The 111,487-nt window shown below is 43.8% G+C and overlaps 2 protein-coding genes across 2 annotated transcripts; both read right to left on the bottom strand.

Annotated features, from left to right (window-relative positions):
* Positions 1-1,876: 1,876 nt before the first annotated feature.
* Positions 1,877-40,774, bottom strand: IPO9 (importin 9). The gene is made up of 24 exons (XM_055820044.1): positions 40,582-40,774; positions 30,776-30,837; positions 30,032-30,118; positions 28,858-29,059; positions 28,333-28,421; positions 27,966-28,052; positions 26,121-26,240; positions 21,314-21,423; positions 19,686-19,735; positions 18,992-19,143; positions 17,805-17,903; positions 17,559-17,665; positions 16,540-16,679; positions 14,675-14,834; positions 13,471-13,697; positions 13,113-13,261; positions 12,089-12,217; positions 10,533-10,808; positions 8,401-8,567; positions 6,223-6,356; positions 5,073-5,192; positions 4,499-4,600; positions 3,603-3,679; positions 1,877-3,022 (listed from the first exon to the last, which is right to left on the bottom strand). Exons 1-24 carry the CDS (start codon positions 40,757-40,759, stop codon positions 2,912-2,914), a joined length of 3,135 nt encoding a protein of 1,044 aa, XP_055676019.1. The 5' UTR covers positions 40,760-40,774; the 3' UTR covers positions 1,877-2,911.
* Positions 40,775-48,371: 7,597 nt separating this feature from the next.
* On the bottom strand, positions 48,372-104,109 carry KDM5B (lysine demethylase 5B). Its single transcript, XM_055820019.1, has 27 exons — positions 103,299-104,109; positions 90,733-90,810; positions 89,225-89,347; positions 88,205-88,375; positions 82,673-82,807; positions 78,907-79,000; positions 77,171-77,274; positions 75,573-75,731; positions 74,888-75,007; positions 74,268-74,426; positions 73,633-73,814; positions 70,678-70,840; positions 69,564-69,683; positions 67,648-67,842; positions 67,069-67,250; positions 66,318-66,442; positions 65,844-65,994; positions 64,083-64,197; positions 61,712-62,067; positions 60,431-60,569; positions 57,849-58,028; positions 56,856-57,014; positions 54,726-55,211; positions 52,349-52,460; positions 50,803-50,957; positions 49,907-50,233; positions 48,372-49,239 (listed from the first exon to the last, which is right to left on the bottom strand). Exons 1-27 carry the CDS (start codon positions 103,434-103,436, stop codon positions 49,102-49,104), a joined length of 4,566 nt encoding a protein of 1,521 aa, XP_055675994.1. The 5' UTR covers positions 103,437-104,109; the 3' UTR covers positions 48,372-49,101.
* Positions 104,110-111,487: the final 7,378 nt, after the last annotated feature.

The raw sequence follows: 111,487 nt of genomic DNA, 5'->3' as shown, positions 1-111,487 counted from the left end.
AAGGAGCCAGAGGGGTGCCCTGCGCCGGCAGCAGCCCTGGCACATGGCGGTGGAGCCCAGCGTTCCTCGCCCTCCATGAATGCCACGTTCCTGGGTGGCTGCTGCAGCACCTGCCGCCGGCAGCCTCACACCAAACACAGCTCTTGCCTACGGATTCCTCACCCAGAGTCCAGCATCGTGTGATGCAGGACAGAGGGGCACAGGAGCTCCCCCAGGCCACCTCCCCTGCAGACGGCTGCTCTCACACCCTACCTGGCCTTTCTCTAGGGGGGAGCTTGAATCACAGTACTACTTGCCAAAACCCATCCTGCACACCACCACTCTGCTTGCGACGGAGTGTGGCACACTGCCACGTCGTGCCCGCCCAGCTCAGGCTACGCGCCAGCTATATGCTGCAGGAGGGACAGAACAGAGCACTGGTCCCCAAAGGCCACTTCTCCCCCAGTCCTTCCCTTCTCAACAGATACCCTCCTGGAAAAACCATTAACTCCTGCAAACCAATAGTTTCTAACCAACACACCAACAAGCTCCAACAGGAACTCTACACGACACTGGCCCATCTACTTTTTGGACCTTGCAACTGCAAAGAAATCCTTGGATTTCTCAGTTCAGGATGAGGAACAGTATCAGTAGTATTAAGCCGGTCTCATTTTTCATGGTCTTATTTAAACCCACCATCCAACTTAAACTAAAGTGAGCTCCCCTAAGGCACACAGCAGCCAACTCCCACTGGAAAGCAGTGAACCCCACCAGCACCTCTCCACGAGCTAGACCTGAATGTGTTCCATTTACTGCTGACACCCCAAAACACACCTTGATGCTTCCAGATGTTTGGTATTCTTACCTCCAAGAATGGATGACTGCTTTGAGCTTTGCTGCTAACACACAGGGCAAAGAAGGATGGTTCTACCTCCTCCCAGGGCGGGGATCAGTCACTTTGAAGACACTCGATCCTTCCTGTACAGCTATCAGGATACACCACTGCGGCCATCTGCTTCTAGTTGGGTTTCCTCAAGAGACTGCACTGTTTAGTTTAACTTGTTGGCCCTTTTCAGTGAAAGTTGAGAGAGACAAATTCCTCACAACAAAATTCCTAATAGACTTTAAAAAAAAATTAAAATAATGTTTAGGTAGAAGAAAGAACCACAGCATCCCCACTGAAGGGAAGGCCATAGCACGTTTAATTATATATTCTTATACACCAGAGAATCCACAGGTCAGAAAGACACCGCGACACAACTGCTTGGAAATCAGAGCTTAATATACCTTATTAGACACACACACACATGCACACACACAAACATCAGGCTTCCAATCCTGCCTCTCACAGAGCTATTCATACAAAACCGCTGAGAACCCAAGGACCATTCAGATCAGTCTGCAGCGAATGGTGGGGATGCCCCGCTAGTTGTGCCCACTCTCAGACACAACATGAGGGGTTTGGGTGGGAGAGGGGAGCAAGGTCTGCTTTAGAATTCAGAGTTATTTTACCATTTTCCCCACACTTGCTAAACAAATTATGCCATCTTTGGCTGTTAAAAAGTTAATTTATTATCCCCTCCTGGTAAAAAAGTGAAAAGCTATACTCTGTTAGACCAGTAAGATACAGAATCACTCCAGCTCTTTGGAGGTTTTTAGATACAACTTCAAAGCATATTGTTCCACAAAGGAACAGCAAGTACCTTTCTTAAGAAAGGAAACTCTATAATGGGTCAGCCTTTTCTTTTACGCAGAAGAAGATGTATCCATTACAGGACTCCCTTTCTGTCCAGACGACTCCTGTGAAATACCCTAACATCCTCCAGGCAGCACATACAGAAAGTTTCCTAAGGAGAAATAAGTCTTAAAAAAAGTGACTTCAGGAAACAAGTGCAAGTTTCTTTTAAATCTGTTTTATAAGGAGGATACCAATGTACATTTTAATAGTTTTATTTTCATTTTCCCCAAGGGGGAACCAAAGGCAGAGAGGTGTTGTGAGATACATCACACTGTTCTTATGGGTAAATCAATTTGCAAATGTTATTTTACCACTCTATAAAAATACACACAGGAGTGTGAAGGAAGCAAAGTAGTTCAGAGTGGCTGTCATGGAGCAAATATGTTAAATACAGTCAGGTCTTTTTCCCCTAAAAATTGTGGCTTCTTATGTTCCATAAACCCAAAGTCTTTAGTAGCCACGTGCCACAGGAACAGAAATTTAAGTGGTAGCTTCCTTTGAGCATGTGCACACAAAAGCGTTAGTAAAGAACTGCTCCCATGGGACTAGGCAGCAGATGTGAGCAACAAAGCCCCATCCACAACAGGAAAGAAGATATGCATTCAGTTTTATTATCTCAGCTTCCCATCCAAACTCCTGTAAACAGTTTCCATACCATTTAGGCATCTCTGATAGAAGAGTCTATAGTTCTATAAAAAGAAGTCACGCTGTAAGATCAAGATATTTACCCTGTATGTGTTATGTGAGCGCAAAGAGGAACAACCTTCCAATTTCTCAAGATACATCCAAGCAATCTGTAAGTGACCCAATTCCTTTCTCTGTCCAACTGTGCTGTGGGAAACTCAGTTAAGTGCCTCTTCACAGGTACAGTTTGCTTTTAAAAATATTAAGAACAAATTTTTTTTTTTTAATCTTTAAGAACTTCCTGGAAAGTTACTGTGGAAAATGAAAGTGCTCCCATGGTGAGACGAAATGTGCAAAGCTCTACAGACTTCTGTCCTTGTTGCTTTCTTAGTATTCCATCCCTTAGCAGATTCATGTGAAGATGAGGCTCAATACATTGCAACGAGGCCATCATCCACCTGTAACAAGCAGGCAGACACTGGAAAATGTTTTATGTTGAATCATAAAACGTGGAATAAGCAAAAAAAAAATAATTGTTCAGATATGATCAGTGTGGTCTCTTGCACGGGTTTATATACCAATGGCCTGTAACACTCGCTTTTCATTCTCATTGAGATGGTCTGAAAACATTGCATAGCAGGGCTGCTGTGCAAACTGACAGAGGAAGTCAGTGAGATAGGCCTGAAAGGAAGACAGAAAGACCCAGTTAGCATCATGTCACTTTGGAAATTCTGTTTCTTTCACATATTGGAAGATAAACCTCAACACGCATCAAGTAAGCCAAAGGGACTGCAGGGAACAGATAGGCGATGCAGAAGGAAGGGTGGCAGCAGGGGGGAAGGGCTAATACACAGCTGCCAGGTGGTGGTAAAAAGCAGGAGCAAAGTATCATACAGGGGCTGACTGGATGGGAGCACCTCCAAGTGGAGCATGAAATTCTGTCATGTTCGGTCTCCAACCTATTTCTGACTTCAGCAAATAGCTGTGAAGTCACGGGTACAAAAGTTTCAAATCCCTCTGTTCAAAAAGCTTTGTTCATTCACATTTGCAAGTTACTGATATTGATCCAATAAAGAAAAACAGCTCCAGGCATTCCTTGGATACTCAGCACTTTCCAAAGTAATTTCAATGAACTGAGTACCTTCAGGACAACAATCAGTAACTGGTGGTTTGCAGTCTTCTTAAAGTACAACATTAAAAAAAAAAGGTTTATAAAGAATGATAGAAATCTGATTAAAACCCCCTCATTCTAGAGCATCACCTGGAGATCTATTTGGTAAAGAGGGTCCTTTAATGCATCTGGATCGTCCTCTTCATCATCTTCATAGTAATCCTCATCTGTCAGAGGCAAATCAGCAGGTTTTAACATTAAACAGAGCAAAATATCTCAGGAAGTAATCTATTAGACTACTGTTGAAATCCAAAGATTAAAAAAAAATAGTAATTGTTTCAGCACTGCTGGGTAAAAAAAAAAATAAAAATTGTATCCAGAATATCCGCTTGAGCTCACATGACGAGAAAATCCCAGAACAAGATGGGTCATAGCAGGAGCCTCAAGGAACACACAGGTGAGACAAGCATACAAGGGATACTAGACAAGCAGGTTTGTTAGTTACGTGCACTATAGTCTTATGCCTTGATCTTATGTCACAGTGACCCATTTCCAATTCTGTGCTAATGTAAGTAGTCTCCCTTATTGTATTTGCCTGTAAGGTTCTCCCTTCTAAGACTATATGCAAACTGGAGAGCAGAGGAAAGGAGATGATACACCCATTCCATCATCTTTATGCAGCAATTATTTCTCAACATCACTCCACAAACAAGCTCGTCCATTTCTACTACACTGTCATTTCAAGGTCATGTCTACATCTTTGAACATCAGTTTTCTCTTTAGAAGAAATACCTGCACACATCTCACAGCAACATGAAGCCTACGCAGCATTTGAACTCAGGTGAAAAATGCAGTTATTTAATCATCGTGTTAATCAAAGACATGTCCCTCTTACAGAAGGTCCTTATTCAAAATCCCAGTGTAGTGTTTCCTTCCCCTTGCCCACAGCCTTTGTTGAGCTGCTGTCAAGGAAAAAAAACTTTGACTAGGATGTCACCTACTCTGTTTTTGCTTTGAGTAAGCACTTTAAAGCTGTTACTACTTACCATACTTGTTTGTGGAAAGAATATCTGACAAGAACTGTCCTGCTAAGCCTTCATCTTCATCCTCATCCTCTTCCTGATCCTCCCACATATCATTTGAATCATCTGTTTAAGAAAAAAAATAATTCTTCCAAAAATAATCCAAATGCAAGAGGTCCAGCCTGTTGACCACTCTAAAGAGGACTGCTAGTTTTCAGGCAAACATCCTGCTTGTGTAGGCAGATGAAGGGAAACACCTGCAACCTTTACTATCCTTTTGGAATGAGTAACTCAGGAATTGGAGCCAAGCAAAAAGCAGCAGCAAGAATGGATGCTTGAATCAGAGAGGAAGAAAGGTAGACCAGATATACCAAGAAAGGATGATTTTATTGGCATACGGTCAGATCCCATCTTCCAAACTAGCTCAAAACAATTTTCAGGTATAAGAATACACAATACTGATCTTAACCTTTGGCTCACTATTTAAGCCTTTGTAATTACAGGTATATTATTTACTATTGTGAGTTTCTTAATTACTGAAGAGATTACAAAGTAGATTTAAGCCATGCAAAGAGACAAAGCAAACCTAGTATTTTACCTTGGCTCCAATCTGCAGTTGTCTGTCTAGATGCATTTGCTTCCATTGCATTAGAGAGTTCATTTATTATTAACTTTAAGATTTTTACTAACAAAGGAATGTTTGTCCAGCGTTCAGGATCTGTAAGAGAATAAAAATATATATTCACACTGCTTTTAAGAAAACGTTAAAACCAGGCCTTTTTTTATCGTGGTGGTTTTGGGGTTTGTTGGGAGAGGCTTTGAGGGGTGTTGTTTGCTTCTGGGTGTTTTTTTGGTTGGCTGGTTTTGGTTTTGTTTTGTGGTGTGTTTTGGTTTTTTTGGTTGTTTTTTTTTAAATTATACCATACATTTAACATGCTCACATACAAGCAAAACTTCCAGGTTGGGAGGAAAAAGGAACTGACATAAAAACCTTAAATGTTCTTCCCATATACCTCCACAGCTAGGTTCCCAAAGACCTTAATGGCAGTATCAAATATTGCATAGTTTGAATGAAGAGGAGGCATAGTTAAAATCTCCACAGCTGGATGAATTGGTGAGTCTACTCAATGAAATCATAGTCACAGATGACTTCATTAAGCATTCTTCTCTGAAGTATGTTTACACATCTAGCAGTGCTTTCAAGCAAATGAGCAGCACAGCACTCCCATGCATGCCTCTACCCTTTCTGAGACACTGTAAGCTCCAGCTTTTCCTCATCAGTGTTCCTGCAGGGCTTAATTATTCCATGGGATAGCTAGTGTATTTGTCCTTAATTACAAAAGGAAAGATCCTATCAAAGAAACTGGGAGCACTGGTTTTAATTCCTATTGATATTAGCATTAATCTTAGTTTAACTCAAATGCCAGCAATTACCATTCTCTCTCATCAGATGGAACAGGATGACGCAAAATAGCAGTGAATAACTCTCAATTCTATAATCACCTCATCCATTTGTATTAAATCAGAGACATCAGAAGTCTTCCAAATCAGTTGTTGGCAGAATTAAGGCAAGTAATGGATACGTAAGTACATGATGTACGGATTAGCTCTAAAAAACCAACATGCACCTTCTGTAGGAAATATCTCCCACAGCTTTGTGTGATCTACAAGATCTATTTTAAGGCCTTTCATAGCATATACTAACATGGGAAAAAAAACCTGTTAAATACAGCAAAACGATTACTTACTTTTGGCTGACTTTGATCGTGTCCGTATTCCCTCATCCATATTAAATATTTCTTCTCCCTTTACCCTAATGTCCTGAAGTCGCTTGTCGTCTGTGTTGATGCCGTACTGAAGGAGTTTACACAATGCTACAGAGCTGGAGAGCGGGGAATAGGAAAATTACAAATCAGAATTTTCCTAAACTGTAGCCCTTCAGTGAACTATTAATAGGGAACACATCTCCAGAGCAGACATTCAGATGCCCTTTTTACTACACGTTTGCCAAGAACGAACATTACAGAATTTTCCTGTTTCTCCTGATCTATGCCAGCATCTGATACGCGACTCATATCCTGATTTGCACAGCAAGCTGAACACTGACAAAGCTTTGGATTAAACACTAAGAGACCCTGCATACACACATAAAAGGTTTTTCCAGTTCAGAAGGGCCACAAGGTTAAACACACTCCTGAGGCATCACATGCAGATGATGATGGAATTAAGAGGAAAGCAGTGGTAAGAAAGTAGTAATTTGGTTGATCTGCAGCTATGAACATTTCTTCTACTCTTCTCCAGTCTCAAAGCTCTTTTTCACTTTGGTCCTTCACAGCTCTGCTACAGTCAGACCTTCTAATTTGCTCCTTTGGTATCTTCATGTGTTCATTCCATCTCTGCTACTCAGAATTCTGCTCCACACTTTCAAGCCTTCTCCATTTCCAGATCATACCGAGACCGTGACTACAGGTTAAGGACGCCAGTTTATGCTTGGCACTCTTAAACCTCTCTCCTGGCTCCACAAGTCTCAAACTGAAGTTTTGGAGCTCTGTGAAAGTCACTCTTTTTGTGCTTTCACTTCACACTGTCCTTTCCTCCCACACTATGGCTCTCAATACCCATACTGCTGGTTTGGACCCAGATCTTAAGATGCCACCCTTCAGTTGCTCAAAATTTTCCCATCCTTTCACCATGCTGGTCAAGAGCAAACAGCCACTTCTTCAACCTGCCACTCACAGGGATGGGGACTGATGCACACAGAAGGTACCAGCTATATTCACGTTCCTTTTACTAACTCTATACACGAGGGTCCCCTGAGCAGGCATTGCTTTTCTTCAATATGCACAAAAACATTTAGCATTTTCTAATGCACAATAAGCATCACTGTAAACAACACAAATCAAAGTGTTTAATATACTGTAGAGCCTTGCCAAGTCTTGGTACACAAACAGCTCTAGTCTCAGACATTGTGGAGACAGCTCTGAACAACAGTTTGACCTTGCTCTCCCCATCGGCATCTGCTTCGGCTTTTTCCTGTGGCCGTAAGCAGTCACATGGAATCCTGCAGACAACGCTGTTCTGTCAAAATGGGGATAAACCACTGCTTTTAAGGATGAAACAGACCAAGTGTGACCAAAACCAGCACCAGATCCCCAAATCAGACTGCCTCTTGTTCTGCATGATCATTCACAAAATTCCACTTCAAACATGCTTTTTCTCAGTATTTATTTCACAGGCCATGTGACTGCCTTAATAAAAAAAACCCACACCAACAGATACTAAGAAGTGAGTTAACAGCTGGTAAGACCCCTAAGGGTGGTCTGTTAGGCTTCCCATTTCCAGAAAAATCAAAGACAGCAGCTTCGGTAAAATTTAAATTAATATAGGGCATTTTGTGCTTTGGAATATAGTTCTCAGCCTCCACCAGAAGACAAATGTGCTCCTACAGCAAAAGGGGGAGAAAACGGTTTCAGCTGATTTCTTTACTGACTTTTAAGAGGTCACTAAATCAACAAGAAATCACCAGATTCTCTTAGGAAACTCTCTACAATGTCCTGAAACTCTACAATGTTCTACAAAGAAAACGTCATGTCTGGAAGCTATTCTCATCCCATTCACAGAAGTTCAATCTCAAAAGCACTCCTGTGCTTGCAAGAGTCACCCCCTTCCCCCTTGGGTCACCCTGTTCCAGTACAGAAACACCAGGCACCAAGAGCAGCACTTAGAGGAAGATCAGAGATTGCCCCAGATATCCCAGCTCTCCTGAGCTGAACTGACAGTGCAGGAAACAATTCTGTCCAGTGCTGGCACACACTAATCCAAGCCTGAACCAGCTCCCCCTTCCCTCACACCCAGTGTGTTTAATTACAATGGGATGATCAGTCAGCTAACGTTAACGCACAGATCCTGCTTATGAAACATCCCACCTGACTTTGCCTTCGTACTGCCCATAGAACAAGTGCTGCCGGCTCATCCATTCGGCCATTACAAACTCCAGAGCAGGCTTCCCAGTTGGTCCGGGGAGACTACACAGGAACTCCAGGAGTGGCTCCAGTTGCGAGTGAACCAAGTGAGCAAACACCATAATCAAGGACTACAGGAGGAGAAAGGAAATGTTAGCTGTACATAATTTAATAGCTGAAAATGTTTTATCAAATATTCAAGTAACTGAGCTCCCTGCAGAAGTGCAGACTGTGATTACCAGCCCCAAGAGGAAGAGAAAGTGTTAGCATCTGCGAGACACTGTCTGCTACAAAAGCAGGCAATAAACTACTACAGTCAACAGCAATATGTTTTAACCACCCCAAAATCACACAGAAGGAATAAATTTACTCACAACCATGCCCCAAACTAACAAACCTTAAAGCAAAGATGAAAAGGCTATTTAAAAAATATCAGCGGCTGCATTTGACTTCTGACTAGCAAAAATATCACATGGCAACACTCAAGACATTGCAAGTGCCCTAGTTTGCTCAATGGACCAGAAGCTGTACACATGGCTCTATACACAGAGCTCCAAATCTAGGCATATCTAGCAGAAATGCATCTCATCATCAAGTTAAGGAACAGAAGTTACTGGGCCAGAGCCACAACCCATATTCTCCTCCCCTTTCATGACAGGGGTTTTCCATCACCACCTCTGTCACAGGACCACACATCATCATTCGGGCCTTTTCCAATTCCAAGTGCACTTTGAACACAAGTTTCAGAGAAAGAATTGCAATTTTAGAAAGGTTTTTGGGTTTTTTTGTTGTGTTTTGTTTTGGGTGTGGGTTGGTTGGTTTGGTTTTTTTTTTAACAAGATGCAGTTTTACAGTCTGACTCCTAAAGACCTGGGGTAGAATTCACACCCTGCATATTTCTAAATGTCAGTCTCCAAGTCTGAAGGCATCTCTGCAGGCTTCCTTGGTGAAAAGCTGCCCACCTCCAGAGGCCCATCTTCCAGGCTAACACAGGGAAGAGATTCAGCCTTGTGAAAGGCTCATTTCTCCTTCCCTGGCTACAGGACCTCATGTTGACAGCTTCCAGATCTTCTAACTTGGAACCGATTCTAACTCGGAAGAGTTAAGAATCAACAGTGTATCTGAAGGGGTGGGTGGTGGTGGTGGGGTGTGTTAAAATCACGGCTTTAAGATGAAATCTGTGCAGACATCCGAATGGCCTTCTTGACTCAGCATATGCTGGCTTGAAAAATGCACATACAAAAACCAGAGAAATACACAAGAAAGATAAAAGGCTTAGAGCACAGTGAGCCTCAGCCAAGTGCTGCACTGAGGGCAAAGGTGGGATTTTACTCAACAGTGCCAGCAAAACATCTTCCCCCAGCTGCTGCTGAGGAACCAGGGGGCCCATCACCATGTTCTACATTAAGGGCACTGACAAGAAAGACGGGAGAGAGAATGAAGATGACTGAAATAAAATCATTCCATAAAACTGTGCCACTAGAAGTAGGTCAAGGCTAGAAGAGATCACGATGCTTTTTGTCTGGCCTCTCACCTGATGCAGCCCAACCACACCTCCAACTCACCAAAAGTTCACCTTGTCTGAACTCCCAGGCATTTATCCTATGAATACAGCACAAAACCGCTTGAAAACATGTGCTGCCTTTGCCATAGCATCCCTACTTAGGCAACTCCTGGCCCCTCTAAACATTCACTGCTTGCAAGCACAAAGCCATGAGGCATTATTTAAGGTGCATTAAAGCTTACCCACAAAATCCATAATCTGGATAACTCTGTATGAGCAAAGTCGGCATTTTCACGACTACTTCAAGGTGATACGTAGACCCTTCAATTGTACTAGCTATAAATAATCAGGGTTTTTATTACTTTCTTACAGTAATTTGTTTTTTATATATATAATAGAAACATATTATATTTCTATTATACATTATATATTAAATATATATCTATATATAAGTATAATTTTTATATATTATAGAAAAAATATATACAATATAAATATATATATGTTTTGTTTTATAAAACAATTTTAAAAAAAATTACAATTTCTTTTCCTGACACTTCTACTTGCTTTCCTGGGTGCCCAGCCTGCTCACCTGCATTACACTGAGTGTCTCTGCTTGCTGCATTTTGCTCAGGATAGCTCTCAGGATCTGGTCCAGATTCTCTCCCAGCTCACTTCCTGCTTTCGAAATTAAAGTGGAGACCAGCCTGCCCACAAAGGCAGCAGTGAATTCTGAGGTCCTTGGATCTAGAAGTTGGCTCACCACCTGCATCACATACCACAGTCCATTGTGGCCTTGCTCATCATGCCATTGTGCAATTTGTTCCAGCGCTACTGAGACGTAGGCACGCAGACACTCACCACCATTCTAAAAAAGAAAATAATCATGTTAGAATTTCCCTTTCCAGATAAGGGAGTGGGAAGCATGGGAAGTCATCTCCTGTCATCACTCCCAAAAGACCCTTAACCAAGATGAGAACAATGGGCAAACTGGTGACATCTGTAAAAGATCCAAGCTCTATTAGAGCAGTAAAATCAGTGTTTAAATTTAAAAATAATTTCTACAGACTTCAGTGCATTTTCAAGTACAAAACTCTTCTATGCCCAGGCAGGTCTCAAGATCATCTAGTAAATACAAAGACAACCTAAATTAGTTGCAGTTTTGGGCCAGTCTTGTTACCCAGAGAAATTCCAAGAGTTTCTAACAAGTGAGAAATGAAGACAGCAAAGTGTAGCACTTTGTTGTTAATGAAGCTCACTAACAGCCAAGCTGCAATTGTTTTGCATTCTTCTGAAAACAAAGATCCAGCAGAGTGACCAGCATGCTGGTCTCCAATCTATTCTTACTGGTATGCTGTTTAAGGAAAGCCATTTCTATGGTCTGTATTCATGTGGCAAAGGGTAGCTGGCACTATAAAACTTCTTACATAAGGAACGAAACCAGCTTTTTATTTATATGCCACCTAGTAGCTGGAATGAAAAGGCAGCCTGCGCTTGTAGCCTCTGATGCTTTTTCCTTCTTGCTTAAATACTCTAAAGACATGATCAGGTAATAGAAGAGCCTGCCAGCACAGCTCAGGCAGAACTGCTGTTTGAGATTAATCCACGCTCTCCCTCCATTGCATACATGGCTCCATCAAAAACAAGTTTGCCCTCCCCTTCCCACTTAAATGAGTACAGGAGAAAACAGCCAGGAGGAGGAGGAGGTCTAGAAAGGCTTCTGCACAGGTCTTTTTCTTCCCTATGCCCAAGAGTGTTCCTGAGAACACCCTCTGCCATTCCTAGCTGCGATGAAAGTTAATGGGGGAAGAAATGCAATGTTTTGGGTTTTTGTTTGGGTTTTGGTTTTTGTGGTGGTTTTTTTTTTTTGTGCGCTCTAGAGCCCTAAAACAGAAAAACTATCAAGGCTGCTGCTTTACTCACACCAGTCCTCCAAATTAAGGAACGATCAGTAAAAGTCATTCCAGGGCCTTGAACAGCAGTACTTTCAGGATAAACAGGAGGTGGCAGAGACTCCTGAGGAGATGCCAATACAGCTGTTGACAAGCAAAGCCTGGGCTCCCTTAAAGGCTATGTCACCCGTCTTACTCGGTCACCTCTCTTGGACTGCAATAGCCCTGCAATTCTCAGTACTCCCCACAACGTTACCTGCATAGTAGCATTGTCATCTGTGTTCAAGCTGCACTGAGCCACTGCAGGAAATGCTTGGCAGATCAGGAGCTGAGACAGAGGAGGTTTTGTATTCCTCACAACTGTGGTCAATATATCAATAGAAGTCTGAAAGGAAAACACAAATGAAGGCACTGTTACAGCAGCAGCCATAGTACGCCAAGTCAGAATTACCCATCACTGGTGCAAACATCAAAGGCATAAAGTCTAGAATATTTTTTAAATCAGAGGCCCTTGGAGTCATGCACCCAAGCATCACTGTGTTTGACACAAATATGTGGTGAGCACTGTAAAAGTTTCCAAGGCAGTTCAGACACTAAAAGCAGTGTAACCCCTTAAATATGGCAAACAGTTTCACGGTACCCTGACGCATGCTAATCAGTACAGCCAGAGAACTGTTCTAGCTGACTTGTTCCATTTTGTTTATATTGATTATAGATCTATTTTAATTACCCATGAGGAATTGTAACTGTCATACCAATCAATAGGGAGATTATAAGCATGTTGATAAAGATATTTATAGGTTTAATTACATATAATCATTCCACACAGTCAATGCTTAACCTTTTATAAGGGTACTTTTAAAATTATACAGGCTTGTCCTTCCTATGTCTCCAGCAATTTATACATGTGACACACAAATCAGAAAAAGCCTTAGAAGAAAGTGCAAGAAATAGCCGTGTAGCCTACTGGAGAACATTCCACCAAAAAGAGGAGACTGTTACTGGTGAAAGATGGCTATCTCAAAGTGAAACCATGAGGGATATGCTGCAGAAACTGGAAGAAGTCCAGAGGAGCAGTTTAAAGTTAACTTTTGGAAGCATCTTCCCTCATCTGCAGATTTGCCGCCTTCTCTCCACAGAGAAACCTCTACCAATGACCAAAGTCATCGTTCAAAAGCAGTTTAAAAGCAACTTTTCTATTCTTTGCAGACCAGCCATCCTATACATTCAAGAACAAGGAATCATCTCCAGCTAAGACCATGTACCACTGTAGCACTTACTGCACAAAGCCCTGCTGGGATCTTGTCAGCAGGGGCTTGCATGATGCTGACAAGAGTTGGTATTAGCCTCATCTGCATTGGACCCTGGCAGGCTTCTATCTGAGCTAGCTCCTTAAAGATATCTTGGGCAAGAGAAGCAACAACTGGATCTGGAGAGAGAAAGCACCATTTACTGAAATATACTAACAAACACATCTCAATGTTTGCTACCACTATTTTGAATAGGCAAAGCAGCAAGTTTCCCTTCTAGCTTTACCACATGACTCAATGTTAATTCAATTACCATTTATTAAGTTTTCACCACCAGGATTCAGTAGCAAAAACAACTGTAGTTTGAGAATGTAACTTGAAGGCATACCGTTACTGTACTTCAAAAATATTGCAATCGTGAAGGGGCAGATTTTGTTCTCCACACTTGCTGTAAATGCTGGGTCTACCGTACAGACAATGCACAGCGTCTCCATCACAAGGTTTAGGACCTCGGAACTGAACTGAGTTGCCAAGTGGATCAGTCCATCAAGAATGCTAGGAAGGAAAGGCTGCAACACATGGGTGCTCTCAGAGATCTTCAGCTGGTCACAGTAGCTAGACAAGAAATTCATGATACAAAAATACATACGTAATATATTAAAGTGATTTATACATTTAACTCTAGATGATATTTCACCCTCTGATTCTTATTCCTCAAGTTCACTCCTCTAGGACTTTTCCCTTGATCTCTCAACAGCTCAGCTATCTTTCCTCCTCACTGCACCCCTGGAGGTTCACAGAAGCAGAGTTAAGTGATATTAAAAGCTTCTACCACCTCTTACTAAGAGTTCTCTCTTAAGAGCTGCGCATCGATGGATAGAGAAAATAAACCTTGAGGACAGAAGTAGTCCAAGACAGACACTCACTGCTTACAAAATGTTTAATTACTACGTTCTACAAGTGACCTGGGGAATGATAAAACAATTTCAGGAATAACTAAGTTCTAAGTCTCTGCCTTCACTTATTCAGTAACATTTCAGTGCAAACAGAAGACAAGGTATTTTTTTGGAGGAAGAGAGTGGGGAAGAGTAGGGTTTTCACAAGTTTTTTTGTGGTTGGTCATTTTCTGGTTTTAGACAAATGTTCATTTTTCACTTTAGAATCAATACAGCAGATCTCCCTTTTTCCTTCTTGCAACTTACAAAGAAAGGATTGGAAAAACAAACATTCCTTGTTACTAGGACCTGCTTCACAAGCCCGTACTATGTCCTTCAGCCACCCTTGTGACTGAACAGGAGTCATCTGGGTTTCATCTCGATGCTTCTCATCGCTATCGAGTTCTGCTTCTCCTTGGGACTGTATCCATTACTACTACTGTAGCCAACCTTGAATCTCAATTTCACAGTCCTCATTGGAGTTATTCTATTTTGAACCTGATTGCTTACACTTTTTAAGTTGACATGTGTTTCATTCAAAGCAAGTATTTCCACAGCCTACACAGAAATAGTATTAGTATTTTAACATACTGGTCTTGTAAGCGTAATTTATACCAGCTATCCCTGCGGCTTTGGAATACCTTAGGGTTTACTTACCCCCAGATAGCTCTGACTGCAGAGATGCGGACAGAAGGAGGCTGGGTTTCATGTAGACCACTGACAGTAGCTTGCAGGAACTGCTGGATTAGCTCTGGAGACATAGCCACTGTAAAACGGCTGGCGGCCCACAGAGCACGGCCCAGGAGAAAAGGAGACACTGAAGCAAAACAAAAAACCATAGTGGTTTTACAGTAAGTTTTCTGAGTTTAAAATTACAACTGCTTCTATCCATTATTCAAAATCTTGTCATCCTGACAAGAAAATGGCAAGATGTTACAGTGAAGACAAGTATGCAGGCATACAAATAATTTCTGTTCATAGGCAGAATTCAGTTTATTTCCTTAGTTATTTCAAAGAATAATTTCTCATTTCTTTAAACAAAAAAACCCAACCAACCAAACAACCACCTTCTTCCCTCAACTAGTTACACTTTAATTTGTTCATCAATACAGCAATACATGCTTTACTGATCACTGGAACAAAAGTAACAAAGGCTTCTTCAGTAATTCCTATTCATCTAGCTCAGTATTTTGTCCCCAAGAGCAGCAAACAGCAGCAGCTTAGGAAAAAGAATTAGAGGAACAGAAAATGTACTCAGGGATCTTTCACAGATTCTTCTAGTTTCCAGCCATCACCTTGCAATCACAGAACGTAATGTTCAACAGCACTAGTGAATACTCATTATCTACTCACCTGTTTACACTTATCAAGGTATGATGTATCTTTATCACACTTAACCCTTCTGCCTTTTCAGGCTCAAAGTGTCCTTAACTATTTAGGCTACCCTCAAACAGATGATGCTGTCTATTTCTCAGCATCTTTACTGCCATTATTTATACTTCTGCAAGTATTAATTTTAAGATGAGAACATGAAAAACTCCACGCAAGATGTACAGCATGAGAAAAGCTTTATTTTCTAAGCTAGTATTATAAACCACAAGATTTCTTTGTCTTATTACCATTACTGAGCAGTAAATGATATCCTCTGAGAACTACATACATACTGACTGCAGGAGCTCTTTCTTGAGCGCAATAGCTCATCTACAACCCAATATCAAATCTGTACATGTGTGTAAATACATGTAAATAGCTGAGGTTGTTTATTTACAGGCATTGCACACTATTTCTTCATTCAAAATTAAGACAAAAATAGAAAAAACCTTCTTTGTAATAGGTTAAACATATTTCTTTGATGAAAGCATCCAACAATTTGGTTTTTCTGCACTTAAGCAGCTTAATGTGGACTCACCAATAATGCTCACATTGGCTTAAACTTCTCAAATTTTAATTACTTGCAAGGACTTCTGAGGTGTGACTGCCAACAACTCCTTTGAGTTTCTTGCACACTGATGTAAGATAACATAGAAAGCAGAAGCCCGCACAGTTCCCAATAATAGGATCCCGCTCAGCTAGGAATATTATTTGAATTTATGGGCTATGACTACCATCAGCCTCAGCATAAAGAGAATGGCGTGGTATGGTGCTGCAGAAGTTCTGAAGCCTGTTAAACACTGCTGGTGTCCTTCCCAGAAACAGATACAATACAACAGAACAACTATTTTTCCATGAAGTTCCCTAAGCAATTGCCCTTCCACCTCCAAGCCCTATAGGCTCAAGCACCCAGCTAACAGTGAGTTTCAACTGAAAGCAGTGTCCCACTTCAAGGACTTATATTAGCCCTGGTTGCATGTGTGAACTCACAGCATAAGATTTATGCCCTTTCACATGTACAATGTGCACAACTGCATTTCACACCACCATGTGCACACAGCAACCTGATTCATCAGACACTTCTGTTTGAGAGAGATTTTCAAGGTCTGGTACTCAGCAGTTACTCTGAGCAATGGCAAGGTCCAACATACCTGAAATGTTGAGATCTGCAAGAACAACATTTGTCAGGAAGCCGTGCATATCAAAATGTATCCTACCATTCTTCACACTGTCTGTAATAATAGACTTCACAGAGCCCAGGGCCAGCATACAAGCTTCATGTATTTTCCACCTGCAAAAGAATTAGGATGCCTTTAAGTTTTTCCTTCATCATCGCCTCAAGAAATAGCACCATGCTTGATTACTCTGTGTGCAGAAGCACTGTGATACCCAGTACATTTAAAGATTTAAAAATGTCTATTCTTGCATTACATTTTGTTAATTATGATGAAATGGAGTTGTGTGTAAATACCGTTTTCCTTCACTATTTGTGAAGCAAATAACCTACTTTAAAACTTATCACAATTAAGGCAGACAGGGACTCAAATGTCTGATTCTGCAGACATTCAGTTGCTGCTCACTATAACGGAGTGGCTACTCTGACATGAATAATCAAAACACACACAAACACTGAACTAATGCACTGAAAAACCAAGAGAGAATAGTTATAAAAAAGCAATGAGGTACTTCTACAATTGAGGTCTCTTCTCCTATCGCCAAGTAACATTAAAGAACACAACTCTGAAGTTCTGAAATTAAAACATACATCTGCATATAGCACCTAATCTCTTCCTCACATCCAAGTGGAAAAAAACCAAACAAACCCTAAAATTTTGAGCTTGATTAACTGGACACAAAATGAAAGTGCTGCCAATTTCTCTTCAGATTATGTATAGTAATTAACATTTCCAATTAGACATTTTAAGGAATTGTCAAGAGTCTGGGGACAGCTAACTCGTGCTAGGAATTGCTGAAAGTATTCCACAAAAGGATTCTGCCATCTGGCTCAAGACCTGCTGGAATTCCTTTTCTTTCCCTCTAACCAGATTTCTCAAATTTCATCCTTGCCCATGTGCCACCAAAAAAATGTGATTAAATTGTGCTGCACCCAATGCTGCAGAACAGCTTGGTATTTGCATCAGTGTTCTTTCCCGCTGCCCCATCTCCTTACCAGTGCTCAGCACCATTGTTTTTAGCCTGCTCAGCTTCTTGTAAATGTCTTGTAGCTGCTGCAGCCAAAGCAGTTGCACTCTCATTCTGGAAATCAGCAGCCACAGCCTGCACAGAAGGAAGTGATAACACTCATTTGTATAGACTTTTAAAAGTTGGCCTTTTCTGCAAATGCCCTTCATGAAGCTAGGTTTATTATTTGTTAGTATTATTTTGGTTGCATCTAGATGTGGAACACATTGCATACCAGCAACAGATCCTGTGCAGCAATCCTCACTGTATAGGAAAAAGTATCATCGTCTTCATCCTCCACAAACTGTTGTGGATTTGCAGTCCAAACTTTTATCTAAAACAGAAAGGAGACAAAAAAAGGTAGGGTAGATGATGAACTCAGAATGCCATGGGTAAAAAGGAGCTTTTCTGTTGCCAGTAACCAGTTTTGCAAAACTACTTTCAGAATTTTTCTCTGCCATCAGAAGTTGTCATCTTCAACTGATTTTTCTTATATTCTATTGGAGAAACCTTTGAAAATAAGAGACACTCTCTCTCTCTCTTTTTGTCCAGAATTCACCTTGCTCTTCTGCTCCTTATTTGAGATTCAAATTTGACAGCACTAATGTTCAACCTGGAATGAACACTACAGTTTTATTTCTAGACGAGGAAAGAGAGAAGCAGATGAATCTTTAACAGTGCCCATTCTCACGCACGCCTACCTGAACAAAGACAATGGCTGTCAGGCTCGGAAGGCCAGGAGCCACGTAGAATTTCAGCACAAATTATTTTACACTACTAGCACGATCTTTTCACTATCACAGAAGCCTGGCTATCCTTTTCAACATGATAATCCTCATTTTCACAGCATAATACTTCATGAAGGAATGAAGGAAGAAAGCTTGGGAGGAGTTGGGGTTGTTCAGCCTGGAGAAGAGAAGGCACTGGGGAGACGTTATTGCAGCCTTAAAGATGGAGACTTTTTACCAGGCCCTGCTATGACAGGACAAGGGGCAACAGATTTAAACTGAAAGAGTGTAGATTCACGATAGATATATAGAAGAAGTAATTTACCATGAAGGTGTTGAGACACTGGAAACATTGCTCGGAGAAGTTGTGGATGCCCCATCATTGGAAGTATTCAAGGTCAGGTTGGACAAGGCTTTGAGCAACTTCTAGTTAAAGATATCCCTATCCATGGCAGGGGGTTGGACTAGATGATCTTTAAGGTGCCTTCCAACCCAAACCATCCTATGATTCTGTGATTTGCTGTCCACATTATACCACTTAGGAACATTTGGATGCTATTGCCCTAAGTTCTGGCACAACAAAGTGACAGAACAGCCTATTAGAACACAGCAGCTTTCACACATTGAAACTTCATAGAACATCAGCTGTTTGAAATAATTTCATTTGCTTCCTACACAAGACAAGCATGCTCACCTGCTCCTCTGTGATCTGCATATAAAGGAGGATGTAATAGATCAGCTCTGGCAAAGCCTTCTTCACTGTGCTCTTAAATTTGTTGTTTTCCAACAAGGCATGAACAAATTCAAATATACTGAACACTAGATTTTCAAAGCCCAATACTTCACCTGAACAAAGAAGTGGAGAAAAAAAAAGAACATGACTGAATATGCCAAGATACAGAAAGGCAGAAGTAAAAACAAAACCCATGACCGAATATGCTAACATACAGAAAGATGTAAATGGATGTCAAATATAATCACAAACTGTTAGCTTGTCTGCAGAGATAATGTTTATTCTTACTCCTGGACTAGCAAGGGCGGCGGCAGCCTCAGGAGGATGTCTGACCTCACCACTTTCTGCTCTCTTCCCACCTCACTGCACATTCCTCATTAAAACTCAAGCAACCTAAAACCTGTTTTGTTTTCTTTTGTCCCATTAGTTTTACCTCAAAATTGTTGCAGGACTCACTCCTTGAATCATTAGAAAACTTAAATTACGTTGCTGCATCGATCACAATCACATGTAGCTTGCAAAGAACTGATGGGACATTGGTCTAACACCAGAAATGTACCTTTAAGCACAATCTCCTACCGTGTTTCAGTCACTGTTTTGACAACAATAACATTCTCAAAAGAGAAGGCAGAAGTGCCGTTTAACAAGTTCTTACCATCAGAATCCACAGGGTCCTCCACCTCCTCTGTGTAATTTACTTCTGTTCTCACATAAGTGGATGGAGTTAAGTAAATTTGCGTGTTTCTGAAAAACTAAATCTATTTAGGAACTAATCTGTTCGTCTTAAAATTCCTGATAACTATGGAAGTTTTCTTTTTTAAAAAAAATCTTTGACTTTATGCACAGTCCTGTGTTTCTGAGAGGACAAACCCCAGAAGCTCCTGGCTTTGTGCACTGCCTGGCTGCAAAGACCACTTCCACATCACTTCAGCACATCCTTCAGATCATTTGATTACCTTAAACCAAATCCACCCAGGTAACCCAAAACTTCATTTATGTTAAAATTCTGTAAGAATGGAATCACTCAGACTCACTCTGAGCCAGCCAACGCTTCACTGCTACTGAAGGGTGAGGAGCCACCCCAAGCTCCACAAGCTCCCTAAGCTGTCCCTGCTCCCCGTCAGGCCTCCCCACGAGCCTCCAGCCCTGGGACGTGACAGAGAACTACCCTGGGGGTGGAGAGGAAGGACATTTCTTTGGGGATGGTAAATTTTAAGTCCAACAAGTGCCAGAGCAAACACAAGGGAAGGAAGGACAAGACTCTCCCCTTTTGCAAACAACAAACTATTTTGGTCAGCTCAGATGCCAGCAGGACTGCAGTGGGAATCAGGACAGAAAAGGGGGAAATGCACCATCAAAAATTTAACAAACAGCAACTTGTATTTTAATGGGTGTCTAAAAAAAGTCAAACAAAACCAGACAGCCCCTACTTGCTCCAGCACTATGGCTACTTTTATGGTGTCCTTGCCCATTTTGACTCTACAAGAGCCTATCACCCAGTATGCAGCAGGATTCTGAAACACAGAACACAAACAAAATATGCAAGCAGCTTTGATATAAAAAGGTCCAGATCTATGATCTCCAGAACAGTCTTTCTTATTGAATCACAAAGGAAAAGCTCAGTCACCCCTTACACTATTATCACAATACAGTGTCCAATTCTGGTGTTTATATCAAAAATTCAGAAAAAGCTACAAGAAGGCCCAGTATTCTACAATTACAGTCTCATTATAAAAGGCTAAAAAAGCAACTCTGGAATTAACAACATGGAAAGGTTTGACTTATCAGTTTGCACTTACTGGGAAAACTACCAACAGAACACCTCTAATGTGCCTGATTGTGCAGTGAAGCAATGACTGTTATAAAATTCCAAAGGCAAACCAACTTCAACCTTAGCAGCAAGCGTAACCAGACATTAGTACTGCTGTAGCAAGGGCTACTGTAGATTCTGCTTTGCCTGAAGTCTTTACATTGCAACTAGACATCTTTTTAAGAAGACAATCTTCACTGAAGAGTGCCAGAAACAGCACAGAGATCAGCCACAACCCTGCAGCCAGTGTAACATGGGCACTCACATAATATATCATATATGACTTTTAAGCTAAGAGAAACTTAATGGAGCCTACTGAAGTAACAGAAATATCCGGTACATCTACACAGCAGATGCCTGTGTTCTGTCATGGCAGACTACTCCAGCTACCACACTCTTCAGCTGTGTTCAGGTCATTGTTGTGTATGAGAAACAGTTTGTCTTGTTCTATTTGAGTTAAAACCATTCACTACAGAGGATATAAGGCGGCACTTTCTGTAAGGGTGTTCCAGACAATGGGCAGGATCTGCTGCATTGACGAAATCATGTGCTTCGGATAGTTTTTCACAAGTGCTGTCACAGCCTGCAACAAAAAGGATTATCAATCAGGAGCATAACTGGGGAAAACCATCAACAAACACTCAAATCATGGGCACTGTTTCATTAACAATTGAGATAACGCAGTGTCTTCCTGCCACAAAGGTCTCCTCTTCTCACTCCTGACCAGGTGGTCCCCTCTCCTGCACAGACTGACAAACAGACCTCTCCCCATATCTGCTATTTTGCAGGGGAGCAAAGGGATAAGGCAACAGGTACAACTCTGGAAATGGAGACAATGCAATATTTGGGTGGTGAGGTACAGTCTCCAATCAGAAGTACAGCACTGCCTGCATACGATTACCACCTGGGAGCTATCGTGTCCCAGAAAACTCTAATATCAAGTAAAATCAGACCACAGCCTATTTCCCACACTTCTACACATGCAAGCAACACATCTGTCCGCACATCCAGGAAATAGCTGCAGTAGAAAACACCCACTCAGATCAATTCTCTCACCCATTTCAGCTGCAGACAGAGGCAGCTGTGCCAGTCCAACAGAGGGGCTGTTTTGGGAGCAGGTCTACAGGAGATTATGCCTGGAGTTTCATGAAGTTGATCACCCTGATTTAGGGGAGCCCTTTCACTGATGCTTGCCAAAAAGCTTTTGGGAGCCTCCAGGAGTCAAAGAACTCTCACCCCACTGAACAGACACTGTCTCCTCATGCAGGGGCACAGCTCCAGTTATCTTTTTTTGGATACAGAAGAGCCCCTCACAAACTGCCTGACTGGTGGCTGCTACGAGACATATGGATATCAGTTTGTTTCTTCTTAGCCAATACAAAACACTTTGTCCAGTTTGTTTGTAGCACTGGATACATTAATAGAAATAAAAAAATTCACCTTTCAGAAAAAAACCTCAGCATTTTAGTAGCAGTATTAGAGATGAACAGGCAGCCAGAGATAATCCAGGTACTTAAGTTTGAGAATGAGTCAGGTAGGTGCTAGAAGCATTACAGAAAAGACCTGTTGAAGCCTCTGGCAAGTTTATGCAAGTGCTGGCAGAGGATCTGAACCTGATTCTGCAGGACTGCTGCAAACTCAACATCCTGACTATAGCCACAGTAGCATCTAAAGGGACTTGTTCCATATGCCACTGCTTATGAACCCTATGCAAGTTTTTCTAAGCTATGTGCCAAGAAAATCTTGCAGGAAGCATTGCTGGAGTGGGTAAAAGTTCTTCAATTCAATAGCTCTGCAGTTCTAACAACAGAAGACTGCATTTGCAAGTTCACCACTTTCCTGCAGAGCAAGTCATTAAAAAAAGAGCACTCTCTCCTGTCAAATGTTGTACTTCAACCCCTGTCCTCTCATTCTGCCAATTCCCACTGCTTGTTTGAGCTAAAAGAATTACTTCACAGATCTCCTCCTCTGCCAGTCCCCATGTACTGCTCCACCAGCATGTAAATTCCCATAGAAAATCCTTATCCACCTCTTCAGAGCAAAGTCAAGCTGCTCCCCAAGCAGGACTTTTAATGGCCAAGCCAGGCAATAACTGACGGCACCCACACCTGTAGCCTGACTCACCACACAGACCCACCAAAATCACCGCTGGGGAAGCAACACAACAGCTCCTGAACCCCTTCCAGCTATTCTGCAAGCAAACATCCATCCACATCTTGACTAAATGCTCAGCAGCTCCTTACAGTCACTCTGTAGTAAACCTTCTTCTTCTTTCACCTCATACTTGTGCTTTTAGATGGAGAAGGAATCCCCAAATTTGTGGATAAAAAGCTTACAATGTATTCTAGCCAGCAGCAGAAAAGCACACTAGAGCTAAATGCTCAGTAAGAGTACAGCAGGTGCAGGTTATGTACTTTGCTCATAAACTTAGGAAATTTGCCAAAACACGGCTATCATCATCCGAGAACAAAGAGGGTATGATTATTTTTCATAACTAATTATTTGTTCCAACAGCAGAAAAAAATATAAGCGTAACTTCACTGACCCACCTAATATACAGGTGTTGAAAGAACAGATTTTAAGTGTAAGCAAAGAAGCACTACATCAAGGTAGTAAGACACTTTAGACTGTTGGTTAATTGGTGCTCTTGATATAATTACTGCACACTAAGTATATCATATTTGTATTCCCTTGCTATCAAGTTTGCCTTATCTCTGTTACTTGTCATGTTTAATCACACTGTTTCTCTCAAAACAATCAATAGCGGCATGTTCAACAACACTGGAATTAGGATTCAAGAATCATTTAGTTGCAGCTCATTCATCCTCAGGGATACCAATTTGATTCATGCTAAACCATCAAACAACAAAACCATAAATTACACCACTGGTATTTCATTCTAGTCCTCAGTTGAAAACATATTTGTTGTGGCCAAACCTCCACACTGTCCTCCAAGGGTTAAAGGCACTAACTTTCCTGCTGAGCAAGTGCTTCTAAACTTGTAATTTAAACTCTAAACCAGGAAAGATTGGGGACAAATTAACAATCAGTGGCTCGCCATGATGCGATCCAACCTACTTACTTTCTTAAACAGGATAACGGTCCTAGTGGATCAGACAGATGTGTATGCTTCAGTATTACTTGTTAAAGCTTTTGACACTGTCCTGCATAATGTTCTTAGATGGAAAACAAGACATTTCAGGTCAAAGCTGCCTCAGATTTCCAGAGAACTCCACAAACCTTGGAGTACAAAGCTCTCAAGAGTCAGGGGGAGGGGGAAATCTTTCTGTCATTTGCTGCACAGCACTTCATTAAGAAAAAAAAAAAAAGACAGGATTGAGTTTGCATCTGGTTGAATATGTACTATAAAAAAAGGCTCAATTTCCTCCTCCATTGCATCAGCACTTCAAGGGGTTCCTGTAATGATCTCATCTGTAGAGCTGGCTTAACTAATCCCTTGAGGTCTCTTACTTCTGCATTACAATGACTATAAAATCCACTTTTCTGGAATTGAAAGCAATTTGTAAGTCTTTCACCTGAATCCTTCCTCCCTTACAAAACTGGTATCATCAGCTTAGAAACCTTAAGCAACAAAATCATGAACTGCCCTGAGCCAACAGCCAGAATACTCATCCCTTCACAAAAAGCCTCCTACAAACCACTTGTCAGCAACAGATCTCCTGAACTGACTGATTTTCTGCTGCCATCAGTGCCACCCAACATACAATAGCGCATTCAGACTGAAATCCTCTCTTGTATTGCACCCACCTAGCAGTGGCCAAAAGCAGATGCCCACACACAATTAAGGAACAGAGCAAGAACATGATGACATCTCAAATACCTTCGCAGTCCATCACATCTTTTTAAGAGACTACTGCTGCGTATCAATGCAGACATACAAGTACAAATAGCTCCAATTCCAGTAAGCACTGTTACATAAATAAAAAAGGCTGCAGAACGTATGAATGTAACAAGAACAGAACTGGTCTATGGTTAGAGTGAAACTATATTACAACTGCTTTCTGTGTAGGCTGAAAACTATTTCTACTCATTAAAGATCTGAATGTATGTATCTGGAATCAAAGATCCAAACATACCTGAGGGGCAGCCTGTTCAAATCAAAATTACACCCTGCAGAGTATTCCCTTCATGTCAGTGCTCCTGTATGTTACTGCCCCAGGAATTGCAGCACAGCCAATAAAAAGGAAAAAAAATAACCCCACAAGAGATTCTCTCTCAAGAAAACTTGCCAACGTTCTGCCCCAAACTCCCTTCCATTTGATGCTGCACAGCAAAAAATAACCTCCTGGTGTTTCAATACAGGTGTACAATACCTGTAACCTCTTACGGAGAAGTGACAGGATGCCATAACCAGGGTACTGCTGCCTTGAACAGGACTAAGAAAACAAGTTCTACAACACAGAACTCGGCAGTTTCTAGTTTGTATAATATGATAGCACCCTCCCAGCACTCATTTTCATGCTTCAGCGCAAAGCTGGTTTACAAAAAACTTTTGATGCTTGTTTTCAATAACTCTTCTTCATTATTTTCTTCAGGGAATGTGGCTGAATGCGTCTCTGCCATGCATCTTCAGAAAGCTGTACACTGTGAGCCAAGTCTTGGCTGGGCTAAGCAAATGGAAGATCTGGATTTGATTCTGCAGCTTATGTTTTTGAGCTCTTTTCTCTCCTATGTTGCAGGCAGCGCACCCTAGAACTCCAGTGCTTTCCCAGCTGTTGAAGGGCTCTCCACACCTACACTGGCACCCTTCTCCCCACGCACCAAGCTACATGTACACAGCACTCTGCAATCCGATCTTTCTCCAGCAAACCAGAAGAATGCAAAGACTTTCTCTCTTTTGCAGAGATAATCATTAAAGGAGAGGCAAGTTCTAGAAAAGCACGTGCACATAGTATATTTTTAAAACTTCATTGCAGCAGAATTCTGCAGCATCTTTAGAAAAGAGATATTTAACTACAGAGTATGGTGTTCCAACAAGATGTCTTAGATCAGCAAATGACAAAGACAGGCTGTCCAATAGATCGATCCCTATGGATCTTTTTATGGACAGATGCCTATGGATCTCATCACAGACACCTTCAGTACAGGCAGACCTATTTATTTCAATGTTGCATGGTACTGTGAGACAAAACACTTCATTATTGATACCATGAGCAATACTAGCAGAGGTGACATGCACTCATGCTTCTCTGCTTTCCAGCACATCTGACAGTCTTATTGGTATTCAATTCTTCATCTGATCAGTCTGGAGTGACTTACCTTTAATACTTCCATCTTAAACCCGCTGTCTGATGTAGGTCCATCAGGCATTTGCAGGGCCTGAACAAAGGCCTCAGTGAACTGCTGCACCACCGGAAAAATCAGGACTTTGGCCGCACCCTAGTTATAATAAATGCAAACACAGGTGAAAACTAGATACAGAACCCCCACATCGAACAAGTAAAGCATGAGAAGCAGTGGAAATTGCACTTTTCTGCTACAAAACCCAAGAGGGACTTAAGGCAACTGCAGAACATTGCAAAGTCACATGAAATACTTGTTTCAGACATCACTTTGGCCCTCTCCTCATGTTGGAAACTAAGCTCAGTTGAATCTCACCTTTCAAAACTGCACAGCACAGACTGCTACAAAACACACACCTACATCTAAGCTAATCACTTCAGACTCTAAAAAGAGATCCAGACAATCCAGTTCAGAGAGTCTCAGGAGCACATCCTCCTAAAGAGGCACTTTCATTTGATTAGATGAATCATGCCCTGCACCCCATCACCACCCCCCGCCTCAAGCTATTAAAGAAATCTGGGGTGACTACATCGCACATGAGCAATTACATTGAACCCTGCGGATGGCATTTATCTCCTCCTGAGCCACACTACCCCAAACCAAGCAAGCTCTTTGTGAGCTGAGTATCAACAGCTGGCCTGAAGATTACCATGATGATTCTACCTCAGAAAATGCAGCAAGTATTTTTCCAGATGTCAAAGCACTCCATAAGCGGCGTTTGGCACAGCAAGTAATATTGGACAAAAATAATTTGATTGAAAATATCCCTCATAACTCCATAGCTAAGACAGCAAAATTGTATGTTTAAGCCAACTACAAAATATCACCTTAGCAATTTATAAAAAGATTGCTTTTTTTAAAAAAAAGTCAAATTTCAATAAGAAAATGTTTCATATGCAATATAAAGGATACTTTCAGCCCTTCTCCAGAATAAGACAGTGGGGAGCTACTACTATACTTTGGATACAGGTATAGCTGCATGGTATATTGCATAAGTATCCTTGTCAGTGCAGTACAGATATGCTGTAATTATCAGAACTTCCCAAAAACCTGCGCTGAATCGCTGCCTGTGCAAACAGGGAGGAAGCAAAAGCTATAGCCACTCAGCAACAACCAGCCACTAGACTGAGAGTCACCCTTTCCTGTCCTCACCTCCCAAAAGTTTTAAAAAACCAATTTATTGCCTGGGAAGTGGTGGGAAACCCACTTGTCAAAGGCCATGTAAAATGCAGATGTGCCCAGAGCCAGACAGGAGACTCCTGTATTAAGCTGCTTAACTGCATAGCATTTTTTTCTTAACAGCTACTCTTTCAAAAATTTGGTTTGGTTTCCACCACTCGTTTCAGAACAAAAGGTTAAGATGCGTGCTAAAGCAACTGATGAAGTTCCAGGAGCTTGTAACCCAACGCCTTGCCCAAGGGCCAGAAAACTGCACATCATAACCCAGATGGCCAAGGCCTGGCAGTTTATCAGGACACACAGGCAATTTATCCAGGTTCACCTGGAGACTGGAAGCTACAACAGGGATCTCCAGACAAAGGGATGATACCCCCCATGCTGACTGCCCTTTCTCTGAGCTGTTATGAGCACGTGTGCTGATACGTCACAAGTTAAACTTAATTATGGAAACTAAGTCCCAGTATCAAGGCATGCACGTAGAGGGGGGAGCTGGCCACTTTACATGTATTAAATTAATCCCTCTTCCCCAGAATTACAGCTGACAAGAGTATGTAATTCTCCAATGTTTTGTTTTCATATCAATGTTTAGAACCTCATGCAGTTTGAATTCAATATATTTTGTATGGTAGGTTAAACTCTTGCCTTTTCCAGTTCCTCCATGTTACAGATCATGTGGGCACATGTGGTAAATATCTCCACTGCACGTGACCTTGTGCGGATACCATACACCTAGAAAAAAATTTAAATAATAGATCAGGGACACAGATATTTCCTTTAGTTTTCTTTTAATTGCATTTATTTTTTCCTTTAACTTGATTCTCTCATTTTATCATTGGCTTCAACATTTTTGTTGAAACATTAGCTGCCATCAACTATCACACCATCAAGAAAATTCATTAAGTCTAACTCATATTACAGTACAGCTTAAGCATTAAATCTGGAGCTTCTCTGCTCCAAGAAACAACCCCACCAATACCATCCAGTACCATCTTAGTAGTGAAGATTGTACCTCTGCCATTGTGAAAATTTTGTACATCTCTGGAAGAATAACAGGAGCAACGAGTGGCATCTGTGTGTCTGTCACTTCCCGTGTAAATTCTACAAAATGGAAACAGAAGGGAAGTTCTTATAAGAAAACAAATTCATAGGCAACAGCAACAACAGAATCTTTGGGAAACACTAAGCATACTGGAAACCTGTTGATTTGTACTTTACACCAGTGTCATCTGGCCTACCCATGGCAATCCTTGAAGGCAAGCAGAAAAATATCACACTAAAAATTGCAGGTATCTGGAAAGCACGGTGTTACAATCAAAGTTCCTCCTGAGCTATAACTTGTAGCACACACATTCTTCCTCAGCTTTCACGACATATAATGAACACGCAATTCAACAGTGACCAACAAGCATCACGCCCCGGAGAAGAGAAGCAGAAAATTCTTTGATTTGGAGTGAAAAATGACAGAATACTAGCATAAGGAAAAGCTCAAACCACTTCCCACATGAGCCTGGCCAAAGCTCTCGCATACACGTACCTGTAAGCACTCTCATGGCTCCATGCACTGCATTCACATCTCCACTAACCAGCATCTCCATCAAGAGATTGAAAAGCTCAGGCCAGGCTTCAGGCCAGTCCCAATGGGCTATTGCTGAAACTGCATAAGCGACACTCGAGCGCACTTTGCTGATGGATTCTCTCAGCCCATTGGGCAGGAGCTCCCTAATAGCAACTTTTGCCTGTAGAGAATAACATTATTTAGCAAAACAGATCCCCAGTCATAAAACAATTTAATAAAAAAAATAATTTATACCTATGACTTTTGATTGTCATAGGTATTGATATTGATTCAACTTTGGTTTTACAAAACCACTCGAGACAACAAAACTTGCACACTACACCCCATAATTTTTTTTACAGAAAAGTGCATGGTGTGTTTTAACATAGCATTCTTCTCACACAGAGCACTTGGTCAAGCATACAGTAAATAGCCCACAGCTGCAACTAGACAGGATGTAGATAGCTACATGGAAGACATCCAGAGTTAGCAGAGATAAATCCCAGCTCCAGTGTCAGGGACTATGTTTGCTTACTTTGGAAGATTTTAGTAAACAAGAACTAGTCACCCAACCCTGAAGGGACAGGAAAAAAAGACAGCACTTCTGGGGCATAATTCACAAGATTTATTTCAAGCAATTATCTCTGAATGGGATGAATCATACCTTAGATGCAAGAGAGAGTCCAGTCAAAGCAGTAAAGGGCTAGAATCTCTGGCCATTTTAGCTGTTAGATACTCCTACTGAACAGGTTTTTAATGAAACCCAGCAGACCTTTAAACTGAAATTTGTCACGGGAAAATAGTCTCTAAGTCCCAAACCAAAACCCACAAGTTTTGGCAAATCTCTGAAAAAGGACTGCCAGAATCAGTATTTGTAAAACTTACAAAGCAATTTCCTTCTAGTCTTGCTTTTAGAGCAGCAGAAACATTACAGCTGACTTTTTCCTACAGAAATTAGCCCAAGCTTCCCAAGTCTAGTGTTGTTTTAAGCAACTGAAAACAGATTTTCAAAGTGGAAAATGTCAGAAAACCTTAACTGAAGCCATTAATCCTCAAATACACAAGTGCACTGGCACTTTTTAAACCACCTACAAAATCAATATTCTTGATGGATAAAGTGTCTCAAAGTAGACAACATGAAACCAAATCTTACCCTTTCTGTGGTCTCGGGAGGTCTAAACTTTTCTGACTGAGAACACCAGTGAGTTTCCACATACTGTTTCAAAATGACAGATGCTAGCTGCATTAGAAGAGAGGTCAAGAATCACCAACAAATCTTGCAACCATGGCAAGCGTCACCCCTGACCCATTTGCTCAGCCCCTTGTCCCACCACGCTGCTTTTAGGGAGGCAACAGGGCTTGCCAAAAACACAAAAAATCTTTGTGAAACAGACAGAAAAAAGCTACCACAGTAGAAAGATGAACTGATGACTGTTCACTGAGCAATGATGGCCTGTACAACACTGACCCAAGGCGGGTCAGCTTCATTTACTCACCTCTACAAAGGCCCAAGATACAGGCCACAAGTTAACTAAAGAAATACTGAACCTAAACTTGCTTTTCAAGGAGGAAAACACCTACAGCAAAAGCTGCTGCAAAGAAGCCACACTTCAGCTTGCTGATGCCTACCATCCACGTAATAAGTCGTGCCCGTTCCCAGTACAGTAGTGTCTCAGCACCAGGCTTATTAAGTCCAAAAAAAGCTCTATTTATAATGAAGGTTAACACTTGAATAGTGTTGATAAAGAAAGTAACAACTCTAGAGAGATGTAAAGCTCTTCTAGAGAAGCAGTAATAGAAAACTACCTCAAATTTTTCACCTAGAAACATGAGAGAATATTTTAAATACCAAGGAAAATACCACCCAAATTTTTTCTGCAGTTCCAGGTAAACTCACCTGACGGATGGCCAAAGCTCCCTGGGGATCTACAGTCAGTTCTGCTAAATGAACACCAAATTCTGAAAGAAAAGAAAAAAAATTGTTAGTATCATAACTTCTATTCCCACACAGCAAAATTCATCAAGATTTTTGGAGAAAGACATCATACCAATTGAATGACTCATATGTGGGAAGAACACAATTCCATAGTGTAGCTACTCAAATGAATCATGAGCATTAACTCTCCCCTATGCTCTCTGCACAAACTTCATTTATTTTTTCAGCTTATTCCTTTCTCTTGCAGGCAAAAAGTTTCGCAGTGCAGGCTGGTAACAAGCAAATTATTTGCAACTTAAACCAAATTAAAATAAAATCATATCTACAATGTAACATCATTAGTCAAGCTCCTACATGAAGGATGCATGGATAAGATCTAGGATGGAGTAAGACCATCAGCGAGCAGTCCCTTTTCGGACAAGCCGGGTTCATCCAGAGAGTGCTTTGGGAAGATCACTTCAGCTGTCCCAAATCACACCCTCAGACAGCTGAGAACGAACCAAGCGCCTTCCCGAGCAAACCCTGCCCAAGCACACTGACACCAGGAACTGCCTGTACAATCGTTCAGGCTGTGGGACATTCTCCAGCCAGAAATTTGTCCAGAAAAAGCAAGAGCTTCTTTCAATTGCCAAACAAGCTCTGTAACAAAGGCAAAATTCAAATGCTTGTAACAGTTCTGTTCATGACTGAGCACAGGAAATAAAAAGCAGGAAGAGCAGCTGTTCTAGTATGGTAAATCCATATGCCATGATACATGAGCTTAAAACTGCAACTTTAAGTTCCGGGTAGCTGACAACTGGACTAAACATTTAATTTAATGTCACTAGTCTTCTTAAGAAATGTTTAAGATTTTAGTTCTAGAAACTGTGGAGCAGAAGGTATGCCCTGAGGTCCCTTTAGCACAACCTGACTACTGTGGATAGGTTAAACGTGCTGACAGCATCCCCAACAAAAATGTACAGAAAATTCTTCTCAAAGGAGTTCTGCAACTCTCCTTAGCAGCATTTTTGAGTGCTTCACAAATGCAGTTATCTGAGTTTCTCCTAACATCCACCTCACTTGTAAAGGCTTTTCTGTGTTGGGAGAGAATTGCCTCTCACTTTTCCATGCTTACACTGAACATGCTCTTTCAACCTTTCATCATAGATCTCCTTAAAAAAGGAGAAAAAACCCCTCTTATCCTAGCTGCAAAAGCAGGGAGCCTCATTTGGAGTTCTTAACATAATACTCCTCTTAACTAGTAGCAGTAATTATTCTTCTATCTGTCTGCAATATTCCAGACTTGAGTATGGCATTGCATTACAGCCACATTTTTAAAGGGTGTGTATGAACTAAGAAGCCAGAATAAATGCAATGGTTTCACATAGTTGTAACTCACTAACATGACTATTTTGCCATCTTTACATCTCTTTGCATATCTGCATTTGATTTTTTCCCTTTACATATGGTACTCTGCACTTGATTTACAATATTTTGTTTCTGATTTTAGGCCATCTCTCCAGTTTTCCAACATCTTTTTAATTCTGCTTCCCAAGCAGACTGCGGCGCCACTGTTGGTAACTACAGGCATACTCACTACTGCAGCGACCAAGAGCTGTCTTAAAAGCCCCTTGGGTTTGACAATAACCCACTGATAACTACTCTACACACAGGCTTTCAGCCAACTGTGTATCTTAAAAATATTACAAAACTGCATCTCTTAACTGATAAATAACCGTTGTGGCAAAATCATATCAGGAACCCCACTGAACTCACATCATTCACGCACAGCGCTTGCTTGTTTAAGCAATAAGCCAGCTCTCCCATCAAAGAAAAATTACATGGATTTATCAAGAAAAGATCATATAAAACAGCATTTGCTGCATAGCACCTATTTATCCTGTTACGTTGCAGACACTGGCGAGCTGTTTAATGACCTGGTCCAAAAATCTTTCTGGGGACTGAAATTACATTGGCTCCTCTATTCTCAAAGAATTGGTTTATTATTGGTTTTTTCCCAGTTGGCTAGGAACTTTGTGTCTTTATCATGGATAACTGCAGTTAAAACGCATCCCTTGGTGTTTCTTCCACTTATATTTTGTAGATTTGAGATATCAGAAGCACCAAGTCTTCCTCCCAAGATAGAAGTCTGTAAAACCAAAAGATTAGAAACTTTTAATGAAGGGGCTGGCATAGGGAACACTTAGCAAACACTTTTCCTCCCAGCTCTGCTTCTCCTCCATTAACCTCAATATTAGCGAAATCCAACTCTCCTCCTTCACAAACAAGCTCCATCTACCACACAACCAGTTCATGCAACCTCTTCATCTCCAGCTTTTTGGAGAAATTAAGTGAGACCAAACCAAACCAAACAGTATTAAGCAAGCAAGGAGAAACAAATGAACAGGACTTTCTACTGAATCACTGCAGTTCACATCCTGCCTTGCTGAAGTGGGTCAGCACTGACCAAGTCCAGCTCAGCACGTCCACACAGAGCTCGTTCGGGAGCTGCTACAGGTCCCTTGGAGTTGCCTCTGCTGCCAACAGAGACAGGCAGCAGCAGAGGCCCTGGTAGTTGCTGCAGCCAACCCAGGTGAATCCACTGCACCATGGGCACCAACACTCCAAACTAAAACATCATACAGTTTGCAGAGACCAGACCTCACAACCGCAGCAGCGTCAGAAACAGACCACTCCCTTCACCCAACATCTGCCCACTCCTTGTGCATCAGTCTTCAGCTACGCAGGCAATGTTTTCCACAGGACTGGTTTTCAATAACATAACCATAAAGTAATTTGGGTTGAAAGGGACCTCGGGAGGTCATCCTGTCCAACCTCCTGCTCAAAGTAGGGTCAGTCATGGGGTCAGACCAGTGCAGAACATGGAGAGCATCTGCAGACAGACTAGGGAGAAATGCCAAGCAAGTACCTGAAGCCCAGCCATAGTTTTTACATGCTACAAACGTGCTTCTTTGAGGAACTTCTTCAGCATCCATCATGATGCTCAACAACTACTCCAAAAGCTCTCTCTTCTTCAGGACACCCCTGAAAACTACAACTGTATTTTTGTATTTTCTCAGTAAAGGACAGAAAGATTAAGGCCACTTCTCTCCAGCATCTGCGATGGCTTTAGGCATCTCACTTGAAATGTCTTTTTCACAACTTCGCACTACACTCAGCGTGTCTGCAGCATTTCACAGTGCAAATAATGGCATTTACTGCTGTGAATAACCCTTCTTCCTGAAAGTCAGATTGTTTCAATTTCCCTGTTAAAAATTCAGTTTAATATTAAAATGTTAACTTCTGTTACAAATCCAGCTCAGTTTATCCATACACAGATTTCCACCCAGTTCTGCCCATCATCCACTCTACCACGATTCAAGTTACAGCCAAGAGACCACCATACAACCACGTGTTACAGTCAAGTCTCCAGAATCCCTTCTTCCACACAATACTCTGGTTTTATGGCACAAAATCATGTATTCAAGGAGGTACCCAATGCAATACAGAAATTACTCTCAAAGCCATATGCATTAACACACTTATGTTGGGAAGGAGCCGACCATCAGCAAAAGCACGCTGAACTGGTGAAGCACAAGTGATGCTACGAGTTTCATGCTATCATTGTACCTATAGCTGCTCTCCTGATACAAATGGACAGCAAGCTGTATCATGCAAATATCATCAGAGATTCAGTGGAGTTTTAAACCATTGATCTAAATGTGCGGAGCCACCTACTCTGAAAGATACTTAAAGAACAATTACAAGACCTGTAAAGCCAATATTCAAAACTGAGATGACATTCCAATCAAAGCATTGGGACTAGTCTCAAACAAGATGGACAAGAAACTTTAAAGAGGGTCAGAGTGCCCAGGCTGACATGAATCAATTTGCTAAGGTCAGCACCGTCTTCAGAGCCACCTGCATATCTTGGCTTCTGGCAACAAACCGCACAAGGGACTGAGCTGAAGATGCCTTTCCATACACAGGATATCACAACACAAGCCACGCTGAAGACAGCCTTATAAATGCCTTTTCTACCTGCAAAAATGGCAAACAAACAGGTAATGTAGACAGGCAAAAAAAAAGCAATTCTGCAGCCTGGAGCCTGGAGTGACCACCACACTTCCAGAGCACAGGATCTGATAGCTCAGAGACTTAACACCATCACCATCAAACCCGTTATCTAACCAGGAAAGCTGGTAGCAGTATTTTTCAGCTGTATAAGAAGTTGGCATTAAATCTCCTTATCAGCATAATTTAGGACTCCGTTACAGACACTGCTCCTCTTCATAGGGTCAAAGTGTGATCCCTTCTGGTGGACGTGCACCTCCTGCAGAGCGACACTGTCCTTGCTCTGACATTCCTGCAGATGGCTTGGCCTCCATACCTGTTCTCCAATACAGGAAGACCTAGAGCAAGAGATTATTTTTGCACATTACAGAATTATCCTCAAGTTGTCATAATGACATCAGCCGTAGTGCGCACACATATACCGTCAGAGATGGTGTATGATGTTACCTGGACAGACTAAATAAAGGGGGAATGGAAACACCATTCCCATTTCACTGGGAACAAGTTAACGGTGGAGTCAAGCCAAGTTAGACACACAGACAGCAGCACCACTCCACAGCCTGGAGCCCTCATTTCCCCCACCTTCTCCCTGAACAGTCCAGGCAACGCTTTTATTTATGTTCCATTAAAACCTAGAGACAACAAAGGTCACCAGGTGAACTTCCACCTTTCTGGAAGCTGACAATAACACATCTCCCATCCCCAAGCTGTCAGGTGGTGCCTATTCCTACACTTTCTCAGCAGACAGAAGATGCAGAAGCAGGAAAGAAGCTGAGTTTCTGGGGACATGTTTGGAAGTTGTTGAAGGGTGACATGGCAGGAAGAAACTGCCACCACACATCCCCTACCCCAAAGCTGACATCCCATATTCCTCCAGAACAGCTGTATCGAGTGAGACAGGAGCCTCTCCTGGACAGTTCAGCCTGCTCCAGAGGCTCACCTCTGACTGCATTTCTGCCCATCCCCTTGTACAAGCACCAGCCAGATCCACTATCAACCTGCTCCAGGGAGCAAACTACATCCTCACAAAAAACCGAACCATCTCAACCTGGCTAAAACCTGCATGGAAGAGAGCGGGGGCTAGCACGGGGCAGCCCACAGCAGCCAGGGAGAGCTAACTGCTGTATGGGCTTAACTGCATTACAAACCCCTACCTGCAAACAGCCTACAAAAAAGGTGAGGGCAGAGCAACACTTCCCCCAACACACCTCCTGAGAAATCTTGGCATTAGGAACCGCCTGAAAGCAAGTTTGTATCCAGCCACCGTGTTCAATGGTTGGTGAGGAGGTTTTTCCCCTCCAGGAATGTCAAAACACTTTTAAACCATTTCTACCTCTAACATCCAACAGCAACGAGTTCCACATTTTGCACACGGGGGGGGAAACAACCTAATTCCTTCTGCTTGTTTCAGACTCATTTTCACCTCACCTCAGCTTTATGAGAAGTCATAAATGATCACTTCCCACTCACCTTCTCTGTTGCTTATGATTTTAGAGCCTCCAATTCTGCTAAGTCTTTCACGGGCAGAAAAGTCAATGCATTCGCTCCTTCTGAGAACAGCAGCTTTTCCACACGCCTGTGAATGTCTCCGTGCTGCTTTTTTACCGCACTGCTTTACCCCTCCTGAGAGCAGCAAGCCAGTAATGCATGCAGCGCTCAGACTGCAGAAGCATGAGGAATTTATGTCGCGCTTTGTTCTCTGTTCCCTCCTTAATGGTCCATTTGGCTTTCTGAGCACGGGCAGAGCCGTGAATGGGTATTTTCGTGAATGGGTATTTTCGGGAAACTCTCCACACTGACAATGGGATTTCTTCTCCCAGTGACAATAGTGAGGACAGCCCGTTACTTTTTAAGGTATCATCTGGGCTGTGTCCTCCTCTCCCAGCATTACTTCGCTGACCAACACTGACCCACACATACCGTTTGCACACTCGACTTACTCTTGTGAAATCATTCTGTAATTTTTGCCATCGATTCTCACTCTGGCCAGACCGAACAGCACTATCAGCAACTTCGCCACACAATTACTGACTCTTTTCCACATCATTTACAGATGTGCTGTGCAGTCCAGCTTCATGTGGGACCCTAGATTACCCCCCTGCAGTGTGAAACATGACCAGTCACTGCTACCTCTTTTCTTCAAGCTTTTAATCAGTTATTAATTCAAGAGGTGTCAACAGCAGTTTAGTTTCTTCAACAAGTTTCAGTAAGCGAATTTTTTAAAAGCTTTTTGGTAGTTCCAGGACTTCTTCAACAGTTCCTCTATTAAACACAGATCAACTCTGCCACAACAATCTCATGTACTCTGCTCTACTCATTCCAACTCTTGCCATAACGTTAACTATTACAGGCAGTACAAAAGCCATGCCAACTCACCTGTAACCACCCCAACATTCACCTCTCCACTCCTCACCTTAGTGCCCTTACTAAAAGCTGTCCTGTGTTTACCAACTTAAATTTATCTGGTCCCTAAATGACCTTAAGTGGCAATTTTTACAGCATAATTTGGAGCACAGTAATGTAATGTTTGAGTCCCTTTAAAACTCTTGGGAGATCCATCCTGTAGCGCTTGCTGTCTAAAGTAAACCGGCAAGTGAAAGTGCTTCTACTCATGCTTTAACGTGACATGGATTCTCCCATGTGACTCCTGTAGAGGCCCTTCAATGGGGCAAGTTAAGTCAACACCAGCACAAGGAATTCAGCTTTCCTGCAGCCCTATGCTCCTTTAATGTGTCTTGCACATCACATCACCTGGTGGCTATGAACACCTCTGAAATGCTTTCTGCCTCTGCAACATTCGAAAGCATCGCAAGTTTTATGTCTTCAGCAGGTTCCTTTTTTTTTTTTGCCCTACCTTCATTTATTTTGCACTAAAAGTGCCAACACTTGTGCTCTTTTTCACTGCCCTCACTTTTACTTTCAGCTTCTTCACATTGCCACATCTTTTGTTTCTTTAAAGTACTTCTGACACATATGATCTACATTTCTTTACCTCAGTAATACAGTGTTGGCAAACACTATTCCTTTAGTTCCTCCTCTTGGTTTTTGCAAGTCTTTCCATACCTAAGAAAGCACAGAAAGGAGACTCCCTCGCATGCTGCTTGACTAGGACAAGAGAAGAGGAATCACAGAAGCACAGAATAATTCAGCTGAAAGAGACCTCAGGACATCTCTAGTCCAACCCCTACGATCAAAGCAGCACCAAATCAGGTTGCTCAGAGCATTTTCTAGGTAGATCATACTCAAGGATGGAAACGGCACAGCTTCTACAGACAACCTGCTCCAAAGCTTGGCTCTCCTCACAGTGAAAAAAATTCTCCTTATACCCAGTCTGAACTCTTGCTTCAGTTTGCTCCTGTTTTCCTTTATCCTCTTCCTTCCATTCCCTCAGCACCTTGACAACCTCCTCATAGCTACCAGAAGCTGCTGTCAGATCCACCCAAAACCCCCTCTTATCTCCATACAGGAAAACCCCTCTGCCCCAGCTCTCCTCATGTTGTCAAGTGCTGCAGTTCCCCAGCGGGTTTGACAGCCCTTTGCTGAACTCCTGCTCGTCACCGTCCTTCCTGTACTGGGGGGCTGGGAGCAAGACCAGACAAGTATTATCAGTGTGGTCTAACAAGTGCTGACTAGAGAGGGCTGATCACTGCCTCTGATCCTGTTCATGCAGCCCAGATGCAGGTGGCCTCCAGGCCACGCTGCTGGCCCTGTCCAGCTCAGCGGCCACCATGATTTCCAGGCTCTTTGCCACAAAGCTATTCCCCAGCCAGGCAGTGCCTGAACCACATCCTTGTGGTGGGTTCTCCTATTTCAGGTGCAGAACTTGCGATCTGTTGTTGCTGAATTTCGGGAGGTTCCTCTCAGTCCATTCCGGCAGCGGGTCTCTGGGTGGCAGCCTTGCCCTCAAGGACATCAACTGCTTCCCCTCCAGTTTGGTACCACCTGCAAACTGCATGAGAGGGTGCTCTGTAGCCTCCTCCAGGACATGGGTACAGGTCCTGCAAGAGACCTGCGCTGTTCTGGGACTGCAACTGCAGACAAGTATTGGGTGACTTTAGGATATTTGTAAAACCGTGAAAAAACAGAAACATAGATGACTCCACTCCTCTTGCCCTTAACGTTATCCACCAAATATATTTCTGCTGCATTCCTGGGCTCTCAAAGGGACCTTACGGACATCCATCACCTAGAGCCCTCAAAAATACTCTCTTCTGGAAATCTCACACAAACTCATGTTTCGGGGGAAAAAAAAGTTGCCAGTGAAGAGCACGCTGACCGCGGTAGCTTTGCAAGGCAAAGGCTCTATGGGTCAACAAACCTCAAAGACTTCCAGACTTGTACCATCGCAATGCCAGGAAATCACTCATTAAAACCTCCAATAGCTGCACTGGCAACCCATGTTTCCTGGTAATCATCAAGGAAGACTTAACCTGAGAGTGTTACAAGCACATGTTAAGGGACCACACAACATGAAACATTTCATCAAACAACCTGCCTTCTCCTCATCACCCCAGTCTCATTCCCAGTCTCATCACATGCGTTCATCACAACACTATCCTCGACCCCGTCACGGCGTTACACCTTCCTTCTCTTTACTATAAACCTCCAATAACATTTCTGACCTATAGTTCAGGTAGAGAAAGACTTTAAAACACTTCACAAAACACTTTCCAAATGGCACAATCAGACAAAGGTAAGGCAAAATTTCCCAGAGGGTACATGAACAGCCAGCCCATCAAGCTGCCAGGCCACAGGTACATCTGAGGGCTGTATTCTCCAGTGCCCAGCTCCCGTCACAGCACATCACCTGCAAATCCTCCAGTGGTTTCCGCACATTCCAGTTCTTTGGGATGGGTCATAAAATTTAAGCTGAAGTAAAATTAAACATTACCATCAATAGGTTTTTTAACGGTAGCTTCCACCCAGGAAAAGCATCAAGTGCGTAAACCAGCTTAGGGCCACCATAAAAAGGCCAGATGAGCAATGGAATAATTAGAGAGATTGTTTGAATTTGAGGTGCTTGCTCTTGTAAGCTGTATTTTTTTCAAAGCCGTAGGCCAGCTGCCATCCAGCTCCACTGTCCTGCATCTCCGTAGCTCTCCACAACAGAACGGAGCACCGGTGTAAAGGTTTCACACAAGATGAGGGTACAGCTGTGCCCAGACCGTGCTCAGCCCAAACCACGCCACGCACGGCTGCCCGCCTGCGGGACCGGGGCCCGCACAATGGCTCGCAGGGCCAGAGGCGGAGGGGGCCACCGCCGCGACGGGACAGGGCCCGCAGACAACGTGCAGCGGGGAGACCGCCCCGCCCGCCGTGCGACCGGCCCCGGGGCCTCGGCCCAGGCGGGAGAGGTGCCCAGCGCAGCGGGGTCGCTGCTTCGGCGCCCGCTCCCCGTCCTGCCATTAGCGCGCTCCGAGCGCCCCCCGGGCAGCGCCGGCACCGACAGCCGCCGTCCCGCCCGCCCCGCCTCGGAGGCCCCGCCGGAGGCCCCGCCACAGGCCCCAGGCGGCCCCGCCGAGCGGCACCGGCCTCCGGGTGGGGCAGGGGCTGCTCGGGGGCGCCGGGCACGGGCCCGCCGCCGCCGCCTGCTCCCCGCCGGCCCGAGCGCTGCAGCTGCAAGTTTGGCCGAGGCCAAGGCGCGGCCACGAGGCGCCGGTACCGGGGAGGACGGCCCCGCCCCGCTCCCCTCAGCGCGGCCCGGCCTCACTCACCCTCCGTCACCTCCAGCACCTTCACCTGCTCCTCGGCGGCGGCGCGCACCGCCTGCACCGGGCACAGGATCCCCGTCAGCGTCTCCACCAGCGCCTCCTTCAGCCCCTGCGCCACCGGCCCCGGCCCGGGCCCGGGCCCCGGCCCCCCGCCGCCGCCCGCCGCCGCCGCGCCCGCCATCGACCCCCCCCCCCCCCCAGCTCCGCCGCCGCGCGCGGGCTCCGGGCCGCCGCGCGCGCCAAACGCACGGCACGCACGCACGCGCGGAAGCGGCGCAGAGCGTCCCGCCGGGCAGAGGGGACGCCGGGGCTCCGCGCGCCGCTCACAGCGCCCCCCGGCGGCGCGGCGGGACCCTGGCGGCGGGGCCGGGCGGGGCCTCGCAGCCGGCGTGTTCCCGCGGCAGCGGGCGCCGGGGGTGGGTGGGAGCCCGGGGAAAGCGCTGAGGGCCTCGGGCTCCCGCCGCGGGGCGCAGCCGCCTGGGCCGACCCGGCTCAGTTTCGCCTTCGAGGGGCACGAGGGTTCCCCACGGGGGCGCCGGGGGCTGGGTCCTGCCCGCCCCGCTGCCGCGTTCTGTGCGGGGCCGGGCCGGGCCGCGCTCCCGGGCAGCTGCTCAGGACCCCGCGGCCCCGGGCGGTCAGCGAGGCCTCAGGCTCCCGGTTCCCGTTCGAGCGACGCTGTGTGAGGCGGGGGCCGGGCGGCGCAGCTGCTCCAGCCCCGGGCACGCCGGGGGGCGCCGCGCCGCTTCCCGCTCCGTTTTGTACGGCCGTTCCTCGGGCGGTGCGGGCGGCTGCACAGATCGCCGCGAGCAAGCGGCGCTGGCACGGGCAGCCCGGGCGGCGACGAGGGGCACCCGTAAGCGGGTCCCGCTGCGGCCGCGGCGCTGCCGGGATCCCGCGGCCCCCCGCGGCGCGGCCCCGGCCCCGGAGCGGTTTGTGTGCGAACATGGGCCGGTGCCAGGGCCGAGCCGGGAGGCGGCACGGACGGCAGCCGCGCTCGGACATCCCCGCGGTGCCACCGGCTGCGGTACACACTTCTTACTCCTTCCCGACAGGTCTCTTGTGCCTTCAGCCTCCCTCCAGCCGCGAGGAGCTGCTCTTTCCCGAGGAAGCCTGTCCTTCTTCCAGGCACTGGGGGGGCGATCTCCTTGCCCACGCCACTTTCTGCTTGAAAGCTACTTGAGTAGTAGCTGGTCCTGGTCCCTGTCCCTACTCAAGCAACTACCTGAGTATCAAGTGATTACCTAGTAATAGATGGGCTACCACTAGGAGTATTTGGTTTTCACATCATGGTGCTATTTAACAATTAAGCATCCCTCACCACTTGTGCACTAGTGTTGCTCCTTTCCCTACCCACTCATCGCTCTCTGTATTGTGTTTTACTCCAAGCCAGCTTTGCCAGCCTCTTCAGAGTCCATTCCTCTGGGATAACGTGTCCAGTCACATTCCTTCCCACCAATATATTTTTAAACATTCTTGTCAAGAGTGATGCAAGCAAATGCTCCTATAAATCATGCATGTGACTTTTGCAACCCAAGTTCAAGATCTCTACAAGTAGAAAGAGCAACTCAAAATATTGCAGAAACAGCAGGCTGCGTTCAGCTCCCTACAGCCACAGCTCAGAGGCAAGTGTCCCACTGCACAGCAGCACTGTCCCTGTCCCACAGCCACCCCCTCCCCGCCTCGCTCCAGCCCTTCCCCTGCGCCAGGCAAGGCCGGACAGATAAACTGCTGACCGGGCAGGAACCCCCTTGGCCGCAGCTCCCCCTTTCAGGGGAGCCCTGATGGTGGCTGGGGCCCATCCTGTGCCCACCCCAGCCCTGCCTGGGCTCCCGGCGGCAGCAACAGCTCTTCAGAAGGCAACTTCACAGCCAAAGCAGGCAGTGAGGGGGCAAGAACGGCTCTCCAGAAGCGCCTCTGTGCTTACACTAGATGCTCTCCAGACAGCTGCAGTTAAGTGAAATCAGTCCACCATGACAGTTATAAAAACATCACCCACACCACCAAGTTAGATTTTCTTCTGCTAAAGTTAGGGAAGTGGGGCAGATCTTTCCCCCTGAACTGAACAGGGCCACGGCTCAGGCAATGCCCAGCACTCCCCACAGCCCATGCCGAGCCACGCCACACTCCCTGGCAGCAGGCTGGGGACAGCAGAGGTCATTCCCGATCAGTGGCGCAGGTACAACCAAGTTAGGTTGGTATTTTTGCGGGGAGAGGAGCAGGAGAGCAGGCTTCAGCCGTGCTGCTTGCACCCAAAGGCGAAGACTGGGTCTTGGCACCTGACAGCACGGCCAGGGCACGCACACCCCCATCCCTTGGGGCTGCCTGCTCGCGGCGAGCACCCGGGTTCTCTACAGGGTGAATATAAAGATGACTTTTCTCTCTTCTTCCCAATCCAAAACACTGCTTCTGCTGGAGGAACAAACATATGTTTGTACAGGGTGTAACTCTTGCTAGCCGGGGGTCATCTGCTCATCTTTGCACTGTTCTAGTATTTTGGCTTAGTGGAAAACACAAGCAAATTCCTACCACCCTGAAATCAGTGAGACAGGCCCAGGACTATCACACCAGACTTCCCGCTGGCACCCAGTGCTGGCTGGCTCACGTCAGAACAGACACATCTGTGCAAGTATTTGTTAAGAAGTGACAAAAATGATCACAAGTCAGAGCTGTTTTCTTTGCACTTCCTAACATCTCGCAGAAAACAAGGATGCGCTTTAGGGAGAGGAGGGGTAGGTATCCCACAGCAATGCTTGTCTGGCCCATACATACTTTTTTGCTCAAGTGACCATACAACTGCCCTGAATGCTCCAACTTATCCTTCTGTATTTGTAGAAGTTACATTTATTTGAATCTGCCAGGCTTTTTCAGGTTTGAATTCCCATGTGTTTTGTACACTGCATGGTCTTTTCACATATTTTCTGCATAGATGCTTCCTGCAAAGCCAGTGGACTCTGAGCTCGTCTTTCAAATGCCATCCATTTTGCCTCAAAGCCAAATGGGTTCTGACATTCATCTTTCTTTTGACATGCTTTAGGGAAGAAAATTCAGTCACCACAAAATATTATATTCTCATCACAAAAAGATATTTTATGATGAACTCCTTGTTTCCTCCTGTGATGTTTCAACTCACAGGTGAGGGACACAAGCCCTTGAGCTCCCCTGTGAACCTGTGCCAAGGAAGACCCCACAGAAGGATGTGCAGCAGACAGGGGACTGGTGTTAACAGCAAAAACCCTCCCAGAGACATGGGGGCCAGCACAAGGAACAGGCACAGCATCAACCCAAGTTACCAGGGACATAACATGGGACGTGCCTGACCTGTCCCCACCTGATTAAAATTTAACTCCAGGCAGCAACACAAACATGAAACCCCCAAAGCCCAACAGACACCAAAGCAGCCCAAACACGCTACAAATACTCTTCAACACTGGTTTTATCCTCAACAAACCCTGGGTGTGGAAATATTCTTTGAGCAAATTAGGTGTTCTGTAGACAGGGAGCTACTGTTTTTACTAGCTTTTATAAAATACTCATACGATTTTAGATGCCTAGCTCACATAGATCTGGATGCAAGCACACACACATACACACACAAAATCTGGCCCAGTATTGTGATTAAACAGCCAAATACCTTTAAAAACATTACCATAAGTAGTAGGATTAAGAAACATTTCAGAACTTGAAAAACTGAGGTACATAAGGTACCTTCATGAAGCTGCACCTATTTCTTTTCAACCGCCTTTTGGCAAACCCTCCTCTCGGCACTTGGGAGTTTTGGACCCAGCAGCATATCACATCATCACACATGCTGCTTTTTTTTTTTCCCCCATAAAATATTTGTTCCTTCTACCCACGATCTTTTTATGGAACCCACTGATACCTTTTTTGTCTGTCTTGAATAGAAGCTGAGTGTTGAACCTGTGTGCTATTAGTCTAGCGTGACTGTTTTATCTCCTCTTCAGACGCAGCTTTTATTTTTATTAATGCTCTTCTCAGTGTGGGGCTGTTGCCTTCAGAGTCTGGCATGTTTATGTCCTAGAGGAGAACTCTCAATATGTGGCTTGTTCACTTCTGAAGAAAGGATAAATCTATTCTTCAACGCTGTAAACTCAACTCTTCTCTTGGAAAAGCACATTCATTTCTAGACTCACAGAAGAGTCATCTCTGCTCCTTCATGTTGCTTCCAGGTAGCTGCTGCCTGTGTGTATATTCTGGAGATCTTCCCTTCCTAAATCCCCTGTGACATGTAGCTGTGTCCCACAGATACATCTCCTGCTGCAGATACAGCAGCTGAAACTCTGATCATTGCTTTTCTCTTTGTTGATCCGGTCTCTGCCCTGGCAGGGCTCTGCCTGCAGCTGAAGTCCCTCGCTGGAATTCCCCTTTCCCTGAAGTGCACTAGCGCATAAACGGTCCTCCACACACGGCCAGCTGGAGCAAAGAGCATCTTTTGCGTCAAGCTGTAAAATTCACTGTTACTATGTATTTAGTCAGAATTAGACATCTCCCCTTCCCGTCCCTGGGTCAGGCTAACAAGTGACTGCTGAAGTCCCACGATGCACAGACAACATTTCAGTTCTGGTTTTCCCCTCTCGGTGCCATTTAACACGCAAACATGTGGCTCCACAGCTGGAAAGGGGACATTCCCCCTCCCCGAATCAATCGTTTGTACACCTGAATTTCAACTGTATACAGAATATTAGAGACTGATGTGTTGTCCCTAAGAAATTACATCCTTTTCTCTGGAACCCATTTTAATCCCTCAATAGCATACCTTGCCCGTCTTCCCATCGCAGAGGTGTCAGCATGGGCCATCAGCCAGAAGGTGCTGGGGAAGGGATGGACTTGATTACTGTTTGAGACAAGAAGTTTGTATCAAATCCCTCTTTTCTCCACTTTGTTCCACACATTTTTGTCTTTGATGGAGGCCAGTCGGGCTGACCACCGATCACACCAATAGCGCAATTCCAGCAGTGGTTTCTGCCTGTGGAAATAAATGCCGTGTGCGCATTGCCTGGGTGCGGGTAGAGAAAAGACGGTACGTGGTGGTGTAAGAAGAGTGTTAAGAAAACCAGCACTGCTTCAGACACCTTCATTTAGGCAAGTGCCGACATGACTACCTAAAATTTCTTTTCCCACCTTCTGCAGGGATCCATCCAAGGCTGCAGATCTGTGTGGATACCTGGCTACCGCTGTGGGTCACAGTGCAGCAGCCATCATTTCCAGTCTTCCTGCCTCCTGTGGTCAGTTCTGCAGTGCTCGGTGACTGGACCCGAGGCACCCCCAACCTGTGCTGGGAGTCACGAAGCCCCTTCATCCTGCGTTGGCTTCTGAAACCAGGGCCAGGCCCAAAGGGCTGCCCTGCAGACGGGGGTCAGAGTGCTGGAAAGCCCAATTCAAACAATTTAGAAACTTCAGGAACTAAATCCTGGAGCACTGTGGGCTTCAGTTTAAGACCAGGAACAGATGGAACCAAAACCTTGCCTCTCCTTCAGATCAGTTGCCTTCCTGGTGCCGTACGTGACCACCACTGACGCAGGAGGGCACGTATTAGTCTGCTCCTTATGAGGCGAAGAAAGTGCCCATCAAGCAGATTAAATGTGGCACAACAAACACAATCCTAATGTCTTGATGGATGGTACAGGCAGGCTTTAAATAAAAGGTAGGGTAACTAATTTGGGTTTTTTCCTATTTTATAATTAAACTAATGTAGAGGCCATAAGCTATTCTTATTAAAGAATTAGGATCTGAACAACCTAGGGAGATGTACTTTGTTGCTTTGTTCTAAAAAAGAAAAAAAAAAAGCAGAATGGGATGGGAAGGACTTGTTTGTTTGTTTTAGTTTAGCCTCTGACAATCTAGGATGGACAAGAGGAGGGGTGAAAGGGATGGCTAACCCCAACAGACCCTGCTGCTGGGGATGTTCTGCCCTCCTCATCTTCCCTGATTAGGAATGTGCAAGGGATGCTCACAGAAGAACCCACCCTGAAGCAAGCAACAAATCTCTTGCTTATTTAGTTTGACAAAAATCAAACCCTAACCTAATCAAGTTCGCAGTATCTACATGGGGTTGAAATCTAAGGCCCCGTGGCACAGCAGGCACCACCATCTCTGCAGCAACCTCCAGCCACCTGTTCCCAAGGTCACAATTCCAGCAGGAAATAAAATACAAATCCTCAAGCAGATCTTGTATTTTAGGCACAGGTCACCCAGGGACGGGGGTTTCCATTTCTTGAAAATTTTCAAGCAATGATGTGGTAGTTTCCAGAACATCATGCTATAATTCTATTGCATTCTTAATCCTGATGCTAGATTTTCTTGTCAGGACCACAAAGGTCTCCTCTGGCCCCTACAGTCCACAACATGACAACTTTCCCTTGGTCCTGTACTGAATCATCAGGCTAAACTTAACTGCATCGTATTTCCTCTAGCACTTTTTGTTAGACAGCAATTCATTCAATGGGGGGAAAAAAAAAAAAGGGATACTGGGAGAGAAACTTCTGTAAACATTTTCAGCTACATCAAAACACTGTGCAAGCTCTTTGTATTTCAGGTTTGTTCATCTGCCCCTTTTGAAAGGGAATTACAGATCAGTGATGTACATGTGGTCAAGGTCGTCTTCGCCCACCAACACCACTTTTAGACAAATCATCTGTGCCAGGCTGAAAATTCTTTTAACAGTTAAAAAACCAACGTGAGACTAAAAAGCACGCTCAATGTTCAAAAAACAAACTCCAAACCCACCCCCCTGGGACACCAGAATTCTTGCACAGTTCTGATTCACCACACAAATCCACCACGTCGGTAGCCACTACATATGGCTTAAAGGCTCTGCCCAACGCCCTGTAGCTGCTCATGGGAAAAGGTCTCAAACCATCAGGAAAAAAAAAAAAAATCTACCAGCAAATTCTTCTTGATGATGAACGGAGGGAATACCAATACTGCCACGGTTTTGGTGATGGCAGGATGTCATAAGGATAGCGCTTACCCTGATACACAGATCTTCTAGACCTCCCATCTTCCAGGGCTCCAGAAGTTCCACTTCTTAGCAGGCCACAGAACCACCCCACTGTCGCCAGGCCACTTCCAAAGCTATGTTCTGCGTGAGCAATTGTTCCCCAAAGGATTTCAGGTGCAGCCCCACGTGGAGCACCTCACGGGCTTAAACAAACCACCTCACCTCCTCAGAGATCCTGTACCTTCCAAGGCAGCACTGCTCCGCCACCACCTGCACTGCCCCGATACCCACCAGGCTACGGTCCCTAAACAGTCTTTGATAGAACTGTAACCAGTCCAGAACCTTCCTTATTCTTCAGGCTTTCAGCCTCAATGCAAGCAGCAGCGGCTGAAGGGAGCCTGCCCACGGCCAGGCAGACGCTCTGGGGGCCACCAGGACACGCTTGCAGAGCCAGCGGCAGCGCACGCCGCAAGGCAAGTTTCTCCTTCCGAAGCCAAAGGAGCTGCCCCTGCCTGAATTCCCCATTCCTGCCCCTGCCAAACCACAAATCATCATTTCAAACCTTTTTATTTTAATCCTGTTAATTCACCTAACAGGCAGGTCACTTCAGTTTTGGAAAAGCTCTGCAAAAAAAACTTTAAAAGGTCTGTGTTTGGGGGTTTTTTTTGGTATGCGAAATGTTTTGCTCTGCCTTCTCCTTCCAAAGCTGAATATACAAGTAAGAAAATATCACTGATTTTGCTTTTTTTTTTTTAAAGATGCATTTCTCTTGAATAAGAGAACCCATCAATGCAATCAATATGGATCCAGAGGGAAATGAAACTGCAGTTCAAGCTCTCTAAAAACACCAACATTTAATTTTATAACATAACCAGGGGTTTATTCCACAATATAAACTGCAACATTTGATACAAGCTACCCAAAAAAGGAGAAAGCCAAAATACAGCTGTGGCAATTACTTTACAGACCTTTTTTTTTTTCCTGTCTTCTACATCACTGGGCCATCAGTGACACTAGGATCTAACATTTGCTTTCTGTACATCAACCAATGCTAGAAGCAACACGCTGTTCAGAATTGTCATTCCAGTCACTGAAACCAGACATAGAAGTTATTGCTCAGATAAATAAACCTAGCCTACGAAAAACAAAGTGGAAAAAAACTAAAGTCTCCAAGGAGTTAAACAGAGTAAACAGGGATTTCCTCACAAGAGGATTTATTGGAAAATTCGTGGTGCAGGTTGTTTTGCACCTAACCCAAGCTGAATTAAATACGCCGGTAGATCCCAGAGAGGTAATTTAACGCTGTACAATAAAAGGTGCATGTTTCAAATGCCTTCCAAATTGGTGGAAACCCCTGCTAAACAGTCAGCATCTCAAACCTCAACAACCACAAACAGATCAAGGGAAAATACAAAAGTGTCAAAAACTGTTTTGAGTTCTGGAAAATGATCCCATAAGGATAGAAGTAGCACCATTTGCAATCTGGTTCTTAAACCAGCCCCTGTGGCTTTATTGGAAAACTGATAACCTTCTTTATTCAAGTCCTGAAGGGTTCATGGGGAGTTTTACTTCCGATATTGAGAGTCCTTCCCAGTGCAGCTGATGCAGATGTAGTCCTCCTTCTCTGCCATTTCTGGAGAGATGCCCACACACACCTGGTGGAACCACTGGTTGCAGCTGCCATCGCACTGGACCCAATCCACCTAATGGGGAACAGACACACTGGTGTTCAGCGAAGGACCAAGCCAACACACAGAGCATTAAGTCATTTTGGGGATTAATCCATCTGAGTGAGAAACGTCCCGTTCTATGACTGGCTAGTGCTGGATATTCAACCGTGCTCACTGTTCTCTGGACTCCTGCAGTCCAGCTCCTCTGAAGGAGAGAGGAGGGCACACTTCCCTTATCCCTCTCCTGTTGCTCTCCCACTGATAGCATGATTATGGAAGGCAACTTCACCACAGGCTCACAGGCATCAGATGTCCCTCATCTCCACTCTCCAGTCAGGATGGACTCCAGTCAGCCCCACGGCACTGCCCCCATCCACAGAAAGGCTGCAACCCACAAAATCTACCTACATCTCTACTTCAAGGGCAGAGATGAGTGCAGTGTCTGCACAGCCCATCTCCCGATTCCATGCAGACGTTTAGATGTTCACCTGCCTTCCCCAGTCCCAGCTGCATGGCTGCTCTGGGAGGAGACGAGAAGGGTCATTAACTAGATGTGTCCCTGCAGCAGCAGACACTGTCTCTGGGTTCTCAAGTGCCTCATGCTCTCTTTTTAACTAGTATTTCGGCAAACAGTTTCAGGGCAGCCAAACGCCCCAGATCCCAGCATTCAGACCACCACAGGAGGTCTGCTTCTACTGACCTCATCTCCCTCAGGCTGCAGACAATTCACAGCAGGGCAGATGGCATCGTCATCCTCCGAGTCCTCCTGCTCAGAGAATGACACATCTGAGGGAAGCAAGTGGCTTTCACTGGAACGCTGCATCTCAAAGAGACGCTCCCGCTCTCTCTCCAGTTTGTTAGTACAGAGATCCTTTGAGTGATTCAGTTTTAGTTTCTTCTTCTTGGGTGTTCTCATCTTTTTTACTCTTGCTCTCTTCTCATCACAGAAGCTCTCTCTCTCAAAACGACGCTTTAGTTTTCTCTCCATGTAACTAATTCCATCCTTTTTTCCTCGGCAACACTCATTCTGTTGGAAAGATATTTTGGCAAAATTTTAAGCATGCAACTAACACTCATTATCCTGTTGTTCCAAACCCTGCTTTTAGAAATAGGCTTAAGTAAGAGAGCAGCATTTGACAGAGCACTGCCTTTTCACCAGAAGTGGGATGCATGAGAGAAGCAAAGGATAGGATAGGGTCACACCCCAGTAACAGAACTTATAGAAAAAAGGATTCTCCTTTCCTTCCCCTGAGTCCACTGCTTCAAAGGCAGCTCTCTCTGAAAGCCTCTACAATACAGGACAAGAGACAAACGAGGATAGGTGTATTTAGGTCCTGGTTGTCCCACAACAATTTAAAATACAGAGTGACCACAAAAACCAGATTCAAACTGCAAAAACATATTAGGCCACAAGTTTATTCAATAGTTTGTAACAGATTTGTTAAGTTATTGACTTCCTGACTCCTTTTGAATGAGGAAAATGTATTTTCATGGAAGTACAGCCACACAGACAAACCTCTTTGTAAAGCTTATGGGTTCAGGCAGAGCCTCCACGCCAAAGTGACCCCAAGCTCACTGCTGCTGTCAGACACTTGCCTTTTCATTTGTCGGTCCAACGGATGACCTCTGCTCTGTCTGCAAAACAGGGCTTTGCTTTGTGAATAGGATCTGGTACAGCTCCTGTATTTCCGGCAGAGAAACCTGTAGCAGCTGGGCTTCCATCATCAGCTCATCCAGCTCTGTGCTAATGACTATTATGAAAGACGGAGAGAGGAGAAAAGGAATTCTTCAGTGTCAGCACTAATGAGAACTGCACAGATAATGAAAATTCTTCTCTGGTAGCACATTTGAAAAAAAAAAAAAACAAACAAAAAAACCCCAAACCCACAGAAAACCAAACCACAACTGCAACAGACTTTAAATCTGCAACTGTATGAATTAACTCTTATCTGTTCCCTCTTCATCGCTCACTTTTAACAGCAGGGTTAAAAAGATAAAGGCTTGCACAGACGTTACTGCACTTGGCTCAGCATCCTTCCTGGCTTGCATTTTTTACTGATTTGAGCATAAGCAATTGCCATCATTTTTGGCCATTTCTCCTGCTTCTGAAGCTACAAGAAGCATGATGATCCCCTCGCTATGTAATAAGTGGGTAAGGTGAACAAACTGAGTGAAATCGTAAGTGAAGCAGAGAGAGGAGAGGAGGAAGAGCCAAGAGGACGAGGCTTGCAACTGAGTCCTGCTGTACAGTCATCACCCAGTGCTGCTATCGAGCTTCAGAACTTGCACTGGGCTTTTCAAACAGTCACAGCTACGGGAGACTGAAACCACTGTGTAAGTAACAGCTTTTTAATATAGTGTTCAGTACAACTCAAATATAGCCTGAAAAATAAACCCTGCAGAACAAAGGCCTGCCTTGCTGGATTTTAACTGTAACATTAAACTGAAGCGTCTTGTGTAATATTAGTACAGACTAAGCTGCACTAACTTGAAAACATGAAGATAAGACTAGACCTGTGTCCCTGGATCATTATGCATCAGGAGGAAAGAATTTCTTTTACAGTTGTAAAATGATGCAATTTATAGCGTGTCAGTGTTAGTCCAAAAAACACATCTGAGTTAGGGAGCATGGAAAACCTGCACAGAGCGACCTGGAGCACAGCAGCAGCCGCAGCACCTATGAAAACTTAAGTGTCTGTGACAGTTACGCAGCTGCAAAACTTACATTGACTCGTGTCCTGTGGATTAAGTCCCCCATGGCCTCCAGCACTACTTATTCCCATCCACTTCCTACAATTTCAATGGTCTCTCCCCTCCCCCTCCTGCAGCCCACGTGGCTGGCTGCAGCACGTTGTCAAGTTGGAAGAGGCCAGTTCTCAACTGATACCTCTTGTCCTATCACACCACGTCGTTTCATTACATGTGGGAATCTGTATTGTTGAGAAATTTACCCCTTTGCCAAAGCTGGAGACATTAAGTTCCAAAGCTGCTGAGGGGATGGAGAAGCAACCAGATGCAGAGTGCAGCCACGTGCCTCCCTGCCTCAGCCATCTCCTGTTGGCCAGGACACACTCTCTTCTCCACCACCAAACACGGGAGAAAGGAAGGGGGGGAAACCCACCACAAAGTAACGATTACAAACCATGAAGTGGGATGCAGTGCTGTCCTGTAGAAAATGGAGAATGTAAATATATGGTTCTGTTATCCCAGTCATGAGGCATGGAGAATGACATTGCTCCAATTGTCTGGGAAACCTAGAAAACAAAGCGCATCGATATTTTCACTAAACGTAGTTTTGAAGTGTCAAATAACTGCAATAGAATCAATACTTGTTTCTCCTACAATTGCTTAAATCTTATATTCCTAGAAACTGTTCAATCTAGTAAACCCAAATCCTTCATCCTACACTGGAAACAGGCAAAACCAACTTTACTGCCAGAATTCTTAGGTATAAATTATCATTTCCACAGAGCTCAGGAACTGGCCCTGGCACAGGCAGTCACTGCAGGATAAGCCCGGACTGGGAAGCGAGGGCTTCACCTCTAGGATCGACTCACGGTAAAATATTAGTTTCCTCCTTTTGTTCACAATAAAAGAAGTGATTGCTCACTACCTTGCTCTGCTGAAACGCCAAACTGCTTGGAAGACTTCTCCTTACCCCAGCACGCACAGCAGACATGCCAACGGCAAAACGTGTGCTTACATATGCAAAGGCCACTCACACAAGCCAGCAAGTGTCAGTTTTGGACTCATGAGTGTCAGAAAGGTGTCTCACCAGATGCTTTCCAAAATACCCACTACCTCACTAATTCAAGTGTCTGGACCCTTTCAAAAATCTGGCTCTCATCAGTTCTCACAACTGTTTTTCAAGTGAATTTTCCCCAACTCATCTAAATGCTCCACATTCTTCACTTTGGCCAGTGCCAAAGCAGCCCAACTCCAGCAGTTACTGCTACGCACTTCTCTGGAGGAAGGAGAGTGTTGGATCACCCCAGATTACAGGGAAAATAGAACTGTTACACGACAGGACAGCAATGCCGAGACACTGAATTCACCAAAAAAACACCTCAAATCCCCTTGAGACCAGAGTTTCAGCTTGGCTGCTGTGCTGAGATGGCTCTGGAGGCCACCTCTGAGCCACCCCAGTGCCACTGTCTCCAGGAAGGCTCCGTGGCCCAGGCACAGCAAGGGACCAGAGCTGGTGCTTGTGGTCAGACGCTCTTGCACTGAGCTTCCCAGGGACTTCTGATTTGGGAAATGCAGTCACAGGACCTGAACTAGCTCTGCTAGTTACCTTGATTTAGAGATTTACTGACTTGAGCTCTACACCAAAAAAAAAAACCCCGGTGAGACTGTTTTCAGGTTGGAGGAACCCCACAGCACCTCACTGAGCTAATAAAACTAAACTTACTGTTTCCATTTCTGGCCCAAACATCAACTTACATGCTCAAAATCTTGTCCGGCTTTTTTGAGTTACACTAGTAGGTCTAGCAAAAATATATTTTTGAAGCTGAGTTATCAGGAAAACTCTCTTAGATGCCTAAATATGGTTTTGATTTCTAAAACTAGGTTTGCCTGTTTGAAAAATTTGGTCAACACAAGCAACTTGGTACAGCTGAGTTACCTGACAAGCAGCTACAATACCTCGTCAAGCACATGTGGCACATTCTGTATTTTATCATAACTGAGCGTGAAAACACAAACACACAGGCTAACTGTATAACAGGGTTGGACTAGCAAAATTAAGGTGTTTCAATCAAAAAGTAAAAGCAATAGAGTGCATTTCATTTTGGGGTGCTCTATGTTTTTTTGTGCTGCACAGACCTGTTGTCTCAGATTTTTTCTGCATTTATCATCTCATGAAAGCTAGAAATGCTTAACCCATTTCCCACTTTCCCCACGCTTTTTGCTGAAAGGTCTTTACTGGAGGACATGTGAAACTCCCTCATGACCACATCTGAAACTGTTGCTGTAGCTTAACGCAGTAATGTTAGCAAAATATTCAGCTTGGGAGTTGTAGTGTAAGTGATAAGAGGAGGAGCAGTAATGGATGAAAATACCCTGTTGAAAACCACCTCATCTGAGAGCTAAGCTGGTAACAGACTGGACAGTTCGTGCCTCTGTTACTAATTCTGAAGATTTAACACTATATTGAAATACTTGTAAAAACAGAATATAAAGACTAATTGAATACTAAGCACTCCAGAAACAATACTTCAGCAGCTGTCATTAATAGCATCACTTGAGAGTGCATGAGCTGGGAGGAGAAGGGGAAATAGGCCCTTCAGGAGTCATTGTTCCCAGGACTCCAGCAGCAGGAGAACATGAAGCTGTTGCTGGAGGACACTCATACCCTGGCTGTCACGGCAGAACCCAAACTCCTCATATCAGTAAAGCGACACACAAACAGCCTGCCTTGCCAGTGTTTGTATATGGGCGCCACGAGCTCAGAGAGGTGTTAGAGACTGTTCTCGCTGACCGCACACCACCCGCTGCAAGGAAATGCAGCTCAGCCTCACCTTGTTTGTCTCTGGCAACTGGCCTGCTGTGGCTTGCCATCTGTTGTACAATAATCCTGAGCCAACTTTGTCTTGTATGAGTTTTAGATTCCCTGAATATAACATTTGTTGCGCTCTGTGCTGCCAGTTCACAGTTCTCTCGATCATATACCGTAAGGCATCCCCCTCGGGAAGCCTCACACGGATACGCTGCAAGGAGGCCAGCAATGGCAAGATCTTTTCTAAAGGTGGCTTTTCTGATCGATGACAGTGTGGACAGAGCCACACACGAGGTCCCTGCAAAACGTTGGGCACAGAAACGCAGCCGGTATGGAAGAACCCTCTGCAGAGTTCACACTGTATCATGGGAGCAGCCGGCTCCTCCTGGCACAGACAGACTTTCAGTTCTGCATCCTCTTCACTAGACAGCACCTTCAATTCGTTTGCTGCTCGCAGAGAACGCAACGCTTCCATCTCCTTCAATCGGGCTTCCCCAAGCGTAGCCATCTAAAAGGGAGTTCAAAGAAAGGAGCGTAACTCAAAAGGAACATCACTCATTAGAAGCAGGGTGACCGCTGCACAATCACACTCTTTAAAATACACCAGGGAGTATTTCAGATCTTTGAGGAGCTCCTCACCCCCGTATGCCTTTCAAGGCTTTGAATGTTTGAAGCAAAGCTGTTATGAGAACGTGCAGCAACATGACTTCAGTCTCCTTCCATTTTCTCATCAGGCTGAAATACAAAGCTCATTCCTTTGCAAAAAGTAACCTCCTCCCTCCCTCCTTCCTCTCTGTTCCAAATCCTTTGTGTTTTGTACTACAAAAACATTACCTTCATATTAAAGCAGCTTAAATTCTGAAACAAGTACAGATTTGGCTTGCAGGTACTTCTCTGTGAACAACATCTCTCAAGTATGTAGCCTGACACCGTATAACCTTAAAACACAGCTGGGCAGTTTTCAGAAGGTCAAATGCATCTCTTGATACCCACCTTGCACTCCCCAAGTGCATCGGGCTGTACCCTGACCTGTGTGCTCACTCTGGGGTTTGTAACCACCCTGTGAAATTCAGGTGTACCCCTGAATGTGGCATTTGCCCTTTCTGCACCTGCTCATGATCCTTTTTTTCAGGACTCTTTCGCATTAGCTGCTATTGGAGATAGCAATATAGTTCAGTTTCATGAAGGTCAATAGCTTTTATGGAACTGCTGCAGGTGCCGAGCCCTGCAGCTACAGCACTGGGCTGGGAAAGCATCCAAACCTTCACCGTAAGGAGATTCCTCTTCCCCTCACATGTCAGAAGCAAAACCTGCCACACTAAATGAATGCATTTTCCTGGGTGCAGTCCATGTGAGTGTCCTTCTCTTTCAATACCCCAACCCTTAATGAAATACTGTCTAATCAGAGAAGAAGGGTGTGTGGTTCAAGGGACCCGGTCTCTTCTCCATACATCACTCACAGGGACACAGTCTGGAAGTCTGGCTTTTCAGACAAGGGAGGCCAAAACCAAGCACTGAACCTACAGGATTCAAGCAGTTTCTGGAGGTTAAAACTTAAATGTCCCACACTTCAAACCCTACCTGGTCTGGTGCTCCTTGTTAATCATGGGACATTGTTTAATCTGACCATGGTGAAGGCTCTGAAATAGGTCTTTTGGGATGAAGCACTACACCACCACCAAAGTCTGCATCATCCAGAACTAGTGTTTTATTGACTCCATAATGCATGAGGTTTTCTTTAATTATTTATGGTGTTTGTTTTAATTATAAATGGCATTGGGTTATTGTGTTCTTTGAAAGGATTAGACTTGGGAAACCCCTATCCTATCTTTAATAAGGTTTTGGTATGGTGGTGGAAAATAGATCTCAATTTTTTATTTGCCTATGCTTTGTTAGCCTGCAGGCATTGCCTGGTAAACTGTAAGGCTACTTCATGCACAAAGGCAACGAATTTTTTCCACTAAAAGCAATTTTGGGAAGTCTAAAGCAAGCACAGAAAAGCATGGTGGAAGAAGTCCTTCTGCACAACAGCCCAGCAAGCAGAAAAGAGTGGGAGGTAACATTTCTACATGAGAGGCAAACATAAACAAAGATTTAAAGAACTGAGAAGAAACTCCAGGTCAAAAAAAAAAAAAAAGCTTAAAGCACATACCGCAGATGCAGTATCTTTGCTCTCAGAGAGCGCTCTTTCTAAGTCACTCAGAGTCTCTAGCTTAGCACTTTTCTTCTTTCCACTTGGCACGGGCTCCTTCAGCTTCTTCTGCTTTCTCTTCAGATTCAGTATTCCAATATCACACCGGGGACATAACACCTAATTGAGAGAAAAGCCTCCATCAAATGTTGCCTGCAACATTTTGGATGCATTCATCCTGCCCTAGGGACAGCCATGACTGATTAGAACAGGGATTCCTGCTGTTTCTTCCACCAAAGGTCTGGGGGACTAGGATGAGGTTATCTGGAAGATGGGGAGAGGTTAAAGATTCAATTTTATAAAACAGCAGATCACAAAGACCTCCACGTTTCACTCAGGGTGCTGGCGTACAGACAGCCAATACACTGAACAGCCTCCGTGTGACTCAAGCTGGAAGCCCTGGCAAACAGCAGAGGATCCAGGGGCTGCCCTGCACTCCTGTCTGTCCTAACGGAGAGAGGAGGGCTGGGGGTGTAAGGGGGGCTCGGCGTAGCCTGGAGAGTGCGGATTGCTCAGGAAGCTGCTCACTCAGAGCAGCACAGCCCAGAGGGCCAGCCAAGGCAGCTACAGGCTCACCCTTACACAGCTACACCCACAGTGGCCTGGGACCTACGCTCCGTGGCTGCAGCCTGACGCACTGAAGGAGATTCAGTGCCAAATGTCAATACTCCCAAATTCATACTGAAAATGTAAAATTGTGGCACAGCATGCTCTCGTTAGCCGCTGATTAAAAAGAACAGAGAAGTATAGCTAAATCTTAAGCATTTTACAAGTAAAATGATCATTAAAAGTATACGTCAACCTAAGAAAAATTATGTTAAAACTAGTAAGGTAATCCTAAAGCAGTCCTGCAAATATACTTTATATTTACTGCTACATCACGAGTTAATACTGTAACTCTGATGTGCTTTTGCGGTGGTATGGATGGTTTTCTCCAGAGCCGAGAAGTCTTACCTCCAAAAGTGAGTAAGGGGAGTTCTCGCACAGAAACGTGTTAGCTGCACACTCCTTCCACGCTTGAACTTCTGACACCAAGGACTCCAGCCTCGGCAGGTAGTCCAGATGCACCGGAATAGACCGGCCTCTCACAACAAGCTCTGCTAGCGTGTCCAGTACAGGCACACGTCCTCCGACCTGTTTGATTAGAAATTAAGAAATATCTGATGTGTATAAAACATACCACTTCCTTGAATCCCAGCAAGTCATTTCGATTAACTAAAGGTAGAGCTTGTAAAAGCAAGCAGACACTTTGGTCACTTCCACAGCTGTCATCCCAAGACTCGTGCTTCTCATTCTGTGCTTAAGGACAGAGAAAACTAATAGAACACGTGGGGGGGGGGGCAGCACATGAGAGCCAACAGTGTAAGCAGACCTCCAATCTAACAATCTGCATTTGCAACGTGAAATCAAAATAATTTTGAAATAGGCCCAGAAGGCAAGTCTAACCCCGCCCCTGCCACACGCTAAGAGCAAGGAACCATCTCAAGGACGCACGGTGGGTTTGAAGGCGAGATGTTGGCTCGCCCGGCTGCGTGTGCCTAAGGCGGCCCAGCCACCAGGAGCCCAGCAGCCACGCAGCACCCAGAGGGAATTTCTGCAACAGGCAGTGACATGGGACTCCGGAACTATTCATCCCCAACAATCCCAGCATCTCCAGCAGCGAACCTCAAAGCACTGATACCAAGACCTGCCTACAAGTCACAACAGCTGTGGGCATTTACTAAAATCCTCGCAGAACCAAAGCAAAAATTCTTGGCACATACAGACACATTTTTCCATATTCAGGAGGCAGCATTTCAGAATCCAAACCAAGAAATTAGCAAATGCCAAGAACAATTCGCTTAAATCCTCTCAAGATAGCCCTCAAACAAACGCTAGTATTACATGGACTTTATTTCTTCAAAATTTTGAAGCCCAGGAAAACTACTGTTTTTAATAAAAGCCTCTTGAACTCAAAAGGAGTTTATTAAAATAATTTAGGTCAGATAGGTCCGCAAATCCTAGTAAGGCAGATGGGAATTTACTTTCTGGAAAAAACATGAGGACAACCTAAAATACAAGAAAAATATTTGGCAACTTATATCCAAATGCGAATCAGGGCTATCCCTGTTGCACCCCCTCCCAAACTGTGCATCCCACCGATCCCTGGCTCGGGTGCACACGAGGCTGAGCCACAAACACTTCCAAGGGTCAGGCCCAGGCTACGTTTACTCACTTGGGCTTGAACTAGTGCAGTGTCCAGTTGCACGAGCAATCGTGCTGACATGGGGGGAAGTGGGAAGAGAGAAGAGGGGAGAGTTAAGATGCCATTGAACTGTGAAAGAAGCAAAGAACCTAAAAAAAGGGTAAAGGAAACTGGATCCAGAGATAACACTGTCTGAAAGTTAAAAAGAGAAAGAAAAAAATTGATTGGGAAGTGCCAGGAGCCAAGGTGAAAACCCGTACAGGTCTTTATCAGGCTCCTGTTTTCATTCTCTGCCATCAACTTTTTGCGGAGTTGAAGACTTATTTCAGACTTGTGACCATGGAAATGGAAATCACAGAAAGCTGGAAGGAACCTTAAAAGTAGAAGAGGATGGAGGGAAGAGAGAAGGAAGAAATCAAGTAACTTCCACCTCAAAATTCAGACAGAACTACTGCAAAATTACAAGTATTTTAACCTATGAAATCAAAGGCTGACCCATACAGCAGCAGAACAAGAAACAGCCTTGAGACTGGCCATGCTCAATGGCTAACAATACCTCTCAATCACAGGATGTCTGAAACATCACTAACGATACAGATGTGGAAACAGCAAATTAATTCTATGGGGCCTCAGAAGAGGCAATTCCGCCACCAGAAAGTATTAATGTCCTTGTGTCATCCAACCTTGGCGTGACACTACCTGCAGTACAGTACATGAGATACGCTCCAGAAAGGTGCATTCAAAACTGGAGAAAATACAAGGACAGGAGACTTGTCTGATGAGGAATATTCCTGGATCAGGAAATCTGTGGGTTTGTTGCTTTTCTTTAGCAGATGCTAGAGGAAGGTTATTTGTTTAGTCAAGCAAATGAAGGCTGTGAAAAAATACTATTGCTGACTTTGACATATTTCAGGGGGGTTGTTTATTCAGGAGTCAGCAAGCAGAACTGTGTGTCACCTGCTGCATACTATCTGTTACAGGAGTGGAGCAAGATGCAGAATGGCACACAAAAACACGATTACCAGGTAACTGTTACTAAGCGACTGAGCAAAGCTTACCTTAAGGTAAAGTTCCCTAACATAATGTCTTTTTAACTTCAGATTTTTGTTAATAGTTCCTTTATAGATTTATTGCAGTCAGTTAATTGCAAAGGTGCAAGAATACAAATCAGGACCAGAAACCAAAAAGAACAGCATTCACGACAGCATAACTGCACCATGACTCAGGCAATAGATGTTACAGATCAAGCGCTCTTAATCCAGCGTGACACTGAAGCACCAAGGGCACACAACAGAGCGCAGCGTGGCTCTGTTAACACGCCAGGGGCTCCCTCAGAGCACACTTTACGTACCTGCAAAGCTTCCACCTCCTGCAGCCAGTCTTTGGCCTTCTGTACCGCATCCTTCAGTGCAACACCATTTGGGAGATAGGCTGGGATCTCCTCTATTTCTTTCACTGCTGCTACAAGACTGCTCAGTGACTGGCGTGGTCTGTGTAAACAAAACATCTCGGAATGTAAAGCACTGCAATACAGTGAGGGTTCTTCCACTCACAGGGCTTATTAAAACCTAAGGGTTATACCAAAAAATGACATTATGTCCAGTACTAGAGACACATACTGTACAACCAGGGCATCCGTAATGCAGGTATGCTTTTAAAAAATGTGTATTTGCTTGCCATAGACTGTAACTAGAAATATTCAAACATTCGGGCTTAAGGGAGATTTAACATTTATTAAACTTCTGAGTAATAGAATCTTGGATCCTCAAATGCACGCTGAGCCCTTAAGCAGCACCAGCTCAGAGATGTTATATTAGAAGGTTAAAAAAATACCTGAGGATGGCCGTTCTGTATTTCACCATTTGATTCTGACATTTTAGAAAGGTACAAACACAACTGAATCTCCATTTTGCAGGTTAAACCCAAGCTTATTCCAGTTTTATGCTCTATGTAGTTACCAGTTTAAAACTGTATAGTTACTAATGGGTAAGGAACACTCAAATGCTTTCACAATTATGAGGCTGGGGGGGAGGAATTTTAAAAAAACCCATTAATTCTGTGGGAAGAAGCCTTGCATACAAGTTTGTGCCACCTTTCTAAACTTGAAGCAGAGTGCGCTCTCCCCCATTTTACTTTGTAAATCAGAAGGTCAAAGCAATGAGCAAGAAGATTTTTCTCAGAACAGATGTATTTGGCTTACTTCCTTCTCTCCTGCACCAACTAACCTGGAAGAAATCTCCTCCATGTTAGAAACAGTCTATGCAGTAAAATTTTACCGGTTGGTGGTATACATCTACGCTCTATCAGGACATGCATCCTCCAGTCTGATACTGGGGGAGGGAAGGAGATTGAAAGGAATGGAGAGGTGTTTTAAAACCCTCCCTCGTAGCAAAAGGAGAACTTGCACAGTGACAGTGGAGAACCACAAGCGCTGCAAGCCAACACCAACGTTTAAAATTGCTCTGTCACTCATGCCCCTTCTCTATCCCTTTCCCTTCTGGACAGCACAAGTTTTGCTTTCACGTTATGAACTGGATGATCAAAAGAGAGCCCCTTCAGATGTAAAGCCAACTATTTCCATCTCGAACAGCTTACAGAACTACAAAACGTAACACTAAGATTTAGCTTCTACCTGGCCTTTATCAGATTTCTGGCTTTGTCATCCCAGTGTTCAGATACAGTAAGGAGCTCCTGCAGCTTCGCCATTGCTTTCTCAACTGCTGGGTAGGGAGCAAGTCCAACACCTGAGTCTATAAGACGCCTCATATCATCTAGAGTGAGAGAGTTTTGGTCCGAGGAAGCCAGCTGCACGTCCTCGAGCCAGCGTGCCTGTTCCAGACGTATCCGCAACTCAGCTAGTTGGGGTAGATCAACGTCAAAGTCAAAGCTGACATCCAACAGCTCCTGAAGTTCTGCAGCACTAGGCATTTCTTCAGAAAGGAGTTTTTGGCTTTGCTGTTGAAAAGCTTCCACACGGTCAAGAAGATCCTGAAATATGCAAATACAACAATAAATCAAAAGAAAACCCACTGACAAATCTCTTCAAACATTTAAGTGCAAGCTTAAACATTTAAGTGCAAGCCTCCTGGCAAACACCACACACGCACACCATGCGCATGGCAAATTATCATGACACTGAAATCATGACACTGTGTCTTCAACACACAGTGTATCAGCATCTCCTCATACATAATGTGTCCACAAGCTTGAGGATCATCAGACAAGGGAATTCCACTCCAAACTCCTTTGAACTAAAAGACAGGTGTCAAAAAGAGGTCTCAAAAATAGCAAGGATCCCAAGGGAAATTTTAAGTGTTTCATCAGTGCTGTTTTCTGGCTTTGTTCTGGCGTGGTTAAGGCGGCTGAAGAACATCAAGCTTAAGGTTAAGGCAGCTTTGAAGAACGCTGGGAAGGGCATGGAGCTTCTGGGGTTTGTTTCCGCTGTGTTATTAAGGTTTTTGAGCTAGACCACATAGTCCCAGTAAGCCACAGGCATTTTACCCTTCCATGCAGTGCAACTCCTCTCTTTCTCTCTCCGTATGTTCAACAGCTAATTACCCTCAAAATGTACCTCAGTGGCTGTCTGCATTTCACCCAGGATAATGGAAAGCCAGAGTAACCTCACTGCAAAGGCTGGACTGATCCTGTATGTAGTCATCCTGCCCAACGCTCCTAGTACTGCCTGAAATGCTATTCCAGCAGCACATTCTCCCTTCACAGCTGACATCTTGGTATTTTGCCAACGAGGTTGTTTGCCAGGGTAGGCAATCTCACCCATAACGGAAGTAAAGCCTTTTTAGAGATACATTAAATTGTGAACTGATCGCCAGTAACCGTTGGTCATTTATATTAACAGCCTAATTTGCATGACTATATATAATTTAGGATTGTTGAGAAGGATATAAAAGAATGACCATATGTGTTTGATATTTCCCTGTTCAAGAATGCCAGATGGAGAACTATTTGCATGTCTGGCATTTCTCAACTTCTGCTTTTTAAATAGTAAGATAACTTCAGAGTTACAATGCTATAAACAAATCACTGTAAATAGGATTACATAAACTCTGATTCAAATATTCAAAAATTTGAAGCTCTGATAAAGCTTCAAAATCAAGAGTCATAAAGCTGAGCTGAACTGGCCTATTCTGATTCAAAGTCGCACAATACTGTCTGGTCACTTAGGAAATAGTTCAGGAGCTGGTCCCTGCATCTCCTGGTTCTGAGAGTCCCAAATATGCAAAGCCTTTAAGACAGGAACTGCAGCTGCCCAGAATCTGGGGGGTGGGTTTGTTTCCTTCTTGTTGTTTGTTTTTTAATCACCTCTTGGTATGATACGCAACATTTTGGCAAATTCTGAAACCAAATCTTGAATTACTTTCAACTTGTCTGAGGGTCGACCATCTGGTGAGCAAATAATCAGCATTAGCTGATGGTCGTGGGAGACAAAGCGATCTGCCTCCCCATCAGCAGCAGGCTGCTAGAACAAGCATTTCAGTAGCCTAGGCTGGTAGCTTTGGCTAGGGTTATCAGCGTTGCTTCCTGGAGCGGGTTGATAGCATGAGGAAGTCTCTAATTACAAGACTATGAGAAAGCTGATTCTGGATGAACAAAGAAGGAAAGCGATGTGAATGGGAGAACTGTCCCTCAGAGCATTATGGAGTTTTGAACATTCTCAGATAAACACAGCTTCATTCTTAAGAGCAGACTAGTTAACTGACCCCAAATTTTTAATCTGTAGTTACCCAGGTCATCCTGCTGCTTCTTTCACATTACTTTGTACAACATGAGCATTTTGATTCCCCCGTGTGGTATAAAAATCTGCTAACCATGAACCCTGGCAGGTCAGACAGCTCCATTCTTAAGCAACTTGCGCCCAAGTTACCCAGGCCTGCCAGTTTGAACGTATTTATTCTTGGAGTAAACACTAAGATAGCGATGTGTTTGCACTGCACTGATCCTGTGACAAACGCTCACGTTCCTTCCCCTAGAGCTTTCCCAGTTACCTTCAGTAAGGGTGTCTGACTGAGGACGCAGGGCAGAGCATACAGCTGCCTCACGAACAACCGGAGCTCATTCACAGTCAGTTGATTTTGACACTTTCCTCCTCCAGAGCGGTACCTGCAATTACACACAATTCAGCTTTGTCTGATGCCACTAAGGAAATAAAATAAAATCCAAACCTCTCAAACATCTGCTTACAATTTTTTGTAACTCAAGCTTTACTCACAAATAATAGAATATTCAAAAGCATCCAAGCAGCCTGGGGCTTTACATACATGGGAAAACTTCAGTTAGCTACAGCAGAATAAGCTATTGTTGAAAATACTCTTTCATATTAAATAGTATTCTGGAACATCTACTCAGCCTTGGAAGAGCACTGGTTATTATGGAATAAAATTAGGCTTTTTTCCAGAACACAAAGCAATTGTGGATAAACTATTCAGTAATGTTGCAACAGCTATTGTAGTAAGCTCTCCCCATGCCCATAGCAAAAGAGAACAAATCCCAATTTTGAATGGGTTTTATATTTACAGGTCGTGTAGGCACTTCTGAAAAATCCTCTTTACGCTGAAATCATCATTCTCATTTTTATCTAAAAGCTTTGCATCAAATGAGTGGCTTATAAGTGTTAACAAATCGGCTAATATTAAAAACATCTCTAAACTCAAGCCAATATTAACTAGGTCTGAGAATCTTGGATAGAAAAGGAAAAAAGTCTCATACAACGCTGGCTCCAATTTCATCCACAATATGTCATTTAAACAAAAGAGGAAAACAACATGCCAGCAGGATATGCCAGCATGACTGGAATGTGAACACTACAAAATAAATTTTAATTTACCATTCTGTGTTAAAAATAGGTGTTTTTAAAGAATATGTAAGATCACATTAGGAGTTCCAAAATCCATAGCAAGCTGAACAAAATATTACTTCAAAGTCTCAGGTAAAACACAGGCTGCTTTACGTTCTACAAAGCTTTACTATTTTTTGTGGAAGTTCTGCAGTATCTTCCAGGAAGAGGCACAAGTTTTAAAAATAAATTAGTATTTATGTACATATACATATAGACACACACCCCTTAATTGCAACATTGCCTGTCACAAGATGTTTTTGATAACCAGAAATTACACAAGCCTAAAAAAAAAAAACCCCAGCATTTGCAGGAGAAAAGCTCATGTCCATTCAGGGTTATTGATGGCAAAGATCTCCAAGCACAAGGTCTCTAAACTCTTGCAGACTGTAAGCAGCAGAAAAGGTATCCCGAGGCTTGGAGGAGGAAGGGATGGATAGGGAAAATATCCCTTTGTACCTGTCCTGCTGTCATACTGTTCCCTTCCAGTATTCCCATCATCATCGGCTCAGGAGGTTAAGACACTTTTCCACAAGGCATGAAGTGTAATGAATATAATGCCATATGCACCACTGACAGATTTTCAGTCCCCATGCCACAAAGACAAGTGGACTGTATCTTGTTGGGTGTTACTTTGTCTGCAAATACCACTCCAATTTTTCCATTTGGGTAACATTAGAATGGATTTACTGCCCCACTGTCAAACAGAGAGGAAGAGGAGACTGAAAGCTCAGGATGCTTAACTTGTTACATGTAGTAAAGGTGAATCTCCCTGTAAAAGATGGCTCTCTTGAGAAGACAAAAAGATTACTTTCATTTTTTAAGTCTTACAGAACATCAGCATCTATCACTGGCCACTGGCATCCATCTTCAGTGACGCCATCGTGTTGCAAACACGTACAGGAACATTTACCTGGTTTGCCTTTTGCCATTAAGCAGCTGCTGTGCAACTGAGGCACATTTGTCTGCATCCTGTGTAACCAGTCTGAGGTGTCGCAGTAGATCATTGTCTGGAAACTTTTTCATTTCTGATTCTTCTATCAAAGCCTTAAAACTGATGAGACCTTTTGGGAAAGATACTAAATTAACAAAAGTCTCCCTTTGTGATGGATTTTAAATGGTACAGCTGAATAACACAACATATTACATATATTTCTATTTCAACTTCAGTTATATTTTGTGTCAAAGTGATCTACAATCTTCTCACGCAGGGACAGCTTAGCATAATTTCTGGGACTATAACAGCTAAAATACAATTCCATGTTTTAAAGTAAATATATGATTTCTTTTGAGCGTCACATAAGACAAAAGTTGTTAAGGTTCAGAAACTAAAAAATGAAAAATTAGCCATTTAAAATTACACATTGCAGACAAAAAAGATACTTACTTTTTTTATTGTTAATTTTTGCTTCCAGAGCTTCGTTAACATTGGAAGCCCATTCGTTGTATGACTCTGCACGCATCTTCAGCGCGTTCATCATTGGATAGAGTTCCTCCAGGGTATAGCGGTACCTGCAAGCAGCACAGAATTCAAGCTCTTCAGCAAAAACCAGGGGGAGCAGGGGGGTGGAAGGGAGAGGCATCAAGATGTACTGACCCATAAAACACAAACCATCTACTACGCACCCAGGGTTATGTAATTGAGACCTACAAGCACACCACGTTCCTCCTAAGACAACTGCAATGTTGCAATTGCTTCAAAAAGCATTTTCAGCATTACAATGGAAACAACTGTGAAATTCTTAGGACAAGCTACATTCATGTATAACAAAGACGAAACAAACAACAGGAAAGGAAAGATGACAACAGGAAGGAAAGCTAACAAAAGCTAAAAATACTACTCAGCAAAGACTGGATGTAAGGGATGATGACCTTGCTGCTACAAATAAAAAAGCAAACTAACTTATGCAGCAACATCTGCTATTACAGAGCAAGAAGAGCTGAATGCTGGAAAGGAAGTCTTTGTACATGAGCGGAAAAAAAGGCACTTTGTTTTGGGGGCACTATATTTGCAAAGGACTGAGAAAAACAGCATACCAGGACTAGCACCATTACAAAGCAGGCACTAGACTACTGCAATATCTACACATACCATAAATATCTCCAGAACACAGTATTGTTTGCCATCTAAAGCTTACCCCAATTTATATTTGTAGGTGGGACAGGAACAGAGATCCTCAACATGGTACAAGCATACCAATAATCCAGGTTTACAGGGACAATAAACAGCAGACATGAAACAGGTGGTTTTACACTTTAAGCACTGCCGCTCATCATCAGGGAACAGCTCAAAAGCCACTCTCTCCGAGTCAGTCACTCCCTGCAAAGAGTCGGTTACATCACTTCAAAGTCTAATGAAGAGGTGATTATTTCAAGCTAAAACATCAGAAGCTAAATTCATTAAAGGAATAACGAAGTTTAGAAATAAGATATTAAAACCAGATAGAAATCTTGGTTAATGAAAAATCAGCTATTCTGACTAACTTACTGGAAGAAGAATCATTACTTTAAAAGAGACATTCTGAACAATATTAAAAGGCATATGATAACACAGGATGCACAACGAACGATTCTTTACCCAAGTGGTCTCTCTAAAATCAACAATGCTACTCAGGAAGGTACTACACAGAGCTCTACTGACAACACAGCACAAGTGCCAGCGTGTTTTCACACCACTCTTTCCATCATTCATTACAATATTATTTCCTACAACTCACCAGTTTATCAACCTTCTCACGCAACCTCTTCTCATCTTCAATCATAATAGCCATGTCTTTCTGAACCGTAGATGCTACCACAACATCAAGAACATCTGCTTTGGAAGCCATTTTACAGATCATCTCGTCATGAGAAAACACACAGTAACGGTTTAGCAGACGGTAATGTTCCACACACTGGCGACCCAAAGGTAACTGCACGGAAAACCGTGAAATAAATGAAGAGTTATTTTGAAAATTACATTAAGACACTTAACTTTTTTTTCTACTGAGCAAAAACTATCCAAATGAAAGGCCCAAGACAAAACCTTCTAGCAACAATATTCATAGTTCAGAATGTAAAACCGGAGAAATCAAGACTCTTGAGTTCTTGTCAAGCAGGCCGGTGTACAGCTCCGTTACAGCAGCACTGTGGATGCAGGCTGTTTCGCTGGGTTCATGGGGGGAACACACGGTCCAAAGAGACCACAGGTCGGGGGAACGAGGTCACTAAACCACGGCAATCTCAAGAAGACCCAAGCTCAGAACACACAGAAGCTGGGGAAGCGTCAAAGGGAAGAGTACAGACACTTGCCCCTTCTTACCGGGAGGGATGCCCTGAAGGCAGTTGCAGGGCACGCTGGACCTTCTCAAATGATATGGCTGGTTTATGTAGGACATGAACTACGCTGCAGCAGGAGAGACTGCTGACTCCATGAACCATTAGAGTCCCTAACTAGCCCCAGGCAGCGTGAACAATTAATTCTGAGCTGGGCAGGTTACTCCTAGCTTTACTTTAAGGCTGTCACTGGCCAAGTGGATAGCGATGCTCAGGTTACAACGAGGTTACGTGTGAGTCCAGTATGAAATTCATGGAAGGACAAGAGGAAAAGCAAAACCAAACCAACTGATATCTGAACACAGTCGCAATGCAAAAAGCTTCCCTCCAGTTTTAGTCATCTACTTCTAAGTGATGTTTTTTAAATCTAGCAACATTTTTAGATGGGCTACTTTTACAAATAGCTAAGACTGTTCTTGGAGGGGGGGGGGAACAGAAGAGGAGTAATCTGAAATATCAGTAGCTTCAAAGGATCTTTCTAAGATCAGGCAACACTGTGTTGGACAAATTTGCTGGGAAGGAGAAATGATTACTTGTAAATTTGGAGCAACTACCCTCCATTTGTTTTTACTTAAGAAAAAAGACAAAAACCTTCATAAATTATTATAACCTAACAAGTGTCATGTGTGCCTGCCTCTGTTGTTTCAATGGGCTGAGTGAAGGTTACTGGAAATAAAGTACTGGTCTGTAAACCTCTTGTTTGAACACAAAAATGTTCTGTTCCCTTCTCATTAAGTATTCTTCCCTAAAAACCTACAGGACCTCTGCTATCCAAGAGGATGTACTCACATCAGTTGCAATTATTATTTTCTCCCCAAGAAGACTATCAAAGTCTTTAATTGTTTTTTTTTTAATGGGTGTTTAAATGTGTCATCCAGTTTAATCACAGAAGGGGAAGTAGAAAAGAAGTCCAAGTTGGCTTTGTTTTTCAGCTCTAGAAAGCACCTCCCAGAAAAATCCCAGTGCAATGAACAGAAAAATTCCATTCCAGCTCTTGATGATTTAAATGGAATTTGGGGACACAAAAAGAGTAGATTCTAGGAGCAGTGGTGCTTCTCATATTCTAGGCATGCACAGGACCGTACTTACCTCCTGCTGTAAAAGATACATCACTCAGCCCCAGTGTACAATTTCAAACTAAACCTTACGGACCAGAGAAAGCCCACAGTTCACTACAGGAAAGAAAGACCTTCAGCTTCCAGCAACAGGCTCCTTCTGATCTGTGGACTAGATTTGTGTGTCAGCAGTAAGAGCTGTACATTAGCTAGGCACAACTTTGGAACTGCAGACTTAATGAAAAACAGGTTTTGGAACGTACCCAATCAACTGTGCAAAAGTTCACAGCTTCAGCAAAATTGAAACCCTGATTGAAGCCGCTGTGGTAAGCTCTCGGAAAGGTGATCACGAACTCTCCAGCGCACTGATTGGTTCGATACACCTAGGAGAAAAGGCAGACAAGCATTAGGCCAAGCCTAAACAGAACTGAAGTCTGTGAAGCGAATACGGATTTCCAGTTCCTATTAACTTCTATGTCAACTTCAGATAGTTTTAAAACACAAGCCCAAAAATTACAACTGGCATTTGGTAACTTGTCATACAAAACCCTAGAAAGCAAAAGGGTTTCATTCAGCCATACCCGCGCTCCAAGCCATTTTAGGTCAGCTGTCTGTGCCTTTTGCACTTTGCTAGCCCTACAGGTAGCACACAGGCAAGGCTCTCTTCAATTAGCAGCTGAAGGAGAAGTGAAATTTGGAACCTAATCAAAAGTTTATACTGTTGTAAATCTAATACTTTTGGTGCTATACAATCAACACAAAAGCAGGCAGGTCTTCCTGCATCTTTCCGTTTTAGAGTCTCTCAAACCGTAGCAGGGACCTCAAATTTTGCTGCTTTTTCCAGATTTTCCTTCAAGTCCCAAGGTCAGCTAGTCAAAAGCTAATTAAGTTGTAAAGGGACATAATTCCCATGAATAATCTAGTATGGAGTATGATGGAGACTGATGAAAAATGTTTTTAAATACCTAAGAATTTAACCAGGAAAAATAAGAGGATGTGGATGACAAAGGAAGACCGGGTTTTGGCCCCTTGCCAAAACTCTGCCAAAAAAATTTGTGTCTGATTAAACAGACATATGAAGAGCTCCTGCCATTGTTTCACAGGTCGAGACTAAACTTTCCAGCTGAGATACAGAAACAGAAATACACTAAGGTGGATCTCCAGAGAAGAGTTTGCCAAGCAATTCCAAAAGCAATGACTCCACTGCCCATCTGTTCATATTGGCATGTTACACTAGACGAGGAAGATACCACACACACGGAAACTACCACACCATCTCTGTAATGAAAGTGGCTTAAATTATCAGCTTTGAAGTAGAATTCAGCGCAAATGAGAGGGTTGGGTTTGGGGGAGTAGCACAGGAGTCCAACAACATACAGGCACTCCGTGGGCCATCAAAGTATTCGGGTTCATTATGGTGACAAGTTGGTGCAAGAGATCTGGCTGAGATTCAAATAGCTCTGGAGCAAGCTTCTTCATTACATCCTCCAGCTGTTCAGCTGCATACCCTGGGGCTCCATACCACGTTTTAGGCTCCCCCCTGCAAGATTATTAAAAAAAGTTAAATATAAGCAATCTTGTAAGTTACATTTTCAGTCTTCTGCTTTAAAATACACCATTTCAAAAGAAGGGTTTATCACCAGGAAGGAATGCAAAAATTATGTACCTTCCTGAATCTTCACATTTTACACAGGTCCCTCCTCCAGAACTAAGTTTTTAACTGCCTACATTTCTGAGCACATACTTAAAAGACTGAAGAAGTTCTCAGTGAAGTTCTGCTGATTCCAGCACAACTTCAAAACAAGCTGTTTGTCTTTTACCATGAACACAAATGCCCTCTTGGATCTACCAACCACAGACAGTTCTCTGTCTTGCGCGTAATGGCCGTAAGAGCAGCATACAGTAAGTAGAAACTAAAGTTCTAAATATGCAAAAGGTATCAAGAAAAAAATAATCCACATCCAGAGTAGGAACAAAGAACTTTTAGCAACAGCTCAACCCAATGCAAGCCAGTTGAGAAAACTAAGATTACACAGACAAGTTCCAGTAGATACTATTTCAGGTTTCCAATGAAGCTGGCTCACTGCACCAAAGATGAAAATGTCTTCCAATCCCTTATGAAGAATGATGTTAGAAAGGGTATTAGGAAAGAAGATAACAGACAAGTCACCTTATCACAAGACTCCTGAAGAGATGGCAGAGTAAAGCTGACCCAACAGTGTTCTTTTTTTCCATAAACCATGAAGCAATTGGGAAGATTCCGGAAGAGTGAAGTGTGAATCCAAAAGCTTATCAGCCCTCATACCTAGAAGCTTATTCCTGTATCAGAACAGCACCTCTGTCATGGCGAAGGGGACAGCTAGCAGGGACTGTGGAAGAGCAGTTACACTGGTATCACAAGGAATAGCAGAGTTGTCACTATGCAGTGTTGGACAGCTATGCAGCCTTGGACCTCGTCATCACTTTGGAACAATTCTGGAGATGCAGAATCTATCCTGTTTCCTGACCCAGTACTGGGTTAGTCAAGAATTCTGCTCCTTGATACGTGTCAGGGCCAAGGAATGGATGACAGCAGTTATGAACTATGCTAAACTTGGACCAGGATACTGGTACCAGGGCTCTCTGCGGACTTCAGGAAAACAGGTAACAGAAAGATAACAATCCTAATGGATGAGTCAAGTTGTCAGCCTTATGAAGGCAGCAAGCTGCAGAATGGATAAATTCTTGCACTGCTACCTGACAGCTCCACATTCCTACCTTTACAAATCCTAGCATCAATGATGGTAATTCTTCCTCTGATCAAGACTGACATAATTGTTACTTGTTTAGTTACTTGCCAGCGTCTTTAGAAGCAAAGGTTTGGTTTTTTCTCCTTTCACCACTTCAAGAACTAACAGGATTTAGAGTCATGCAGGAGAACTATTGCCTTCAACCCTATGAAAGGTCTGCTGCTGTTAGCCTGGTTCACTTGGAATTATCCACTTAAAACACCGTACCAGGATACAAGCTCCTTCAAGGCACACGGGACACTGAAGCCCAACATGCCATCCCTAGTATTTCACAAGAATGAGTCCTGCCTTCTGAAGTCTTTTCAGAGTTTCATTGTCTCTTCAGCAGCAGGTCATTAAGATTGACTCTGGCCAAGAACAGTATTAACCTCACCTACACACTGCTCTCAAATAGGTAAACCCCCCCAGACTTGAGCCTTTAAGTTGAAGGGAAATACAGAGTATCTGCAAATAAAAAGGATGTCAAGACTTGCATGCTGGCAGAGAAATAAATTACAAGCAGGTAGGGCAACTCTCACCCGTGTCTGTGAACGTATGTGCATGGGTGTGCACAGACACACGTATGCACTTCTGCATCCTTCCAGCCTTGACTGCAAACACCAATGCAATCTGGGCTAATTATGGAGGAAATAATGTCATTCTAACAACAGTGAGGGAAGCTCTCCTAGGAGAAAGGAAGTTTCTACTGCAAACAGAAAGACTCCTCTCCTTCCCACAGTTTTTAGCCTGACTGAAGGCCCAGACCAAAAAAAGCAACAAATGACAAGGAAGATCATTTCTACAATGTAATCCTGTTTACTTAGCCTCACTCAAACATTTGTTCTATGACAAGTACGAACAAAGCAAGTGAATTAAGTCACTGACTACTTGGACTGGGCTACAGTGGCAGCTACTTCAAGCAGCAGCAATTGAATAACCAAAAAGACAACCTACTGAAAGCCGAGACACAATTTCACCATTTTGCTGGAATACTTATACAAACAGGAACGGTGAAGGAGCTTGACAGGTTTCAGGAAGAGCGACAAGAATAATTCAACTCTAGAAAAGCTGTTGTGAGGTGAGAAGTTTAAGAAGTTCAATCTATTTAGAATATCGAAGAGATGGTAAAGATCTGTCCTGATTACAGCTGACAAGTGTTCACTTGATGAGAGGATTTATGATAGAATGGGTCTATCTAAGAGACAAAAAAAAAAAAATATGTGCAGGATCCTAAGATTGTTAGTTGAAGCTAGATGATTTTTAAAATAACTTGCATGGTTTTTAGTTTTGCATTGAGCTTAATAAAACATTTGATGGAGTATCTGCTGCACCTCTCATGGATTTTTTTAAAACTGGGAATGGATGTCTCTTTCCAAAATATGACCTCTTGTCCAAAAGCAAATCAATGCAGGAACCACACTGTCAGATTTAACCCTGCTGCTACAGGACTGCAAGGGTTATCCTGGCCCAAACTCTATGAATCTGGTTTTAGTCCTCTAATTAAAAAGGGGAAGGGGGAATGAGAGGGAGACTGCTTCTCAGGCTGTTTATTCCTCAAACTCACCAATGCAGATAGTTAATCGAATAGCTCCAGTGGTCTTCAATATGCCAACAAAATGAAGAAAAGCACATTCCTACATATAGCCAGGGTAATTTCATTCCACATATGTCTGCAGTGATGTGAGCAAGAACAGATTGCTCCATCACAGGCATGTTGTTTAAATTCCAGCCGCTATCAAGGTATTCCTGAAAAATGAACACAACAGCCACAGGTTTATACAACATGAAGCAAAAAAAACAAAGAGAGAAAAACTATCAAAAGAGAAGCAGAAAAATAAGTGTCTTTCCCAACTGAAAAATTTATGAAATGGGTCAATGAATCAAAGAACAAAACCTCCATTGTCTTTGCTCCTTTCACGCACCTGATTCTGACCTGCTTTGTTAAAATGTATTATTATTTTTTTTTTAAGTTCAGAAGTTAATAAATAACTTCTAGGATAAACCTGTGACTTTTCATATCTCATCACGGCAAATTTTATTTATTCAAAACTCTGATGTAATTCTTCTCTTCAAATACTGTGCCAGCTACACAAAACAAACACTTTGTGACCCAGTTCCATTATTGTCCTTTGAACCAAAGAAACTTATTTGATGAAAAACTGCAACACAAGAATACACGGTGAACTAATAAAGACCTACCTCCTCTTCTGGTCTAACTTTAAACTTCCCACCCCTAACTGGGAAACCACTGCCAAATTCCTTTGAAGCAATATCAGCTCCATATTCTACTGTCACATCCTCTTCAATGGTACTAACGAGTCTCCAGAACTCCTTTTCAACCAGCTCGGTGGGGACCATCTAGGCATAAGAAGGAAAACAAGGAGTATATACTGGGGAATCACTATATAAAAAGCATGTACATGAAAACTCTCTCAGAGAGGAACCTCCATTAGCTTGAAGCATTTCCCCATTTCAAAACCATTTCAACAAAAGAAAAGAAAATGTAGCAGAAATGTGGTTCCACCCAGGACATGCTGCTGCTCTGCTCTCTCAGGAATGGGTGATGGAGAGTATTCCCTTCCTTACAAGAACTTCCTCAGAAGTGAAAAAAAACCCAAACCAGAACAAGAAGTCAGTGGAACAAGAAACCATGACACCAGCAAGAACAAGGATTCACCGATGTAAATGAGAACCCCTGATTTGCGATTTTGTCCCATTGAAAACTGCAATTCCCCTCTCCCCCTCAAAAGTTATGTATTTTGACTAAGCACAAAAACCTTAGATTACATCATGTCATCAGAGTAAATACAGGAACATACATGTACTGGCATGTTAAAATAGTCCGACTTGAATGCATCTGCCATTTCTCCAAATGTACGAAGTGTATAGTCTCTTGCTGCTTGTTCAAAACCAAATGCTTCTTGAGGCTTATTACACTCCTGCAATTAAAAATATAATTATTTCTGTAATACAAGACAATCTGAGCTCAGATTTTACACAAATGGGCTACTATTACAGCATCTGATGGGCAAGAAGGCAGGACACCTGACCAAAACAAGATTACTTCCCCAAGTTGCACAGTCAGAAGAAGAAAGTACTGCTTAATTCACTATTCAGTATACACTTACAAATCTGCATAAACATTAGTGAAGTAACATGCTCAATTTCTCCTTCCTCTAGAGCAAAGCAAAAAAAAAAAAAAAGATACATAGACCCCCACAATGAAGCACCCAGTGAGACTCCCAATTTTCAATACAGAGGAAAGGTGCCGATTAAAGCCCAACATATTCTTTAAAGGCATAGCCATTTTTGGCTCCAAAGTATCAAGTAATAGCCTTCCAATCTGAGGCATGCCCAGTCTTCATTTTAGCTTTACCCTCTATCACCTTGCTTGCACTACCTTAATAACAAACTGTATTTCCAACCCCTAGGATAAAGTGTAAAAAACACCCACAAAACAAAAAAAGTAACCTTCAGCCTAACTTTTAGGCTTTGTTGGATTACCTGAGCCAAACACTGGGGACACCTCCAGTCTCCTTTGGGAACATCATGAAGGGGTGGAATTAAACAAAAAGTATGGTAACTGTCATCACAGCCATCACACAGCAGGAGACGGTCCTCATCGTTACCGCTGCCACATAACAGGCATACATACAAGTCCACCTGCAACAAAAAATTGCCGGAGAGGGAATGTGAGCACTTACGGTAACTCATGGTAGAAGAGCAGTTTGGTAACTTGGTCATCTGTGGCATTTGCCAAAGATTATTTTTACCTCATCTCTGAAGTGGAAATGAGACAAGCAAACACAAAACATTTACATAAAAAGTTTAAATAACCCCCTTCTGTAATTTAAGGGAGGACCGCAAGAATTGCAAGCTCTTCCATGTATTTTTTTTTTCCCCCCCTGGAAAAAGACAGAAGACTTGATTTAACCCAGCAGCGCTGTGGATTCCGCAGGGGCAACCCAGCCCAGCCCATGGCTCACAAAGCCTTTTTCTGGTTGCTCTCACATGCAGCATGTATGCACAGATGTTCTACCTCCCCGCCCCGAGCCCAACTGTCTGGAGCCTCAGAAGAAAGAAGGGGGTTCCTCTTGACGCGAGTGTTCCTCTTTTCCCCCAGAGACACTGGCCAAGACCTTCATTTTGATCTGGAAGGACAGCAGCCTCCCAGCGGAGCCTTGTGCCTTGGGCAGGGGGCAGCTGTTACAGGTGTGGGCTCTGCCGAGCCCCAAGAAAAGGCACAGGCACCCCAAACATGAGCAGGGCTGTCTGCTGCCTGTCCTGCGCCTTCGCTAGTGACGGGCTGGAAGGCTCTTCTCAAATGCAGAACAGAACCACAAGGGCAAGCAGACCCTGTCGTCTTATGTTGTTAAAAAACGCGGCAGCATCTCCTGCTTCTCCCCACAAGCATGTTTTTGTTTGGGGGGTGGGGTGGTCAAGGCTTCTTGTATTCGCACATTTCATTCTCAGGTATCTAGCCATAGACGTGGATTAAACAAAGAACACTTCTGGTTTTAGGAAGGACCCAAGAGGTGGCAGGGACAGAAAGAATCTCCGTATTATCTTCTCAAGAGTGGGACAAACTACCATTGCTTTCAGTTTGGCATTTTTTTGGAGGGGGAGTGGTGGTGTCTGGAGAGTTTGAGTAGGAACAGGGTTTTTTTAAGAAACATTTGAACAACAAAGCTTCCAAGATAGTGCTGAAATTGTGGGTGTCGGGTCTGCCCGAGAGCCAGGTGCCAAAGCTCACTTGAGGTTAAAGGGAATGGGGAGAGATCAGCTCACAGAACCACCACTTTATTTGGACTCTTCTTTCAAAATTTTGAGACTCTACCTTGGAGACAGAAAACAACTTACTTCAGTTATAGATAATGAAACTTAACTATCCTGTCATTTTCAGCTTTGTAACAGCATGAAGCATTCTGAGTATGTCTATCCCAGCCGGCACAGATACTGCTTTGTTTCAAGCACGGGGTTACATGAAGAATACAAGAGTCCTTACTATGACATAAATGACATGAGATTTCAGTGCACACCTAAAGGAAACCCAGAAACACCTGCAATCAGTACAAAGCAGCAGGAAGGCAGAAAATACTCACAGCATTAGTGGGTTTTTTAGATCGGACTTTGGATTTGTCTTTCTCTGGCTCCCCAGCATGTTCCCTCTTCTCAGGAGGTTTCACTGCGCTATGCATTTCTTTTTCTGGTGCAACAGAAAAAAAATCCATGAGGATATTACAAAATGTTTTAATGCTTAGCATTACTTGCTATTGTTTACTGATTTGTTATTTCTTGTTAGGCAGCATAACGCGGAGTTATTTGTTGAATTATTTGTTGTCTCATACACACACTTTGATTTGAACACCTCCAATGCCTACAAGAAGCCAGTATTATCAGAAAACCCAAGCACACAATCACGAGCTAGCAATGACTATTACAGCTCACATTTTTTGAGTGGGTGTTTTAAATCCCATTTAAATTAATTTAAATTATGAGTATCTTCATAAGCTAAGTTTTTGTTTCCACGTGATGTTAAAAAAATGTGGTTGAATTACTCCATCCATTTTACAGCAGCATGTCACATGGAGACATGAAACAACACTCCAGCTTCCTACGACAATCTTCACACTTTAGTTTCTTCTAGTGATAGCTTTCATGAAAACGTATCATCAAAAGACGAGCATGCAGCAGAACAGGCCAGACAAAGCAGTTCCTCTACAGTCTTACACTCCTACTATCTAACGTCCCTAATCAAGTCTTCATTCCTGACGTTATAAAGACCCAGAAAACCCATACAACAGAATGTGGAGAACCCCAGGGTGCTGGTGCTGAAGACAAGGGAGCAATGAAGTTCTTAGCTGAAGTTACAAGTGAGCTAGAGGCCTTTGCACCTGGACATGAGACAGTCCCAAGCATTTCTCGGAGTCCAAGAGCTAAAAAAGATACTAAAGAGAAGAATGTCTACACCTATCAGAAATTTAAGCATTAAAAAACTGTCCAGAGCTTTTTCCTTCTACTCTTCAGGAGGAGAAAGTAAGAGGTTAATGCCTAGAGATACTCCTAATAAGAAAAAAAAAACTATAAAATTTTAAAAAAAGACCACAATCTACATGAATACTTGGAAAGACAAAATATTTTGAATGAACAAAAGAAACTAACTAATTATTGATTAGTTGTAAATGGTTGCTATATTTGCTTTGCCAAATTATTTGTCAACAAGCTTATTCTTCTGTTTGGTGACATTAAACATTTCTTCTCAGTCTGAAATTATTATTTCTTAAGGTCAGATAACAACAGACTCAGGACTTTTGATAGACACAATTTAGAAGTCATATTATGGGAACCTTATTGTTCAGTTCTCAACATACTATCTTTTGCCTTCATTTCCCGATTTCAAATTCTTTCCTAAAAATATCTGAAGTTCAGTACATTCTTAAAAGTGTTTCCTCTATTTAAAGATAGTGGATTGATGCTAGCTATTTAAAATACAGATTAGAAACATGGCTCAAATCTCATTTATGATTGCTCCGTAAGAGATAGTGAAGTTTCAAAAAGTAGAATTTTTTTCAACTGAAAATATCTTCAAGAAAACTTAGAAAACATCTTACGTTTTCTTAAGAAACCACTTACAAAACAAACAAAAAGATTTCAAAGCCAAAAAAGAACTTTTACAATAAATTCCAATTTTAAAATGAAGTTAACAGAAGTAATGTATTTTTTGTTAAATACTTTGAATTGTTCCTACTGCTGAATTCAACTCAGGTCTTAAAATGAATTTATACAAAGTAACAGAAATCGCATTCACATTTTGTTTCGCTCCCCACTTGCCACTCACCGTTTTCACATTTTGGAGGTGCACATCCCATTCTACGTCTCAGATTGTGAGTTCTGGCTTCTGGAGGGTCAGATTCAGTTTTAATATTGGTTGCCTGAAAGAAAGGAAACAAAAAAGGAAAAAAAAAAAAAAATCAGTAATGCCCCTAGATGGAACACCTTTATTTCACACCTGTATTGGGGAAAGCGTTCACTGCCACCTGAAGTCACAGCTGCTCACCCAAGCAGGGGCAGAGGGTTCTAGCATGTGCAGCTGGTGCTGCAGGAAAGGCTGCGCACCCAGGGATCCATCCTGCACCCCGCAGCTGCTGGGAGTCTCAGGAAGGGAGAAAGTCCAGCACTCTGATGCCCATTCCCACCTAATTAATACTCTGCAACTCCCTACAGTTGAGTAACTCTGGTGGCCGATCCTGCAAGGTTTTAAAGTACATATTTCAATACTCACAAGAGCTGTGAAAAAAAAAAAGACAATTTCATCTTCCAAATTAAAAAAAAATAATAATTCTGCATACGATTCTTAATCCACTCTGATCAGTGCTGAGAGGACTGCAAAGGTTCAGAGCACCAGCTGATGTGAGACACAAACACTTCGCAGAGGTACAACGGAGGTCTTAAACCTTGTAACCCGACTTGTTCAAGGAAAAAGCCAGGCAGATGGAAGCCAGATAACAACTCTGACAACTTCATTTACTTACAAATGAATATATCTAAAAAGGCAACCTGACTTTCTGAAATGCTTGTATTCCATTTTTTTTTTTAAAAAAAAAAAAGGGTTCAGAGAGAAATAACATAGAGAACAACCTGTTTGAAATGAAATCCTACAAACAGCCTGTGCCAGTAACGATACCATGGGTTTAGTTTTATTTTAGTGGAACTTGATAAGAAACAAAGGAGCAAGGAACTTGCGGGTTTTCATAGATTTTCTTTTTCTCTTGAGAAGCAGAACATGCTCTGATCTTCTAAGCAGGGAACTCAAGTGTGTTGTGGAACTTTCAAGACAGAATAAAGTTTTTCCATTTAATTTTTTTATTTCTTCCCTGAAGTTTTGAGACTGTGGGAGAACATTCCCAAATGTCTCAGCATAAAGATGGGTTTCTCCAATACTGCTGTTTTTTAAGCCTAATTTAAGGCAATGGGGTCATGCGGCCACCCTTGCTACTCACACAAGCCAGTCCACTACCAGCCACCCCCTGAACCCCAAATAACGGGACTTGCTGCCCCAGCTGTGCAAGCGTGACTGCCAGCTGAATCCATCAGCGGGTATCTGAAGGGGCAGGGTTTGTCATTGCTCTGTTTGGGGAGTTTTTGGTAGGCTTTTTTGTTTGGTTGGTTTGGATTTTTATAGAGGTGGTTTTAACATTATTTTCCTTTCACTTTTTGTGTTCTTTATGCCTTTATGAGATCAGGCAGAGGTCCCATGGCTTAAGATATGCCAAAAAAATATTACTGTTCATTATATTTAGTAATACTGAATCAGGATGAGTTTGCACCAATCCTCAAGCAACGCAATAATAGATGTCCCATCTTCTGCACCTTTAACTTCTATGAATTGCATCCGTATTCTGTGCTTAGGGCTATATTTAGCTTCACAAGAGCATTTTTTTTTTTTTTTTGCCTGAGCCTTTTATCATACCAATGTATCTCACTGTCACTTCCACAATATTATTCTGGTCTTTTACACTTACCTTTTCTACACCGAGCATGTGAACACTCTGCATTTCAAAACCAGCCTATGACTGTTATTGCTTTTTTCCTTTCTAATTATGAACATCATCTCTTCAGTGTTTACTCACCAAGTAGGAAAAGGCAAGGCAAAACTGTATGTGTCTTGCAATTGCAAACTAACACTTATCCCACAGGCTGTATTTTTTGCTAGTAAGAATGATTTACAGTACTTTCCTGTAGTTCACTTATTTTAAAGTTTTACACTGGATGGTTAACCTTTGAAAAGCAGGAAATGCTAAACATGAGAATGAACCTAGGTTCTACAATTTAAGACATTTACAAACCCTTGTATATCTCATTAGAGCAAAAAGTTGAGACACATTAACCAAACATTACTAATTTGCATCAGGTCTGGGCAAAAACCAATTGCTTGTAGCTTTGATCTAGAATAAAATGGATTTAATCAGACTCCCGGACTTTGCACTGAAATGGAACAGAAACACATTAACAAATCTTAATTTTTGGAAATTATTACCTTAAAACACTACAGCTCCTTGCTAACAGAGTGGGTACATGCTGCCTAACTCAGCCTTAGCTTTGCATGTTTCAATTCTATTCTTAATCAAGTATATTCTTTCCACAAAAACTAGGTGCATGACATCAGTGCTCAGGGAAAAGAGCTGAGAGGGTAGCCTTGCATTTTGGCTAAGTATGGGCAGTTAGTTTCCACAGAAATGACAGAAATGTGCACTCTTTGTTAGTCAGTGTCATCTGTCACCCCTCTCAGAGGAACAGCTAAAATTTTAGCATGTGTTTGCCTTGCTGTTAATCTTTAAAGGATATATGAGAGCTAGCATCTTTCAACCACAGGCAGATACTTCAAATGGAAAGTTTCAGATCAAACTACTGCGCTCTTCTCAGAATTGTAAGTCTGCTTGTAACCAGGTATTTGATTAGAAAACAATTAAGGTTTTTTAAAGCCATCTTAAGAATTAGCAGACTTTGTAGGCAGAATTTGTAACAGTGAAGCTGTACTACTTGGTTGTAACAAACACCAAGACTACAATAATGGAGTTAATAGAGACGCTGAAACAAACTTAAATAGAAATCTGGATTATAAACAAAGAGTCAATCATGACCTTCCTAACTCATGATGTCACCACTAATAGGACAGTCTCCCGGGAACAAGCCTCTCCTACTCTTCATCTGCTCAAACAAAAGAAACAGTAATCTCTGAAGGCAGGAACATCAGCCTGGAAAGGCTGAAGTCACAGTATTACAGTTTTCCAGCAGTGAAGGAGACACATCAATGATCGCCTAAAATACGCCTTCACAGGAGAACTCCATGCAGATATAATCAATACATTTGTCTGTTTATCCAAATAGATAATATTTCTTAAGCACATGCAAGATTAAGCTTGTTTGATTGTACAAAACCATACCGACTTAACGTTATGCAATTTTTTCCTTCTATTGCATGGTCAAAGTATCGCAAATTGATAGAACTCAGAGGAAAAAATGAAATGTAATAGCACTAATGTAAGAAAAACCTTCTTTGCTGTAACATCTGGCTTCAACTCATGAAAGATTTACAGAAACCTCCCAACATGTTTAGAGAATAACTACTGTTCGCTGCCTGTTCTTTGAGGAAATGACAGAGATCAAAGCTGCAAAAGATATGCTTCACTTCTAGAATTTGTCACCTGTATTTGTGTCTGAGCTCCCTATTATTTATAATCATGCTAAAAACATTATTATAGTGTACACACTTATAACTAATGTGTAAGTGGAACAGCGTCAGTAGAAGAGCCTCTCAGCACTCCAAACCTCAGTAACACACTTTAGAGAAGTATCACACAATCCTTACCATACTATTCATTATCTGTGAATTTATGAACATTTAGGTATGTGTAACAATTACAAAGAAAGAGATAAAACAGCTGTTTATTATGCATATACATTTAGCAATCCGATCGAAATAACATTTGTCCTGTAACTTAACTTAAAAGTCGTGCCACGCGGCTGGGCAAACTATCACTGCACTATGGTTTCAAGCTCGGCCACGGCAGAGCACTTGCCCTCATAAAGACAGATCCTCTCACCTCTGCTCTCAGGCGTTTTGCTCGACGAGCGGGTGGACAAGTCTCAGATGGCTGAACAGACTGTCTCTGTGGAATATCATGGGGCTTATATTCCTTGTCCTTTGTGTCACTGGTGAGATCTGGTTTCTGCAGGCACTAAACAGACAATTTGATTACTTGATTTCTGCCTCCACTTCTAATACAAAGTTTGTGTAGAATAATTTCCTGGGTAACGTGAAAGAACGTAGGCAGGGCTTTACTTATTACTGCAATGAATTAATAAAAACAGTATTTATGACAATTGTAGCATTACCTGTTTGAACAGGTCGCAAAATCACTTTTTCCTGCCCTTTTACTGAATGCAGTAACCATAAGAAAGGATTTTAAATAAAGCAGAAGTCATCCTTTAAATGTTATGAGCAACAAACATTTCTCTATGGGAATACCAATACCAATTCTTCTAGTAGATGGTGCTTTTGGAGACTATCAACAGCATACTGGAAACTGCTGCAGTGCCCTCAGGTTGCATTACTGTAATTCCACATACAGAAAACCATAAAAGTAAATTACAGCCTATCACGCATCCCTTTCTAACTGAAATACAATTTTGTCTGAAAAATGTTGCAGAAGCTACAAGCTATATTCTCTTTATGTTTCGGAAAGGACAACTCTGCTGCATGAATTAAAGGCAGAAGGGAAGAAGGAGGTGCAAGAACAGTTTTAGTTCTTTCAAGTTGCTGAATGAACCCATTTAATTGCTGAAAACTCTGCATACATTTGGCAAGAAAACTAATAATTAATGACAATTCCAAGTTTGTCAAGCCACACAACATTCAGTAACAGCAGACAAAACATAACAGTTTTTAATGAGTAAACAACAAATCCTAAAGAACTAAAAAGTCTTATGTTGTCAGGAAGTATTTCACATGAGTCACTGGATCCACATTTCCATCGTTCTGTTAATCTGTTGCCATCACAAGCATTTTCTCAGCAAGAGAGAAACAGGACAGGAACTGCAAGAGAACCACTACAGCGGCGTAAGGACTGATGCTCTGTAGCCAGCACAGAATCACTTTCAGAAACAAATGATAGTCAGAAGGGGGGATGGAAAAGGAGAAGCAGCAGTATTTCATAAGACAAGCCTATACTGAAAGAAATAGGTATTTAACAAAAAAGAAGCACCAGTCAAGGGTAGCAGGATATCATTAACCATGCCCCCCAGACAGTCCACAACACTGCTCAAAAACACCTCTGGAATTTCTCTTTTTTAGAGCCGCCTTCAATCTTAAGAGTTTATAAGCTCTAGACTTATACTTTGAAAGCAAATGTCTGACTTAATTTCAACATTAAATACACAAAACCACCCAACTTTGCAGCTCATGCTCATGAGCAGCAAGTCCTGGCTGATGCTCACAGTTGGGCACGCTCCTGTGCTGCACACTTGGAGGACAGAGCACTGCAGCTGCCTCTTCAGAAGAGCATTTCCCCTTATCAAGTTCACACTGAAAGGAGATGATGTGAATTCACATCAGTGGGAGAAAGTAAAAAATTTCTCAGGACAGAAAACAGACAAGCAGAAAAGACAAGCAAGTACGAAAAATATAAAAATGAGAAAACAGAAAAGCAAATGAGATGAATGCTACACAGAATGTTGCCAAATTGGATTGCTTGGATAGAATTTGGTTCCTTGACTTGTGTCCTCACGTGAAACCTAAATCTTTCACTAAAAAAAAAAAGTTTCTACTCCTTATAACAGAGGACATACGATCCTTGAAAGCAAATACCTAGAAGGCAAACAGCTTTTCCTAAACAAAAGAGTAATGAAACCTTGAAAGATGAAACCCTGAAAGAGAAAAACAAAAAGCATAACTTGCCTCACTTCAGTGTACTGTCCAAACAACAACAAGCAGCACTGTCACTGTTCACTGAAAAAGCCCAGAAGACATTTCCTAAACATTGAGATCTCAACAACTACTTAAGCAGAAACGTTTCCTGGTGTCCCAGCACCCAAAGGCTAAGCAGCAGTATGAAATGACTGTTTTATTAACTTTGTCAGCTGTACCTAGGAAAAGGAACTCCTCGGAACCTGCTTTACTCCTAGACTGACCTTATCAACTGCAAGCACGCGCCTGTAACCAAGGTCACTAGCTGCCATTTCTTCAGTCCTCCTCTCCCCCAGCCAGCAGAGCCTTTTTGTTAAGGTTAAGATTCTATCAATAATTTACCATAAGCTCATCCTACATATTGTGATCCAGCCTGTGATCATGATCTCATTATATTCTGAGAAGATGGTTGCACATACAATCCCTGAACTCCAAACGGTGGCAGAGAGTAAATTAAAAGCCCATCAAGGTGAAACCATGAACGAGCAGATCCTTCAGCAGGCAATCAAAGGACACAGCAGGAACGTTCACAAGGCCTCCAGGATGTCAAAAGATGAAAAAAAAAAGAAAAATAGGGACAGAATTAATCTCCTCCAGGTTTAGATGTTTATGAAGCAGTAATTTACACATAAGCTAATCACCCAGGCTCCCTGTACTTGCAGAATACAACTGGCCTACCCCTGCTACATAGCCACTTGAGGATAAGAGCCACCAAAATCCAGAGGTGCTTACTCTTCTCCAGTAACAATAAAGGGTCCTAGAGGACTCTCACACAGAAACATCTTTATTAGAGGCATACACATATAAATCTTTGGACATGAACCTCACTCGGGACATTAAAGCCTTAGTTTGGAAGAGACCAGACCCAGAATCACTAAACCAGTCATATTCATTGAAAACCAGACCACCACAAGACCACCTCTAGCCCCCCAGACTGTAGCTGCATTTCAAATCATGCAAACATCTGGCCAATGCATCACAGAAGGTGCACTGACAAAAGATTTTGGACACATCAGTTCACATAGGGGGACATTTATCCCTCCGGGCATAGAGCATGATGCTGCAGCACCACACCAGTGGTTACAAGGGCTGAGAATATAAGCGAGGCACTGACAGAAACAACCAGTACAGCAACAAGTTTACTGCAACCACTCTGGAGACAAACATCCAAGACCTGTCTAGTCCAATGTTTCAAGATAAGAATAAAATAAATACACCCCTGTGGAGAGCTGCTTTGAGTATTGGAAACTGGTTGATTTAAGGCATTTTTGCCGTTTAACTGAACAAGAGCTTTAATAAAAACATGCAATCTGTTAACCTCTGAACAGCTCCTAGTTTCACTATGTTAGTATGTATACAGAAATATCTTCAGCTGGGACATTGGTCAAAATAACTCCTGAAGCCAGTTTAACATATATTTAAGCCACACAAACAATTAATGCTATACACAGAATTGGATGAAATTTAAGTTATGGCATTGTCATCAGTGGAAACAACATTGTTCCATATTTTCGGCTTTTGCAAAAAAAAGTCAATTAATATTGACTGTTGCAATGAATACTGCAAGTACTACCAATTAAAAAAAAATGTTAAAAGAATCCAGTGAATGCATGCACTAATCTTTTGTGGATGATCATCCTGACTGCATGAAGAGTTTCTCTCAAAAGGCTTGCTGAAGTCTTACAAGAAGGAACTACACATCTCAAACTGACAGCCGTCAAACCGAATAGCTACATCTTCTCCAAAACCAAAAGTCACAGATGCTTAGATTCATAGTAAAGCACTGAACAGACATACAATAAAATGGACACCTACACAAGAAGCATCTGGGAAAGCACCACTCGCTGAGAACACATGGAAGCAAGCCAAAAAAGAATCTCATCCAAGATCCTTCCTCAGAAAACGTACTGCAAAACAAACTCAGTTGGAAGACAACATTGTCAGCAAGGAAAAAAAAAAAAAAAGACAAATCTTAAAGAGCAAAAACTGAATGAAACCCAAGAAATTTCTGTGGATTCTGTCAGTCCACTGAAAATATGTATCTCTGCCACATATGGGAGGGGAGTATCTTAACAGCTTTTGGGGGGAAGGAGTTAAAAAAAGAAAAGTTACGCAGACATACGTAGCTTTTCCCAGAACTGCACCCACTAAACCCATCAATTTGGAACAAATGTCAGGTGCCTATTGCAAGAAAGAGCTTGGAAAGTTACACTTAAAAAGACTGACCTTGTTTGAGAAGGCTTTTCTCTTCTAAAAGGGTCCACTACTGAGAAAACCATGAATGTAAACCACTAACTGCATGACAGACACTCACATGGGGAACCTACATTTCCAAGGAAGTGTGGTACCACATTAACTTTTTTACAACTTTTAATTCTATCTTTCCCTGTGCAACTGCACCTCAAAAATATGAAAGCAAAGCTAACTGTCTCAAAACACACCAGCTTAAAAAAAAATAAAAATCCACATTTACAGACCTAAAAACATATGAGGTTTTTCATGAAATGCCTTCAGAAAATGGTGTTGCTTAACGTGAATGTGTTTGAGGCAAGGCAAAATATTCTGATACAGCAGCTTCCCTAGCACAAAGATTTTTATATGCAACACTATTTTGTTCTTATCCTCCTTTGGCAAAACACTCAAACCTACACAAGTTAAATTGTTTTTTCTGAAGGGTCTGCAGAATCTAGCTCTTCTTCACTGAGAAGTGATCATTGCTAGCTAAATAAAAATCCTTCAATTCCAACCTTTCTTGACTTATGTCAACTCCCGCCCTCATTTTGGTAGCTTTATGTAAAAAGCTAGTGTTGATTTCTGTAGACAGAGACATGCTTGTAACAGGATTAGGGCTTTTACTGCTTAAAAAAGGTCAACACGCCTCTCTTTGGAAGACCATCGTGGAAAGAGTGCTTCAGATAAATAAAAATGCATGTTGGCAACTGCAACCTATTTTGGTTTTCCAAATAAATCACTACTGCTCTAAAAGAAGAGCCCTATTCTTCATTAGAGATTATGCTGCTTTCACTCTCCACAAACCCTGAATTTTGTTTTAATGGCCAAATCTAAGCAAGAAGGATGAAGATTTAAGCTTGAAAAAAAGTCACAAGCCACCCTGTTAACTACACTGCAACACCCATGAAGCACACTTGGACTTGGGACACCCTTAGTGAAAGCAAGATGAGTTACAGCCACAGAACTGGCAAAGTTTGATACAGTTCCTCAGTCACTCAATGTGTGCAGGCCATATGTGCACATGACCCAGAACACTTGCTTTATCAGAGATAGACCTATAAGGACCTGTGAATATAGTCTTATTTTGCATTTGACAAAACAGGATTAAAAAAATTTATATAGAAGTCTGAAAGTCTGTTATGAGGCTTCTTCTGTAAACGACAAAGAAAATGCAAAAAGATAGTATTCAAAGCAGTCAGCAAGAGGTTATCTTGAAGAGTACTTCTAAAAACTTTACTTTTGATTAAAAGTTTGCCTGTGGTTTTCTGAATCGCTTGCATCAACACCACAGACTGCATCTTGTCGCCTGCACGCCATCCATAAAGCATAAAATGCAGTCTTTGGAAATATTCCATTACTAAAATATATATATATATATATATATAAACAGACTGGCTACTAAATTAATTGGACTTCAGTTAGCTTCAATATAGCTTACCAACAGGCTCGCTCCAGACTGGAATAAGTTGTAAGGATAGAGAATGCGCTCGTAATGTGCGCGGATGTGCGAGCCCACAGCTTTGCCAGGAGCAAATCCCATCCTAGTGGCTATTTTGGTCCATTTTCTCTCCTTGCAAACTACATCAAATCCTCCTTCTTCTGCAACTAGCTAAAAAGCAAAAATAAAATGGTCATATGTTTAATACTAAAATTATCAGCCTTTAAGGAAAGCACTGTTGGTTTAAAACACAAGACAACACCACAACTGCCATTTTAAAAACCTCAAAACATGAAAGCTTTTTAAAAGCTGTAACTGGAACATATAAACATATAACCTGTTCAGGAATTGTAAACTTGCTGAATTACTTTACAAACAAGTCAGCACCTGTATTAGCTGACCAAACAGTAATTCAGCTTACTTTTGAGAATTTGCCTGGCTGCAATTTGTCACACCTCTACTTTGTATTCCAACACAACTTTCCAGCACAGTACAATCAGTTCTTCTCACTGGAACAAAGTACTATGAAACAGGCTGAAAATCAACCAAATACAAACTACTCTAAACACAAAGAAAACAGAAAGCACATATCCTAGGGATCAGTAAATCCCATCCCCTACTTTCAGAATACATAAACTTCTCCAGAAGCTTAACAAGTTTCATCTTAAAAGCTGCTGGATTTTTTTCTCCTGTATTTCTGAAGGAATGTTTTTCTCACTGCTGTCTTTGTTCAGAAGCTTTCATCAGTTAGGACGAAGGTTTTTTTGACCAGTTTGCATCCAAGTTCAACTTCAAAGAAGAGCTGGAAATGTAATTTGATCTCCCAGCTCACCTGAAGGCTCCCATAATGTTGTATTTCTTATTATTTTGTCACATTAGCTATGTTAGGTTAAACAAAGTAATAACTTTTTCAGCTTAGATATACCCCAAAATCTCCCTTGAACAACTATGATAGCGTCCCAGAAACTAAGACAACACAACATCTTTTTGGGACTAGTTTCTCCCTTGTAACAGTCTTACTCTATTAAGCTGAAATAAATCCAAGATCTTCCTCTCCACATGTGGAATTTTCAGCGTACATCCTTGAAGCTCCCAAAACTTTGCAATCTGGTCCAGAAAATTCAGCTTCACACGAGTTTGGGCCTGAAAAAAAAAAGCAAAACCATGAACCACATACTAAATGCAGATTAAGCTTTTGTATATCCCAGTGTTTATAATGCCGCAGCCTCAGTTGCCTGTCTGGATTTTCCCTTGCAAGTGTAATTTTGCATGTTTCCCTCTCATCATATGCAGAAAAAAAAAATTTCCATACAGATACTACCAGTCTTTCTTCAAGTCACTTTTTGTTAACTTTTACTGCATTTAGAAAACTGCTTTCTGAGAACAGACAAGTAATGAGTTATTACTGCTACAAACTACCTAAACTAGCTGGACTGCTAGGGTTGATTACATTTATCACATTAATAAATGCAACAGTTTATTACAATTTAGTTTACTGTAATAAAGCAAAAATAGTCCAATATTTATGGCTTATTAAAAAGGGTTTTTCTGTTATCCTTTTTCACTCCCAACTGCATTTGTCTCGTTTTTATGGATACAAACCAGTCATGGCAGGAGAAGCCAACTAGTCCGTTGGCACAGCAATGCAAACAGTGAGATAACTGGACTGCTGCTACGTTAAAGAGCAGTAGCTTAGGCTTAAATTTTGACACATTTTCATCACATTTTCTATTCCTAAGGCAAAAAATGGCCACCTCTATACAGTCGAGCTTGCTTTTAAACTCCAGAGAGCTCTCAACTGTCTCTGCTCATTACAGGGCAGTTGGACTAGATGACCTTGAAAGGTCCCTTCCAACCCTAACTACGATTCTGTGAACCAGCCTGGGTCCACACAAGTCTTTCTCGCAGCATCCAAGGCCAGTGTTCAAGTCCTTACCCTGGCACTTCCCAGAATCACACCAAGACTTCAGAAAGCAAGCCCCACGAGAAAAATCAGGCAGGCAAAGAGTCACTGTCATTCCAATTCGTATCGGTAGTGACCTAACCAGGACTCCTCACCAGTCCCTTCCACCAGTCTGAATTCATGAAAGCAGTAAAAGAAAGCGCTTGTGAACAGTAAATTTCCACCAACTGAATCCAGATTTCATAATTCTTCCTTCCTAACAGCTTGTTGTTTTTAAAGCACTCTGCAATTCATTTCTTCCACTTTTAAAAGATGCTGTTTAAGTTCAAAATGCAGACACAAATCCATGGCACTTGAGAATTTGAGTTTAATCACTTATAAGCACCTCTGTGTGGAAAAGGCCTGAATTATTTTCCTTTAACGAGCATTTACTTTTTATGCTTGGTATGTTTTTAACTGAAACAGACCAATTTCTGTGCTAATTAAAAACTGATGTTCAGAGCTCCTGGGTGCTGTCAGCTCAAGTCAAAAACAGAGCTCACTGTCAATCCACTGGAAAACACCGCCTCTCAAAAAAACATTTAAGCATTTTGGAGCAGAAGCAACATTCAGTTTTACAGTTTACCTCTAGTTCATTGAGCCTCTGGATCCTCGGTGTGAAGTGAAGCTTATCAACGTCACATGCAAATGGAGGTTGCCAGTCCTGGAAAAACAGAAAAGCTTCATCAAAAGACCAGGAAAATGAAGAAAGCCTCTCCATACGACAGTCAAAAGCCAGGTAAGCCCGAAGCACGGAAGGGGTCTCTGTGGCTTCCAAGCCCCCTCAACCCAAAGCAGCACAGCACGTGGCAGGAGCCCAGGGCTGTGGCTGCATCCCAGTTATTCTGCGGCTGCATCCCAACCCGCCGGCCATCACATCCCGCGCAGCTGAAGTGCACCTGCTTCTGCTTCCTGGCTACTTCATGTCAAACAAGCCTAGGAAGCGGGAAAATGAGATACTCCAACTGAGCTCCACTGCCGACGCCTTAAAATATTTTACTGTAAACCAGACAGATGATGAAACCAACCACAAAATAAAGTACAGTTTGGGACTAAGGACCTCTCCTCAACGATAAGCCCATCCAGGCAGTCCATCTTCTCCCTGCCCATGCCGGGTAGATAAAGGTGCTGCAGGGGCCATTTGCCCCAGTCTCACGACAGCTGAGGCTGTGCCTGCCAGACAGTGAGGGGACACTGCTGGGGACACTCCACACCGAGCCTGGCCAACCCGCCCAGCGCTTTGAACAGGAGAACCAGCTCTGGTGCCGCTCTGAGACGGGACGTCACTTACACTAACGCAGTCAGTACTGCTACCACGCAAAACGGAACAAAGCCAGGTTCCTCAAACCACGATCCAAACTGTTAATGCCTGCCTCGGTTGGGAAGACCAACATTTGATAGTGGAGACTTCAAATGCTCACAAAGGACAAGTGCAGCAGTTAGCATTCATAAATGTAGTCTCAAAAACAAACAGCAATTGCACTAAACCAAAAAGGAAACTAGAAAAAAAAGCTTCTTTTCTTAATTCCTTGCCTGCAAACATTCAGGAACAGCTGGAATATGACCAATTAAAAAAGATTATTATTAATTTAACAGAATACCCACAACTGGTAATGTTATTTATAAACACAACTATAAAGCAATTTTATCTTTTAGATCTCTGACATCTATCACATGCAGTTGGTTTGGCAATACACAGCTTCACTAAACCAAATTAGATTTGATTTAAACTTGACAGTAATTTATTATATATAAACCTATCTTATTATCACTAATTACAGAATGAAGATAACGTGTGTGAGAGCTACTGATAGCAGAGTAAGGCAAGAGTTTTCTAGCAGGAAAAAGAAAAATGTTTCCCCAGCACCAGCAGACTAAGGCAACCAAAATTAAGAACAGCATCATAAGCAGAACATTTGTTGGTTTAGCCAACATACTTAATATGAAAACTAGTGTCAAAAACAACCATAAAGGATTTGTAAAGCAATTATCTTACATACAAACACACACCCAGCTCAATTCTATATTAAAACAATCTCATCCTGTCACTAGCACAAGCCCACAGCAGAGCCAAGGAGAGAAGGAACACAAAAGCCACCAAGCGCGTGGGACATCTGAAGAGCAAAGAGGGACACCAACGCATTTTATCAAACACGCTGACTAACCCAAACCTCTACATTAGTAACAAGAGATAAGTTTTCTGATCCTACAAGGCATTTTCAGCACATCAATACTTGGCAAGACCAGGTTAGAATTAAGATTTGAACTGGAAATTAGAGGCAGTAGTGGGGATCAGGATGCTCAGTCCTCAAACCAGTAGGATGTGCTTCTTGATCACTTTTGTTCTTTTAACCTCTAGACTAAGACTGGTGCCCAACGGCATGGTGTTCCTCAACAACTAGGTAAAATTAACCCTACTTTTACTGATGCTGTACTGTTTGCCAGACCACCGAATGCAATGGAAATAGCAAGTATGACGAAGAAAACGTTTGACACTTTTGTAATACCCTGCTAAACTGATAAATCATTTCTGGCCCCCGAACTGTGAGATGGGAAACACAACTGGGAACATTTAGAGCAAGATTTCAAGTGTTGCATTTTGTAAACAATTCAAACACCACAAATCTGACTTTCAAGCTGAACCAGTTGGTTACACCATTAGTCACAGCTCTAGAGTTTGCTCTGTGTGCAGAGAGACAGACAGAAGACAGCAAACCAAACCAGGAGAGGACACACACTGGTCATGACACACAGCACCCCTGGGACATGCTGGGGACTAAATCGGATTGCCAAAGGGAGAACTCTAAGAACCCAAGCGCTTTGCTTAGGTTGAGAGAGTAAACGGGAAAAAATAAAAAGTACTGACATGTACTGATGTAGTGACTGACTGCTTAGCCAAGTAATAAGCCAAGGCTGTCTCCAAGTGAGCCGTGCATTACTCTAAAACAGGAACCTGTAGTAAGGATCTGCAGAGGACAAGAAACAGGAATGAAGAGAACAGGAACAACATGCAGCTCACCCAGGCAATGACACTACCCCTGACACCACCACCAAGGCTGACATGGTGCTGCAGGGCTGTCACTTGCACAGAAAGCACTGGCAGACCCTCGGGAGAGCCAAGGGAGGGGGGCACAAGAGGCTCCTCTGTTGGGCTGTGCTGCAGAGGAGCGCCTTCGTGCCACCAGGCACAACAGGAGGAACAGGAATTCTGACCTGATCCTACAGGTTTCCAGCTCACGCTCATTCCCAGAGAGATAAAGCCTCAAGGGTCCGCAGGACAGACACAGACTGAGGATGCGCTGCCAGACAGCAGCCTGCCTTCAGGTGGGGCACAGCGAGCTTCTCCTCTCCACTTAAGAAAGCAAATGAAGCTACTGCTGTGTGCGACCTTACAGAAATACCTCACTCCCAACATGGCATGCCAGAACTCCAGAAGAAGCTGATCAGCTCCATACGTCTCCTGTTTATTGCTGACTGGCCTATATTTTGGGAAGTTCCTTCCTTTTTGCCCAAAGACGCTTGCTCTGGCAAAGCACTAGTTACCTAGTTTGTCAGGAAAGGTAAGATGACTCCACCAGAACACAAGCTCCCACAACAGTTATTTTCTACACTGTGCAGTTTTTAAGTTTAACCATATTGAATGAACAATATACGCAGCAGAACAGTGTGACAGTACGTCAGCTGTTTGACAAAGAGCAGCTTTGGAAACTCGATTTATTCAATACAGGACTTTCAGTAGACTGCTTTTCACTCTATCAGGCAGATGGGTCCCTCAACTAGAAACAAAAATTTAACAGCCTTACAAGCGTTTAACTTTTAGCAAGGAGAAAGTCATCGCCAGACCTTCAGCTGAGATATGGTAAATTGGCTTAATGAGAGGTAACACTGGATGTACTCTGGCTTTTGATATTTTTAAGCAGATAGAGCTGAGGGACACACACGCTATATATTATATAACAGGTCAGTTTAGATCATTATAAAATACTTCTGACTTTAGAAACACATTACTGCACATGCCATTTATCACAAACTGTTTCATATGATATTAGTCATGGTTACAGATACATAGCCATTCACCCTTTGGAAAAATTACAGCAGGTGTAGTAAACAGGCCATCAATGACTCATTTTCAAGTCACAGGAAGTTCATTTTGGAGTATCCAAACTACTCAAAGTTGATACAACCAACAAGAATAATCTTTTATCATTTTGTATTGCAGTGTATGGCAAGTTCCTCAATTCCTAAAACAAGATGCTTTCAACCCTTCATTAATAAGCATATTATTTACTCAACAAAAAGCCTGCATACCTTTTGAAGCACAACTTACTAAGATAAATGTGATGTTCATTACAAGGAATATAAAGAGACATAAGCGTTTTGAGAGAAATGCAGCGGCAGCAGCAGCACAAGAAGGAGCTGTTCCGCAGCAGGGTCAATTTGCAAAGATGCTGATGGATCCGTACGGAGGGGCTTTGCTGGGGAAGAGCACACACAAACCAACCCCACAGGCCCACTGAGGTTTGTGTCTGGGAAGCCTGTGACACTAGCCATTTCCACCCAGCATGCACCTGCAAGGTCCTCAAAAAGAACTGGTTTGGATTTCCCACCTTTTAAAAAAAAAGAAAAAAGAGACTTCTAAAAAGATCAATTTAAGTTACTTCCAACAACCATGCTGAACACTACACTAAGATTAAGGGTACACAAAAAGCAAGAAATCCTCAATTTCCTAAAAAATCAGGAGTTTTCACACTGCCCAGACTCTTCATCTGAAATTACTTTGTTGCTTTGTTGTCCATACACAATTGTTAGAAGCCCGCAACAGACATGGAAAAATTGGTTGCCTGCATTAGCGTGCATTTGTTAAGCAGACCTAGCAGAATAAACCTGAATACAAATACATGCAAAAAATGAGACTGACATAAAAATTTCAAACTTTTCTACAAACTTTATAGACAAACCTAGCTGTGCAAAGGTGTACACCAAGAATCACATTAATGTTTCAAGTAGTAATGCAAACTACAAATGGTCAGGAGAGCTATTTCTTAACTATTTCCATATCCTTCCTCCAGATTTGTTGTTACAGGGAAGGTAAGCTTCCTATAATTTCAGCTGGTAAACCTTGCACCTCATCCAAATTCACTCTCTAATTAAAATTTAACCACCCCCTTGAATTCAGTGAACAAGAAATTACTGTCACTGGTAAGCTGTTCTACAAGTTAGTTAGGTTCAACTTTTCCCTTATCCTCATCTCATTTTTAACCAAATACCTTGTTTGCTTACTGTGCAAGCAGAATGCTTCCTGAAAGTGATGTCTCAAGACATTTTTCAATAAACAAATACCTTTTTGCTTCTCTTTACAGAACAAGCTTTCCAGTCCCGCAAATGAAGATCTTCCTCACGCTTTTTCCCCATTTCTTCCATGTCTTTTGCAAACTGCAAGCAGCATTTTAATTGTACACTCTCCAATGTCAGACACACACACAAAAAAAAGACATCACTTCCATTATTTTGCTAGACAGCATCTCACAGTAAGATCCAGAAGGATATCTTAGCAATTCTTGCCACAGAAACACATATTCATTCAGTTAACTGCAGCAATTCACTGCTTTCCAGGATGCCCACCCTGCAAGCCCGACTTACATTCTTTGTTCCCACATCTATGATCTTGCCTTCTCAAAGGTGTTACATGATTGCTGCCTCCGAGAGGGAGGGAGCAGACTTGGTGACTCAGGAGGTCTCTTTTAGTCTCACAGTTTTATGATGACATTAAAAACTTACTCAAAAGAAACTCAGATGGCAGAATCTAGGCAAAACTGGTGAGCACCACCATTTATCGCCCCAGCAGTGTCAGTGGGTCATCCACAAAGCTTCCTTTTGAACAGGAACTAATCCCTCTCTGACCCTGTTAAAAGGCTAACATTAGTTGGTAACTCAAATCATCAGTTAACCTCGTTTGCGGCGATGTGGTCCTTGATCAGTCATTTTGAGTGCAGGTGATTTTTCCAACAGAAACACTCAATTCCTCCCTGCTAAGAGCAGACCCTGGGTGCAGTAACACACCTTACATGCAATAACACAAGCTTGGTGGAGCATTTCTCATTTGAGACAAAACTGGGCTCTTAAGTATTGCAGACTAGCAAGGGAGCAAACACAACCACAGATCCTTCCCACCTGAGACCCACAGCCAAAGACAAGCTTGAAGTGAGAATCATCTCTCCAGATCCCAGTGTTTCTGGGCCAGCTCCAATCTTCGAGAGGAACTAAGAGCTCAGGAAAGCTGGAGAGGATTCTCAAGCGTCAGGGCCAGCTGCTCCCTGGGACCCAAAGGTAGAGGACAGAAGCTATACGTAGGGTTTGAACATCAAAGCAAAAGAGGTAGCAGGGTTTGCATACATGAGGTACCAGTCTTCTCTCCACGGAGGCGACTGCGTGCAAGGAACAGACAGAGGCTCTGGCAGCACCAGGCAAGAACAAGCAATGGACCGGCAGCACTGCACGAACAGCTGGAGATGCACGGGGCGCTGGGGTCAGTGCACCAGCAGCGAATCCAACATCTCCAATTCACTTCAGAGGCGCTGACCTAGACCTTGAAGCAGAGCACCCATCAGTACTGGGCCAGACTCGGCTGTCAGCGTCCAAAGGCACCAGGCCCCAAGAGCCACTGCCATCTTCATTCAAGACAGTAAGCTGTAAGAAGACCTGTGGTCTGAGCTTGCAGTATGTTCCTGGAGGGTGTCCGACTGGCAAGTGGCACAGACAGCCTGGACAACCTTCTAGAGCTCTCTCGTCACAGCCCTTTGGAAACACTCTGTGCCCTCTTTGGAGCTGTAACCAGCAGCTTTCAAACCTAGATGTTAATCCCAACAACTCGATAGAAGGAAATACCTGGATTTAACAGCCACCCCAGAACAGAAGCAGATGAGCTATGGACAATGCTGCTGGCTTCACCTGCCAGCAGTCGCAGAGCCTCAGCTGACCAGGGCTCTGCCTCTGCCCAGGCGGTTCCCCTGCGGCTCCCACCACTGCAACCAGCCACCACTGGCTGCCCCAGCTATCGCCAACGCTCCCTGCTCAGGCTGGGATTTCAAGCTCAGATTTGACTCAAGACACACGTAAGGGTGGCAGCCTGTATGATTCCACAAGCCCTCCTTGGCTTTTAAACACACACAGCCTGGTCGCCCAAACACACACAGCACACAGCACCCCCTCCCAGCAGCTCCCAGAGATAACCCAGTAATCTGGGAATGAAAGAAAGCACCTCCTAACGGATACACAGGCATGAACTGGCAGCTTTCGTTTCAAGGCTGGGGGAGTTGTGTTTAATCCAAAACTCTCCTTGCAGCTTTTAGCCAATTGACACTGTTGATTCTCAAGTTAAACAAACACACTACAAAAACTCCACAAACCTGCTGCTGCTATTGCCCCATATAGAGTGTTCCGGACTAAATTGTTTCATCTTAAATTTTCAATGAGCTTAACAGAGTGAGTGTTGAAAGCCCCTCACTGGAAGAGACTGAGTCAAGCAGAGGATATTCGCATCATCCTCTAAGCAAACTCCAACGGTTCAGTATTTCCGAAGTGCAGGGATCATACCAATGGTGACTGCAGCAGCACTGCACATGGTAGTTCCCATTAGTAAAATACTCCTTTTTTACATTTTCTCGATAATTAAAGATCGGAGACTAGTAAATAACCTACACTGAATTTACCTAATTTCACAGTATGACCCCTGTATTGAACACAGCAAATTCTTTATCTGCAGTAAAAAAAAAAAGCTTTGGCAACTGATCTAGTTTTCTTCACAAGAACTTGACAGTATGTGAACAAGGAACCTCAGCACTAAAACATCTCTTCCCCAAAAAACCCGCCCATTCTTGATCCCAAAATGCCAAATCCACCACCATCCTCCATTTTTTCCTAACAAATGATCACTTTCAGTTAAAATGCAGGACCTGTTGTCTAGTTCAAGTGAGCCTGGCTTATGCTGAACAGGAACCAGTGGCTCAAGCGCTTCTCACCAAGGCAGACAAACGACGCAGTACCTACGATTTTCTCCCTGTGAACCTCACTTATGTATCATAATTGAGTTATCTCTGTTTTCTTGTTGATAAAATCAACTGACTGAGCCTGTGCATATTATCAAATCAGAGGGATCATCACCACCAGCTTCCTGTTCAGGACAAAGTGTAACAACTCTCTGCATTAAATCCTGTTTTAGCCGTTTTACAACTCCAGGACCGGGAGAGATCGCCAGAACCCTCAACAACATTGCTCCAGCAGTGAATTGGGTTTAGTCCATAGCTTAATGAAGGGGTTTTGGTTTGCTTTGTGTTTTCTTTTTCTCCATAAAAATGAAAATAAATCAAGCAAATGGCAGAACAAGCAGCCTGAACAGACACTGTTTAAATGAACACTGCTCCTCAAAATACGTCCCTAGAGCAGCAGCCCTGTGCCTTTAGGTTTCACCACTCCAGCTCTGTTAAGGTTAAATTTTTCAAAATTTGTTCTTTCATGTGCAGAACTTCCTTGACACTTCTTTGTACCCTCTCTAGTTGTCAGATCTTTTTTAAGTCCTCACATGAGTGCAGTGTTCAGAGTATTTTCCACTCTCATGCTACCACAGAGGCAAAATCATCCTATTTTTCACTGAGAAACTCAAGAGCTGCATTCACCTGCTTAGCCAGAGCCTCCATGACACCTGTTTCTCCACAAGGATCCACAGGTACTTTTCTACAGTCCCCTCTCCTCCAAGACTAGCATATGCTCCCTTGCTCCTAAATGTAAAACCTCACAATGAGACCTACTTAAGCAATTACTGTTTTGTAACATCCATTGTTTATTAGGCAATCAGGATCCCTATGTAACAACGAGCTACCTGCCATAAACCAGCAACCTATATGGGAATAATTTCCGTATCATTGAAAATCTGCAAGAACAAATTAAGATACCCTTGGCTTGAGGTTCTGAAAGAACATTAGACATGGATCCTTCATTACAAATTCTCATAAACACCTGAAATAATTTGTGATTACTTCAGTACAACAACAATTTTGCACAATACCAATTATTGTAATCGGAATACTGAAATGCAATTAATTTCTAGATGTCAGATCACAACACAACTGAGCTAACCAAATACATGGTCTCATAGAAAACAACAAAACCAACTGGACAATGCCAGTTTCCATGCAATTGTATTTCAGACTACCACCATTCCAGATCCTTTTCAGGCCTGTATCAGCCATTCTTCTACCCTGCAGTGAGATGTGGTCAACAACTCTTGCACCCACAAAGAGTTTAAAATCCATAAGGAAGTTAATTCCTCCTGTCCTCTTCAAAGTTTCCCAGTATTCCAGGGTTTATTGAAAAATGTGAGTCAATTATTTATAGAACTCCAATGTCAATTCCTCCAAGATTTCAACTGTATTAATATGGACTTTCTGATCTTAAAACGGTTAGTTTTATCAGGGCAGACCTAAGGCCACTTAGCAGCCTTACCTATTCCATATTATTTAAAACAATGAAATTTAGCTGTAATCTTCTCTATTTTCATGTTTGGCCATGGGAAAGTTATGCTGTTCCTAGTATATTTACAACGTTGTATATCTTGAAACACATTAATAGGGTAAGTAAGGCTTAAGTAGTTGTTATTAGCTATTTCTTCACGGCAGCAAAGCAACTACACAACAAAGTGGAAGGAAGAGTCCATTTTCAAGAAAAACTTGGGGCAGGAACAGTATCATGCTCTACATTTTACTTTCTATTCTTGAAGCTAGACTTCAAATTTGTTAAGACTGTTGGTTTTCATTAACTACTATTAACTCCCTACTGCAAATAACAAATGATACCGTTTGTCCTGGTTTCTCCATTCTCCAGCAACACTTCATTCCTCTAAATGCCCTCAGTAATTTCCAGAGCAATCATAAAAATCTTCCAGAAGGCCACAACTTGACATGACAATTTTTAGAATAAACCACTGTTCCAGATTACTGTTTAAAGAAAGAAATCCTAATGAAGGATGTTTTCAGTTCACAGAAGAAATACTAACTACAAAACAGCATGCAATGGCCTGCAAACAAGTTGTACACCATCCGCTTTTCCGCACCTAGCTGCCCACCTCCAGTTCAGCAGCAAAGCGTCAAAGCATCTCTGATTTACTTAGCAGGTTAACTACCAGAAGCAACCGCCGCTGGCAAAACCCCGCAGCTCGTCTGAACACTTTGCTGCCAATGGGACTGATGACTTGTGCTCAAGACTGTTGACAGAAAGCGTTCGCTTTGCTGTTCCATACAGAACAGTGCCAGTGAGTATCATTGTTGCATCCTCTACAAGCCAGATGCTGCAGTATCGCAGATTCTCTCAAATAAAAGCAAAACTAAGTCATCAGTGACAACTGGAACAAACTGAACTGGAATGAAGAGGAAGAAAGCTTCTTTTGAGTGCTCAGCTGGAAACTGCCATAGAGAAATGACACCTCCTGTTATATCCCTGGACATCCCTTCATCCCACAAAGATGCAACAATTGCCCAGAACCCACTAGCTTCCACCCAGATGTCCACAGTACGTCAGATGCCTCAATACTCCCCTGGCAAAGCAGCTGACTGTGCTCGAAACCTGCCATTCAAGAAGCCACTACAGGTGTGGTTTGCTCCAAGCTGACCTGGTGCCCACCGAACACCAGGAGAAAGGTACCAGAGACCAAGGTGAACCTGGTCCCTCAGAGAACAGGGCACTCTCCTTTTCATGGTCTGGGGCTGACACATCAAGGCTAGCTTAGGGATAAGGACTTCTTCATGAGCAAACTGTGAAACTACAGTTGGGCACCAGTCTCACAAAACACTATTCCATATTGCAGCTCAAATACAAAAGCACAAATTCATCTGCTGATAATTACCCAGCAGAGTTTAAGCTCAAATAACGCAAGGCCAGCAATCAAATTTTTAATTCCTTATTCAACTCAGACCCTGACAGTTCATGGTGCTGCCTACCTGCTTACTGGCACGTAACCCGACCAAGAACGCAGGCAAAAGATTCACGGGGATGCATTAAGATTTCAAACCTCAGCCGTAACCAAACAGTGCATTCGGTCGGAAGCGACATGGTTTTGTGAGAAGCGTGGTAGAGTTTATAGCTCATGGTATTTATAAGCCACTTGATTACACAGAAAAGAACGGTAGCTGAATATTCATTGTGTCTCCTATTTTCAGGAGGAAGGCCAGGAACTACGTCAACTTCAAGGCTTTTTCTGATGGATTTGGAAGAGCTCCCTCTATGCTGCAGGCCGGCGAACAAACAACTGCACTTGCACAAGTCATCCAAGGAACTGCCATGGGTAGGCAAGGGCCATGGCAGCTCAGCCTCAGGAAAGCCAGGCTCCACACAACTACTAGGTGTTCAGCCCTCAGCAGCTCCAACTATTCTCATCCTACTTCTAAATACGTTCAGTGAAATGTACAATCATAAATACAGGCAGATATTAGCTCTTCAGTAAGCGAGGATGAGAGTATGCTGAAAATGCAGCTGTAATAAGTAATTCATTAAGAGAGCTATTCATTTGAGTCTCTAATAGATAATATAGCTTACAAAAAGCCTTCATTACAGGGTTTTGGCTTTTTGCACAAGCAGCCAAGAAACACTGATGAGATTTATTTTTTTTTTAAAACAAAGTCCAAAAGAAAAAGCCTTCATAAAACTTCTGTTCTGCTTACAGTTGCTGAAATACTGTTGACAATATACAACTCAAAAAGATCATTCTACTAAGAAATATTACATAAGTTCAATGCTGACCGCATAATGAAAACCATCTTAACACACCCCCCCCTTAACTATGTCAGCATTTGGCTACACTGCATGAAAAGGGGCACTGGCATATTCTACCTAGATAAAAATTCAAGAGCGTTCTTGTGTGCATTTATACCGCTGCAAACTGGGACTCTTCTCCCAGAGAACAGAAACACCTTCCACTCCAATGAGATTCACATTATTCAGTCTGCTACAAACATTTCTATCTCAAGATTAATGCAGCGAGTTAACTTCTATTTTAATTGGGAAGGAAAAGCACGGTTACCAACAGGAGTCCCAGCAACGATCAAAACATGAAACTGAGGAGCATGTGTTTCTGAACATTATTTCTTTGAACTTCAAGTCTCGCTCTCAAAACTTAAAGTCTGCTGAAATGTTTTCTCAGCTTCAGCTCCCACCGGATGAGATGTGGGGCTCCCAGTTACATGCTCATCATTGCCGTCAAAACTCCCTCCAGCCAGCTGCACCACTCTCCGCCCCGGAGAAAGAGCGATTCGCCCGAAATAAAGCCGATTCAGAGGCGCTGGTTAACCAGACTTTGGCCGTAGGCAGCCCCTCTCCTCACCACCGGCGCGGCCGTTCATCCCTTTCAACGAACCAACAATCGCGCCCAGACGAACTACGGCCCTGGGCACCCCCGCGGCATTTCTCACTGGATCGAGCCCAGCAGCCGAAGGGCGCGGAGATTCGCACCCCGATTTTGAGCTTGCTACACCGCCAGCTGAGAAGAGGAGGAGGAGGATGAAGGCTCATTACTCTTCCCACTGTGTATCGCGTTCTAAAATGGTGGCCATGTCTGCCTGGGATTCGGCTGGCGAAGGCACCGGCCGGAGCGCGGCGGCGGGCTGTGCCGGTGCCCGCCGGGGGGGAGCGGCGCCCCGTGCGGGGCGGGCCGGGGGAGCCGGGCCGGGGGGCCGGGGCCGGGCGCTCCGCCGCCACAATGCCAACATGGAGGGCAACACCCAGGCGCTGCCTCCTGCGGGGCTCGCGCGGGGCCGTTCGGCCCGCGGCCGCCCCCGGTGCCGGGCTCCGGCCGGCCGCAGCTGCGGGGCGGCAGGGCAGGGCGGGCGGGCGGCGGTGAGGGGAACGCGGCCCCTGCCCCGCTCGCCCCGGCCGCTGCTGCCCGACAACTCTGAGGCGACTTGGACGGGGGGGGGGGGGGGGGGGGGAGAAAGCCGCGCAGCCCCCCTCCCCGAAACTTCAGAGCGGCGGCCGGAGCAGCCCCGCTGCCCTGCCCAGCCAGCGGGGGTTCCCCCGCGCGGCCGAGGGCACCAGGGGGGTCGGGGCGGGGGGCGCCGGGCCGAGCCGCCACACAAAGGCCGCTCCCGGCGTCGCCATGCGGGCACTTACCGGCGGCGGCCGCACCTTGCAGATGCCGGTCTGCTCGGCGATGGGCCGGATCTTGTGGATGAAGGCGAAGGGGTCGGCGAACTCCTCCCAGCTAGGCTCGAAGACGGGGCACTCGGGAGGGGGCAGGAACTCGGCCATGGCCCGGGCCCGGGCCGCTCGCCGCCGCCGCTCCGAACAATCCTCCAACAGCCGCTGGGCCGCCGAGCGCCGTTGGAACGGGACGTGCGCCTCCGCCGGGGGGGTAGGGGGGCAAGGAGCTGGAGCGCGAGAGAAAAAGAGTCCGCCCCGGCCTGGGCGGGGGGAGGGGGCGGTGGCCGCCCCGCCCCGTCACGCGCCTTTGTGAGGGGGCGCTTGGGTCGGACCCTGGGGGGACCGGTGTTACCGGGGCAGCGCGCTCCCGCCCGCCCGGGGGCGAGCGCCGGCCACGGACTTCGCCGAGAGCCGGGGCCCGGGCCGGCCGGCCGCGGCGGGGCCACACCAGCCCCGGCGCTGCCTCTGACGCCCTGCCCGGGCCCGGCGGGCGCTGCTGGCCGAGTCCCCGCTACTACCGGCCGGGCCGCCACCGTCGGCCCGCACACGGCTGCCTTTGTGCGCGGCCTCACGCCGCAGGCCTCAGGCCCGCCCGGCCCCGCTCGAGGCCGCTCCCCCCAGCACCGCCGGTTCAGGGAGGCCGTTGGGGTCCTGCGCCCGCCGCTCCGAGCAGCCGCGCTGCCTGGCGCGCTCGCCCCTGTCCCGGGGTCGCCCCCTCCCCGCTGGGGCGGTCGGCGCGCAGCAGGGCCGAGGGCACATGGACCGCAGCGCAACGGCTGTTTACATGCGCGGAGGGATCCGCCACAGCTGACAGCCGCCGCCGGCCGGCACTTCTTTTTTTAAAGAGCCTCTCCAGGCGCCGCCATTGGCCGCGCCGCTGTCGCGTAACAAGGGGGCGGGGCGAGCCCCGGCGACCGCGGCCGGGCCCTTTGTTCCGCGCCCCGCTGCGGGCCCGGCCATTGTGCTGCCGCCGCCCGCGGGGCCCGGCCGGGGGGCACGGGGGAGCGCGCGCCTGTTAGCGGGGGCTGCCCCGGCTCCCGGCCGGGCACGGTGAGGTGTCCCCCTACCCCGCAGTTAACGTCGCTCTCCCCGCGCACGGTGGGGTCGGGCCGCGCCCCGTCCCCCACCGTTAACCCGGACGGGTTGGGGGGGGGGGGGGGGGGGGGGGAGCTCCCCCGTCCCGGGGAGGCGGGGGGGGGGCACTGTGCGGCTGCCCTTCCCCCCGCCACGCTGGGGGAGGGGCGGCCCCGCCGCAGCAGGCGCCGCACGTAGCGCACGTGCGTGGCCAGGCGCCCCGCCCCCCGCCCACTCGCGGCCCACGCGCCCCCCACCCCCTTCCCGCCCGCCCCGGGGCGCAGCTGGCGCTGCGAGTGCACCGGGTGCCAGCGGAGGCCCGCGCTGCTGCAGCCGAACTAAAAAACCAACCAACCAACAACCAAAACCCAACCAAAACTAAAAATCACACCTTTTGGGGTGAACACACAAGGCTCTCACTGTAATTTTTAATAAACCCTCACTTACTGACCTAACAGTTAAAACTTCAGAGAAAGGGTCAGCGCCCCTCCCCCGGGGCACGGGCAGAGCCCCCACGGTGAGCCCCTTCCCCCCCTCCCCCGTGCGCTGGAAGGGATGGGCCGGGGGCCAGGCCTGCCTCTGCTCGCCCTTGGAACAACGGTACCCACAGACCATCCACTACAAGTTTAGGATGAGGAGCACCAGTTTTCTTCTCAAAAACGCGGGGATAAAATGGAATTGGCTTTTGGGAAGCATTATTTGCGCAGCCAATGGCGGAGGGAGGGCTCCGCTGCTCCAAGCCATCACTGCCAGAGCCTTCCCAGTTGCCAGCCCACGGGCAAGCAGGGCTGGGCCGGACAGCGAGTGCTGCTGCACTCCCCAGCCCAGGGAAGGCTGCCGAGGGAACTGGGACCAAGTGACCAGCCCCAGGGCCCCTTGCACAGCCTGCCGAGGGGCCACGTTGGGGCTGTGCACCAGCTCAGTGCGTGGCTCCAGCCAGCGCAACACTGGGCATCATCACCCAGAGCTGAGCTCTTCCCCAGCCTCACCCCTGCAGGGACACAGCAGTCCCAGGAGTCACACCCTGGCCTGGCTTTAGGGCTCCAGGGTCCCAGTGCATCCCGCGCCATCAGGAGCACCGCTGGTTTCCATGAGCTCTAGGAAGAGGCTCCTGCCCTTTGCTGGATTTTACCTACAGGTGACAAGTCAGCAAACCCACTTGCTTGTTGTACAAAATCAGTATCAAGTTTAGACTGAAATCTTAAACAGTGTCTGTAAAGGATGCCATACTTGCTTCGTATTTTCATTTTACACCAAAGGAACATCCACTATAAATCACTCACCTAATACCACAATCTAGAGAGAAAAACTAAGCTGCTTAATCACCTCTGAACAGCTGCCCTGCATCACACTCAGAACTCAAAGCTCTCTGGCACAGAGAACGCTTCGAGCCACACTACTTTTGTGACACTGAGTCTAAGAGTTTCCCCAAGAGTTTCAAGGATGCTTAAACACCAGTGGTTTCTGGTGTACAGCAAATAATGTCTTTTTGTAATAGCTCTGATGGAACATGTCCTCTGGGAGCTGGAAGACCGTGCTTAGGAGGGCCATTTCTGCTGGTAGTCACACACAGAAGCCTCCTGCGGGACTGATGGAAAAATACTCAAGACAGGGAAGTTATGATGGAGGAGAAAAACCACTTGCTGCAAAGATCTGAAGGTGAGCAGAGCAGGGAGATAAAGAGATGATCCAAGGATAAAAAGCCTTGAAGGGAGGGCAAAATGGCCCAGGTCTGGATAAGATGGAGATTTAAGGGAAGTAGTAAGCCCTGGAGGGTCTGTATACCCCATGAGGCATCTTACTTTGTCTTTCCACCTTGCTGCCTGCTAATGTAAACACTTCATCAACACAAATGTGTACTCTTGCATACTGCCTTGTCTTGTATCCTCCTCCTGCTGTGACATCTGCAGTGTTTGTTGCATTCAGGGGATTAAGGTGGCACAGTACCGTCTGGCTTCAAAATCAACAGCTCTGGATGCTGTGGTGAATTCCCCAAGTATTACAGAAGCATAAAATGCAGAAAGGAAAGCAGATTTCACTCAGTTGGAATGAGAATGCAGACACTCCTTCATGGTTCAGCTGACTGTCATTAATTAAAACCTTTTATTAGATAGGCTTTCTTCAAGCCTGTTTGTTCCCAGTGAGCAGAATTTCCTCCTTTGCTGCAGTTCAGCATTATACCCAAGAGACACAGCAGCTGCTGTCCCAGCAGTCACCTAGCAGAGCCATCAAGAAACAAGGGATCAGTCCATCCTGCAGTGAGGAGCATCAAGGCTTCTGACCAAAGCAGAGTACTCCTTACTACACCAGGGATTTTTCCTTGGCCATTCCTCTACCCTCACTCAGTTGTGCCCAGCCCTGTGCCTAGACATGAGCTCTGAACAGAGGTCCATCCAGAAACCTTTCCATCTGAGGGTCCCTTTACATACCATTTGTTTGAAGGAAGCCCCATCAACCCATAGGGATGTTTAGCTAATCCTATTTTGTATTTTCTTGGGTGGGAACCATACTGTGAACTTTCATACTAGTGTAAACCACCCTTTCACTCCTCTGTACCAGCCACCATCTGTCTGGAGCACCTTGTTCATAAAGCCTCGGTTGACTTGCTTGTGTTTATGTATGACTCGGACATGGCAAAAAAAACCCCAAAAATCCTATCTTTTCCCCTTTTATCTACATGCCCATGCTATCCTAGACCACCTTTCCTTTTCAGACAAAGGCTGGGCACCAGTTCAGAGTAATTCCAGTTAAGTCAGCACCAACTCAGATTGATACTTGCTAAGTTTGAATTGCATCCCATCTGTTTGCAGGCGCACACTACGGAGCTGTTAATGCCCCTGCTAAGAACGGGCAGTCATGAAGGGGAGCTGTAGAGAGGAGGGGGGCCTCAGGCAGGACAGGGCACCATTCCATCCAGCGGTCTGGAGTCTGTTCAGTTTTATTCTGTATCAGAATAAGAGCTTTTACTGCAGCCAGTTCCTCTGGCACCCACTGAGTGCTGTTGCCTGGGTCAACAGGAACATGGAGATGAGCTTTAGGAAAGAATATACCCTGGCCCTCCAAGCAGACAGAAGATATCTGCACTTCGGACACTGAGAAAGCTAACCAAACAGCTCCCAGAGGCTCCACAACTAGCAATACACTGAAGAAAAGATGCTGATACTACACAAGCTTCACTCCAGAATTGCCTAGAAGCAAACTGGAGGAGATCCAGCCCATGAGAGGTCCAAGTTTTAGACTACCACATCCAGAGACAATCAGCATCACATATGGAGTTTACAGTCAGGTTGTTGGGTTTTTTTTTTAATAAGTCATAGATAAGTGAAACTCCATTGAAGTCAAAGCACTCGTTTCATCAGCAGAGAGATCAGCCTAATTAAAATACTATGTGTTTAAATGATCACAATACAGGGCAGGGAAGGAAATATGCTGAGCCTCTTAGGTCTTTTAAGAAAATAGGTTCCTGGGAACAAACAGATTTAGTAAGCAGAATCTATGACAGATCAAACCAAACCAGTTTTCCTGGGCAAACCAGCAGCCAGTAGAAACCTGCAAAGCAGTCTGAGTTTCATCATCAAGGCTACAAAAGGGTTTTACATTTTCCAGAAAGCCAGCTGCTCCCAGAGATGCTGATGCATGTCAGTCCTTGAGAAAAAAAGACTATTACTGTCAAGCTGCTGCAATCTCTGGATTCCGGTTAGAAACATGGGAGTGTCCTGGATATACCAGGCTACAGACATTTTATAAGCATAGCTTCCTGCTCATAGGCATTGCGCCGACTCTTGCTTTGATACTAGGTACCCAAACTGCTTGTCTCCTATTGTGTCATGCCTAACAGCCTCAGCAGAAACATTCTTAGATTGAAAATTAGGTACTTTGCTGGCAACTTTTGCTACAAGAGAGACACTGGTTTCAATACATACACACCCTGGCACTTTTCTGCCTTTCCTCTAGAAGCTGTAGTCCATGCCCTGGCCTGCTCTGAGCCAGCTGACATGCCCACTCACTGTCTCCTGTGATGCTTGTACACTCTGGAGAAGCCTAACGAGTACCACCAGCTCTTGACTCCTCAGACTGCAGGCTGAAGATGTCAGCCACAGGAAACCCTGCAGAGGGGCCGCGCTGGAGGGGCAGGCAGGAAATCTGAGCCTCATCCGCAGGCTAGACCCGAGCTGGCTGAGGACGGAAGTCCCACAGCTGCACACAGCAACTCATGGGGACTATGTCAACAGACAGGTAAAAACAGCTGGTGAGCATGTGGAGGACTAAAATACCTCTGCTCAAATATGGAAAGTCCTCTGCAGTTGTTCAATTGCCTTCAGCATTACTTTTATTAATAAAATTCTTTAAGTCCCATACCCTATCATTAGCTAACTATTAAAGGCTGAGCAAAGTCTTACTCCAAATCCTTGGCCAGCCTGCTGTAAGAACAAGGATAAGCAAACCACAGACATAGGAAGCACTGGAAAGGCATAGCTGAGGTGCTGTTTCACACACCTCACTTCGCTCCCAGGCAGCTGCTGACTCATACTCAACAAATTAGGGTTGTACCTCGTTGCTCTTCAGCATGCTAATAGCAAATGGCAGCAGCATGGGACACAATCTGCTTCCAGGCAGGACATGCAGAGGGTGGGATTCTTCCGGTTAAGTGTGGAGGCTGACAAGGGACCAGTCCTCAGTGGAGCACTCTGACAGTCGGTGAGGCTTTAAGGTTCATTATCTTAAAGCAGGTGTCTAAAATAGGCCAGAATAACCTCACCCTAAAATCCCCTTAACTTCTCTGCACTGACTGCACAAGGAGCCTTGAGTGGCTAGTTCAGCTCCAGACCTTGATGCTTGGGAATGCGAACCCCGCTACAAAGCCCTGGCAACAGAACAACTTGGGAAATACAACTTGCTATGATGCATAAAACCATAAAGCTTATTTTTTTCTTAGAAAAAAACTACCTCAGAAATCAAGACACAGCTTCTCCACCCCCAACCCCTTGGCTGCGGCAAAACAGTACCATCACAACTGTTCCCCAAAAAGTATCTGAACTCAGCTGTGGTTTCTACACAAGGCAACAATGAGGGGGGGGGACCCCAACAAAAAACAAACCACCAAAAACCAAACAACTGAGCAGACTGTACCTTCTGCCAGTCTTGCAAAGGCAGCTATCACAAAGTGGTGACGCGTTGCACCGCCACAGATAAACCCACTGCCCTCCTCTCCACAACTCAGCGACTCTGTGCAGGCCCAGGCAAGGAGGGAAGCTGGTTTGGCAGAAAATGTTTAATTAACAAATCTTGTTCCTAGTCAAGCTTCCTGCCTCTGCTACAGCTGAAATCCTCCTTGATCACCCAGACAGACACTCCAAGATTCACTTGCTTTTAGACACACAAAGGGTAACACTAAAATGGCAATAAGGAGACTTCATTGGCTTGTGCAATAGCATTGAATTCAGGAGATCCTTGTACTCAAGTAGTCCACAGCTGCATTCAGGATGGATTTATATGCCTAGTTCAAAGGTGCAGATACTACCCAAACCCTCAACCCCTGCAACAAGCTACTAGCCAAGTTTCAAACAGCAAGTACGCAAAAAGTCATCTAAGCCCTTGTGGGTCACTTAGACACTAAAGATTTACAGTCCTAGGCTGAATGGGCAAGGGAGTCAGAACATAAGAAAACACTTGTTTTTTAAACCACTATCATTCACTGATGAAAAGCCATGGAAAATCTTCTAGAAATTATTTAAACATGCAGAAATAGCTGCAAATCAGTCAGGTACACTGCAGAATGTGTAAGAGCCACAGGAATTAAGGCAGATCAAGTATTTCAGACAGCACTGATGACAAAGGTGACAATGTAAGCAAAGGTGGTAAGAAACTGCATGAATCACACAATGAGGCAGACTGATACAGAATCTGGTAGATGGCACAGGTTTAAAACCAGCTGGGGAGCCAGAAGGCATTCAAAGGGGAAAGGATGTGATTAAACAACCTGGCAACAGAAAGAACAGGCCCTCAATGTACTGGGTTGTGAGGGGTTTTTGCAAAGGAAGCCTGGCTTAACATGTCCATACCTGGAACCACACACATCTGATTAAAATTATGTAAAATCTTCAGTCTCCAACAGAATTTAGAGCATCTTTTGCAAGGAAGTACAAGACTGAACAACAAAAGCACTCTAGTGACCACAAGTACAACAGTGAGGATTGCTGTACAACAGTAAGGATTACTCTTGATCTGCCAGCACCTACAATTAGCAAAAAATTGCAGTATCAGCACATACATGCTTAGAAAAGTGCAATAAACACATATGTGTATTTAGTATGTTGAATCAAAAGTAAACAAGGTCTAAATCAATATGCACTCAGCCTCATCAGGCAAATCTAACACATGCAGGCACACTTACTAGATATTAAATACTTGTAGGCAGTGAAGATAATGAAGCCAGTGCACATATGCTGTAATAGACAAAGCTGGAACTTAAAACACACTGTTGATATCTGCAACAGCAGTGAACAAGTAAAGAAACAGACTCAGAATTTGAAAACAGAAAAAGGAAGATAAACACTAAACACAGCAAAAAGTAAAACAAGAAACAGAAGAGTACTCTGCAAAGGACTGCCAGTAATTGTTGCCTGAATTATGAGGGAATCAAGAGAAAAGGAAACCCTCCATTTCTGGGTGCCATATGTGCTTACTGCAAGACATTAACACAATTTTCAAAAGCATTTGTGGACAATAGCAGAAACTGTTCTATAATGAACTCTGAGACGTGACTGGGACACTTCCATACGTACATGCACATGCTTTTGCCTTCCACATAAACACTCCATATAAGTTGTGAAGAACAAAGACAAAAACTATTTTGTCCCAGTCAGCAGAGAATAGTCCAGCCTGTGGTTCGACAGCAGCTGTAACTAACCCACAGTACCCCATGCTTCCCTGATCCCTGCTCCAGCACCCAGCTGATCCTACACTGAGCCATCTTAGTTCATGACAGCAAAAGAAGATTGTGCCCTTCTTCCCACAAGAAGGGATAAGTTTTTTTGCCAATTTAACACAAAACTTGGCACCAGAGGCAGCATAAGAGCGAAAAC

The sequence above is a fragment of the Falco peregrinus genome, chromosome 16, assembly GCF_023634155.1.
Source record: "Falco peregrinus isolate bFalPer1 chromosome 16, bFalPer1.pri, whole genome shotgun sequence".
Taxonomy (NCBI): Eukaryota; Metazoa; Chordata; class Aves; order Falconiformes; family Falconidae; genus Falco; species Falco peregrinus.
This window is presented reverse-complemented; position numbering and strand designations above follow the sequence as displayed.

Bases quoted from the DNA above. Each gene is read 5' to 3' on its own strand.
- KDM5B (XM_055820019.1), bottom strand. From the start codon at position 103,436: ATGGCCGAGTTCCTGCCCCCTCCCGAGTGCCCCGTCTTCGAGCCTAGC. The intron at 66,443-67,068 runs GTAAGCTTTAGA...TGCTGCTTGCAG, and splicing joins ACCTACAAATATAAATTGGG to GTACCGCTATACCCTGGAGG. The intron at 58,029-60,430 runs GTACGTAAAGTG...CTAATCAAACAG, and splicing joins AGGAGGTGGAAGCTTTGCAG to GTCGGAGGACGTGTGCCTGT.
- IPO9 (XM_055820044.1), bottom strand. From the start codon at position 40,759: ATGGCGGGCGCGGCGGCGGCGGGCGGCGGCGGGGGGCCGGGGCCCGGG. The intron at 14,835-16,539 runs GTATGTTGGACC...GTTTTGCTTCAG, and splicing joins TGCAGATCTCAACATTTCAG to TGTCTCCTTTTCTCCTGGGC. The intron at 10,809-12,088 runs GTAACGTTGTGG...TTTCTTTTTTAG, and splicing joins ATGACAATGCTACTATGCAG to AATGGTGGTGAGTGTCTGCG.